Raw genomic sequence first — 144179 nt, forward strand, 5'->3', positions numbered from 1 at the left:
TTGTTTTTTTTTTTGCGTTTAAATTAAACGATTTATCAAAATTTGAATAGTACAGATTTACCTATAAGTATGGCCAACCACTTATAATTCAATGGCTGTCAGTTTCTTTTTTCTTTATATAAACAATTATAAACAGAACGACTCATAGAAATCTATCTATATTCTTTTTTTCATTTTAATATACTTTCATAGAAATGTTTCTGTTATGTCACAAAAACTATTTTCTTTACGTCACAAGTGTCACGCTCATACATTAATTCCGTAGCTAATATAACATACTGACCCAAACGATCACGGGTAGTCTAGTATATATATATAATTTTATGAGAAAACGACACCGGATGTGAGAGCCGCTATTTTGTTTTAAAATTCAAGGGAGACAATTCAATTCGACAATTTGTTTGTATTGAAAACAATCAAATAATTTTAATCGTTAAAAATCGATAATTTTGATTTTTTTTAGTAAAAAAAAAATCTTTTCAATTCATGTGATTTTTGGAATATCTTTGAATCTTTACAAACAGACTTCTTTCTCCAAATTTACAACATGGCAAGGAAGAAGAAAAGGGGGAAAATAAATAACAAACTGAAGATGGAGTATACCTCTGAAATATATTTGTGATAAATTTAAAACAAGTAAAATATTTGTTTATTTTCTTAATATTACATTGTGATTTGGCTTTCAAGCACACTTGATGCGTATTATATATATATATATATATATATATATATATATATATATGTGTGTGTGTGTGTGTATATATATTCTGTGGAAATATTCTTCATTCACTTCTGTTTCGTTTCCATATATACCAATCCTTGTTTAAGAAGCTCAATGTAATTACAGAGCATATAATGAATAAATGACAAAAGTCTATTTCCAAATTTTATGATGCTGACCATCTTACAATATATTCCTTTAGTTCAGTTGACATTAACAATTCCTGACAGTATCTGTTTCGTAGCAGAAAGTCAATCATTTACTTTACAACGTATTGTTTTACAACAGCAATTTACCCACCGCCTTCACTTTTTTTAATTGATTCTCCATTTTTTAATACACCTTTCTTAAAAAACATTCATACATTTTCTTCTACACTACCAACATAAATAAATAATCTCGAAAATATGTTTTTTTTTTAATTTGCGTTACAAATAAATAATCAATGCAAAAATAAAATGTATTGTTTTACTGTGTACGTTTTCAGCATCCCAATTGTTTTTGTTTTTTTCATGTTTAAATTAAAAGATATATCAAAATTTGAATTTAACTTTAAGTATTATGGTATCTGTTCAGTGCACATTTACCTATAAGTGCAAACCACTTATAATTCAATGGCTGTAAGTTTGTTTTTTAATAAACAATTACAAGCAGAACGACTCATAGAAATCTATCTATATTCTTTTTTCATTTTAATATACTTTCATAGAAATGTTTCTGTTATGTCAAAAAAAAAAACATTTTCTTTACGTCACAAGTGTCATAATACATGAATTCCATAGCTAATATAACATACTGACCCAACGGGTCACGGATAGTCTAGTAAATATATAAAAATGTATATTTTGTTCGTTTACTTTATTTAATCAAATTCGTTCAATATAATTTTCTTTACAAAATAACACATGATTTGACGGTGTAAAATACTGATGTGGTGACCCTTATAGAGTTGTCGAACTTACTTTCGAGTCTGCCGGAAGTGCAAGACTGCCAAAAAGTTTTACCTAAATTAATTTTGATAAAGCATAGAAATAAAAAATACACAATTTTCATAAAATTTTTGTTCATGTAAAAATAAAATAAAAACAACAACAACAAAAATAAGTAATAAACAATTTTTTAAAAGAAAGTAAACGTAATTATTGTTCGGAATTTTATTACGTCAAGTACACCACAAAAAAAAGGAGGAATAATGCCTGGAAGGATGGTCTTGAGATGACAAAAGAAACACGACCTCCCTCTCCCACTAAAAAAATAAATAATCAATTATAATAAACAGAATGACTCATAGAAATCTGTCTATATCCTTTTTTCATTTTAATATACTTTCATAGAAATGTTTCTGTTATGTCAAAAAAAAAACAACATTTTCTTTACGTCACAAGTGTCATAATACATGAATTCCATAGCTAATATAACATACTGACCCAATGGGTCACGGGTAGCCTAGTTATTTATAAAAAAAATAGATGACTTTAGTGCCATCAGCTATAATCGAAACCGAAACTAAAACTTATGAAGAATTCTTGGTAAAATTATTTATGACAAGAAATGGGAGTACATAACAATTAAACGACCCGGATGTAAGCGTGACAATAACTACTCTTTATCTGTGCCTAAACCTAAACATAGATTAGCTGAACAAAGCTTCTTTCTTAGAACCGCACACCTGTAGAACTCTGTTCCATTTTCCTGCTTTCCAGCTGACTACAATATGGTCGTCTTCAAGGCCAACGTAAACAAGTTCTTTCCTTTTCTGATGATGGATCTGGTATGGCCCAAAATTGATAAGAAACTAGTGAGACCTGTGGAAATTTGGAAGTCCCAATATGGGCGTCTTCAAGTCCAACGTAAACAAATTCTTGATGAGCCGTTCCCCTTAAGCAATCCAATTTACCAAATTTCCACTAAAAACGATTACTCCGATATTGTCCCATTGTCTAACGTACACTTATTAACCCTTATTCTTGAATGGCCTTTGGGCCTTGATAATTGGTCACTCCTTTGTAAAAAAAAAAGCAAAAACCACAAAAACATGCGAAACTTCAAAGGTTTCTTAGGCATCACCTAGTAAGAAACGGATTTTACTTGCAAAAAAAAAAGCAAAAGAACTCTTTCATTTTCTGATAATGGATCTGGTATGGTACAATATTAATAATTAACTAGCGTGAACTGTGGAAATTCCACAGAGGACTCATTCATATGTAATATATTGATGCTCGCGTATTCTGTAGATGTTCAATGTAAATGGAGATGCTCTGATATTATTGTATCTCTTTTGTTAAAACTGCAAAAGTATTTATCTAAGTTTAGCACGAAAGCTCAGCAAAGCTCATAAAATACGCTTAAATATGATATTTTAATTCTTTCAGATTCCGTATATATTATTATAGAGTTAATGTTCTATCGATTTTTATATGTTAAAAAGTTATGATTTAAAAAAAACAAAATATGTATCCATATGACTTGAATCGAAACCGAAATAAAAACTTATGGAAAAAAAATAAAACTTGAGTTCCTTCAGCCATAATCGAAACCAAAAACAAAATTCTTGATAAAATTATTTAAAAAAAAAAAGATTACTGGAGTGCCATCAGTTATAATCGAAATCGAAATCAAAACTTCTGACAAGAAATGGAGGTACATAACAATTAAACGACCCAGATGTAAGTGTGACACAGAAAATAACACACGCTATCGTATTAATATATAGATGTTTCAATTTTAAAAAAAGAAAAAAAGAAAGGTGAAAAAGATATTGATTGAACTTTTTTTCTTTCTTTTAATAACATTTTTGCATCTTAACACGTTCCAAAAAAAATTTTCTGAACTCATTCATATGTAATTCTGTAGATGTTCGCTCTGATATTGTAGCTCTTTTGTTAAAACTGCAAACGTATTTATCTAAGCTAGCACGAAAGCTCAGCAAAGCTCATAAAGTACGCTTAAATATGATATTTTAATTCTTGTAAATTTCGTATATATTATTATAGAGTTAACGTTGTATCGATTTTTATATGTTATGAAGTTGCAATTTCAAAAATAAAAAAAAAATATATCCATATGACTTGGGTGCATTAGCTTGAATCGAAACCGAAATAAAAACTTATGAAAAAAAAAAAATTAGCTTGAATCGAAACCGAAATAAAAACTTATGAAAAAAAAAATAAAACTTGAGTTCCTTCAGCCATAATCGAAACCAAAAACAAAATTCTTGATAAAATTATTTAAAAAAAAAAAAATTAGCTTGAATCGAAACCGAAATAAAAACTTATGAAAAAAAAAATAAAACTTGAGTTCCTTCAGCCATAATCGAAACCAAAAACAAAATTCTTGATAAAATTATTTAAAAAAAAAAAAATTAGCTTGAATCGAAACCGAAATAAAAACTTATGAAAAAAAAAAATAAAACTTGAGTTCCTTCAGCCATAATCGAAACCAAAAACAAAATTCTTGATAAAATTATTTAAAAAAAAAAAATTAGCTTGAATCGAAACCGAAATAAAAACTTATGAAAAAAAAAATAAAACTTGAGTTCCTTCAGCCATAATCGAAACCAAAAACAAAATTCTTGATAAAATTATTTAAAAAAAAAAAAATTAGCTTGAATCGAAACCGAAATAAAAACTTATGAAAAAAAAAATAAAACTTGAGTTCCTTCAGCCATAATCGAAACCAAAAACAAAATTCTTGATAAAATTATTTAAAAAAAAAAAAATTAGCTTGAATCGAAACCGAAATAAAAACTTATGAAAAAAAAAATAAAACTTGAGTTCCTTCAGCCATAATCGAAACCAAAAACAAAATTCTTGATAAAATTATTTTTAAAAAAAAAAATTAGCTTGAATCGAAACCGAAATAAAAACTTATGAAAAAAAAAAATAAAACTTGAGTTCCTTCAGCCATAATCGAAACCAAAAACAAAATTCTTGATAAAATTATTTTAAAAAAAAAAAATTAGCTTGAATCGAAACCGAAATAAAAACTTATGAAAAAAAAAATAAAACTTGAGTTCCTTCAGCCATAATCGAAACCAAAAACAAAATTCTTGATAAAATTATTAAAAAAAAAAAAAATTAGCTTGAATCGAAACCGAAATAAAAACTTATGAAAAAAAAAAGATTACTGGAGTGCCATCAGTTATAATTGAAACCGAAATCAAAACTTCGGAAGAATTCTTGGTAAAATTATGTATGACAAGAAATGGAAGTACATAACAATTAAACGACCCAGATGTAAGTGTGACACAGAAAATAACACACGCTATTGTATTAGTAGGAAACGGATTTTACTTGCAAAAAAAAAAAGCTAGCAAAAGAACTCTTTCATTTTCTGATAATGGATCTGGTATGGTACAATATTAATAATTAACTAGCGTGAACTGGTGAAATTCCACAGGTGACTCATTCATATGTAATATATTGATGTTCACATTCTGTAGATGTTCACTGTAAATGGAGATGCTCTGATATTATTGTACCTATTTACTATGCCTCCCCACGGGACAGAGTTACAAAAGTATTTATCTAAGCTGGCAGGGACGTCCGGTAAAGCCCAGTCGTAAAGTACGCTTAAATATGATATTTTAATTCTTGCAGATTTCGTATATATTATTATAGAGTTAATGTTCTATCGATTTTTATATGTTAAAAAGTTATGATTTCAAAAAAAAACAAAAATATATATCCATATGACTTGGGTGTATTAGCTTGAATCGAAACCGAAATAAAAACTTATGAAAAAAATAAAACTTGAGTTCCTTCAGCCATAATCGAAACCAAAAACAAAATTCTTGATAAAATTATTTAAAAAAAAAGAAAAGATTACTGGAGTGTCATCAGTTATAATCAAAACCGAAATCAAAACTTCTGAAGAATTCTTGGTAAAATTATTTATGACAAGAAATGGAAGTACATAACAATTAAACGACCCAGATGTAAGTGTGACACAGAAAATAACACACGCTATCGTATTAATATATAGATTAATGTTTCCACTCATGACTTCTTTTTTTTTCTAGCGTTTTTAAATTTTATCAGTGCTCGGCATATTTCGGTGGTTTATATAAGCCGCCAATGCCACATTCACAGAGATACCTGCAACTTAGATAAAGAGAAAGAAACATTCATGGGAGAAAAGAATAGAAAAAAAAAACAACTTGAAAGAAATAATCTATATATCTATAAAAGTGAACGTGTCTGTCTGTGTGTCTGTCTGTGTGTCTGTGTACATTTCCCTATGCAATAACTCTGTCAATTTTTAGTCTACAGACTCAAAATTTGTTATAATACAGATCAAAGTTAAAAAAATTGACCGTTTTTTTTTCTTTTTTTTTTTTTTGCTCAACATACACCGCCCGGGCTAAAATGCTAGTTTTTATTAAAGTGGAAATCCTGATAGGAAAAAGTCTGTAATCAGCCGGCTGCCAAGAGTTGTCCATCTGGCTTTACATGCAAAATTCTTGTATAGTAATATTTTTGAAAGGATAGAGCTGGGAGAGAGGGAAAGATAGGGAGAGGGAGAGGTGGATTCACTTTCTGAGGGCAGTTTACAGTTTGTATAAATCCTTTACAGAAAGAGTACTGGCTCCCTTTTTTAAGTCAAAAGTATTTTAGAAACAATCGTCATCATCTCATTTTAAGCAGGCTCCGTTGTCCATTAGATTCCGTTAGCTTCCTCACTTATAGTTCTTCGGGGGGGGGGTTACCATGTCTTAAAATTTTTATATACTCCCTAGATTATAATTTCTACAATTTGCGAATGGACGTCGTGCCTATCTTTTATTCGAACGACTTTTATTTCATAAAATTCCCGCTATTCTGCCTTCTCGTGTGTTTGTTCGCTAGTTTTTATATAAAGGAATTTTCATTTAATTATAGTAAATTAATTGATAAAATAGCTAACAGCCGGTAATTTGTTTGAGTCACCAGCTCTAGGAAGGATGTCATCCAAGACTGGAGGGGCCTCCCTGGCTTTAGGTTTAGCTTCAGAGTTTTCCTTCTCCTAGACGGATGACCTGGGAAGATCTACGAGTCCATCAGCACCGAGAGGTTTTGCTCCGCGCCTGGGTTCTAATCCAGGCATTTCTGCGACCCTGCGTGGGTAGTTAATCTTATTGGGTTAGTATGTAAATGTTATATATCTACCGAAAAATTACACTCCTAAAAGTGATTAAGGGACATTGCTATTTCATTGTTACTGGAGGAGGGATGGGGTGAGTAAAAGTTCATGCAGTGGAAGCAGCTATATTTACAGTTAGTTGGAAGGAGTTAATATATGGTTTAATATCTTTCTTTTAAATTTAGAATTTTTTTTTTTTTCATATTTATATGTTGGCTTAGGAATAGGATAATGCATTACAGAATATTTACACTATAACTAGCAAAATATAATCTATATATATATAAAAATTTGTATTCCTGTTTGTTTGTTCAGAATTTGATTAATATATACAAAAGACCCGTTACTTTACTCTTCCACTTATATGTATAGTATGATTCTTGCAAAATCTGCAATTAAGGGGTCACCTCATTTGCATATTACACTAAGGGAAATTGATTTTACTAAATAGCAATTTGTTAGTTAATGTTTCTAACGAGATAATTGTTTTAAGTGTTCTATTTATTTAATTAGTTAAAAATGTGGTTGCGCAAGTACTGGGTATTTTAGACAGCAGGAGGGTTAAGATGTATCTTCAATGTAGATACAAGTAACGTCATTTTTGATATGAAGTACAATACAGTACAGGTATAAATTGGAAGTAAAATTATAAGCTATGGCGTGTTCAGTATGTATAAGAAAGTAAAAATAGGTATATGGGCAGATTTTCAGCAGATGCGAATATATGGAGGTTGTAAGTTTTAAGTATGTTTCCACTTCTAATGAAGATATCTTCAGCTTTCATTTAAAAATCATGAAGTTGTATTTTGCATTACAGAGTATCGGTTCAGTTTTTGTATTTATCATTGCAAAACTAAGGAAGAGACAGCTATTGCTATGTAATGGAGGTAGCTGTAAATCTAAGTACAGACCATAGCTAGTAAGTATCTACTTGGGTAAGAATAAAATAATGCATGCCTTGGCGGTAAAAATGTATAGATGTTTAGTGATAATTACCTCCAATCGGTCAGGTTAAGGGCTGAAAGCTAAGGACCCCCCCCCCTATGAGTGTTAGTAGCAGCTTGGGGAGTAAAGTAGACTGTTAGTCTTTAGGAGAGGATTAACTTACAGAATACAGTAGAATTAATTTTTAGAATTTATAGTCAAGTAAAGTTTAATTAGAGAAAAAAAAGTTGTTTTTTTTTAATTTATTTAACATGCAAATCAGACAAAGGCAGTCATCTTGGAGGAAAAGAATATATTAGGTATACGTAGCACGCAAGAGGGGGATGTTTGTAAGAATAAAATAATGCATGCCTTGGCGGTAGAAATGTATAGATGTTTAGTGATAATTACCTCCAATCGGTCAGCATGTGAAGGTTAAGGGCTGAAAGCTAAGGACCCCCCCCCCTATGAGTGTTAGTAGCAGCTTGGGGAGTAAAGTAGACTGTTTACAGAATACAGTAGAATTAATTTTTAGAATTTATAGTCAAGTAAAGTTTAATTAGAGAAAACAAATGTTGTTTTTTTATTTATTTAACATGCAAATCAGACAAAGGCAGTCATCTTGGAGGAAAAGAATATAATAGATATATGTAGCATGCAAGAAGGGGATGTTTGTACCGTAATGAGAAACTATTAGTACATGGCGCATTGGAATTCGTAGTTAAAGGCAGTCAATTAGGTCAGGCACAAAGCATATTGTATCTATTCAGAAATAGTCTTAGTGACGTATCTAAGGTCACTGTATATTTCAGGTACAGATATAATTGAAAGTAAGGCAAACTATATTTCGTGGTTGAACTCAGGAATCGTTCTGTCAAACTCGGGACATTGCACAGAATTTCGAGATCTTTATTAAATACATGAGGAGTAGCTTGTTCTTGTTCTGTGAGCCATGATAAGGTGAAAATATTAAGTAATTCGCAATTATATTCTTATTATTGCCCGCACTGAGGATTGAACCTTCAACCTCCAGAAGAGTGTCACTTGCAACTGGATTTCACCTAGTACTTTATCCGTTACGCCGTGCGTCCCTATGCATTTGACAGAAAGATTCCTGCGTTCGACAAGATTCAGCTAAAAAAGGTCAATGTAACCTCTGATCGTTTTCGGGTGTATCTTGTCAAACTTAAGAATCTTTGGGGCGAACTCGGGAATCTGCACAGATTTCAAACAAAATACTCATTCATCCCTGATGATTAATCCTTAGGGATTAAAAGGTGCACGACTTAAACACAACAATAACCGATTTTCAATACAAGCGAGTTGATAGTATATTTCAGGTACAGATATAATTGAAAGTAAGGCAAACTATATTTCGTGGTTTGTTATAGATAGCAAGGAAGCCACATTTTCAATACAAGCGAGTTGATAGTAATTGCAGATATTAAGTATATTACTTAAATAAAGTCGAATCTTCTTCTAATGTAGGAAAAAAATAAATCCAGGTTTCTGATAACTTCTGGGATTTGCTTTAACATAGGTTTTTTTTTTTTTCGCTAATTTACTTGGGATATAAGAGTGAAACAGTGTTTTGCCTGTAACGAGAGGGGGATGACGAATTTCATCTTTAGTCAAGATAAAGTTTGCAAAAAAAAAAAAAGACAAATAAAGACGATAAATAAATACAAATAAAATAAAACAAAAGAAAAACAGAAATAGACGATCATGGATACATTTCTTAGAAGTAAGATAAATTTAAAAAAATAGTACAAGATAAATTTTTAAAAAAATAGTACAAGATAAATTTAAAAAAAATAGTACAAGATAAATTTAAAAAAAAAATAGTACAAGATAAATTTTAAAAAAATAGTACAAGATATATTAAAAAAAAAATAGTACAATATAAATTAAAAAAAAATAGTACAAGATAAATTTTAAAAAAATAGTACAAGATAAATTTTAAAAAAATAGTACAAGACAAATTAAAAAAAAAATAGTACAAGATAAATTAAAAAAAAATAGTACAAGATAAATTTAAAAAAAATAGTACAAGATAAATAAAAAAAAATAGTACAAGATAAATTAAAAAAAAAATAGTACAAGATAAATTAAAAAAAAATAGTACAAGATAAATTTAAAAAAAATAGTACAAGATAAATTTTAAAAAAATAGTACAAGATAAATTTTAAAAAAATAGTACAAGATAAATTTTAAAAAAATAGTACAAGATAAATTTTAAAAAAATAGTACAAGATAAATAAAAAAAAATAGTACAAGATAAATTTTTAAAAAATAGTACAAGATAAATTTTAAAAAAATAGTACAAGATAAATTTTAAAAAAATAGTACAAGATAAATTTAAAAAAAATAGTACAAGATAAATTAAAAAAAATAGTACAAGATAAATTTTAAAAAAATAGTACAAGATAAATTTTAAAAAAATAGTACAAGATAAATTTTTAAAAAATAGTACAAGATAAATTAAAAAAAATAGTACAAGATAAATTTAAAAAAAAAAATAGTACAAGATAAATTTTTAAAAAATAGTACAAGATAAATTAAAAAAAAATAGTACAAGATAAATTTTAAAAAATAGTACAAGATAAATTTAAAAAAAAATAGTACAAGATAAATTAAAATAAAATAGTACAAGATAAATTAAAAAAAATAGTACAAGATAAATTAAAAAAACAATAGTTCAAGATAAATTAAAAAAAAATAGTACAAGATAAATTTTAAAAAAAAAATAGTACAAGATAAATTTTTAAAAAATAGTACAAGATAAATAAAAAAAATAGTACAAGATAAATTTTTAAAAAATAGTACAAGATAAATTTTTAAAAAATAGTACAAGATAAATTTTTAAAAAATAGTACAAGATAAATTTTTAAAAAATAGTACAAGATAAATTTTAAAAAAATAGTACAAGATAAATTTTAAAAAAATAGTACAAGATAAGTTTTAAAAAAATAGTACAAGATAAATTTTAAAAAAATAGTACAAGATAAATTTTTAAAAAATAGTACAAGATAAATTTTTAAAAAATAGTACAAGATAAATTTAAAAAAATAGTACAAGATAAATTTAAAAAAAAAATAGTACAAGATAAATTTTTAAAAAATAGTACAAGATAAATTTAAAAAAATAGTACAAGATAAATTTAAAATAAATAGTACAAGATAAATTTTTAAAAAAATAGTACAAGATAAATTAAAATAAAATAGTACAAGATAAACTTTTAAAAAATAGTACAAGATAAATTTAAAAAAAAATAGTACAAGATAAATTTAAAAAAAATAGTACAAGATAAATTTAAAAAAAAATAGTACAAGATAAATTTTAAAAAAATAGTACAAGATAAATAAAAAAAAATAGTACAAGATAAATTTTTAAAAAATAGTACAAGATAAATTTTTAAAAAATAGTACAAGATAAATTTTTAAAAAATAGTACAAGATAAATTTTTAAAAAATAGTACAAGATAAATTTTAAAAAAATAGTACAAGATAAATTTAAAAAAAATAGTACAAGATAAATTTAAAAAAAATAGTACAAGATAAATGAAAAAAAAATAGTACAAGATAAATTTTTAAAAAATAGTACAAGATAAATTTTTAAAAAATAGTACAAGATAAATTAAAAAAAATAGTACAAGATAAATAAAAAAAAAAATAGTACAAGATAAATTTTTAAAAAATAGTACAAGATAAATTTAAAAAAAAAATAGTACAAGATAAATTTTAAAAAAATAGTACAAGATAAATAAAAAAAAATAGTACAAGATAAATTTTTAAAAAATAGTACAAGATAAATTTTTAAAAAATAGTACAAGATAAATTTTTAAAAAATAGTACAAGATAAATTTTTAAAAAATAGTACAAGATAAATTTTAAAAAATAGTACAAGATAAATTTTAAAAAATAGTACAAGATAAACTTTTAAAAAATAGTACAAGATGAATTTTAAAAAAATAGTACAAGATAAATTTTTAAAAAATAGTACAAGATAAATTTTTAAAAAATAGTACAAGATAAATTTGAAAAAATAGTACAAGATAAATTTTTAAAAAATAGTACAAGATAAATTAAAAAAAAATAGTACAAGATAAATTTTTAAAAAAATAGTACAAGATAAATTTTAAAAAAATAGTACAAGATAAATTTTAAAAAATAGTACAAGATAAATTTATAAAAAATAGTACAGGATAAATTTATAAAAAATAGTACAAGATAAATTTAAAATAAATAGTACAAGATAAATTTAAAATAAATAGTACAAGATAAAGTAAAAAAAAATAGTACAAGATAAAGTAAAAAAAAATAGTACAAGATAAATTTTAAAAAAGAGTACAAGATAAATTAAAAAACATAGTACAAGATAAATTTAAAAAAAAATAGTACAAGATAAATTTTTAAAAAATAGTACAAGATAAATTTTTAAAAAATAGTACAAAATGAATTTTAAAAAAAATAGTACAAGATAAATTTATAAAAAATAGTACAAGATAAATTTATAAAAAATAGTACAAGATAAATATAAAAAAATAGTACAAGATAAATTAAAAAAAATAGTACAAGATAAATTTTAAAAAATAGTACAAGATAAAGTAAAAAAAAATAGTACAAGATAAATTTTTTAAAAATTGTACAAGATAATTTAAAAAAAAATACAAGATAAATTTTAAAAAAATAGTACAAGATAAATTTAAAAAAAAATAGTACAAGATAAATTAAAAAAAATGGTACAAGATAATTTTTTGAAAAAATAGTACAAGATAAATTTAAAAAAAATAGTACAAGATATATTTAAAAAAAATAGTACAAGATAATTTTTTAAAAAAATAGTACAAGATAAATTAAAAATAAATAGTACAAGATAAATTTTTAAAAAATAGTACAAGATAAATTTTAAAAAAATAGTACAAGATAAATTTTAAAAAATAGTATAAGATAAATTTTTAAAAAATAGTACAAGATAAATTTAAAATAAATAGTACTTAACGTTTGTTTGGGCACCCTGGTCGCCAGCCTGTTTGGCATGGCCGAAAGAGAATTTGGCCATATTTTTAGAGGTGGAAGGGTAATTTCTGTTGTAGCGAGCTGCTACTACTACGAGGCTAGGCTGTATTCTCACCTTAGTTCTCTCTTTCTCCCTACTCTTTTCTCTTTTCCTTCCTTTCTTCTTATACGTCATCAGAGGTTCCAGCCAATGAAAAGCGAGAACGGTTTACGTGGGACATTCGAGTGAAGGAAACGTCCTTACTTCCACGGCGACTAGAGACAGAACACACGCCTCACTCCTCAGCTCCCGTTAGGTAGCCAAGAGGAGCATTGAACATTAATACAGACTTTACAAAATGCACTATCTTTCTTTGTAACCCGAGTTTCGGGAAAACACACATATATATTGGATATATAAAACCTCATGAATTCATAACAAAGTCGCGTTACACGTCCTCATTTTTATAAGAAGACAATGTTTTCTTTTACCAGTATTTCTTTCTATTTCAGCGCTCCAGTTCTCCCTGTTATCGAAGGTGCCCCGAAGTGGGAGCCTACCGAAATGGTGACCTCTAATTAGTACCCATGTGAATGTATGGTAATAATACCATACTGTTACCCAGATATTGTGTGCACGTGTATCTATCTATTTATAGAAAATATTCTTCGTTACGCTGTTAATTTTACTTACTTTGCGGGGGATTTGACAAAGCAGGGGAGGGTAGAGCGGTAGCTCTTGATATATCTAAGGCTTTTGACAGAGTAATACGGTATCACTGGAAGAATACTTAACATAATTAAGTCCTTCTTAGATAAGAGAAAAATCCAGGTTGTCCTCGATGGTCGTACATCTAAACAATATGATATAAATGTGGGAGTGCCTCAGGGGTCTATCCTTGGACCTCTATTATTCCTAATATTCATAAATGACCTCCCTGACAAAATTGTCTGAGAGATGGGTTATGCTGATGACACCACGCTCTATAACAGACACGACAGGAAAACAAATGAACACATATTTAAAGAAATGGCAGAAACACTAGAGGATGACCTCCAATCTGTAGTGGAATGGGGACAAAAATGGATGGTCACATTCAATGCTGCCAAGACTAAACTTGCTTCCTTCAATAATTACAAGAAACCTTCTCTGCCACCAATAGCAATGGCCAATGACTCTTTATCTGAATGTACATGCTTTAAACTCCTCGACCTAACGGTCACAAGAAACATGAGTTGGAAAAAATAACATTGAGGGCATTGCCAGGACTGCTGCGAAAAAGATAGGTTCTCTCTACCGTGCTAGAAAGCTACTAATGCCCAAAAGTATCCGTACCTCTATAAGGTCACCATTCGCCCATGCATGTATGGAGTATTATTGTCATATTTGGGCCAGTGCTTCTGCTACTAGTCTCTCACTCCTAGACAAGGTTCAAAAGAGAGTCGCCAACCTGATAGGTCCTGAACTGTCATCTAAGTTTCAGCCTCTGTCCCATCGACGAAATGTAGCATCCCTCTGCCTGTTCTACAAGTACTTTAACGGTGAATGCTCCGACGAACTGCAAGCACTTGTACCCCCTCGACGTAAGTACACCCGACAAACCCGATAAGCAGTAAAATCCCACCCCTTCACAGTAGAAATCCCTAGATGTAAGAGAGCCTTCTACTCCAGTAGTTTTTTCTACAGAACCACTAGACTTTGGAATTCCCTTCCGGGTTCCTGCTTCCCCAACTGTACTGACATGCAGAAGTTCAAGTGTAACGTGAACTGACGTCTTGCTGCCCAACTCCCCACACAGTACCCATGTAGTTTATGTCCCTAATAGTAGCCCCCTACATCAAAGTACCTTGTTTGGGGTGAAACGTGGTATAGTCTTGTGTACGTCTGAGCACAGAGACAGTTTTATTTTTATACCTGCAGAAAGTGCGTGAGTGGACATGACAAATGTATACGTAACTGGAATGATCTTTATCCATCCATTTTAATGTCTCTAGTGTGTGTATTTATTTGCTTCCCCACTGAGCAAATTAGGCACAAGGCCGTTTTTTAATGTGGAGAGAGAGGGAGGGGAAGGGAGGGAAAAAGGGGACCAGCTCCCGATGGGTGGGAAATGGGAGCTGGATAGTGACAATTGGTATGAAGGGTTGCCCCTACATTGACCAATGTCTGATATGTGGGGTTACCCCCACATATGGTCTTTGCTTGCAGTATCTGTCGGAACAAATACTACAATTTGATCTTGTTGCCCGGGTCATGGAGAATGTCTCTAGTGTATCACTGTAATGTGATCATATTGTTTTAACCAACACTAAAATCTATATAATAAAGCTCAATGTTTGTGTGTCTGTACACGAATATGCTCCTTTATGGTTTACTGTTATACTAAACTGTCAACCACCACCACCACCACCATCACCATCACCACTAAGGGGGCCGAGGCCCAAGGGAGAGAAACTCTATGCACGCTCACACCGTTTCACATGTTTAAAAAGGACGAATGGCTAATCGTAGGTATAGACCGTTTCATACCCTCAAAAAAATTCCAACAAAAACTTAACAGCCAGCCATGGTTCTCCCCAGAATGTGCTGCTGCCATCGTGCACAGAAATCACTTTTTCCATAGCTACCAACGTAATAGATGTACTGAGACTAAAGCCGCTTTCAGGACTGCCAGCAACCACTGTAAAAGAGTAATAAAAAATGCAAGAGAGCTATATGCTCAGTCTGTTAAATTCAAAGTAGCTGAGCAGCAGCTCGGTTCCCACCAATTTTGGCAAATAGCAAACAGTATCCTGACCATCATCAATGGACCTGAGGTCATCGCGTCAGCATCAGACAAGGCCAAACTATTTGCCAAGAATTTGCAGCTAATTCTACCCCATGTGACAAAGGCCATCAACTCCCCATATTTCCTCCTATAACAGACAACACGCTATGCGACATACAAATATCTGTGCAAGAGGTTGTACGAGCCTTTTTCAAGTCTCACACAAAACACACATTCATATTTCAAGCTGTCATATACATACGCGCACACAAACATACGCGCCCACGTCCACACATGTACACATATTCACGTTCGCGTACATACACTCACATTCACGTATATATACACACACGCTTACGTATACACATGTACTCACACACGCACACATGGACGATGTCACTTCCGCTTTCTAAGGAAATACACATGCGCAAAATACACTCTGGAAACGAAAAACAAGGAGACAAGCTGTTTCTAATCCTTTTTTTAGGACTAGCTCTTGGCTAGAGAGGTTGGGCTAACCAACCGCCTCCCCTTCGGGAAGCGCACGCTCGCGCGTCGTCAACACCCCTGCGACTATGTATGGGGCACGAGCTAAAGACTGTATGTATATATTCTCACTCTTTCTCTCTCCATCTACTACTGGTCACTAAGAACACCTTCGCGTCGCTGACTACTAACTGATGACAACTCTAATATCCACTCTTTTGTCTACACGCTGGACTACCATTCTCAATTTTCCTACAACATTTATTTCTCTTCCCACGCGCGAACAAACAATAGTGACCCGAACTTGAGATGAAAACACATTTCCTTTTCTTGCTACAACACCAGTCCTGCAACGAACATTGGTTACATACGCGCGGACATGTTATAACTAAAACGTTCATTTCTTTCAACAGCAAATAAACGACGTTTATCTTATCCATTAATTGAGTCTTTGTTTCCTTCAATTCCCATTCGTTTCATTATTCTTTTGTAACGGGATTGGGGTATTTATATATCCTAGTCCCCTACAAATACTTCTATGAAAACAGCGACAAGGTCGCTAAGCTTATCAAGAACCTTGATTCCAGTAAAGCACCTGGCCCTGATGGCATTCCAATTATAGTGCTGAAAAAGATTCAACCTGAACTTGCCCCCATACTTACAAAACTGTTTAAGCGTTGTCTTAAGGAGAATTTCTTCCCAACACCCTGGAAAACCTCATCAGTATGCCCTGTATTTAAGAATTCAAGTGATCGGTCATCTCCCTCTCAGTACAGACCAATAAGTCTTTTGTGTGTCATGAGTAAGTTGCTGGAATCTGTGTTAAATAGAGAAGTAGTCAACCACCTCAGCAAAAAATAATCTTCTTAGTGACATGCAGTATGGTTTCCGTTCTGCTAGATCTACAACAGATGTGCTAACTGTTATATCTCATAGGATTAGCAAATCCCTTGACGGAGGTTTCCTTTCTAGGGCATTTGTTCTTGATATATTAAAGGCTTTTGATAGGGTTTGGCATAAAGATCTATTTCACAAGATCTCCAGCATATAGCTAGAAATATCTTCTCAATTATTAAATCATTTCTCTCTGATAGATTCATAAGAGTAGTGGTTGATGGGCAGAAATCAGAAGCTCATAGTATTAATGCTGGAGTCCCTCAGGGGTTTATCCTGGGCCCAACTCTCTTCCTGATCAACATTAATGATCTTCCAAATCACATCCTTACATCATTCGTAGACATTTATGCTGATGACACTACCATTTATGGTTGCACATCTAAGACTGTAAATAACCAAGTTCTCTCTGATTCTCTCTCCTCTGATCTTGAGCATGTGGTACAATGAGGAAAGAGGTGGCTTGTTACTTTTAATGCATCTAAAACCAAGCTTTTATCTTTACATCATTAATGCTCTAATCCCCATCTGGCATCAATTGAAATGAATGGTTCTCGTCTTGGAGAGGCCTCATGTTTTGACAAGCTTCTGGGCTTGACCTTTACTCCTGATCTTAAATGGAACACATACATTAAATCCGTTGCCAAGGCTGCTGGAAAAATGGTGGGATCCTTCTATCAATCCAGTAGATATCTCACTGCTGATGCAATTCTCTATCTATATAAGAGCCAGATACGTCCAAGGATGAAGTACTGTTGCCACATCTGGGCAGGAGCTGCTAGAAAGGACTTATCCTTCCTTGATAGAGTTCAAAATAGACTTCGTAGCCTCGTAGGAGATGTCCTTTTTTCTTCCCTGCAACCTCTTTCTCACAGAAGAGATGTTGCGAGTTTATCTTTGCTTTATCGTTATTTTCATGGCAAGTGATCGACTGAGCTTCAATCTATGATCCCGCCTCGCCAAACTTTCACAAGAAACACTCATCTAGCTGAAAACACTATCAATAATTCCCCCCCCCCCACTCTTTATCTGTGTCTAAACCTAAACGTAGATTCCATGAACAAAGCTTCTTCCTCTGAACTGCACGCCTGTGGAACTGTCTTCCATTTTTCTGCTTTCCAGCTGACTACAATATGGTTATCTTCAAGTCCAACGTAAACAAGCTCTTGATGAGCCGTTCCACTTAAGTTAACAAATTTACCGAATTTCCATTATTAACGATTACTATACTGTCCACTTTTACTACTGTACACTCTTTAACCCTTATCCTCGAGTGGCCTCTGAGTGATGCCTATGTAATAAAAACAAAAAAACATCATGTTAAATATGGGGGGGGGTAAATCTTTGGCGCGCGTTGGAGGTACCTATCGTCCTACCTAAGATTCCCAAATCATATAGTGTGTGTGTGTGTGTGTGTGTGTGTGTGTGCGTGTGTGTTTTAAACAATAAAATAAATTTATAAACATGAAAATCTATAAGAAGTCGTTTGTTTAATTCACACTTCGAGATATTAAATTCTTTATTCACAGGGAAAAAAAAAATACAATTGGGAAAAATGAACAAGATTTTTTACATATAACTCGGCGCTCCTTTGAATGACGTCACCACAAACTGTGTATGACGTCAACACAAACTGTGTATGACATCAGCGCAATGTTATTGTGACGCTAATGGCGAGGCGTTAAAGGTAAAAAAAAAAAAAAAAAAAAAGAAGAGAAAAATTCCAGCCGAAGAATTTACTTCGTTTTGTGTTGAATCCCCTCCCTCGAATCTTGCTGGATTGATCCCGAGGAAACTGACCCCCCAAATAATACCCAAGACATTGTCGATCATCTCAATTTTCATTTCTGGTTAGTAGTCGAATTGTCGGGGGTTATTGACCTACGTAATCCATTTCTTCGCTCGACGTGCCATATATATTTTTTCTTTTTTTTTTTTCATTTAAAAACAATTTTATAAGAATCAAGTTTTCTTATATATATATATTATTATTTTATATATATAAAGCTGTTTTTCTTTTGGTAAGTTTGTGTTTATTTCAAAGTAAAACTATTTCCTCCCCCCCCCCCTGATTATATTAAGTGGAAAGAAAAACATTGCAATTTAATCGTTAATTAAGTCAAGTTACATTCAGAAAAACAAAAAAGAATATTTATTATTAGAAAATATATTTAAAAAAAAAATTGGTTTCTATTTAGAATTCGATTTAATTAAAAAAAAAAAAATACAGACAAAATTCACGGAACGAAGATATATTCCAAAAATCACGTAAACTTGTCAAGTAGTATACCTCCCCGCCCCCCCTTTTTTTTTTGTTAGCGATTTTGTGGTAAATTATCAGACTAATTTTGATCTCGATAGTTCGAATTGAGTTGTCTCACCCTTCTTAATAAACAATGGCTTCTCAAAGCGTCTCGCTTCATCATAAAATTTGATTTTCTTAATTTAGAAAAATGTATTTGATTAATTTACGTGAGTTTTGGTATATGACGTCTTCGTTTCGTGACGGGTACGTACATTTTAAACATATATATATAAAATATTAACCAATATTTTTTTTAATTTTTTTTTATTGGAATAATTTTTTTTAAATAATAATATAGAAAAAAAAATGCTGGTATATTTTTGAGAGAGTACCTAGCCCCAGCGGAGTATAAACACCTCCAACGACTTTCGGAAATAAACATCCCCACTTCGAAAGCCGTTCTTAACATGGGAGGTTGGGGGTGTTTATACTACGCTGAGGCTGGTCGTAAAAAAAAAGTACCAAAATTTTATTCATTGCTAATTAGTTTTAAAGTTCCACATTTTTAGTTGGTTTATTTTAATACCGAAAAAACATTTAGTACTTTATTTAATTTGCAGAAGAAAAAAATCACAATTTTGTAATTAGTTTAAATTTACATTTTTTTTTTTTAAAGCAGAAACTTTTTAAAAAGGAATGTTTTATTTATTTGTAGTTTTTGTTTAAAAAGAAGGTGCCCCCTGCGGCCCCTCTGCACTTATTGATCCGTGCTGAAATAATAACGTTATTTAAAAAGCCATTCTTAACATGGGGAGGGTGTTTTGTACATATTCTGTACTTTAACTTTACAATTGAATTTAAAAAAAAAAACATAAAACTTTAATTAAACTTGGAAATACGATTTAAAAAATAGCGCGGATCAGTAAGTGCACTAGCAACTAAAAGAATTTTTTTTTTCTAAAAAAGGAAGATAACTAACCCTAAACCAAGGTTTAGTTTGGCAAAAGTTGATTTGGTTCAGATTCTGTAGAAGAACCAAATATATTTAACAAAACAAAAAAAACAAAAACAGGTGCAAGCTATGGTCAGCAAATGGATTTTTGTTGGGTTTGTATTACTGTACACATAGATTCGAAAAAGTTGTCAAAAAACAAATATATAGCAAATGAATGTTATCAAAGGCAAGATAAGTTACTTTTCTACCAAACTGGATACATTTTTCGTGTTTTTATTTAATGTAACATGTTTATTCAACTCGAAAAACATAGTGTTTACCGATGTATTGGAAAATTCAAGATGGCGTCTGACTCCCTCTTTAACACGGTAAGTTTGGGAAAAGGTGTTATAAATAAAAAACTGGATAAAATGCTGTTAAACTCGCTCAATATATGTTACCGTGACATAGGTTTTAATAGTATTTTTTCTAGTTTTTTATTTATAACGCCTTTTCCCAAACTTACCGTGTTAAAGAGGGAGTGAGGCGCCATCTTTAATTTTCCAATACATCGGTAAAGTAAACACTGTATGTTATTCGAGCTGAATAAACATGTTACATTGAATAAAAACACGAAAAATATATCCAGTTAGGTAGAAAAGTAACTTATCTTGCCTTTGATAACATTTATTTGTTATATATTTGTTTTTTACAACTTTTTCGAATCTATGTGTACAGTAATACAAACTCCATCGTTTTAAGCAACAAAAAAAAAAAAAACAAACAAAAAACAATATTACGTACTTAATTATCATGTCGGAAATAGTATTATATTAAAAAATTACGAAAATTTATAGCGTAGAACAACTGTTATTGTGATTTTAATTAAAAAAAATAATATAAAAAAAAGTCTATTGCAACAAATATCGCAGCCATAACACAAGTAATCTAAAATATTCCTTTCGGAGTTATGTCCCTTGCGTATAGCCTACTACAGAGTTGCCAGATTATAATAAATGTTTGAAGCCAAATTTTTCAAGAAAAAGGGCCAAATTCAAACACGAAGCCACAAAAAGACAACAAAACAAAAAAAATACAAATGAAGAAAAATTGGGGTTTGTTTTACATATGCACATAGATTCGAAGAAGTTGTCAAAAAAAACAAATATATAACAAATAAATGTTATTAAAGGCAAGATAAGTTACTTTTCTACCTAACTTGATAAGTTTTTAGAGTTTTTATTTAATGTAACATGTTTATTCAGCGCGAAAAACATACAGTGTTTACCGATGTATTGGAAAATTTAAAATGGCGTCCGACTCTCTCTTTGACACGGTAAGTTTGGGAAAAGGAGTTAAAAATAGAAAAAATATGCAAAATACTGTTAAAAACTCACCGAGTATATGTCAGCCTATGTCACGGTAACATATATTGAGCAAGTTTTTAACAGTAATTTGTCTAGTTTTTTTTATTCTTAACTGCTTTTCTCAAACTTACCGTGTCAATTCAGCTAAAAAAACATACAATGTTTACCGATGTATTGGAAAATTTAAAATGGTGGCTGGCGCTCTCTTTGACACGGTAAATTTGGGAAAAGGAGTTATAAATAAAAAACTAGACAAAATAAGGTTAAAAACTCGCTCAATATATGTTACTGTGACATAGGCTGACATATTGGGTAGGTCACTACATCAGTAAATATTTATTTTTATTTATATATATATATATATATATATATATATATATATATATATACTAGCATTTCAGCCCGGCGTTGCCCGGGTGTTTGGAGGTGTATGTTGAGCAAGAAAAGCGATCAATTTTTTTAACTTTATCTAAAATTTCAAGACCAGTGGTTCTCAACCTTTTTTTTTTTACTCATGGACCCCTTTTCCCTTCTTTTTATCTTGGTGGACCCCTTCATAACTATTGGTCACAAGACAATCTTCTATTTTTCACTCGTATAAATTTTGTGGTTTTAATAATCAAAGAAATATTATATAATTAAGCTTTATTTTTAAATGAAAACTAATTTAATGCAAATAAAGTATTCTGCAACAACTATAATGATGATAATAATGATGATGATGATGATAATAATAATAATGATAGTAAAAATGATAATAATAATAATGTTGATGATGATGATGATAATTTTGATTTCGCTTATGAACGTCTCTCTGGAAAGGGATGGGATTCATTTCCAGATGATTTCCCTTAATCCCGGCTTCAAACCAAGAGTTTCAAAGATCAAGGGTTTTCCTAAGGATGTTGGTGGTACCTATAATTGCAGAGGTTTGAAGGCCGCCTAAAACATCAGGGATTTGTAGTTTTTTCAATTGTCCTTCCTGTACCAACTACGACCGGGATTATTTGTGTTTTAACCCCGTGTATACGCCTTATTTCCAAGGCCAATGGAGCATAATTGCTCCACTTCTCATTCTCCTTCTCTCTCACATTCCTGTCCCAGGGTACTGAGAAGTCTACAATCTGCCAGTTTTTTGAGACCTTGTCAATGACGACCAAATCCGGACGATTATGTTACAATTGCTTGGTCGTTATGACACTTTTGTCCCACCATACCTCTACCTTGTCATCCTCACTTGTTCTCACTTCATCAGGAACCTCCTCAAACCATTTTCCAGCACACTTCACCCCAACCCTCTTACATACCTCCCAATATATCCGGAATCCCATGCAATCATGTCTTTTGCATAACTCTCTCTGGGCCAGTCCACTACACCCTGCTGCAAGGTGCGCAATTGATTCTGAGGTCTTACCACAAATCCAGCATTCTGCAGCAATTTCCTCTCCTAGAACCACTTTTTTGAAAAACTGTGTTCCTAATGCCTGCTCTTGTGCTGCACAAACAAAAGCTTCAGTACTCTTAGCCAGATACCCAGCTCTAAGCCATTGCCATGATCTTTCATCAGCCACTTCTGCTATATCCTGGAAGAACCTTCATGCATTTTCTTCCTAGCCAGTTTCTCTGCCCTTTCTCTATCCATACATTTCACATAATCAGCCTTGGTCTCACATACCTCCACTTCATTGGCCACAAATTTAAGCATCCACTCCCCACTTCTAACCACATGTTTCTTCAACGACATCTCCTCGGTTCTAACACAATCTTTTACACTTTTGAATCCTCCCCCACCATCTTTCCTCTTTTGATACAGCCTTGCTACGCTGCTTCGAATGTGAAATATACCAAACATTGCTAAAACTTTTCTTGTTTTGATATCCATGGCATGCAAATCCTTGTCAGACCATTCTAAAATTCCTGCACTGTATCTCAAAACACTGACTGCCCATGCATTTACTGCTTTCATTAGATTTCCTCCATACAGTTTCGACTTTGCAATTAGTTTCACTCTTCTAAGATACTCCTTCCTGACTTTTTCTTATATTTCTCTGTTCATGATGCCTACACCCTCCAGCACTCCTAAATACTTATATCCTGTATCTTCTATTTCTTTCATAATTTCTCCATTTGGCAGCACTATTCCATTCAAATGAACCTTTACTCCTCTTTTCATCACCAGCACCGCACATTTACTAATCCCAAACTCCATCCCAATGTCTTCTGAGTATGTCCCCACAAGTTCTACCAGTCTCTCCATTTCCTTTTCATTTCTACCGAATATTTTCAAATCCTCCATAAACAGTAGATGGTTGAGGCGTCTGTCACCAGATCCAAAGTTATACCCCAGTTTTTCTCTCTTCAAGAGGATGCTCAGTGGCATCATTATCATTACAAAAAGAAGTGTCGATAACGAATCTCCTTGAAATATCCCACGTTTAATGCCAACCTGCCCCATCTCCTCTCTGTTTGCTGTCAGCACTGTTTTCCATTGAGCCATACTTGTCTCCAAAAGCCCTACCACATTCTCAGCAACCTTCATCATCAATAGTGTTTCACGTATCCATGAATGAGGAACCATGTCATAAGCCTTTCTGTAATCGATCCATGCTACGCTCAGATTTCTCTTCTTCGCATCCTGCATTATTGCTTTATCAATTAGTAGTTGCTCTTTAGTACCTCTCGAGCCTTTCCGGCACCCCTTTTGTTCGTCAGGAAAAACACCATTACTCTCTAGATGTTCATAAATTTTCTCCGCAAATATTCCAGTCAACAGTTTCCACATCAATGGCAGACATGTAATTGGTCTATAATTATTGGCATCTGTTCCTTTTGCAGGATCTTTCCTAATCAGTGTTGTTTTTCCCTTCACACGCCAATCAGGGACATCTCCCGACTCTACAACTCTTTGCAGAGCAGCAGCTATAGGTGGATAAAGGCATGGGAACTGTTTAAACCAGAAGCCCATCACTCCATCTGAACCAGGTGCCTTCCAGTTTGTCATCCTTCGTATGCCAGCTTTAACGTCATAATAATAATAATTATGATAATGATGATAAATAATGATAATAATGATAATAATAATAAATAAATAATGATAATAATAATGATAATAATAATAATCTAAATTAGAGTGATTATAATTTTTTACCAATATCTTGTATTACAATATTGTTTCTTCCATGGTCAAGCCGATGGAGATCAGAGCTCTTCAGGCAATTGAATTCACTGCAGCATTTATGTACACTGGTTAAAATTTTTGATAAACAGTTAAAGTGGAATATGTAATCAAAAAAAAAGAGATAGGCATTTTTATTCAGTGAGATCCCTATGGTTGATGTTGCTTGGCGAGTTTCTTCTTTTCACAATTTGACCCCTATTATGACCCTTTAATATTTATTTAGAGTTATTGCGTATGGAAATGTACACAGACACACACACACACAGACACTTTGACTTTTATAGATATATAGATATATAAAAGTGAACGTGTCTGTCTGTGTGTCTGTGTACGTTTTCCAACGCAATAACTCTGTCAATTTTAAATCTACAGACTCGAAATTTGATATACAGGGTACTGAGATTTGTGAAAATCTTTGTAATCAATTTTCGGCCAGGAATTTGGCTGTTAAGGGGTCAAAGTTCAACGATTTGACCTTTGAGAACTCTACCAAACTCCTCCGCCAATTTTGGGTCTAAACACTCAAGTGTTTTAGATATAGGTTCCTTGGACATGGATCTAACTTAATAGCTTGATTTGAGACCCAAACAATAAATGTTAAGGGGTCATAATAGGGGTCAAAGTTAAAAAAATTGACCGCTTTTTTTTTTTTTTGCTCAACATACACCTCCAAACACCCGGGCAACGCTGGGCTGAAATACTAGTATATATATATAATAGTGTTTATTTCAATTTTGCTGGGATTGTTTCTTATGAATATTTCTTTTCAATATTCGATAAGACTTGAAATCACTAGATTCATCAACTTGTAAGTAATCTAATTCATTTCAGTACCTTAAGGTATATATATATAAGTGAACGTGTCTGTCTGTGTGTCTATGTACATTTCCCTACACAATAACTCCGTCAATTTTTAGTCTAAAGACTCAAAATTTTATGTACAGGGTACTGAGATTTGGGAAAATCGATGTGATCGGTTTTCGGACAGAAATTTGGCTGTTAAGGGGTCAAAGTTCAACGATTTGACCTTTGAGAACTCTACCAAACTCCTCCAATAATTTTGGGTCTAAACACTTAAATTTTTTATATAGGTTCCTTGGACATTAATAACATGATTTGAGCCCAAAACAAATGTTAAGGGGTCATAATAGGGGTCAAAGTTAAAAAAAAAAAAATTGACAGTTTCTTCTTCTTTTTTTTTTTTTTTTTTTTTTTTTTTTTTTTTTTTTTTTTTTGGCTCAGCATACACCTCCAAACACCCGGGCAACGCCGGGCACCCATGCTAGTATATATATATATATGTATATAAGCACGTCTGATTGAACACGACAGTTATTCTTTTTTCCAATTTTTTTGGATATTTTTTCCATTCGCCGAGCACTCTTATTTCAGCTGGTGTGTTGCATAGAATGGCACCCAAACGTTGTTCAGCCATATTCTTAAGCGCTTTCATATATATATATACACACACCCAGTTAAAGGTATTGAAGAGAGAAAGCGCTTGAGAAGAATATGGCCGAACAAGGTTTGGCCGCCATTAATCCAAACGCCAGCTGAAAAATAAAAAAAGACCACTTGGCAAATAGAAAAGATATCCAGAAAAATCAATAAAAAAGAATGTGTCATCAATCAGACGTGCTTGAATAATGACTTGATGCCAAAATATACAAAAAAGAAATATATATATATATATATATATATATATATATATATTAAGTTGGTGCAAAAATGTCATTTTTTGATCAACTTGTGTATAAAAACATTTTTGCACCAACCTAATATATATATATATATATATATATACCCGGGTTTTTTTATATTCAAAAGTAATGGACTAATGAATTCAACGAGGTTGTTAGATAGTGCTCAATAAAAAGAGCTGATAATACTTGTTTATTGTTATATAAACATGCTCACATCCCGCTGCTACAAATAGCCATTTGTATCAATCAAACAACAGATATCATCAGGCAGCGACTTGACTATTCAAAAGATTGAACTTTTGAATAGTCAAGTCGCTGCCTGATGATATCTGTTGTTTGATTGAAACAAGTGGCTATTTGTAGCAGCGGGATGTGAGCATGTTTATATAACAATAAACAAGTATATATATATATATATATATATATATATATATATATATATTATGAAAATTGGGGAAAATAACAATCTTATAATTAGAGATTTATAAAGAATCTGAATCGGTAATTGTATTGGAATCCGAAACAGAGAAAAATATTGGAATCGTCCCATTACTAATGTATATATATTAGTATATTTAGGCAGCATTTTTTCTTTTATGCAAGTTTCATTAAATAGCACAGACAACTCTTGCTTGTTTTTCTTGTAATCCTCCTTTTCTCTTTGTCGGACCATTTTCCGAACGTCTTTTTTTTTTCGAGTGAAAAAAGAAAATTCCCGTACTCGCAAACGTTTTCGACCTCCATGGGTCATCCTCAGGTGAGTAGTAAAAATTGAAAAATGAAAATAGCGAGATGAAATGAAAAGATGATTAAAAGACGATTAAAATCGATTAAAATTACTAAAATACTCAAAAGCACTTGAGCGTGCCCTCCGTTTCATTTTGAGGCTGGTTAATCGTTGGCTTATTAATGTGGATTAACAGTGCCTCAAATATTGGGAGGCGCACCTCGCAATGTGGGACAGTTAAAATGGCCGTGTTTTTTTATTCATTTCGCTATTTTCATTTTTCAATTTCATTTTTTATTTTTTACTACACGCTTGAGGATGACCAATGGAGGTCGAAAATGTTTGCGAGTACGGGAATTTTCTTTTTTCACTCGAAAAAAACGTTCGGAAAATGGTCCAACAAAGAGAAACGTGCATATATATATATATATATATATATATATATATATATAGCTTAGTGCATTCATTTCGTTCCTAATGAATCCCACGCTAGATGCTGCATCCCCACTGTTACCTAGCATCTTCTTTACTCTTCTGATGAGAAGCATTAGGCTTCAAAATGCCTTGGCATAAAGAGTGCCTTCTAATTGTTTGGTTCATTTATTCAATAAGGGAATACAATCTATATCCACCAATACATAGTTTTGTGACTTCATTTCCCACTCCTATTGTTCTCATATATATATATATATATATATATATATATATATATATATATACTAGCCAAAGTACCCGTCTTGACTGGGTTCTAAAACAGCCTACAGAAAATGGACTCTAATTTATGAAAGTATGATAGTTTATTCAAAGGAAGGTTTGTAAAGAGATAGCTTCGAATTTGGGGGTATCAAAACCAAAGCAAAATATGATGAAAGTAAAAATAAAATAGATAAACCCCATAATTTATTATACCATACCTGTTCACACTGAAACACTTATCACAATATTCTGTGGATCTATATTAAAAAACCTTGTTAAACTTTGTGACATATTTCCATTCTATGGAGGTCAGGCGAACGAACACGAACACCCCATAATTTTATTTTACCATATTTCTTCAAACTGAAACATAATTATCAAAGTATACTTACGCAGATATATGTGAAAAGTCTTTATTAAAGTTTGTGCCTATTTCCATTCTATGGAGGCCAGGCGCGAACGCAGACCCCACAATTTTATTATACCATCCCTATTTAAGTTAAAACATACTTATCAAAGTATTATTATTTACATCAAAAACACTCGTAAACGTTTTTTTTTTTTTTTTCCATACTTTGTGGACCAGGCGCGTACGCAGACTCCACAATTTTAATGAATCATCATTATGCCAGATCAAACATACCCATTCCTGTGTCTCGATACATCTTTTATCATTATATGTGATCAGTTTTCTATAATAGTCAACCATATAGGAGCCTATTCGTGACCAGACACACACACGGGCGTTCAGCTTTATCTATATAAATAAAATGAACTCATTTTTTCCCGTCTGATTTTGACATTAATAGGATTAAAAATCAAGATATTTCATGCAAATATAATATGCACAAATGGCAGAACAATATCTGAGGTGTGTTATAGGCTTATTATTTCTCAAATTCCTCGATAATCTTAGATTTCTATACTTTTTCTGCTGAGAAGTCACGGCCAAAATCGGTTAAGATCAATGGAAATGGTAAAATATTTTCTCTCTAATAAATTCCTCCTCCCCCTGCCACCACTTAACACCGTTTGGGGATCGTTCACAAGGAACAGTTGAGAAGAGAACACCGGTTTGGCTTCGTAGTTCTTTCATGTGAAGTTATTTAAAATCACTAAACTAAGCTGCAGTGCTCTGTGGCGTAGTGGTTAGCGTGCTGGACAATTCACATTATATTTTCACGTTCGCGCCGACCTACCGTAGTCGTTTTTTTTTTTTTTTTTTTTTTTTTTCCTAAACAACTGGAATGGACTTTTTTTGGTGGCCGAACTGTTAACGTTGCAGATGTTTTCTTTTGTTTTTTTTTTTCACACTTTATTTTCCTACTTTTACTCATGACTCCGGGTTTGATCCTTCCTACTTACCTACCATAACATTTTTTAAAACTCCCCCCCCCCCGTCCCGGAAACAAACACTCGGGCAACGCCGGGTACCCCCGCTAGTATTATGTAATTGTCGGATTACTCCTTCATTATGGACATTGAAATCTTTCCTTTCTGCATGTGATTATACTGGATATTAACTTTTGTCTCATTTTATTCTGGAGTACACCTAATTACCAATGGATTACCTTCCAAGAATTTAAGTTGATTTATTTTTTAACTTATTTTTTTTTATCTTATTCTTCTCTTACTTTTTTGTACATAATTTTATAGTTTATTTCATGTTATTTGTTTACATAATTCTCTTTCCTTTTATGCTGTGTCTACTCTTTCCATTCTCTTCTCTCACCATTCCTCATTTCATTTGCATTTCAAGCAAATTAGAACTTTAGTAATATATTAGATTCTCAAGCGTCTAGACAGTCCATATAGTAGACTACCTCATGACTCTGATGATCTTTCTCTCTTCCCTCTCTCTCTCCTTTTCTCTCTTTCTCCTTCTTTCTCTCCTTCTGACCCAATCTTTTCATCTTTCCCTCCCTCTCTCCTAATTTCTTCTACCCCTCCCTCTCTCCTAATCTCTTCTTCTACCCCTCCCTCTCTCTTCTCACCTTCCCTCTCTCCCATTCTCTTCTGCTGTCCCTCCTTCTCTCTCTCTCTCTCTCTATCCCATACATGTTTTTTTTCTTTTTAGATAATTGTTATTTCATCAACTTGCTTGAAAAAGATTCTTAAAACCGTTTGAATTATGCAAATACCATCAGTAGTTCAAAAGTTATGAGAGTTTTAAGTGCCAAAACTTAGGCTATTCCGTGGACATTTTTTCTTTAGAAAAAGTGGGCTAAATTATGGACCTCCGAATTTCAGGTAATTTCGCCAACGTTTATTTAGTTTTCAAGCTATTCTCATGAAACTTGGTAATCTTATGTAAAATTGTGTGCTCTTTCTTACTATGCAGTCAAATCTGATGTATCTCTTTACCATAAGCCATGAATTATAAATTAAATTAAAATGTACAAATTCTAATTTTTTTTTTAAACTGGCGTAGTGAGTGTCTATTCATGAACAAAACTAAGTATTATACTGGTATTTAAATATAGCTTTATTGAGAGTAGATATTTACCTGCTTTCCCACCAAAGGAGAGCTTAATCTTGGGTGTATCCATTGAATGCCTAAACAGCATTCATGGCTGGTATTTACTACTCCCCTCAAAGAAAAAAAAAATTGAGTAGATATGAATTAATCTCAGAAATAAATCGAAGAAAATTTTCCATATAGATTTTGGATTTCTGTAAAAGATGGAAATCCCCATAGTCGACCAGAACTTATGCATTTTGAGACCAGTCCAATTTTCAATTCTGTAAATCCTCTCTATCTGTCCCAAAATATACCCCTATTTTCTGAAATGCAACCATAAATCGTACTCTACATGAATCCTCCATGTAGCTTTCTTTTATCAAATGTATATATAGGACTAGTATTATTTAGATACATTTTTTTTTTTTTTTATACGGTGGTCACCACATATCAAGGCCCGGAAGCCACTCAGGGATAAGGGTTATTGCAAGTACATTACGTTAGTGTGGAGATTTGATGAAGTGTTTACTTAACGAGGCGGTTCATTAGGAATTTGTTAACATTGGACTTGAACACATCCAAGTTGTAGTCAGGTGGGAAGCAGGCAGACGGAACAGAGTTCCACAGGCGTGCAGTTCTAAGAAAGAAGCTTTGTTCATGGAATCCACGTTTTGATTTAGGCACAGATAAAGAGTGGAGGAAATTTTTCACAGTGGATTCGGCTAGACGGGTGTTTTTCGTGAAAGATTGGCGAGGGAGGGCCAGAGATTGGAGTTCAGACGAGCACCTGCCATGGAAATAATGATAAAACAAGGATAAGCTCGCAACGTCTCTTCTGTGGGAGAGAGGTTGCAGGGTAGAGAAAAGGGCATCCCCCACTAAGCCACGAAGTCTATTTTGTACTCTGTCAAGGCAGGATAGGCTGTTTTTAGCAGCTCCTGCCCAGATATGGCAGCAGTATTCCATCTTTGGACATACTTGGCTTTTATATAGATAGAGAATTGCATCAGTAGTGAGATATCTTCTGGAGCGGTAGAAGGATCCCACCATCTTTCCAGCGACCTTGGCAACAGACTTGATGTACGTGTTCCATTTCAGATCAGGGGTAAAGGTCAAACCCAGAAGCTTGTCAAAACACGGGGCCTCTCCCAGACGAGAGCCATCCATCCCAATTGATGCCAGATGGGGATCAGAGCATTGATGATGTAAGGATAGGAGTTTGGTCTTAGATGCATTAAAGGTAACCAGCCACGTCTTCCCCCGCTGAACCACACACTTGAGATCAGAGGAGAGAGAATCAGAGAGAACTTTGTCATTTACAGCCTTTGATGTGTTGCCGTAGATGGTCGTGTCATCAGCATAGATGCCAACGAATGATTTAAGTATGTGTTTAGGGAGGTCATTGATGTAGATCAGGAAGAGAGTTGGGCCCAGGATTGACCCCTGAGGGACTCCAGCATTAATACTGCAGGCCTCTGATTTTGTCCATCAACCACTACTGTTATGAGCCTATCGGAGAGAAATGATTTAATGATTGAGAAAACATTTCCAGTTATACCGTAGCTGGAAATCTTGTGAAGTAGACCCTAATGCCATACCTTGTCGAAGGCTTTTGATATGTCAAGAGCAATTGCCCTAGAAAGGAAGCCTTTGTCAAGAGATTTACTAATCCTGTGAGATATAACCGTCAGCACATCTGCGGTAGATCTTGCAGAGCGGAAACCATATTGTGTGTCACTAAGAAGGTTGTTTCTGCTGAGGTGGTTGAATATTTATTCCAGCAACTTACTCATAACGCACAGGAGACTTATTGGTCTGTACTGAGAGGGAGATGACTTCTCACCTGAATTCTTAAATACAGGGCAAACTGATGAGGTCTTCCAGGGAGTCGGAAAGCACTTCTCCTTAAGGCAGTGCTTAAACAGTTTTGTAAGTATGGGAGCAAGTTCTGGTTGAAGCTTTTTTAACACTATAATTGGGATGCCGTCAGGGCCAGTTGCTTTACTGCAATGAAGGTTCTTGATTAGCTTGGCGACCTCATGCACAGATATTTGTATGTTACCTAGCGTGTTCTGTGTTATAGGAGGAAATATGGGGAGTTGATGGTCATTGTCGCATAGGGTAGAATTAGCTGCAAAGTTCCTTGCAAATAGTTTGGCCTTGTCTGATGCTGATGAGATGACCTCTGGTCCATTGATAATGGTTGGGATAGAACGCACACTTCTGTTCAGGATCCTATTTGTTATTTGCCAAAATTGGTGGGAACCAAGCCGCTGATCAGCTACCTTGGATTTAACAGACTGGGCATATAGCTCTCTTGCATTTTTTATTACTCTTTTACAGTGGTTGTTGGCAGTCCTGAAAGCAGCTTTAGTCTCAGTGCATCTATTACGTTGGTAGCTATGGAAAAAGTGATTTCTGTGCACGATAGCAGCAGCACATTCTGGGGAGAACCATGGCTGGCTGTTAGGTTTTTGTTGGAATTTTTTGGATGGCATGAATTGGTCTATGCCTACAATTAACCATTCGGTCAGATCTGATACTATAGAGGACATTCCTTTTTAAACATGGAATGCAGAGGTAAATCAGATATGAATGTACGGAAGCTATCCCAGTCAGCCATAGAGTATTGGTATACAGTTCGGTGGAGGGGTACGTCTGGGGACTTATTACATTTCGTTTTTATCTTAACTGATACGACGCAGTGGTCGGAGGATCCTAGAGGACAATGAACGGAACATGAACATAGCTCAGGGGAAGTTATTTTTATGGTTATTCGCCAGGATAATGCTGTTGTTGTACGCCTAATGTATGTATTATTTTCAGAGTTAGATTCTCCCATAGAGAATTTGAATTTATGCACTAAATTGGTTTGTTCCAACATTTTTATAACCGGTGAGGATTTGTTTCTAACCACGAGGTTTTGGGTTCTAAACTTCTTGTAGTAAATAATAAATTTAATTTTAGAATTACAGCCAAAAGGCGTCAAGTATCTACATATGATATTTTTAATTACATTTTCTTCGATTTTGAAGTTAGGTGTCATTTGATTTTGATAAAATATATTAATGGAGTTTGCATTGCTGTGTTATTATTAGGGTTTTCAAGGGATTGTAGCATTCGTTTTAATTGTTCATCAACAATGTACCTATTTACTATGCCTCCCCACGGGACAGAGTTAGACACCAGGGTCGTTTTTTAACGTGGAGAAAAGGTACGAAAATAAAAATTGTCTCAGTCGTGAAGGACTTCTCCTCCACCGAAAGAGAACAAGAAATAGAAGTGCAGCATCTGAAGAACAGATACTACACTTTGATCTTGTCCCGAAGGCCAAGTAAGATTGTTTAATGTTTTTTATTTCAATTAGTAATACGTCTGACATTTTTAATTGCGTTTTTATATTTATTCTGAAGTTAAGTGCGATTCGATTTTGTTAACTCCGAAAATAATACATATATTAAGCATGCGACGACAACATTGTCCCGGCGAATAACATCTAAATAATACTAGTGCTATATATAAACATTTGATCAAAGAACATAACTGTCCCCCCCCCATCCAATCCTAGAAAGATCCTCGCTGACAACATAAAAATGATACAATATGAAAATAATATTAAAAAAATTAAAAATTCTTTAAGCGTCATATATTAGAACTCTTCAACCCACTATAAATGATATCGCATTCGAGAAAAGCAGTAACGTTCTAAAATGTCTTGCGTAGTTCGTATTGGACAGACTTTCTTAACGGTGTTCACGAGCTTGCTGATTTTAATACTCAAATTTTGAATCAACCTATATTTTTATTCGACTTTTCATCGACTCTATATATTTTATCGTATCACTGTTTACTGTATATTTTAGTTTTCACTTTTAATTCTCATTTTCGCTCCCTCGGACTTTTACTTCAACACCTGATGATGATTCGTGGACAAATCTAAAGTGCTTGTGACAGAAACAATTATGGAACTTTTTTTAATATTTTTAACTTTGATACAAAAAAGATTATACTGAAAATCGAAAAATTAAAAAAAAGAGAATAAAGCAAAATGTCTCCATTGCATTTAATAATATATATATATATATATATATATATATATATATATATATATGGCATAATCACGTTGACACACCGGTTCTCGTCAGATCACCGAAGTTAAGCAACATTGAGCCTGGCTAATACCAGATGGGTGACCATTTGGGAATTCTAGGCGCTGTATGTGCTCTCCGCTTATCTCGGCATTGTTTCCAGTCGTCTTTTACCTCCACTTGCCACTGGTATGGAACAATGTTGACTCAGGAGAGGCGTGGTTGGAGATTGCGCAACTCTTGCCACTCAAATTTCACGCGCAGGCACCCTTACAGTGGGTATCCATAGTCTGTCAAGACTGAAGGAAGCCATATATATATATATATATATATTATTTGTTTTTGCAATATATTTTGAATGAATTCAAATATTTACGAAAGTGCATTTTTAAATGCAAGTTAGGAATAATTTTCCCTTTAACCAACTTGGTACCCCCACATGAGGAGCAGCACACATATTGTTTTTAAAATATACACACACACACAAACACACAGTGAACGATAGAATTGTCGCTCTAGAAAAGACATGATTCCATTTCCATTTGATGAAAACCTGTCTTTGTTTATTACAAACCATCTATTAGTTTACCAGTTGGGTACAAATCCGAAGAGCAATGGGCGCCTTCTATCATGTCTGAAAGTGACACGACGTTCAACGAGTGAGATCCGCCGCTGTACAACTCATTCTCTCTACTGATCCAAGTTATGAGAACAGGACCATTGCCAGCACCCTCAAAATGTATTACTGGATTGCAACAAATAACAGGGATGTGCCCGGGGTGATAAAAACAAAGTTTCTGGCCATGGTTATGGTCTTTGGTGTGGTTTCAAGTGAGGGCCACATCATGCCATCTCACATCTTCAAAGTCGGCTTGAAAGTCAACACCAAAGTGTACCTGGATATGCTGAAGAGTGTGGTGATCCTCTGACGCAATCAGGTGGTTGCTTGCAGACCCTGGGTGTGGCAGCAGGTTAGGGTTAGGGTTCTGAACTGGCCTACAAGTCCAAACAGACCCAGGCTTGGCTTCAGAAGGAATGCTATGACTTTGTACCTTTTTCTCCCCTGACTTGAACCTGGGGACTACTTCGTTTAGTCAGTTGAGAACCTCACCAACATGGTCTCCCACAACACCAAAGCCAGCCTGATCACTGCCATTCATCGAGCTCCCGCTGGTGCTTGTGGAAAGGACATGCTCCTTTTTTTATTTCATTTTACTTCAGTCGAAGTTCTCAGAAATCAAGGGGCCCACAACCTGGGGCTAACACTTGAACTCTATATGAGATACATAGATATTTGAATGTTCCATTTAAATTCTTTATGTCTCAAACACTGAGTTAGTAAAGGAATTGAGAACATAATTTTCCTCTCCCGAATTAAACATTTTTATACGTTGTCGTATATCTTTCATGTTGGTCTCTTGGTCTTACTGGATTCCAGGACAAGAATTTATCTAGTCTGGTGGAGTATCCAGCTTCGTGCTATTACTTGAGGTAACATCACTTGGAGAAGGTGCACCATTCCTCGTAAAAGCTAATGTGGGTTAGCCGTAGTGAGATCTTATTTGGGCAGCGAATACTATGTGGTTTTGAATATTTGGTCAGGGTTTACTTCTATGGAAAAAGTATCCTCATGCCAGGTTGTTCTGACAAACCCTTGTACAGAGAGACCTTATACACTTGAAGACACTGTCTAGTAGGCATTCAAATTCATATTTCTACTTTTGTGAAACCACGTGTTTTCCCGTCGACAGTCGCCAGCAAGAAAATGATGATCCGGCCATAAGAGGAATAGTCGAACGAAAAATCCACGATACACGACGTTGCGAGTCGGCGATCTGTCGGGGCCGCGCATGACGGCTCACACCGTATTGAGGTGGTGATTGAGGCTGAAGCCGGCTTCATTGACTAGTTGTCAGCTCTACCACATAATCAAGTTACCTGAATTGATGTTTTTGTAGTGTTGTTTTCTTTAGAGTGACAAATTTATCGTTCTATGCTGTACAAAAGATGGGCTTGTACTAGATGGGACCCTGCAAAGAATGTGGCCCATCCATTGCTAACATCTTCGTAGGATTTATTACTGAATCAGTCGTTGCACTTTGGCTTTCATTAAATGCTTAAAAAATAAATCTTTGTTTTTTATCTCTTTCAGTTAATCCGAAAAACATCTCCATGTCTGGGGAAGCAAAAACCGAGACGAAGAAGACTATTTCCTCGAAATACGTGAAGCTGAACGTTGGCGGACGGCTGTACTACACCACGATCGATACACTCACAAAACATGACACGATGCTACGGGCCATGTTTTCCGGGCGGATGGATGTCCTCACGGACTCTGAAGGTATGGAACCAAATTACTTTCGTTTTAATTTTGAAAACGAAGATTCCTCAAAGTTAGCAATTGTCTGCTTTGAATTAAAAGCCATGTTTAATTTTAGAAGAGTTTTCGATGGTTAGCTAACCTGTATAAGTCTTGAACTATAAAAGCTTGTAGACAAAGAACAAGGATCCTTCTCGTGTAGATACGAAAAATTATGTGTGGCAATTCTCAAAGGAAGATTAAAACTAGATGTTTACAGAACAGGAAAATTTGTTAGTTTGGTCACATTAAATAGATGAGAGTTCTTTTTAAGTAGAACCATATTTATTTCCAGCTTAGAGAAACCCATGTTAATAGTAATTGATATTTTGCTGTCCTTTTTGACAACACTGATGCGGTACACCGTCCGAAACATTTGATAGTTTTTTTTTGTTTTTTTTTCCTAAGGTTGGATCCTTATTGATCGAAGCGGCAAACACTTTGACACCATTCTCAACTTCTTACGAGACGACAAAGTCACGCTGCCCGACACGATCGTGGGGCTGACGGAATTACAGGCCGAAGCCCGATACTACATTGTTCAAGATCTTCTCAACAGAATCGAGCCGGCCCTGAAGAAGATGAAAGAGGAGCAGCCATCTTGTCTGGTTCCGCTTCTCACGTCCAGCGAAGAGGAACAGCATCTACTTGCAAACACTCGGAAGGTAAGATTCTGCTTCACTTTTTTTTTCTGGGGAGGTGTTGCCCTTTTCCTGCTTCTACAAATTACAAAACTGACTTCAAAATCTAGTGAGCGATGTCCTTTTCTCCCCCCCCCCCCGCGCTATCTCTTTCGTACAAAAGAGATGTTACGAGTTCGTATCTACTCTACTAGTAGTTCAGCCCGGCTTTCATCGTGCCCTATGTACTGTTCATAACTTTATGTGCATACATATATATATATATATGTATATATATTTGACTCCTGTACAGGTAACCTACATCTAAAATTTGGCTGCTAAGGGGTCAAAGTTTAAAAGATTCGACTTTTGCGGTCTCTAGCAAACTGTTAAGCCAATTTTGGACTAAACATTTGAAATTTTACATAAAGGGTATTCAGATACGTATCAAGCTTTTTAATCAGTTTTTGGGTGAAAATTTGGCTGCCAAGAGGTCAAAGTTGAAAGAGTTGACCTTTGCAGACTCTATCAAACTCCTCTGCAATAATCTGGGGAGGAGCTGCCCTTTTTCTGCTTTTACAAATTACAAAACTGACTTCAAAATCTAGTGAGCGATGTCCTTTTCTCCCCCTTGCTATCTCTTTCGTACAAAATATATATATATATATATATATATATTTTTTTACATGGAGTTCACCACTTATCAAGGCCCAATGGCCAGTCAGGGATAAGAGTTATTGTGTGTACAGTAATCAAAGGGATAGTGTAGCAATAGTATTGGAGAATCGGTAAGGTGTCATTACTTAGGGAGGGGGGGGTCATCAGGAATTTGTTTGTGTTGGACTTGAAGACATCCAGGTTGAATTCGAGAGGGAAACAGGCAAGCGGAACAGAGTTCCACAGGCGTGCAGTTCTAAGAAAGAAGCTTTGTTCATGGTATCTACGTTTTGATTTAGGCACAGATAGGGAGTGGGGAAAATTATTGACAGTGGATTCAGCTAGTCAGGTGTTTTTTGAGAAAGATTGACGAGGGAGGACCAGAGAATGGAGCTCAGACGAGCACCTGCCATGGAAATAACAATAGAACAATGACAGGCTCGCTACGTCTCTTCTGTGGGAAAGAGGTTGCAGGGTAGAGAAAAGGGCATCCTCCACCAAGCCACAGAGTCTATTTTGTACTCCATCAAGGCAGGATAGGCTGTTTTGTGCAGCCCCCGCCCAGATGTGGCAGTAGTACTCCATCTTTGGACATACTTGGCTCTTATATAGATAGAGAATTGCATCAGTAGTGAGATATCTTCTGGAGTGGTAGAAGGATCCCACCATTTTCCCAGCGACCTTGGCCACAGACTTTATGTATATGTTCCATTTAAGATCAGGTGTAAAGGTCAAACCCAGGAGCTTATCAAATCCTGGGGCTTCCCTTAGACGAGAGTCATCCATTTCAATTGATGCCAGATGGGGATCAGAGCGTTTATGATGTAGAGATAGGAGTTTGGTCTTAGATGCATTAAAGGTAACCAGCCACCTCTTTCCCCACTGTACCATGCGCTCAAGATCAGAGGAGAGAGAATCCGAGAGAACATCATCATTTACAGCCTTTGATGTGTTGCCATAGATGATTGTGTCATCAGCATAGATGTCAACGAAAGATTTTAGTATGTGTTTTGGGAGATCATTGATGTAGATCAGGAAGAGAGTTGGGCCCAGTATTGACCCCTGAGGGACTCCAGCATTAATACTGTGGGCCTCTGATTTCTGCCCATCAACAACTACTCTTATGAGCCTATCTGAGGGAAATGACTTAATGATAGAGAAAACATTTCCAGTTATACCGTAGCTGGAAATCTTGTGTAGTAGGCCTTTATGCCAAACCTTATCAAAGGCCATTGATATGTCGAAAGCAATTGCCCTAGAAATGAAGCCTTTGTCGAGAGATTCACTAATCCTATGAGATATAACCGTTAGCACATCTGCAGTAGATCTAGCAGAGCAGAAGTCATATTGCGTGTCGCTAAGAAGGTTATTTCTGCTGAAATGGTTGACTACTCTCTATTTATTGTGGATTCCACCAACTTACTCATGACACACAGGAGACTTATTGGTCTGTACTGAGAGGGGGATGACTTATCACCTTAATTCTTAAATACAGGGCGTACTGATGAGGTTTTCCAGGGTGTTGGAAAGCACTTCTCCTTAACGCAACGCTTAAACAGTTTGGAAAGTATGGGGGCAAGTTCTGGTTGTAATTATTTTAACACTATAAGTGGAATACCGTCGGGACCAGTTGCTTTACTGGAGTCAAGGTTCTTGATTAGCTTGGCAACCTCACGCACACATATTTGTATGTTGCATAGCGTGTTGTCTGTTATAGGAGGAAATATGAGGAGTTGATGGCCTTCGTCACACAGGGTAGAATTTGCAGCAAAGCTTTTGGCAAATAGTTTGGCCTTGTCTGATGCTGTCGAGATGACCTCTGGTCCATTGATAATGGTTGGGATAGAACGCACGTTTCTGTTCAGGATCCTATTTGCTATTTGCGAGAACTGGTGTGAACCAAGCCACTGCTAAGCTACTTTGGATTTAACGGATTGAGCATATAGCTCTCTTGCATTTTTTATTACTCTTTTACAGTGGTTGCTGGCGGTTCTGAAAGCAGCTTTAGTTTCAGTGCATCTATTACGTTGGTAGCTATGGAAAAAGTGATTTCTGTGTGTAATGGCAGCAACACATTCGGGGGAGAACCATGGCTGGCTGTTAGGTTTTTGTTGGAATTTTTTGGATGGTATGAATTGGTCTATGCCTACAAGTAACCATTCGGTCAGATCTGATACTATAGAGGACACTTCCTTTTTAAACATGGAATGGAGAGGTAGATCAGATATGAATGTACGGAAGTTATCCCAGTCCGCCATAGAGTATCGGTATACAGTACGGTGGAGAGGTACGTCTGTAGATTTATTATATTTCATTTTTATCTTAACTGATACGACGCAGTGGTCGGAGGATCCCAGAGGAGATAGAACGGAACATGAGCATAGCTCAGGGGAAGTGGATAGAAAAAGGTCTAGGAGGCTTGTGAACTGACCGGTACTATCGGGCACATGGGTGGGCTCGCGGACAATCTGAGTGAGGTCATAGGCAATGGCAAAATCATGACAGAACCTCCCCTCTTCATCAGTCTTATTTGAGTGGCTCAGCCATTCTACATTATTGACATTGAAGTCACCGCAAATGTGAATGTTAGCCGAGGGATGAGCAGACAGGATGTGGTCAATTTTTTCTGATATACTCTTAAAGACAGTAACTCCACTGTTGTGGGGGCGATAGAGGGTAAATATAAATGCGTTGGTGTAAGCAAGTGCAACCCGGAAGCACATATAAGGTAGATTAGGGTCTTCTTTGGAGATATCTCTGCCACATGGGAAGCCATCTTTAATGTAGGCACATGTTCCATGCCCGTGGCGATCTTGGGGGTCAGATTTAGATGTTAAGTTAATTATTAACTTATCTAGGGAGGTGGTTGGCCCTATTCCAGTTTCGCTTAGAAAGAATATGTCAGGTTTCGTCTCCTGTAATTGGGTTTCAACCTCTGGAAGGTTAGAACGTAGGAGTCTACGTAGGAGGATGGGGTTCTAGGTTTATTCGTGTTTTCTTTTTTGAGATATTTCATGTTGAGGATTTTGGGATTTGTGGAACAGGTCAGCATACTTGGTTAGAGCAGAACAGAGAGGGAAAGTAAGAGAGGAAAGATGGGAAAAAATTTTTTTTTTTTTTGTAGCACATTATAAGGTAAAGCCGTAACAATTACCCGCTAGTATGGCATCGAGAGGCCCTACCAAAAGCTACTGCATGGTCCGGAATCCATTCACCAAATGGCAATACAGCAGCCCCAGTACTTTGCACCTGCTGATAGGACAACCTCCTTAGTGGTTATTCCAAGGTTCGGGTCCCTGACTATCAGGCGGTTAACGTCAGCCCAGATGAAAACGTTTACCTCCAGCACCCTTACTAGTGACATGGCCGCAAGGATAGACATAGAGACAGAAAATTTCCGACATCTCAGACTACTGTTCACGAAGTACTACCAACCTGGGAAGCAGCTTTTTCTTCACCCTTTGTCAGAAACATCACTCATTAGAAATGAGGACTGAGGGACAAAAAAGGAGAAGCGAGAGTTACTAGAGCTGCCGATAACACATCCACTGCATTATCTACTCTCCATTAAAAAAAAAGAAAATGGTAAGAGGGACTTATTTATATCTACTTAGTCCTTTGCCCATTCCCAGTTTAGAATAAAATTTGACAATAGTCTCCCCTCCCATATTAATCCGTGGAGGTTGTTTTTTTTTTTTGTTTTTTTTTTTTGCTTTTGGTTCCTAGCGATAGAACCTTCGAGATTAAACTTATAATTACGTTTCAATAATGCAACTTGTGAGGTCAGCTTATGTTTTTAGATTATTTAAAGGCTAGTTTAGGGTAATGCCAGACGTATTTAACAGAAAAAAAAGTTTAAAACACGAGTAATAAGACATGATAGGTAATGTTAAAGAGTTTCAATTTTTAGTTATCTGCAATAAGAGAACAAAGATAAATAAATAAATTATATATATATATATATATGTGTGTGTGTGTATATATATATATATATTTATTAATACACAAAAATTGGCAATAAGAGAACAAGGATAAATAAATATATATATATATTTATATATATATATTTATGTATATATATATATATATATATATATATATATATATTAATACACAAAAATTGGCAAAATTAAGACAGGATACATTTCAACAGTTATGGATAAAGTTTTTAACTTAGCTCTGAAGGCACCGACTCTTTCTTCCGAGGTCATCTCGAAAACTGACTAGTAGCTAGCACGCTTGGGGTGTTCTGGTACTTAAGAGATGTGGTGGGTGTGGGGGTTAAATGCTTTTAACTTTTTTTTCCATTATTTTATTTATTTCTTCTTTTTTTTTTTTTTTTTTTTTTATTTTTTTTTGCTTTTGGTTCCTACCGATAGAACCTTCAAGATTAAACTTATAATTACGTTTCAATAATGCAACTTGTGAGGTCAGCTTATGTTTTTAGATTGGGGGCATCTTATTTAAAGGCTAGTTTAGGATAATACCAGATGTATTTAACAAAAAAAAAAACAGTTTAAAACACGAGTAATAAGACATGATAGGTAATGTTACATGATAAGGGCTGTCCCCTTTTCATGTAAGTATAAAAATAGAGAGATTTAGTTAAAATGAAAATGAAATAGAATAGACGAAATTTGAACCTCGTAATTTAGTTTTAGAAATAGATTACGTGTGAGAATTTAAAAATGTAAAACAAACATTTGTTTAGAATATAGATAAATATTTCAAGGAAAGAATGTGAACTCTCAAGTTTGTTATGAAATTTTAAATTGAAAGAATGCAGCTTATAAGTTAATGTTTTTAACATATTGGAAAAATAGGTTACTGAGTATAGGAAAAGTTTTGGACACGTATGTCCAGAACACGTGAAAGAAGGCACATGTTTTAACATGTGTATGACGTCACGGAAAATAGAAAGTTCTAGGAATAGAGAAAAACTATAGTTAGAAGACAGTCAGTGAGAAAACTCAGAGAGAATCAGTCATCTAGGAGCGATACGTCACTTCAAGAAAAAAATGTGAAACTTTGAATTCTTGATGATGGAATCACGGCCGGTCGCGTGACGAAATAAACCATCATGTGTTTTGTAAAGCACGTCTTGTGTTTATGATTCTTACAAAAAGGTAAAGTGAAATTGTATTATATATTTGTGTTATAAAATGTCTTTTCATACACATCTCGACTTCTCATATCCACAATGAGAATCTACATCATGTCTACACAATGTCTGAACAGTGAACACTGTCTCCTCACTCAAAGAGCTTTCTTCTTCTTCCAATCTACATATCTAAGGAATGAACATTTTAATATAAGAATCTCTCTAAGTCTCTTACAAAATCTCTCTCTCTCTGAGTACTTCAACATCCCTCTTAAAAACTCTCCTTCTAAGCATCTTTTAATAAAACTCTCTCAATGAAACCCCTATATGTAACAGTAATATTTGACTCCTGTACAGGTAACCTACATCTAAAATTTCAATTTTTAGACTCAAAACTTGCAGAGGAGTTTGGTAGAGTCTGCAAAGGTCAACTCTTTCAACTTTGACCTCTTGGCAACCAAATTTTCACCCAAAAACTGATTAAAAAGCTTGATACGTATCTGAATAGTCTTTATGTAAAATTTCAAATGTTTAGTCCAAAATTGGCTTAATAGTTTGCTAGAGACCGCAAAAGTCGAATCTTTTAAAGTTTGACCCCTTAGCAGCCAAATTTTCGGCCAAAACCCGATTAAAAAAAACTTGCCCTATGTCTGAATACATTTTATGTAAGATTTCAAATGTTTAGATCAAAAATTGGTTGAATAATTTGGAAGAAACAATTTTTTTTTTTTTTTAACTTTGACCCCAATTTTGACCCTTAACATTTATTTTTTGGGGCTCAAATCAAATTAAAAAGTTTGATCCATGTCCAAGTAACCTATATCTAAAATTTCAAGTGTTTAGACGCAAAATTGGCGGAGGAGTTTGGTAGAGTTTTCAAAGGTCAAATCGTTGAACTTTGATCCCTCGACAGCCAAATTTCTGGCTGAAAACCGATTAAAATTTTTTTTCCCAAATCTCAATACCCCTTACTACAAATTTCGAGTCTGTAGACTGAAAATTGACGGAGTAGTTTTGTAGGGAAATGTTTACACACGCAAACATTTTCACTTTTATAGATATATAGATTGTTATTTTTATGGTAGGTGCTCGACTGAGCTTCAATCGATGGTCTCCCTCGTTAAAACATTCACAACAAACACTCGTTTAACTATAACCACTGGCAACAAGAAACAATTTTGAATGCTTAATTTGTGTAAAAGTTCATCCCCAACCGTATTATTCGATGTGATTTTTTTCCACAAATCAAACACCAAGTTGATATTATAAAGCGATGGCTGATGGTCAATCATATTGCGAATAATAATAAAAAAAAAAATTACCAATTCCAAAGAATAATGTTTTCTAAGATTAATATTCTCACTGTGAAAATTTTCTTCTATGAGGTCTGTTCCAATAGTAAAGCCTTTTTTTTTTTTGTGTTGAAAATAAATTTTATCGAGATCGATAGTGTTGCTGTCATATGGCTTCTTTCGCAAACGAGAAGGGGGGCGGTGCCTTTAAATGAAAAAGGGATTAAAAAAGGGGACAGAAACTCTGTAAAATAAGTGAAGAAAGAAGATTACCAAATGCCAAAGGGTCAACTTATTCTAAAGTTTTGGTGCTTATCCATAAAAAAGTATATACGTGAAATACTTTTTTTATTTTATTTTTTTTTATTCAATTTTCAACCCAAACAAAGCACAGTGCCACTTTGAAGCAGGGGGCTACTATCAGGGACTTAATTAGCAGGATCATTATGAAGGGAGATGAGTAGAAAGATGTTTGTTAACATTACACTTGAACTTCTGCATATCAGTGCAGTTGGGAAAGCAGAATCCCGGAAGGGAGTTCCAAAGACCCGCAGTTCTGGGGAAGAAACTATTGAAGTAAAAGGCTTTCTTGCACCTAGGGATTGTTGGGAGTAGTTACGTCCAGGAGATACAAGTGTTTGCAGTTCGTCAGAGCATTCACCATTAAAGTATTTGTAGAACAGGCAGAGGGATGCAACATCTCGTCGATAGGACAGAGGCTAAAGCCTAGATGACAGTTCAGGACCTGTCAGGTTGGCGACTCTCTTTTGAACCCTGTCCAGGAGCGAGAGACAAGCAGCAGATGCACCAGCCCACATGTGACAACAGTACTCCATACATGGGCGAATGGTGGCCTTATAGAGGTATAGGATACTGTCAGGCGTAAGTAGTTTTCTAGCACGGTAGAGGGAGCCAACCTTCCTTGAAGCAGCCTTGGAAATGCTCTCAATGTATCTATTCCAGTTCATATTCCCTGTAAATGTTAAGCCGAGGAGTTTAAAAGAAGTAACAATGTGTTCTTGGCCATTGCTATTGGTGTTAGAGAAGGTTTCTTGTAGTTATTGAAGGAAACAAGCTTAGTCTTAGCAGCATTGAATGTGACCATCCATTTTTCTCCCCATTCCACTATGGATTGGAGGTCATCCTCTAGTGTTTCTGCCATTTCCTTAGATATGTGTTCATTTGTTTTCCCCTCATATCTGTTATAGAGAGTGGTGTCATCGGCAAATATACCCATCTCCGAAACAATTATTAAACATTAAAAAAATGAAAATATTGAAAAAAAAAAAATAAAGAAGTTATATTGTACGTACCTGTTATGGTATAAAGTTCTCATACAAAAAACAAGTCAGATAGCCATTAGTTGCGTGCTCTCGTGTAATGAATGAATGCGTGAATGTAGGATTGATATGAAATTCTTAAAGATAAACTAAAATGACCGAAAAATGGGCTGAAGTGACTTAAATAAAAAGTAAATGACTTAGAATGACTTTAATGAACTTAAGGATGAATTGAATGACCTTAAGAATGACTTGAATGCTTAAAAAATTAACTGGAATCCTTCAAAAACAACTTGAATGATCTGGAGAATGACTTGAATGGCTTTGAGACTGACTGGTTGTAAAGTGGGTGATCATTTTACATTAAATTAATACAGAAAAGTGATCCCCCACTTTATATCACAAAGTTACAAACATAAGTACAGCATGTAGTAAGAACAGATACTACACTTTCATCTTCGCCCAAAAAAAAAAAAAAAAGCTAAGAACAGCATCTATTAACAACAGACCTTTGATCTTAACCAAAAAGGCCAAGCACAAAAGTGTTACGGACAGACAGACTGCTGGACCGACTTATAGAGTCGCTTGCATGCGAGTAAAAAATAAAAATTGCTTAATTTGATCATGTAGTTTTTTTTTTTTTTGATAAAACTTGTGGCGAACGCTCTGTTTAACGGTTGTTTTAAAAATGGAGCAGAAATTTAGATCTTGTTCCGTTTTACGTCCAACTCCTTGTTCACATAACCCTAACCCTAACCCCAACTCCTTGTTCACATTCGACATGTCATCTTTTCTAGGTTTTCATGTATGCTGACAAGGTTGAGGATTTCTATTCTGAAAACCGTTCTTAATATGGGGAGTTTGGGGGGTGTCTAATCCGAAAGCCGTTCTTAACCTGGGAAATTTGGAGGTGTCTATTCCGAAAACCGTTCTTAACATGGGGAGGTTGGGGGGTGTTTATTCATTGTAAGCATACCCGAACACCTATGAAAGTTGACATTTCCAATATGAATGGTTAGTTGGACTTGTGTAAAAAAAAAAAATTTAAAAAAATACCAAATTGATTTTTTTCGTTTAAAAATTAAATTATTTCATTTTTTATTTATTTTTTTTTTTTAATAAAATTTTATAAAAATTATAAAAAAAATCTTTTGTTCTTTTTATACAGGGTGACCCCCCCCCCCAAAAAAAAACTAGCAATACACATGAAAAAATTTAAATGGCTTAAAATATTTCAATATTAGTATATATAGAAAGAGCTTGATGAGCTAAGACTCTTTTTAAATTTTTAAAATCCAATTAAAATCAAGGAAGTTATGACTATTTTTATGCCCCGCGTGTTTGGATATTTTCCCTTCTTTAAGACCATATGCGTTTTGTCACATTTTTTGCACTAGTTTTTCAGTAAAAATGTTATATCTTTGTTAAAACACAAGACTAAGCAATGAAATTTGCCATATAAGTGTATTTCTATGCAAGGAATCTGAATATGCTACTGAAAATCTCCAGAAATTAATGGTTTGCAAATAATCTGCAGTAAATTCACATAAATATGCTGCGATTGCTTAAAAATGCCATGTATTCATTAAAAGAAGTTAGAGAACTCAAAGTTTAGTTGTAATGCATTTTATGTGCCAAAAATTGAAATCGAAATCTAGGATTGGTTAAAAATGAATATATTGCAATATTTCTTTGGTATTATTGTAGATTAATACCTTCTGCTACCCCCTCCCCATCTGACCATCTCTCCAAAATATGTGATTCTACCTTTATAGACAATTGCATGGGAACAACTTGAAAAACTTTAATAAAAGATAAACAAAAATTATTTTAGAATTTAATGTAAAATTATTTCTCATTTTGAATCATTTTGAATCATTCGAGCGTTTTAGGGCAGTTACCCCCCCCCCTCCTTTTCCTATGATAGATAAATCCTGGGTGTTTTTTTTGTTTGTTTGTTTTCTAAAAGGCGGTTATGCGTGGTTTTAAGAGGGTCTTTGTGCAATTATATGATGTTCACATTTTTATCACTTTATTTGCTTAAAACTCTAAAAATATATAATGTAAGTTATTATTTACTAATTCATTTGAAAGTATATTCATTTCCGAACAAAACGGTGGTATTTTGAAGACTTAAAGTGCTTTGGTTTTTAAAATATGACTATTTTAACAGAAACCCCTTGAAATCTGTGATTATCCAAAGCATTTTAATGGCCATGTATATTGCTAATTCAATTGTTTTTCTGAGCATTTTACAGTCAATGGAGAAAAAAAAAGACCAAAGACCCTAGTGTTTTGAATATAATAAACTAGTTATAACCAAAGTTTCATTTCATTCAGACAAAACACTAAGAAACGGGGGCCTAATTAGAGTCGGGCCCGTTTTTTTGCGTATATGAAAAGTATGATTGTTGAATGTTATTCTTTCCATTACTCTTGTTTTTTTTTTTCGCACATGCAAAAAAAAAAAATACAAAAAAAATTAAAACAGAACAGAATTTTAATTTCCATTCCATTTTTATGAAAAACGTAAAACGGAGCGTTCTCCGCAAGTTTTACTTTTTTTTATTCTTTTTTTTTTTTTTACAGAGGAAAAATCAAATTTTAATGAGATTGATTGAGTCACGGCCATCTTGCTTATTTCGCGAACGAGGAGTGGGGGTGCCTTTAAAAGAAAAAGGGGTTAAAAAATGATAAAGAAAATCTGTAAAATAAATTAAAAAAAAAAAAAAACTAAAATATTTATCTTTTTTTTTTTTTTTTTTTTCCAAAATAATCTCATTAAATTTTGACAAACTTTAAGCAGTGATTGAAGTTATCTGTCCTGGCACCCCCTCTCCTCATCCTCGAAAAATGCAAAATGGTCACGACACGATCGATCTCATTAAAGTTTGATTTTCCTCTGTAAACAAAAACATAAAAAACTACTTGATTAAATTAAGTGATGTTTTCTTGTATGAAAACTTTATTCCATAACGAGTACATCTCTATATATATAAAAGGCAAAATGTGTGTATGTATGTATGTGCACTTTTTGTGTATGTCCGCAAAAAGGCTTTTTTCTGGAGGCTGCTCACTCGGCTCCCTCATTCTTAAAACTTTTATATGACCTCTAAATAGTAATATCTACGAATTAACAACATCTATTTAATTTGCCCAACTTTGAAACGTTAAATATTCTACATTTTTAGATTGCCGTATGTTGCTTTCATTTTTCGGTGTAATAATTAAAAAAAAAAAAAAAAAAAATTGATTCGATTGGTCAATGTCAGTTTTACCGTCATATTAGACAATTGCTTTATTATTATTCCTCCCCTAATAATAAACGGAGGAGCCACTTTTCCTTAAAAAAAAAAACAATCATTAAAAACTGTCCCGCACTAAAAATATTCACTGCTGAATAGCCATTGCTTATGTCGTCGTAACGCTCCTGCGATGGCCTCATTAAGCGGCCATCTGTCAATCAAACCTCTTTGGCTTGACTCACTTTTTAATCGCTCTGACATTGCCACTGTCGCCGTAGCGCAGGTGTTCAGGTTTAGCCTATTAGCCTCAAGGCTCCGGGTTCCAGCCTACCTGCCACTCCCCTCCTCTTTTTTTTTCTCATGTTTAATATCGTTATCGTTAAGTTTCCTTTTTGTTCTGATTTACCCCCCCCCCAAAAAAAACACACCTACCAACACCTTGGCTAGTCTATATATATATAAAAGGCAAAATGTGTGTTTGTGTGTGCACTTTTTCTGTATGTCCGGCAAAGGCTTTTTTCGGGGTGATTCTCAGGTTGATCGCTCATTCTTATAACTTTATATATCGAGATGATAATATCTAAGATTTATGAAATGACTCGGCGTGTATCTTTAATTTGGACAACTTTTACGTGTGATTTTCGCCATATTTATTGGCCCACGCGTGTCTTCGGCTTTTGTCAGTATAAAAAAGCAAAACTGAAACAAACCTCGGCACTTGTGCGGTACGTACTGTCATATTAGACAATTGCTATTCATGGGGCTCCACCCCTCCCCAACAAGTTGGGGAGAGAAAAAATAAAACCCCCCAAAAAATGTCTCGCAAAAATAGTTAACTGTATGATTTCATTGTTTGACCTTCACTTTTTAATTACTAAATTTAACGTCTTACATTGCTTCCGTCGCCGTAGCACAGTTGTATTTTGTCAGCTTATTGGCCTCAAGGCTCTGGGTTTGAGCCTACCTGCTCCCCCCCCTACTGTTTTTTTTTCTTTTTTTTTTTAAGTTTTTATATTATTTTAATTTTTTTTTTTTAAGAAGTTTAACACTTTTTTTTTTCTTTTTCTTAGTATTTAAACAGGGTTAAGTTTCCATTTTGTTTTGCTTACCCTCCCACCCAACACACACCTCCGAACACCCAGGCAACGCCGGGCACCCACCCGCTAGTACAATATAAGAAGTATGTCGTAGTTTGCTTGAAAACCATGACAAAAACCTTCAAAAAGACCTACATACAATATAATTTTTTTTCAATATTTTCATTTTAATGCATTGATTAAACTAACCAAGTACCGTGAAATAATTCCAAGTATCTGGCAAAAGTAAGTATCGACACAAAAATTGAGGAATAAATCTATATATTAATACCTTTTAACGTATATAAGTGTGTCATGGTTACCAGATTCTAAATTATTCAATCAGGAGATCCTATTTATCAAAAAGGAGGATAGAAAGTCATAACATACTATGAACATTTAATTATTAATATATAGATACGCTAATTTAATGTTCGTAGTGTGTTATCACCTTCTATCCTCCTTTTTCAATAAACTAGCATTTCAGCCCGGCATTACCCGGGTGTTTGGAGGTGTATGCTGAGCAAAAAAATCTTTGACCCCTATTATGACCCCTTAACATTGATTGTTTTGGGCTCAAATCGAGTTATTAAGTTAAATCCATGTCCAAGGAATCTATATCTAAAATTTCAAGTGTTTAGACCCAAAATTGTCAGAGGAGTTTGGTAGAGTTCTCAAAGGTCAAATCGTTGAACTTTGACCCCTTAACAGTCAAATTTCTGACTGAAACCCGATCACATTGATTTTCTCAAATCTCAATACCCTGTATATCAAATTTCGAGTCTGTAGGCTGAAAATTGACAGTTATTGTGTAGGGAAATGTACACAGACACACAGACAGACAGACACTTTCACTTTTATATATATACTAGCATGGGTGCCCGGCGTTGCCCGGGTGTTTGGAGGTGTATGCTGAGCAAAAAAAAAAAAAAAAAGAAACGGTCCATTTTTTAAAATTTGACCCCTATTATGACTCCTTAAAATTTATTGTTTTGGGCTAAAATCAAGTTATTAAGTTAAATACATGTCCAAGGAATCTATATCTAAAATTTCAAGTGTTTAGACCCAAAATTGGCGGAGGAGTTTGGTAGACTTCTCAAAGGTCAAATCGTTGAACTTTGACCCCTTAACAGTCAAATTTCTGACTGAAACCCGATCACATTGATTTTCCCAAATCTCAGTACCCTGTATATCAAATTTCGAGTCTGTAGACTAAAAATTGACTGAGTTATTGTGTAGGGAAATGTACACAGACAAACAGACACACAGACACGTTCACTTTTATAGATATATAATGTGTGTGTGTATTGTGTGATACTATGGACACTCCCCTCCTAGGAGTGTTAAAAAATAACTAATCAAAAAATAAGAAAGGAAAGCTGTTGAAAGGGAGGAAGTGAATCACCAACAACACAAAGATAATTGGAAATAGAATGGGTAGGACTGCAAAAAAAAAGTCAGAACTCCTCATCATCAATTTGCATCACTAACTTTCAGCATCTATGCTCTTCCTCTCTCTCTCTCGACTGTCAAAAACTTAACTCCCTATCATCTCTAATTTATCTTTCTTACAGCCGTGCTTCATATTAAACGGTCGATTAATAAGTTTACCTGGAAATTTCTTATGACTTAGTGCGGTACATACAACACGTAGCCTTCCCAAATGGTCACCCATCTGGTACTGACCAGGCTCATCATTGCTTAACTTCAGCAATCTAGCGGGAATTGGTATATCAACATGATTGTACCACATGTGTATATATATATATATATATTTATTTACCAGTGGTGAAAAAACCGGACTAGAGTGCTCAATGTGTAGTCAGAGCAGTATATAGGAAATTTATTACTGTGAGTCCAGAATGAGTTTACAAATTGTTTCAGCTAGAGGAAAATCCTCAAAGAGAGGAAAAAAGAGTCCATCTATGAATTCTGACGATGCTGGTTGGATATTTTCCTCTCTTTGAGGATTTTCCTCTAGCTGAAACAATTTGTAAACTCATTCTGGACTCACAGTAATAAATTTCCTATATATATATATATATGTATGTATAGATAGATAGGTAGGATGGTGTACATGTGTGATGCTATGGACACTCCCCTTCTAGGAGTGTTAAAAAATAACTAATCAAAAAATAAGAAAAGAAAGCTGTTGAAAGTAAATGAGCCAGGACAAAAGGAGAAAGTGATTCTCTGACACAAAAATAATTGGAAATAGAATGAAAATAATTAAAAAAAAAAAAAAAAAAAAGATGTCATTAACGCATCTTAACTTAAACTGCAATTCGCAACACTAGGTGTATCAAGTTTGGGGGAATTTTTGCGAAACTGCAAATAAAATATAAAAAACTCGTAATTGCTCTTTTAAAAGTGGGTTGTTTATTTTCTTTATGGATTATACTTCCAAAATAAACAATTAAAGTTGTATAAAAAGTAATAGAAATATTTTTTTTTATTTTTTAAAAAACAGTAATGAAATTAATTGAATTTTATGAGTTAAATATTTTTCAATTTTTAAACTTTAAAAATCTATCAAAATTTTTCTATTGATTCTATTTTTACAATATTTTCAGGGTCAATGTGAAATTTTATGCTCTTTCCAATAAACTGAATATAATATTTTAGACAAACGTTTTTTCTTGTTTTAAATTCACGCTCCTCCCCCCCATTTTGAAATGTCTATTAAAAAGTAAATAATTAATTTACTCCTAATGTTTTATATATTACAAATTGAAGATAAAAGATCAATAAATAATATATTCAAATTTAAAACAAATAAGTAGTGTTTTTTAGAAATTTACCTGTAGAGTCTGAAGTTTAAAACCTTTTTTAAAAAACCTTTTTTTTTTTTTTTTTCAATGAAACCTTGGTCCTTGCTCCTTCAATTGAAAAAAAAAAATTAGGGGTTGAATTACATTTTTCAAGTAGTTATAAGCTTGGAAAGACAGGGGGTCGAATTATTCAATATATTTCACGCATTCGTAAGGTCAGTTTCTGACACACCTATCGCAACACTAACTCTCAACATCTATGCCCTCTCTCTCTCAACTCTCAAAAACTTAACTCCCTGTCCTCTCTAATTTGTCTTCCATACAGTCGCGCCTCATATGCAAAACTAGCGGAGGTACCCTGCGTTGCCCGGGTGTTTAGAGGTGTGTGTGGTGGGGAGGGGGGGTTAAAACTTCTAAAAAAAATCAGGAAAAAAAAAAATTAAACAAACGAACGTGATGCAATAAATATGGTCCGGCGGTGCCCTAGGTATTTGAAAATAAAAAGTTTGAGGGAGAGAGGTATGCTCAAACCCTTGAGGCAAAAGTGAAAAAAAAGCATGATGACTTAACTAAAAAGTGAATTAGCTCCAACATCAATCCCGCAGTCAAGTTTGTTTTGGTTTAGTTTCCCCAAGATGTTGGGTTGAAAACCAGCTCCCCCATAAAAAATGGGGGTGTCCAAATGAAAGCAATTGTCTGATATGACGGTTTCCAAAAGCCGATTGCTTTCTGGACGTTCTGGCGCGAAAACAGAACACACACCATTTCAATTTAGTTTTTTTTTTTTTTTTTTTTTTTATACAAGGTGATCACCACTTATCAAGGCCCGGAAGCCACTCAGGGATAAGGGTTATTGCATGTACAGTACGTTAATGTGGGGATTTAATAAAAATGTCTACTTAAGGGGGCGGTTCATCAGGAATTTGTTTACGTTGGATTTGAAGACATCCAGGTTGTAGTCAGGTGGGAAGCAGGCAGACGGAACAGAGTTCCGAGAGAGTTTATTTATACTAAAACGGCTAACAAACAGGCGACACAGCGAAAAAGCGTGATTTTTATAACAGTCAATCAAAATAAATCTAGACGTGACGCGCAAATCCTAGATCTTATAATTAAGACGGTATATAAAAAGTTCTAAGAAGTAGTAAACCCCCCCCCCATCCGAGAATCCCGGCGAAAAAAAGCCTTTGCTAGACATACATTAAATGTGCATACGCATTTTGCCTTTTATATATATATATATATATATATATAGATAATGCCATATGTATAAAAATAATCCATCTACAAACTGAAATTTTTGTGTGTGTGTGTGTGTGTCGGGGGGGTACTTCCTAACCCTCGGGGGTAACGGGACATGTTGATAGCATCACATTTTGAACACCTGTAACAGAGCATGCGTGAGCGCATGTGAAAATATCAGCAGCAGTCGAAGGATGGATGGCTATTGAACGTATTAGCAGCAGCAGCCGCCATTTGAGCACATATGCAAATTAGCAAATATGCACGTCACAAGAAAAAGTAGAAAAGGAGCGCCGGGGGGAAAAATGGGCGTGTAAAGTCAAAGGTGAGAAATGGCCAGTGTGAGGTCGAGATAGGAAAAGTGCATGTCGGACGAGATAAACGTGTGACCCCGTAGTGGTGGTGAAATAAACAGTAAAAACAGTTTGATTTTGATCAAGTAATTTTTTTTTTTTTTTACTTATAAGAATTGAACTGTTTAGAAAAAAAACTGTTTCCCGCCTGACTACAACCTGGATGTCTTCAAGTCCAACCTAAACAAATTCCTGATGAACTGCCCCCTTAAGTAAGGCACTTTATCAAATCTCCAATACTAAAATACTGTACATGTAATAAACCTCATCCCCGAGTGGCTTCCAGGCCTTGATAAGTGGTGACCACCTTGTAAAAAAAAAAAAAAAAAAAAAAAAACACAATACTCGCATACAAATGTCTCAGTTTCTATATAAATTAAAATATAATACAGGGTGTCCAAAAAATCACTGAAGGGTTGAAAATCTTCGTCATTTTACCATTTATGATTTTTTTTTCTCTCTATTTCCGATATTTTACAGATAATATTTAAAAAAATTAATTATGGATAAGTATAGCGTTGAACAACGTATGCAAGGTACGAAATTGTTTTGCCAAAACCAGGAGTCAATTGTTTTGACTCCAAGAGCTTATCGATAGCATTTTCATGTAAGGGATAGCTCAAATTACAACACAATTCGAAAGAGTCTATGTTAACAAACCCCAAACCCTGCAAGAATTGAAGGAAAACATCTATATATATAAAAGCAAAAATGTATGTATGTATGTACGCTTTTCCTCGATGTCCACAAAAGGCTTCTTTTAGAGAAGCGCTTGCTCGGTTCACAACTTCTTAAAACTTTTTATATCATCTATAAATTGTAATATCTCAGAGTTACCCACGGAGCTCGCTTGTCTATTTAATTTTATTGACTTTCAAACGTTAATTATTCGACATTTCCCGCATCGGCACTCGTTACATTCGGTATAAAAAAAAGCGAAACTCGACTCTAATCACAGGCCGAAAGCCAGTTGTCTCAAGAGAGCTAAGTAACGTTCAATGTCGACTTCGTCATATCAGACTGTAGCTTTCATTTCTCTCCTCCTAATAAACAGGGAGCGGGTTTTTAAAAACAAACAAACAATCCGATTTATTCACCTCATTCAAAACTGTCCCGCACAAAATGCTAACTGCTGAATACCTATCACCGTCACGTCAATCAAAAACGCGCACCTGTTTTTTTTAACACTTTACTATTTTCCAACTGCGTGTCGTGAAGGCTTCGTTTTTTTTTTTTTTTTCACAGGCACCTGTTTTTTTTGTTTTTTTTTTCACATTTTCGGGTTTTTTTCACATACCCCGAAAAACACCTGGGCAACGCCGGGTACCCCTCGCTAGTTAAGAATAAAATAAAGGAATTAATTCGCCATCCAGGGATTCTGCAATCTGTCATGAATAATGTTTTGGAAAGAGCACAAATATGCAAAGTTGAAAACGGGCAACGTTTAAAAGACGTTATTTTTCATAAATAAAGATTGTTTGAATTTTGCATTTTTTCCCAATGTCTTAGTCAGATCATGTTAAAATTACAGAAAGACATCATCAAAAATAGAGGATCTATTTAAGTTCAAAACCCTTCAGCGACTTTTTGGACATTGTGTATTTATGCATATTTTATGACTGGTCAATACTGGGTGGCCTGCTAATATATATATATATATATATATATATATACTTACTTACTTACTTAAGCCTTGAGCCCTGGTGGGGCATAGGCCATCCACAACTGCCCGCCAACGTCCACGGTTCTGGGCAATTTGCTCCAACTCCCTCCAGGAGTAGTCGGTCAGCTTAGCGTCTGCCTTCAGGTTTCTTCTCCAGGTGTATTTTGGTCAGCTTTTTTTCCTCGTTCCCTGAGGGTTCCAGGTAGGGTCTGGCGTCAGATATTCATATATATATACACACACACACATATATATATATATATATATATATATATATATATTGTTCTACGGATCCAAATACCCTGTATATTAAGTTTCAAGCCTGTAGACCAAAAATTGAGGGTAGTTTGGTGGATTGTTCCTGAGAGACAGACTTGAAACTTGATATATAGGGTATTTGGACCTGTAGAACAAATCTGATTTGGTTCTTAGTTGGTAAAAAAAATGTTAAGGAGTCAAAATTGAAAAAACTTGACAGGCGTAAGTCGATTAAAATGCTCTTGTACACATAGAGCAACATAGATTTATTCGAAGAATAAAACATGTATAAATACATTTGAAGCCAAAACTGCAACGCAAAATTTTTTTATAAAATAAACGGGTGTTTATTTTTAAAGAAATATATTTCGGAGTAAGACTCCTTTATCAACCTTTTTTTTTCTCTTCTTCCTCGACATGATGTAGTGGAAGATAGTTCGATGAAGAGTCCACGTGATGTTGTTAACTGCGGGGTTTTTATGAAGAAAAAATAAACTGGTGTTTTTCACGTTGCAGTTTTGGCTTCAAATGTATTTATACATGTTTTATTCTTCAAATTTCACTCAACGCTTCTAACGTATACACAAAAATAACTACCCAGATTTATTCATTAAAAGTGCATTTTTAATAATGCATGTACCCATCATGCAACAGAAATGTCATATTCCAAAAATCATGTAAACTAATCAAGTAGTTTTATTTTTTATAATTTGTCTGCATTATAACATAAATCCAGTAACTATAAATTATTGTTGAATTATCTCCCCTTTTGCTTCTTGACATGTTTTTCCCATAATGGAAGGCGAGATAGTTACTTTTCAGATACACAACTGATTTGATTTTCTTGGTTAAAAATAAAACTACTTGATCAACTTACGTGATTTTTTTTTTTTGGAATATGACCTTTTCATACCGTGATGGGTGCGTACATTATAAGTATGTTTCTGTATTTAAAAATTTTTTTTTTTTTTTTTAATTACCGTATATACTTGTGTATAAGTAGAATTTCTGGGAAATGATTTTGTTATTTTTATTTATTTATTTATTTTTTTGGAGGGGGTGTTGTTTTATACATAAGTAATGTTTTTGGAAATGTTGTTAAATAATAACTCAGCGCTCGATTATAAAATAGAAAACGCCATTTTGTTTGTTGTGCACTTAGTATATACTGGTAATCATAGTAATTAATCGCACTCCTTTCGCACTCCACTGCAGTGTGTTTGCCACCATGTAATCACGTGCGGTTTTTCAGTGGGAGGCTTAATGATAATTGGAATAGCAGAAAACCTTGTCAGTAGATTCAGTGATCCTGTGTTCAAGTCCAATGTTAACAAATTCCTAATGAACCGCCCTCTTAAGTAAACACTTCATCAAATTTCCACACTAACGTAATGTACTTGCAATAACCCTTATCCCTGAGTGGCTTCCGGGCCTTGATAAGTGGTGATCACTGTGTAAAAAAAAAAAAAAAAAAAATCTTATGCGAATTTACAGTCAGTACATCAGCTGTAGATCTTGCTGGACGGAAACCATGTTGCTTGTCACTGAGTATGGTGGTTTTTGTTTTTTGTTTTATTTTACTTCAGTCGAAGTTCTCAGAAATCAAGGGTCCCACAACACTTGAAATTTGTATGAGATACATAGCTATTCGAATGTTCCATTAAAGTTCTTTATCTCTTAAGCACTGAGTTAGTAAGGAAATTGAGAACATAGTTTTCCTCTCCCCAATTAACCATTTTTATACGTTGTAGTATATCTTTCATGTTGGTCTCATGGTCTTACTGGATTCCAGGACAAGAATTTATCTAGTCTGGTGGAGTATCGCTCTAGAAAAGACATGATTCCATTTCCATTTGATGAAAACCTGTCTTTGTTTATTACAAACCATCTATTAGTTTACCAGTTGGGTACAAATCCGAAGAGTAATGGGCGCCTTCTATCATGTCTGAAAGTGACACGACGTTCAACGAGTGAGATCCGCCGCTGTACAACTCATTCTCTCTACTGATCCAAGTTATGAGAACAGGACCATTGCCAGCACCCTCAAAATGTATTACTGGATTGCAGCAAATAACAGGGATGTGCCCGGGGTGATAAAAACAAAGTTTCTGGCAGTGGTTATGGTCTTTGGTATGGTTTCAAGTGAGGGCCACATCGTGCCACCTCACATCTTCAAAGTCGGCTTGAAAGTCAACACCAAATTGTACCTGGATGTGCTGAAGAGTGTGGTGATCCTCTGACGCAATCAGGTGGTTGCTTGCAGACCCTGGGTGGGGCAGCAGGACTCTGAACTGGCCTACAAATCCAAAGAGACCCAGGCTTGGCTTCAGAAGGAATGCTATGACTTTGTACCTTTTTCTCCCCTGACTTGAACCTGGGGACTACTTTGTTTAGTCAGTTGAGAACCTCACCAACATGGTCTCCCACAACACCAAAGCCAGCCTGATCACTGCCATTCCATGCTTGTGGAAAGGACATGCTCCTTTTTTTATTTTATTTTACTTCAGTCCAAGTTCTCAGAAATCAAGGGGCCCACGACCTGGGGCTAACACTTGAACTCTATATGAGATACATAGATATTCGAATGTTCCATTTCAGTTCTTTATCTCTTAAACACTGAGTTAGTAAAGAAATTGAGAAAATAGTTTTCCTATCCCCAATTAACCATTTTTATACGTTGTAGTATATCTTTCATGTTGGTCTCATGGTCTTACTGGATTCCAGGACAAGAATTTATCTAGTCTGGTGGAGTATCCAGCTTCGTGCTATTACTTGAGGTAACATCACTTGGAGAAGGTGCACCATTCCTCGTAAAAGCTAATGTTTGTCAGCCATAGTGAGGAGATCTTATTTGGGCTGCGAATACGAAATGTGATTTTGAATATTTGGTCAGGGTTTACTTCTATGGAAAAAGTATCCTCATGTCAGGTTCTTCTGACAAACCCCTGTACAGAGAGGCCTTAGACACTCGAGGATAGTGTTTAGTAGGGATTCAAGTTCTCTCCAGTAGGCATTCAAGTTCTCCCCTGTCTATTTAACACGGACTCAAGAAACTTACTCATGACAGAATATTCTTTGTTTTGACTCTCGAGTATATATCCGACAGTTAATCAACCAAGAACCACATCACTCTATATAAAAGCATGTAAGATATTAACGAATTATACACTCGAGAGTGAAAACAATGAAAAGAATATGCTGTTGTCCTAGCTCTAGTTATGACCGACTTTTTTTGTTTCATGCCATTCCTTGGGGATCTGGGCTATGCAGCAGTACTTTACATCCAAATAATTACGGTATATATTTGTGTATTAGTCGAATTCCTGAGAGACGATTTTTTTTTTTTTTAGGTTGACTTATGCATAGGTAATGTTTTTGGAAATGTTTTGTAGCAAGATCCCAGGCGATACCATATGGTCTTGCTTTACAAATAGAGGAAGAGAAGGTAGGAGAGGGGTGTGATATTTGATCAAGAAAAAAAGAAAAATGTCCCTAGGACTTTATCAAGAAAAGAAGAAAATAATAGATAATAATTGTTCTTTAAGGGTTTTAATTTCCATTTTGTACTTATGTAGTGATAAGGAGAGGCGAAAATGTCCAGAAGAAATAAAATATTTCAATGGAAAAAAAAAAAAAAAAAAAAAAAATGATAATGAGATTCTCGAGTCGGCAGAAAAAAACAATACAGGGTCGTTTTCTGGTTTAGGTTAGAACAACAATTCAAATTATTAAAGAAACAATGTTCTGTTGAAAGGTACAATGACTTGGGTTCAAAAGATCTGCTTTGGTGTCTGGGAGATGTTGTCATTTGGGTCCACCTGTTGTATTTAACCAACAGTCCACCAGGCCAGTGATAAGTTAGTTGTACGGATGGATAAATAAATTGAACCTAGGGAGAGATATGGTCATGAAAGATGAAGAAGAGAGAAAAGAAAGAGAAAATGAAAAGAATAAAATAATGAATAACTCCAAAAAGGTGGAAGGAGGAATTTCTGATTTGATAAAAACGATTGACTTTTTGGAGTTAGAGTCCTTGGTCCTTTTTTACTGACTGGCATTCGAGGCGTCCACATCGTTCTCATCCCGCCTGGGGGGGGGGGAACATCCCTAAGAGCTAAGTTAAAAAGCTCGTTTTTATCCGGGAAATTGATTAGTGGAACTTAAGTATGCAACCTGCATCATGAAGCTTGAATCAAAGAACTCAACTAAACAAGTGTAAACCGATTTATGAATAATTATTTTGTTTCGTTATATAAAAATGTCCCAGAGTTTTTCCTTGTTTCTCGATTTGCCAGCCTGAATGAAGATGCAGTTTATTTCAGGTATGCCCTGACGCCAGATGATGAAAGAGATAGACTGAATCCAGCACGAAGCCAGAGTGACGACCGAAATCGACAATGTTGCCACACGGACTTAGGGTCATGCATATTTCGCGTGCCCTGAGCAGCAGAAGGATATTTTCCAGTGACCAGTGAGAGTCTGGTCACCCTTGAGGGGTCCACCACTAGACAAGTAAGAATGTAGCCCTGCTGGGTTGCATCTATGGTCCTGTGAGCTGGGAGCGACGAACACGGCCAGAAGTACATCACAAGTATGCTCCCGTGAACCAGGATAGCGACGGATGCGGCCCGGCCCTCGGTCGGGAGAAGAGGGTTATATTATAGTTAAAGAGCGACTCAGCATTCGATGATAACATAGAAAATGCCATTTTGTTTGTGCAACCGGTATGTACCGGTAATCCTAGTAATTAATCACACTCCTTCCGAACCCCACTGCAGTGTGTTTGCCAGCATGTAAGTACGTGCGCAGTTTTTCAGTGGGAGGCTTAATAATAATTGGAATAGCTCTTGCAATATATATGAAAATCGAAGAGACGACACTTGTGTAAAACGCACGTATTATCGCTTGCGGATGATGAGAAGCAATTTATAGTCTGTCTTACAAAAAAACATCAAAAAGGAAATCATCTGTGCAAAAAAGAGCCATGAGATGAACCATTTAACTTGTGTAGAATCTACAGACGACTTATGACACAATTTTTGGTTTTAAAATGCGCAAAACACTAGCAGCGGGTTGGTTCTATATAATAAAATCGAATAGACCACACTTGCATAAATGAACATATTATCGCTCGCAGATGCCAAGAAACAATTTCTAATCTGTCTTACAAAAAAGAAAAACACCAAAAGTGAAATCGCAAGAAAGAGCCATAAGACGGACCCTTTAACTTGTTTAGAATTTACAGGCGAATTATAATTATACACAAGTAATACTTAAAATGACACCATTTTTGGTTTTAAAATCCGCATCGACATATACACAAGCATATACGGTATATGCTCAACAAATTTTTAAACTACAGCATTGAAATTTGGTATATAGGGTATTCAGAGATGTGGAAAACTAATCGGTTTTCATCTGGAAGAAAAGGGCTGCTAAGGAGTTAAAAGTGAAAAATTGGTACTCAAGGGTCATCGGATTTTTTATCTGTTTGCTGTTTCACGGCTGCGCATACGTGAATCGTTCACATTATGTTAAGGATAAGTAGGTTTGAAAACACTTTTTAAAGATTGTGCAAAGCTGGCCTAATGGTTATACACAAGGTCGACTTATGCGCGAGTATATATGGTAAGTTGAATCCTAAATAAGTACCTTAGTTTTTGTGTAAGACTGTAAAAGTTTTAAATTGTACATAAGTAATATTTTCGTTTACTCAATTGGAACCTTTTTTTTTCTTTCCCCCGCCACAGCCTGTTATCAAGCTGAGTTGTAACCGACACAACAATAAATATTCGTACACAAGGTAAGTTCGGATTCTCATTCTCATCACCAGACATTTGTTTTTTCATGCACTTGTATAGTTTAATCAAGACATTAAAAAATGAAAATATCGAGAAAGAAAAAGGTTATATTGTACGTATCCGTTTTGGACTGAAGATCCCCGAAAAAAAATTTCATTTAATTTGATCGAGTAGTTTTTTTTTTTTTTTTACAGCGGAAAAACACGTACTTATGAGAGCGCGTTGAAGTCAGCCATTGTGAAATTTGCTGAACATGCCACGGGGAGATAACTCCAGTTTAAAGCGCCGACACTCCCTCCCCATCTTTAATTCTAGCTTTTCTTCCTAAAAATCGAACCTTTTGCTCAGTATCATAACAAATTGTTTTTTCGTTTAAAAAAAAAAAAAAAAAAAAAAACTTGATAAAATTAAGTGAAATTTTTTTTTTCGGAGAACTTCGTTCCCTAATGGATACGTGCAATATAACCTTTTTTTTCGATATTTTCATTTTTTAATATCTTGACCAAACTGTACAAGTACCGTTTTTTCATGTACTTGTTATAGCAATAAAAAGGGGACATAACTCTAAAGAAAATCAAGAATTATCGTCCTTTGCTCTGAGTTACGGTCTTTGAAAACTGGAGCGTGCAAGAGGCGAGGGAGAAACTAGCAAGATGGCAACACGCTGGGCACTCAAATTTGTTACATAAATAATTAAATGTTAAAATACAAATAAGTCTGTATATTTGTTATTGATCCCCTGAATTATCGGAGAGGGACCTATGTTTTCAGTTGCGTTCGTGCGTGCATCTGTTAGTCCGGACTATTGCCAGATAACCGTCCATTAGTTTTTCCTGAAATTTGCCACAAATTGTATTTCATTAAATAGATGTGCACAGTAAAAAAAAATTTTTTCTTAAATTCCTGTTGCATCCCCAGGGTCTCAAAACAGGTCAAAAATGGTCCAAAATGGCCCAAAAAATGACACGTTTTGCCCCATAACTTTTGAATCCTCCATTAGATTTTTTTTAAATGTGGCCCAAATCTTGAACCTATTGTTTTTAAGAAAATGGGTTACACTGACAAAATTCTAGTTCGCGTCCCCGGGGACTTTTCGTGCTAAAAACGTTTTCGTTTAGTTTTGAAGTTGAGTGCAAAACTTTTGTGATCAGCACAAGATTGGCCATGCCTGTTCTAGCAGATCACATGATTTGCTCAGCCAATCATAGCTTGGTATTTTTCACCCCTTTCTCCATCCCTTACTAGTGTTAATTTCCATTGGAAGCGCTTTTGTTTTACTAATTTAAATAAAATGTTAATTTTTTTTTTTAATAAAATATTAATCTTTTTTTATTTTTTTAAAATAAAATAAGATATCAATCTTTTTTTATTTTTTTAAATAAAATAAGATATTAATCTTTTTTTTATTTTTTCAATAAAATAAACTATTAATCTTTTTTTATCTATTCAATAAAATAAAATATTAATTTTTTTTTTTATTTTTTTAAATAAAATAAACTTTTTTATTTCATCAATAAAATAAAATATTAATCATTTTATTTTTTAAATAAAATAAAATGTTAATCGTTTTTAATTTTTTTTAATCAAATAAAATATTAATCTTATTTATTTTTCATAAATAAAAGCTTAATATTTATTCTATTTTAAAGTAAAAGTAAATATTAATCTTTTATTAGGTATCCCAAACCAAAATTTTATTTTTATCATATCTAAAAAAAAGTAATGTGGGCATGTAGATTTTTGTAAACCATTTACAAAAATACCAAATTTATTTTGGTAGGTCAGTTAGCCATCAAGTTATGATCATTCAAAGTTTGTCGGAAAGTTAAAATTTGCTATTGTGGCCGAGAAGCCAAATTTCATAGTCTATAACTAAAAATGTAAGCTACTAACAAGTGAAAAATCCTTATAAATGTAATGTCATCTTGTAGTAGATGAAAATTAATACAAATTTAGGCAATAAATATTAGATGGAACCAACTTAAACACTAGGCAAAATCCCTCTATCAACATGAAAACAGTGAAAATATGACACGGAAATGCAACTTTAACTGTTCATATCAATTTCATTTTAATAGCTAATGTATTGAATCTTCTTAGTATGATTCAAAACACATTAGAGATCAAGATAATTCTTTCTTTTAATTATAAATTGATAAAACCACTCAATTGTGGACCATGTAAAAGCAGTCAAACAGGCAATTTTGTAAAAAGGGTAAAAAGGTTAAAAAAAATGAGTCAAAAGTATACGTTACTGAAATTGCTATAAAACTGTAACCATTGGTGGTAGAAGCTTGAAACTTTGCAACTTTACTAATTTTGGGGTGAGGAATTAAAAAAAAATGGTTACCTTGTTTCTAATAACAAAACTTTTTGCCACAGAAATACTTTTACTTTGGGAAATTTAAACTCGCCAAAAAAGCACCGACGACAAAAATATTTAGAAATTTTTTATACAAAAAAAAGGCACAAATCATGTTTTTAAACATTGAAAAACTTTCAACTTAAAAAACAAGTAAGAAAGATATTTTAGGTCTTACTACAATTCCTTCCTTATCGATCTTCTCTCAGAATTCTTTCATAGGCTTCTGCTATGGTAGATATCTCAGGAATCCTCCAAATCCTACCATCACTTGAAACTGGCATTACCTCAAAATCCCATCTGTAGACAAATGCTGACTCTACTTGTGCAATGTCATCTGATAAAGGCCATCGAAAATAATCTTTTCTACTTTTTGTTTGCATTAAAAATTTTACTACAGCGCTGGATGCAGATATAATATCAATGACTTGGCCAATGTAAAAGTTGGTGTCATAGTAGACAGCTACCCATTGTCCTTGATGTTCATAACTGAAGATATCCTGAGATGGATCATCATCACAACTGCAGGAGTTATCTGAATGTTCAGCAGATTCACTTAGGGAAGACATTTTTTGTTGCTTTGGTGGAGGTGGAGATGAATCAATTGGATTTCTTTTCAAGTAGTCAGAGAGAGCAGCTTCCAGTTGAACTTTATTTCCACTGGTGTTGATTTTGACGCCTAAAACAACCTTGAGGTATCTCAATTGGTCTTTGAGTGCTTCCAAACCACTTTCTGAAATTTTTTTTATCTGTTTATCAGACTTCACTGGACCACCATACTTAATAACAGAGTTAATAATTCTCTCTTTCTCAGCAGCAGCTTGACGTTCTTTTTCCTTCTTTAATCTTTCATTTTGTGCAATTTTTTCTTGGACACGAAGTTTCACAAGGGCTTCTTGTTGTGCATGTTTTTGTCGCAAATGTTTTGCATGTTTTCTGGAGATGCTCAGAATGGATTGCCTCTTTGTTGATGGTATTACTTCCAACCAAGCTGTTGTCCGATTGTGCTTAAGCATATTTGAAGATGATCGATTATGTAGTGATGCATGTCGTTTTGTTTGCATGCTAAAATCTAAATCTCCAAAGGCATGCTCACCTGACAGATTTGTTAAAGGGCAGCTCTTCAAGGCATCTCTCGTCTCCTGATCTACATCTTTTCCAAAAGCACCTCCTTCTAAAAAGTCATGCAACTGGTGCTTAGTGACAATGAGGAACTTACTGAGTATCTTGCGCAAACATTCTAAAACAAGTTCAGGGGCTGTGAGACTAATACAGAGAGACACATTGCCTTCCTCAAAGAATTCCCCATTAAATACACCTTTACAGTCAGATTTTAATAACAACTGGGGATTGTTGAGCTAGCATTCTAAACTTAGAGCCATTTTCTTGATATAGTGATGGAAGTCAACATACTGAACAGTGCTGTTAACAAGTTTCCAGAAAGGTTTGGTCAAATTAATGTTCAGCAAACCAACTGCAGCAAGTAGGGAATGTAGTCTCTCATCAGAAATGTCAGCCAAAACACTCTGTAATTTCATATTGCAAGATGTTGCAAACACAGATAAAAATAATTTTATGTGCTCTTTATGGTGATATATTGCCAGGGCATTTTCAAATAGAGAATTAAACCTATTTGCCCGATAACTTGTGATTTGAGATTGGTACCCTTCTTTGCTGCAGAATGCCAGCCATTCTGTCCTGCAACCACTTTTATTGTTTATGAGTGTATGTACACCCGTACATACGACAAAAAAAAAATTAATATGCGTTCTGTCACAATTTCTGTTAATGCTGACATAAAAAGTTTTTATGTAATTATTTTAAAATTTTAGAACAAAATAATTTAATATATTTGCTAATATATAGCCTTGGAACTGAGTTTCTATATTTAGTCAGTTTTTTTCTACAAAGCGTAAATTTAGACATGTTTGGCGAATTGAAAATCAAAAACAAAAACATGTGCGTTCTGTCACAATTTCTGTTAATGCTGACATAAAAAGTTTTTATGTAATTATTTTCAAATTTTAGGACAAAATAATTTAATATATTTGCTAATATATAGCCTTGGAACTGAGTTTTTATATTTAGTCAGTTTTTTTCTACAAAGCGTAAATGTTGACATGTTTTACGAATCCAAAACAAAGAAACAAAAAATTAATAAATAAATAATATTTTAAGTAATTTATTTTAAATAATTTTTTTAAATTCTTTTTTTTTTTTTTTCATAATTAAAAAAACTTATGTTTCTGAACAATAACAAAAACATATACTTTATCGTCATAAGTCACTAGCCGAACGTTTTGTTTATGGAATTTAATTAAAATAATTTAACAATGCTAAAGTTTATCCAACCGAAAAAAATAAGTTTCCGTCAGTCCCACACAACTAAAAATGTTTTGTACACGGTTTTATTAATTAATTTAATTAAAATAATTTAACATTGCTGAAGTTTATCCAACCGTAACCGAAGGAGAAAGCGATGAAAGATAATATGAAAGTTTGAAAAAAGCTATAGAAAATAAACTGGCATTATTTTTTAAATTGTAAATTTTCATTTTTTTTAATGACGTTCTAAAAATATTAATTAAAAAAATATCTTTCTATAACTTTTAAATAATAAAGAAAAAACAAACTCACCTAAAAACTTTGGTAAGTCCATAGTGAAACGAGTTGTTTGTTTTTCCGTTCAGTCAGTCAGTACGTTGTGCTGCTGTGTGGCTACTGGCTAGCTAACAGTTGATAATTGGTCTCTCTGGCATTAAGTTGAAAATCTCTGTAGGTACCCCAACTTTTATTAGTGTGCGCTCCTTGATTTATGGGGCCATAAACATGACACCAACAGATTATTAAAGAGGAGATATTCCTCTACAAAACGATGCCTTTTTCGGAATTCTTACTATAAAATTTCTTTCATGTTTCTTTCACTGAAGTTTTCAAGTTGGATTTTTTTTTTAGAAAAACCACTTATAACCGTTTAATAGCCTCACCATGTTATTAAGTGACCTTTTTTCTTTAAAATGATACCATTTTTATATACTTAGAGACTCACAATATGAAGCGCAACAAATTTGAAAAACATCAACATTTTTTTTGTGTAAAAAATAAAGCGACATTTACCAAAATTAGAGGCATAACTTGAAAAATCCTGAAAAAAAAACACTATTAAAGACACAAGAAAAAGAATTATATATCTATAAAGACAAAAGATTAAATTTTATTTAAATTAAAACCATATCAAAATAACCCAAAAAACACACGAGATATCGCAAGTTGAAGTTAAGGGAAATTTTACGTTATTTACTAGTTTTCGCACCTAAACTAGGCCAGTTTGGGATACCTACTTTTATTTTTTAAAATATTTTCATGGTGTATTTTTTTCAAAAATGAAAGCTTAATATTTATTTCCCCCCCCCCCGACATTCTTGTTTGTCCATTTGTCTGTTCGTTTGTATGCACTTTTCCCAATAACAACGCATTGAATTTAAAAAAAATTTTTTGCACAAACATTAGTCATAGTAAAAGTAAATTTTTGCCAGAACGGATTTCCAGAGACTATTATAGAGGTAAAATTTTGCACAAACATTAGTCATAATTAAAATAAATTTCTACACCTTCCACTTGACGTCAGTTCTCTTCTTACTTAAATAAATTCAAACATCTTTCAGTAACTCATTCTTGCTGGCCGATTTTATTTTCAAACTTCGCCTCAGGGCTTCGGGTTAGATCCTACCAACTTGGTCTTTCTACTTGTGTGGTAATAATAGTTTGAATTCAAGTTTAAAAGGCAAAAATCAAGTATGGTGGTTTAATTCTGCTTATATATATATATATATATATATATAATAAAATAAGAATTACAATTAAATTTACCAAAATGATTCTTTTTTGTTTTTTGAAATAAAACTAAATATTAATTTTAATAATTTATTTTTCTCTCGATCCCAGCAATTCCGACGACCATTTTCTGAAGAACATTGAACTATTCGACAAACTCTCGCACCAATTCAGTAAAAGAATTCTTCTAATCAAAGACGTCATCGGCACCGTGGAGATTTGCTGCTGGTATTTCTACACCCATTCCCAGAAAGTTGGTGAGGTCTGCTGCACTTCCATTGTCTATGGAACCGACAAGAAGCACACAAAGGTACCGTATATTGTATGTATTTCAACACCAACGGAGTTAGGATGGTGGATGTTTGGTGAACCTCTGCCATTACTAACCAGCAGAGCGTTATCATTATGTGCGCACTGTGATGTGTGGAAGTGAAATATGGTTTGTGAGAATTGCTGGTGCTACCAGATCGGGCTGTCTGAAGATATTGACTTCCCGAGACGAAATGCAGCTAACATTGATGGTTTTTGTTTTTCTATTTCCTTTTGCAAAACTTAATTATGTTCTGCAAAAACAAAAACAACCCACCTTCCCCCCCATTTCCTCTTTCCTTTTCTATCTCCCCCCACTTTCGGCACTGTCACTGGGGCATTAGAATACGCCGACTGCCCCCCCCCCTGCAGAGGGTAAAAGCCCTTCAATGGGGGTCCTGGATATGACCTTAAATTATATCCAGTGGAAGGCCCCAGCATGTAGGCTTTGGGGAGTGTGGAGCCACCCTTTAATTACCATTGCTCCCAGGTTCACTCTGACCCGGAGTGATAGTACCTGTTAGGGTCCCAACTATGGGTTAAATAGAAACCGACGTGAAAGCAACAAATATATTGTATTAAAAAAATTTTTCTTCAAAATCTTTGGATCCGGCATTAAATAACCCGAAAAGGGTTTATATGCCGTGAAACAAAAACAACCAACCAACCAACCCCCCACTTTCTGACTCGTTTCCTAACTGTAACCCTTGACCCCGTTCAAATCACAAAAGTCATGATCATCTTTCTTCTGAGAGACCTTCATAAGATTCTCTCGCTGCCGGAGTTGTTGGTCTCATCACTGGTTGGGCTGTCGGGAGGTCTCTGGCAGGTTCCCTTGCGTGTCGGAATCGCCTCTTCCGAGAGAACTCTTTAAGATTCTCTCACCACAGGAATCGTTGTTTTCACCACTGACAAATGCAGTAAAAAGTTACAAAGTGTTACACATGTACAAATATCAGTCTGTTTTCATTTCAGGAAACACTCGTTTAACTTATTCTCTCGGGTTAGCGGTGGTGGCGACGGATAGGTAGGGGGTGATATCTCTTGGTTAGGTTCTCTCTCCCGAGGTCTGGATTAATCTGGCCCTTTTAGCGTGACACCTCCTTTTTTATACAAAGGTATCGGGTTAAGGGTACCCTCTCGACCAATCATCAATTTGCACGTCCACTGCGCCAGGGGAATCCCCCAATCTCATGCGGGTGTGCAACTCTGCAAACTGTCAGCAAAACTCCAGACGCTCTTGAAAGGTTAATACTTTGACCCCTTCCAGCACTCAACAGCCAAACATCCTTGAGATAGGAATTTCTTTCTAGCTTTCAAAAATGACATCACTTGTCATTTTTGAAAACAATAAAAATATATGTGTGTTTTCACAAAAGTTTAATAAACTTGATTCTTCTTTTCAGATGGGTTGCCCGCTGATATCCGGGCACCCAATAATGCTTAATAGTTAATATCAGCCTAATTGCCAGCTTTACGAGGTGCCTCGGGGGGCCCTAAGCCCCCTGATGGGGAGCCTGACCGCTCTCAAAGGCAATCATATCATATAACATTGATACTGTAATCCTTTTAGTCCAAATTTTATTCAAGGAATAAAAAACCAGTTGCTTTTGCTTCCCAAAGTAATGGTTAAAAAATTAACCTTAAATAACAATTACGAAAATAAAAATAAAAACATATGTAAGAAAGGGTCTCTAATTAAGAAACAATTCAAGAATTAGTTCTATCGACTGGTGTGACAAAGTTAAATATATCGTCCAAACGGTAGCAACAAATGATTAGGAAGAAAATGGGGAAAATATTCAATCTTACTTGCATAAAACCCTGAAAGGCACGAAACATGAAAACGAATAAAATGTCTTTAAAATGTTTGTCTTTCAGTGCGACCAGATCAGGCTGTCTGAAGATATTGGCTTCCTGAGATGAAATGTACTTTGCAAAACTTAATTATGTTCTGCAAAAACAAAAAAAACAACAACCCACCCTTTTCTTTCTTCCCCTTTCTCTTTCTATCTCCCCCACTTCCTGAGGGAACAAATTTCCTGGTGCTACCAGATCAGTCCATCTGAAGATATTGGCTTCCTGAGACGAGGTCCTGGATATGACCTTAAACTATATCCAGTGGTGAGGCCCCAGTTTGCGGGCTTTGGGGAGTGTGGAGCCACCTTTCAATTACCGTTGCTCCCAGGTCCACTCTGACCTGGAGTGGTAGTACTTGTTAGAGTCCCAACTATGGGTTTAATAGAAACTGATTTGAAAACGAAAAATATATTCTATTAAAAAAATTTTTCTTCAGAATCTTGGGATTCGGCATTAAATAACCCAAAAAGGGTTGATATGCCGTAAAACAAAAACAACCAACCAACCAATCCTGAGACGAAATGCATCTAACATTGATGCTTTTTGGTTTTCTTCTTTTTTTTTTGCAAAACTTAATGTGGTTAAATACAATGACCCCACAACTCAATCTTCACTCTTCAATCCTGCAGTCCAATGCACTTCTGACAGCAATTGCTTCTGCCAAACAAAAGACACCCTCTCTCCCAAATACAAGCTTTTTATAGGACAAAACCGTCCAAAGTTATTTGCATACTCTTCCCATGATCTCTAGTCTATAAATAGACGCAGTGGCCATTCTCTTCTTCTTTCACTCTCTGAAGCGGGCGTTGCCAGTGGTAAAAGGTTTGCACGATTTTTTTTTTTTTTTTTTACTACACTTAATTATGTTTATGTCTGCAAAACATTAATACTGTAACCCTTTTCTCTCTCTCCCATTGTAAAACTCATTCATGTTCTGCAGGGCAGGCAACAAAAACGATAAAATCCACTATAAAACAACCAAACCAAACACTACAAACTAGCAATTGAAGATACAAAAAGCTTGAATAATAAAAACCTTCGACAAAATAACTGGATACAACATGAATACCATTTCCAAAATAAATGGATTCGGCATTAAATAACCCGAAAAAGGGTTGATATGCCATAAAACAAAACAACCAAACCAAACACTACAAACTAGCAATTGAAGATACAAAAAGCTTGAATAATAAAAACCTTCGACAAAATAACTGGATACAACATGAATACCATTTCCAAAATAAATGGATTCGGCATTAAATAACCCGAAAAAGGGTTGATATGCCATAAAACAAAACAACCAAACCAAACACTACAAACTAGCAATTGAAGATACAAAAAGCTTGAATAATAAAAACCTTCGACAAAATAACTGGATACAACATGAATACCATTTCCAAAATAAATGGATTCGGCATTAAATAACCCGAAAAAGGGTTGATATGCCATAAAACAAAACAACCAAACCAAACACTACAAACTAGCAATTGAAGATACAAAAAGCTTGAATAATAAAAACCTTCGACAAAATAACTGGATACAACATGAATACCATTTCCAAAATAAATGGATTCGGCATTAAATAACCCGAAAAAGGGTTGATATGCCATAAAACAAAACAACCAAACCAAACACTACAAACTAGCAATTGAAGATACAAAAAGCTTGAATAATAAAAACCTTCGACAAAATAACTGGATACAACATGAATACCATTTCCAAAATAAATGGATTCGGCATTAAATAACCCGAAAAAGGGTTGATATGCCATAAAACAAAACAACCAAACCAAACACTACAAACTAGCAATTGAAGATACAAAAAGCTTGAATAATAAAAACCTTCGACAAAATAACTGGATACAACATGAATACCATTTCCAAAATAAATGGATTCGGCATTAAATAACCCGAAAAAGGGTTGATATGCCATAAAACAAAACAACCAAACCAAACACTACAAACTAGCAATTGAAGATACAAAAAGCTTGAATAATAAAAACCTTCGACAAAATAACTGGATACAACATGAATAGCATTTCAAAAATAAATGGATTCGGCATTAAATAACCCGAAAAAGGGTTGATATGCCATAAAACAAAACAACCAAACCAAACACTACAAACTAGCAATTGAAGATACAAAAAGCTTGAATAATAAAAACCTTCGACAAAATAACTGGATACAACATGAATACCATTTCCAAAATAAATGGATTCGGCATTAAATAACCCGAAAAAGGGTTGATATGCCATAAAACAAAACAACCAAACCAAACTCTACAAATAAATATTTCAAGATATAAAGAACTGAATGCAACATGAATACTATTTCCAAAATAACTCACAGAAGAGATGTTGCGAGTTTGTCTCTGATGTATCGTTATTTTCATGGAAAGTGTTCGACTGAGCTTCAGTCTATGGTCCCCCCTCGCCAAACTTTCACAAGAAACACTCGTCTAGTTGAAAACACTATCAATAATTCCCCCCACTCTTTATCTGTGCCTAAACCTAAACATAGATTCCATGAACAAAGCTTCTTTCTTAGAACTGCACGCCTGTGGAATTGTCTTCCGTTTTCCTGCTTTCCGGCTGACTACAATATGATTGTGTTCAAGTCTAACGTAAATAAGTTATTGATGAGCCGTTCCATATAAGTTATCAAATTTACCGAATTTCCATTACTAATGATTACTATATTGTCCAATTTCTACTGTACACTCTTTAACCCTTATCCTTGAGTGGCCTCTTGGCCTTGATAATGTGGTGATGCCTGTGTAAAAAACAAAAAAAAAAACCTTTTCCCCCCTTTCTCCCTCTTTCAATTTCGCCTTTCTCTTTCTATCTCCCCCACCACCTCCTGACTGGTTTCCTAACTTGAAATGTACCAAACATTAAAATACTGTAACGCTTCGGGTTAGGGTTAGACCATCTTGCATGAATCGAGCCTCAGTTTTGGAGGGTTTAGATAAGGAAAAGATTTTGCAAAGTCATCATCATTGTCATCAGAATAGAACTTGGTATACAGCATCATCATCATCATCGTTTGTTTTACATGCTGGCACACATTGGACGGCTTTTCAAAAATTAACTTTCAAACTAACTTACCTCTTGCCAGATCTTTATTTATGCCCTCTTCATTTGCAGTTGTAAAATATGGAGACAGACAGACAGCTGTTTATATATTAGATAATTTATGTGATTAAAACTAGCGGGGCTACCCGGCGTTGCTCGGGACCATTTAAACAATGAGAACATTGAAGTTGATTTTGAACATTAGTTATTCTTCATTTGCAGCTTTTAGTTTTAGAGGAAATAGAGTTGAAAAATATGGAGACAGACAGACAGCTGTTTATATATTAGATAATTTATGTGATTAAAATATACACTAAAAAAAGGAAAAAAAAAAAGAAGGAATTTCTAGGTGTCCATAAAGTTTTGCAAGTGTGTTCTACTGCTAGCGGGAATAAACGGAAGCAGTTAATGATGAACAGTAAAAATAGGGTAATATGATAAATAAAATTACAAACATGTATTTAACCCTAACCCCGTAACTTTAACCCTAACCCCGTAACTTTAACCCTAACCCCGTAACTTTAACCCTAACCCCGTAACTCTTACCCTAACCCCGTAACTCTAACCCTAACCCCCGTAACTCTTACCCTAACCCCCGTAACTCTTACCCTAACCCCCGTAACTCTAACCCTAAGCCCCGTAACTCTTACCCTAACCCCCGTAACTCTAACCCTAACCCCGTAACTCTAACCCTAACCCCGTAACTCTAACCTGCGCAACTAAAATTAATTTCTTATTTCTTCCTATTTATAAAAAAAAAAGCCATCATAGATTCATATTAGCTAAAACAGATAGCGCGTTTGTTCCAAAAATTGACTGGTGCTACCAGATCAGGCTGTCTATTGGCTTCCTGAGACGAAATGCACCTACATCGATTTTCCGTTTTTGTTTCCTATTCTCTTTTGTAAAACTTAATTATGTTCTGCAAAAACAAAAACAAAAACAACAGCCCCCTTCCCTTCTTTTTTTTTTTTTTTTTTTTTTTTTTCCTACTTCCCAACCCCGTCAGTGGGGCATTAGAATACACTGACTGCCCCCTTGCAGAGAGTAAAAGTCCCTCAATGGGGCCACCTGTTGGCCGTAGGTGGCATCCCGTAATGTCTACAAAAAGGATCCTGGTGGCTGAGCAACTGATACCTAGGGAAATAAAGGTATCAGTTGCAACACTCCACTTTGGCCTCGTACTGGGCCAGACGGGCGATCGGAGAGGCCCGATCCGATCAATCGGCTGGTCACGTCTAGCTCACCACTTATACGCATACAATCTACATCAAATCTAAATAATACACAACACTTCCCCATCAATACTGATCCCCAAACAAGTGGTGAAAGCGGTGGCTGAGGGTCAATTGTATATAGTGAACAAGGACTAGACATGGATGTTTTTCTCTGATCTTTCCCATATTTTACTTGGATGGGAGAAATTAAGATACACGAGTGCTCGAAGCCTACATTATGTACAAGTATATCATACCTGTAACCCTGTTGTAGCCAAGGCGAATGGGCTTCCCCCCTGTGCGCATCCCAAGTAGGGCTCCAAGGTGGGTGGGGAGCAGGGATGATGAATTAAAAAAAAACGAACCCAATATGAGTTATAAAAACCCAAGTAAAAAAAGATTTTTAGACAGTTCGGACAGTGACACGAATGAGGAATCTGATAACTATCCAAACTTCATAGTAATGGAATCTATTGGAGAAGTGCTTTTAACCAAACTCTCCCCCTTCAAGATAGAAAAAATACTATCAGAAAGGGTCAAACCTAAACTAGTGAAAAAATTAAGAAATGGTAATCTTTTGATAGAAATTCTTACCAAAACACAGGCAGATGAACTTTTAAAATGGAAACATTTTGACAATATAAAAATAAAAACGTACCCTCACAAAACACTAAACATATGCAAAGGAGTTGTGAAAAGCCCTGAACTTTCACTTTGCTCCATCGACGAAATCCGTTCAAATCTAAAAGAACAAAATGTAACGGATGTCAGAAGAATTCAAATTAAAAAAAATGGAGAAATGATAAACACACACTCATATATATTAACCTTTTACCAACAAAAAATTCCACAAGAAATAAAAATAGCCTATGAGAAACTAAGAGTCGAACCATACATCCCCAACCCACTGCGTTGCTTTAAATGTCAAAAGTTTGGTCATCATCAGGACCGATGTACACGCCAGCCAGTTTGTGGAAGGTGTGGAGAAAACGACAATCATATCAACTGTCAAAAAACTTATAAATGTGCCAATTGTACAGAAAATCACAGTGCCTACTCCAAAGACTGTGAAATCTGGAAAAAAGAAAAAGAAATTGTTAAAATTAAACACTCATTAAACATCATCTACCCAGAAGCGAGGAAAAAGGCAATAACAGCTAAATATTCCGAAATAACCAAAAAGAATATTCCCAACACAAATAAACACAATGACAATTATTGCACAACAAACCTCGATATTAAAATCCAAGACCTCACCAACCAAATCAAAATATTGATAAATACAATTGAAGAAATGAAAAAAAACTCACTGGAACCAAAAATCCAAACGCCACACCCAGTAGACCAGAAACAAATCCAAAAAAACAAACCAGAACCAAACTTAACTAAACAAAAACTACAAATAAACCCACAAATTCCCCTCTCCAATAGCTTTAAGATATTGGAGATCGAGAACTCTGAAGAGCAGAATACCAACAATAAGGAGAGTCCCTTAATCCCCCACAAGAGTTCTAATATAAAAACAGATAACAACAAGCAAAAAAATAAAGATTCTCCAAAAACATCCGAACAGACAAGAACAATAAATGGGAAAAATTCCTCAAAGAAAACCAGCCCCACAAAAACCAAACCACGATCTCGCTCAACATCTAAAAGCAGAGATAAATCAAGCATAAAAGCTAACAAACCAATTGAACACAAAGAACCAGAAGCCATGGAAACAGAAACCGAATCTACCAATGATAAAAAGCTCACAAGTGCTCAAACGCACATGAAACAGTCCAATGATTCAAATACAAGAACTACAGACCAAAATAAATTTAAAACCTTGGAAACAATGGAAATAGAAGACAAAACTTCTAAACCCCCATAAAAAAGAAAACACCCCTATTCCCAAGACAAAAGGGAAATCAAATATATAAAATCTAAACTATGGCCAACAAAATAATCCAATGGAATTGCAGAGGTATAAAAGCCAACCGGAATGAATTACTTCTACTGATATCCGATCTATGTCCCACAATAATATGCCTACAAGAAACCTTTTTAAAACCATCTGAAAATATCAATCTTCAAAGTTTTACCGAATACAACTATACAACAAATAACCCAAATAGAGCTTCAGGAGGAACATCCATTCTCATTAACAAAAACACGGCACAAAGCCAAATAAATCTACAAACTAACTTACAGGCAATTGCTGTCACAGCCACCCTACATAGAACGGTCACAATTTGCTCCATTTATCTGCCTCCAAACGACCCCATAGATGAAACCGAAATAGAAAAACTCATCAACCAACTCCCTCGCCCCTTCTTATTATTAGGCGATTTTAATAGTCATAATGTTAGTTGGGGATGCTCAAACACAGATAGAAAAGGAATCACTATAGAAAATATTATCAACAACAACAATCTATGCATACATAACAACAAAAAACCAACGTTTATTCACTCCGCTACAAATTCGTCCTCAGCAATTGACCTCTCTATAAGTGATCCTAGTATCTTTATAGATTACAATTGGACAGTGCATATAGATACCTGTGGAAGTGACCACTTCCCAATAACTTTAGAACATTTTGGTCCTGAAATAATCTCAAAAATTCCTCGTTGGAACCTTAAAAAAGCTAACTGGAATGAATTCAAATTACTATGCAAACACAAACTCCTACCTGAAAAATGTGAGAAAGACCCAATCACTCACTTTACAGATACCATTATCTCAATAGCAGAAGAATGTATTCCTAAAACAAAATCATCAACCAAGTATAATCGTCCCTGGTTTAATAATGACTGTAAAAAGGCTATCAGGCTACGATGTGCTGCATTAAGAAAATTCAACAATCAACCAACTACTCAGAATTTAAACAACTTTAAAATATGCAGGGCTAAAGCACGCCGAACAATAAACGAAGCCAAAAGGGAATCATGGAAGAATTTTGTGTCTAAAATCAATAACACCACCAAAGACAAAACTGTATGGAATATGATTCAGAAAATATCAGGAAAAAACACCAGTCCCCCTGTCAACCACCTCTGTATAAACAATAGTAAAATAACTAAAAAAGAGGACATGGCAAACCTGCTTGCAGATACTATTGCAAATAATTCATCTTCTAAAAATTATGATAAAAAATTCCAGATCTTTAAACAGGAATCAGAAAAAAACAAACTGAACTTTAAAAGTAATAATGAGGAAGAATACAACAAACCTTTTACTATCCATGAACTAAAGGATTCATTAAAAAAAGCCAACAACACGGCTGAGGGACCTGATAAAATAACGTATGAATTTCTAAAACAACTACCAGATGAACCATTAAAGTATTTACTTTCTATTTATAATGACATCTGGCTCAATGGCAATCTTCCAGCCATATGGAAACAAGCCACAGTCATTCCTATACCAAAACCAGGAAAGGATGCATCTGACCCCTCCAATTATCGCCCCATAGCTCTAACAAGCTGTGTGTGTAAGATCATGGAGAGAATGGTCAACACCAGGTTAATTTGGTTTCTGGAAACAAATAAAATAATAACTAATTTTCAGTGTGGCTTCCGAAAACATCGTAGCACAACAGACCATTTAATTCGTTTAGAAACTTTCATCAGAAATTCATTTATACAAAAAAAAGCATATGACTGCTATTTTCTTTGATCTTGAAAAGGCGTACGATACCACATGGAGGTATGGCATCATGAAAGATCTCAAAGAAGCTGGAGTGAAAGGAAGACTACCCATCTTCATCAACAACTTCATAAATAATAGACTATTCAATGTCCGTGTAGGAACATGCCTATCGGACATCAAAGAACAGGAAACGGGAGTTCCACAGGGAAGTATTTTGTCGGTAACATTATTCAGCCTAAAAATTAACAGTATTGTTGGATGCATAAACGAAGGCGTGGATTGCTCTCTATATGTTGATGATTTTTTAATTGCATATAGCTCAAGACATATCCATATAATTGAGCGTCAACTTCAACAATGCATTGACAAAATAAAAAAATGGACAATTAAGAATGGCTTCAAATTTTCCATTAACAAAACAAAATGTATGCACTTTTGTCAACTAAGAAAACTGCACCCAGATCCTCTTTTAAAACTAAATGATATTCCGATTCCTGTTGTAAATGAACATAAATTCTTAGGGTTAATACTAGACAAAAAACTTACATTCATCCCTCATATAAAACATCTTAAAAATAAATGTAATAAAACCCTACAGCTAATGCGGGTCATTGCCCACACAGATTGGGGAGCGGACAGACAAACCCTATTAAAGTTATATAGGTCACTAGTGCGATCGAAACTAGACTATGGTAGCTTCATTTACGGTGCCACCAGAAAGTCGTATATAAAGATATTGGACACCGTTCAACATCAGGGCCTCAGACTTGCGCTGGGAGCCTTCCGAACTTCCCCCATCGATAGTCTCTATGCAGAAGCCAATGAACCCCCATTATCAATTCGACGCAACAAACTAGCCTTGCAATACCTGACCAAAATTCTCTCTTGCCCAGAAAATCCTGCTTACAACTGCATTGCAAACTCACTAGATTACTCGCTCTATGATAGAGAAAAATCACAGCCAACAAATCCAACCTCTAACTGTACCTTCAATCCAAATTATCAAAATCTATATTACCAAAAAGTAAAAGCTATAAAACCTTTTGGGCTCCGTACAAAACCACTAGTAGAAGATGCAGGTATCGCAATCACCAATATCCATAATGTCAACCAACTAAGCCTTCCACCCTGGCTACTAAAATACCCTGAAATCATCCTTGAATTAAATAACCTCCCAAAAAATCAAACCCATCCACTAACCTATCAAGAAAAACTCCTTATCATTCAGGAAAAATACCCAAACCATCAGCACATATACACAGATGGGCCCAAAGACAGCAACAAAACCGGATGCGGAGTCGTATCCACTAACATTACCTTACAGAAGCGACTACCAGACCATGCCTCAATTTTTAGTGCCGAAGCCACAGCCTTAGATATGGCACTAGATCTCATCACTGACCTTACCCACAACAAATTTATAATTTTTTCAGACTCCCTATCGGTACTCGAATCCTTAAAGAATAAAAATTTAAATAACCCACTACTCATCAAACTGCTACAAAAAATACACACTCTCTCACAAAACAAAAGTATCAAATTCTGCTGGATCCCCAGTCATTCTGGAATTCAGGGCAATGAAAAAGCTGACATAGCTGCCAAAAATGCTTTAAAACTCCTTAAAAGCAATATAAAAATTCCACATTCTGACTACAAACAACAAATAAATAATCTGATTATGAAGAAATGGCAAGAAAGATGGAATAACTGTCCAAATAATAAACTTTTCAAGATCAAGCCCACAATAGAAGAACGATTACCAGATGCCAGAAGATCACGTAGAGAGGAAGTGATTTTGTCCCGTATTCGCATAGGACATACGCACATAACCCACTCCTTCCTGCTAAAAAAAGAAGACCCTCCAGAATGTTTTGCATGCCAAGAACCTTTTACAGTAAAACACTTTCTTTTGGATTGTGGCGATCTCGCGCATATCCGGCAAAATTATTACCATGTCAACAATATGAAAGAACTATTTAAAAAAATAAACTCCAACAAACTATATATAAAAGAATATAACTTTAATTCAATCCAACTTTACACCCCACCCCCAAAAAAGGAAGGAAGCACATCACCTAATGATACAAAAAGTCTGATTTGACTCACTGATTAAATTTAAATATCTATTCAAAAAAAAAAAAACTGAATTCGGCATTAAATAACCAAAAAAAAAAAAAAGAAGGTTGATATGCCGTAAAACCAAACCAAACCAAACCAAACCAAAAATTGAGGAACTCTTGGCCGACCTTTTTCGGTTATTTCTGTCCGCGTCTGCGCAAGCCTGAGCCAACTTTGTTGCATACTGAGGTCTTTTTAGGAGAGAGAGAATATTGTTGAGTGTTCATATTGGAGAGACATATATCGGTCTCATTTAAAGGGAGACGGGGACTTGTAATACAATTGGATGAGGGGAGATAGATGGAAGAGAGGAGACATTTATATAGTTTACAGCCTGTGGTTCTAATAACATATTTCTTCTTAACACATATATTAGAAGAGGAGGGATCGGTTCTTAACACATATATTAGAAGAGGAGGGATCGGTTCTTAACACATATATTAGAAGAGGAGGGATCGGTTCTTAACAGATTTTAGAAGAGGAGGGATCGGTTCTTAACACATATTTTAGAAGAGGAGGGATCGGTTCTTAACACATATATTAGAATAGGAGGGATCGGTTCTTAACAGATATTTTAGGAGAGGGATGAGTTATCAGTTCTTTTATCACAGGACATTCATTACTTCTTGATAGAGAGGAAGACACATTTCTTAAGAGGATGGAGAGACACATTACTTAAAGACGGGGTTTATACAATGTTCATTATCAAGATGAGTGTTGGAACAAAGTTCATATGAACACAATTTCACTTTACTTTCCTTTGTTTAGAATGACACAACACAAGACTCAGTTACAAAATGATGATGCTCCTTTATTTCTTCGACCGGTCAATGAAGACATCCAATATTTCAAAGTCTCACATGATTACAACTTCTAACCCTTCGCTTCCAAAGGGGGATTCGTCCGATCCGACTCTCTCTCCTGTTCTCCATCTGTCTGACTCTCTCCCCGGACTCTGTCTAAAACTAGCCCTATATTTAGAATTCATTTTTCATCCGTGACGTCATCGCATGGCCAAAAACGTGCTTGATCGATCCCATGGCCTGAACATGCCTTACATGTCTCGTTCACCATGTCCGAGAATGTGCTTGACTCGCGTGGCTAAAACATGCACTGTTCACACACGTCTGCAGACCAAATTCTCCTAACCTATTTTCGACCTGAACTATTTTCCAACATATTTAGGTCCTGGATATGACCTTAAACTATATCCGATGGTGAGGCCCCAGTTTGTAGGCTTTGGGGAGTGTGGAGCTACCCTTTAATTTCCATTGCTCCCAGGTCCATTCTGACCCAGAGTGGTAGTACCTGTTAGGGTCCCAACTATGGGTTAAATAGAAACTGACTTGAACAAAAGATATATTCTATTAAAAAAAATTTCTTCAAAATAACTGGATTCGGCATTAAATAACCTGAAAAGGGTTGATATGCCATAAAGCAAAAACAACCAACCAACATATTTAAATTTGCTATTGCTCGTTTTTCTTACTGACCTTGTTTCAATTAAATTTTCATAAACAGAATTGAATCATCAAATTTCTTTTCAAACAAACATATCTGCTATTTTACATTAAAACTAAACAATGGGAATTCCTTCCTGAATCTTAATTCCAAACCTAGCTTCCCAGGTTCGAATTCTCGGTCTATCCTATCTCATTTTTACTTAATTACAACACGAGTGCCGAACGTTGTTATTACATATGTGTATGTTATGTTCATAGGGATAAAAAGTAAAACTGAAATGAAACAAAGAACAAGTGAATTTACTGGAAGCCTGGAAAAATCATGGATTACAATAGAAAAATGGGAGCATAAAAATTTATATGGTTAAGCTTAAACATGGAAAAGTAAAGGACTAGTTGCAGCATTAAGAATTTTTTTTGAATTCATTTCATAACATTATATAATCAATTCTTAATGCTGCAATATTTTAAGTTATAACTGTTGCAATATTTTGGGCTTATAATGGGGTATGATCCCACACAGTCGGACGATTCTATTTATAAACGATGCTGCTAAGAACTGATGAATCAAATTAATTCACGTTCTGCTACAAACCAATCAGAAACCAGAATTGCTTCATAAATATTAAACCTTTTCTGGTGCAATTTCACATGTTCTTTCCCGGGTTTCGACACGCTAAGAATATTTTGTCTATGGAACTGTCTACTACAAACAAGTCCCCTCCCAGGACTTGTGTGGAACAGCGAACCACCTAAAACTGTTCTGAAACTCAAAATGTCTTACACTTCTAGAATAACTTTATTATATTTTTACTAGAATATCTTGTCCTTTTCTATTCCAGTTTAAACAGCTAGTCCTTTACTTTTATTTTACATGGGGTCACCACTTATCAAGGCCCGGAGGCCACTCAGTGATAAGGGTTATTGCGTGTACAGTAATCATTAGTATTGGAGATTTGATAGAGTGTCTTACTTAAGGGGGCGGTTTGTCAGGAGTTTGTTTATGTTGGACTTCAAGACATCCAAGTTGTAGTCAGGTGGGAAACAGGCAAACGGAAGAGAGTTCCACAATCGTGCACTTCTGAGAAAGAAGCTCTGCTCATGGAATCTACGTTTGGATTTAAGCACAGATAAAGAGTGGGGAAAATTATTGACAGTAGTTTCAGCCAAACGGGTGTTTCTCGTGAAAGATTGGAGAGGGGGGCGAGAGATTGGAGCTCAGACGATTTGTACGTGTTCCATTCAATATGTTGAAATTTGCTATTGTTCATTTTTCTAACTGACCTTGTTTCAATTCAATTTTCATAAACAGAATTGAATCATCAAATTTCTTTTCAAAGAAACATATCTGCTATTTTGCATTAAAACTAAACAATGGGAATTCCTTCCTGAATCTTAATTCCAAACCTAGCTTCCCAGGTTCGAATTCTCGGGCTATCCTATCTCATTTTTATTTATCTAATGTTTTTCTTACTTACAAGAACAGGGGACCTACATTGTGGTATCTACATTGTGTGTAGCAATACTAAGACCCATTTTCGAAAGAATGTTTTCAATATGATTATTGTCAGTAGAGTTTAGGGCTATTTTAATAGTTAAATCGATCTACATATAATCCACCTTGTAAATACTTAAAAAAAAGATTCGCCTACCCACGTAAAGAGATCAATTCTAGTAGCAAGGTTGTCTGGTTCTGATGATTTTGGCAACAACAAAAAAAATGCAGAACAAATCTGAGTCTTCAATACAAACAAGTATGGAGATAATTTTCTCAGCATCCATCAAGGCAGAATAATTTGCCACAAACTTTGCATGAAACTCAATCAAACGCTACATGGGCCACTTATAGTCCAAATTCTCTGTCACGACCGAAAATAATATGAGCAAAATCCGCACATCCGTTTCCGACATAGCAATACTAATCTAATCATGTATTTAGGTGTCAGCAGAACAATTGATTCTAAAAATATTCTGGTCAGTGTACTAAAAAAACGCTTAAACCGGAAATAGCTCCTATTCTTTCAAAGCTCTTCTGTTTGTACAAAACTGCTTCACAAAAATAGTATTGGTTTACTCAGTATATTACAATTCAGGGAATTTATGTTCTGCATATCAATTAATATTTTCCAGTTATCAGTTAATTAAATCTGGGATCAAGGGAGAAATTAGCAGGCACCAAGCAAAAAAAAAAAAAAAACAAACCTAACGCGGTTTACATAAAGTTTTTACAAGAACAGGGGACCTACATAGTCACCACCATTAGGGAATTTATTTTCTGCATATCATGGCATATCAATTAATATTTTCCAGTTATCAGTTATTATTAAATCTGGGATCAAGGGAGAAATTAGCAGGCACCAAGCTTGTAACAACTTTAAGGAAACCGCAAGTCGGTAAATACAGAAGCCCCGATAAATAAAATGAATAAAAAAAACTTTGTGTACATCCCGTTAACATTTACAAAAAATACAATGTATTCATCTTTAGAATATACGTGGGTCGTTCCAAAAGTAAAGCCTCCTATTTTTTTTTTAACTCCAAAAGTTAAAGAGCTACAAAGACAGAAGTGGTATCATTAAAACAAACAAATCTTTGTGCTTCAGAATTTATTTTTTTACGTAGTCACCACCATTCTCGGTTCGCTCTTGCCAGGAATTCAATGACGCATCTCTGCTTCTGAGGCATGTCCACGACAAGAGTTGTTTTCTTAGTCTCACACTGTCAATATCTGCAACAGAGAGATGAAACTTGCAGTTCATTAATGCATAAGTTCAGTCATCATAACAATGCAATTTGCAAATCCCCTCTGATCCATTTAGGTGGAATTAAAAAAAAAAAATAGGAGGCATTTCTTTTATAATTCATGATGATACGTTCATTAGTTTAGTAAACAGGGTGGTTGAAAATTAATTTGTTATTTTAAAATACATACGATTTTTTATTGAGTAGATTTGCTCTTTCAGCCAACCCCAAAGAAAAAAGTCGCAGGGCGTTAAGTCAGGACTTCTGACCAGCCATTTGTGCGAACCACGATGACTCATTTTAATGCTTCAATATTTTAAGTTATAAATTTATATTTTTTACTAGAATATCTTGTCCTTTTCTATTCCAGTTTTAATAACTAGTCCTTTACTTTTCCATGTTTAAGCTTAACCATATTACTTTCATGCTCGCATTTATCTATTGTAATAACATTATATAATCAATTTTTAATACTGCAATATTTTAAGTTATAAATTTATTACATTTTTTACTAGAATACCTTGTCCTTTTCTTTTCCGGTTTTGACAACAAATCCTTTACTTTTCCATGTTTAAGCTTAACCATATTACTTTTCATGCTCGCATTTTTCTATGTAATCCATGATTTTTCCAGGCTTACAATAAATTCGCTTCTTCTTTGCTTAATTTCAGTCTTATTTTTTTTCCCCATAAACATAACATACACATATGTAATAACAATGTACGGCACTCGTCTGCTTTCAATAAAATCTCCCCAATTATCTCCGTTTCAGTCTTTCATTCTGTCTGTTTCACGTGTTACTTCTCTTTTCGCGACAGTAGTGAATTAGTAGCAACAGTAGTCGCTGAAGCAACATGGTAGCCATAAAAAAATGTCGCTCACCTTATGTATTTTTATGATTTCGAACATATGTAAATTCATCATAACTTTTGTTTTACTGAAGGAAAATTGTAAAAAAACTATTTGTCACAATATAGATGAGAAGGTGATCTATAAACTGTAATACTTGTTTGAAATTTGATCGAAAAAATGAACTAAAACTGCCACTTAAACATATAATCAAACACTACCGTGTTTGAATGATATATAAAATAATTGATTTAAATAAAGTAAAATATTTGATTAATTTAAATAAAATAATTTGATTTAAATAAAATTGTTTGTTTAAATAAATTAATTTAAATAAAATAGTTAATATAAATAAAATAATATGAATAAAATAATTAATATAAATGAATTATTAATTGAAATAAAATTAATTTTCATAAAATAATTTTAATAAAATAAAACAATTAATTGAAATAAAATTGTTATATAAATAAAATAATCAATTTTAATAAAATTGCCTTTTTTATATATAGCATTACTTTCATACAATATATATATATATATTTTATTTCTTTTAATTTTTTATTTATTTATTTATTTTATTTTTATTTATTTATTTTTTTTTTCAGGTTGATTTTCCCGAAGCAAGAATTTTTGAGGAGTGCCTGAACGTGCTCCGATATGAAAACCCAGACAAGGATTTCAGCACAGATTTCGTCCAAAGATCCCGTAGTGGCGGTGGTGCTGGGAGCAATTACCATAGCGATGACGACCTAGAAGATCGGCATGAACGTGACAAACAAAGACGGAAATAGTATGCATTTCAAAGAGGGGGGGGATGTGGGGGTCCGAAACAAAACTGTTGAGGCATGTGTAAATGTGAGAACGAAAGAGTGAGAAAATCTTGGATTCAAATGTTTTTACTCTGAATAAAATGTTTTTCATGCCAAAACTCTCAACTAATATCGTCTTAACGTCTTGTTTTGGTTCTTGTGCAGTTTAATCAAGACATTAAAAAAATAAAAATATCGAAAAAAAAAATTAAAAAAAAAAAGGTTATACCATCTCCCTATCTGTATCCCCTACTCCATTCGCATCTCCTCCATACGAGGGTATACATATCCCCCACAGTGGTCGTTCCATGGTCATCTGTAGCTCTGTACTGATCCCTCCCCCACTGACTGGTTTGCTTTGCTTTCTCCCCGAGAGACCATCGCCTTTCCCACTCACGCTCTTTCTACGACCCAGCAACAAAACTACTGTCAACTCCGTGCAAAGTTGAAATTCAAAATTCTAAACACAGACCGAGCACCAAAACTGAGCAAAGAATGAAAAGGGGACCAAAAGGTGACTTTCCCTGTCTCTTACTGTCTGCTCCTTCTGCTGTCTTCCGCCGCTAGGTGGCTGTTTACGCGAGCTGGCCCAGAACTTATAGTCGATCGACTACAGTCCGTGGTCTGGCTATGCTCTCAGAGTCTCTTTAAAAAAAAATAGGAACGGTGTACTTTTCTTCCGTTCGTTTTCTTTTTTTTTTTCAATTTTCCTTCCTTTCTCTCACAGGGAGATTTTGTGTTTTCGAGAGAGAAAAAAAAAATTTGTGTGCCCATGGAAATTCGTTCGCACGTCTCTTAACGAAACGAGATCTCCTGGATCATCGGCACCAAACTGTAACCCCCTCCAGTGCAGCTCAGCTCAGGTGCATAGGCTCGTGATTGAAATGCACCCGTAGCCGATACCTGTGGCGTTACCCGTGGTTTCGTCTAGTGGTCGAATTCGTTTTCGCCGTCGTCGTCTGTCGCTCTCCGGTTCCGCTTTCAAATCAGCTTCCAACCGTCACCTGGGCTATCGGAGAAATATATTGCATTCACAACGGCGTTCCAATCAAAGAAAAGAAAGTCAAAACTTAATTGGTTTTTCTTAACATAGAATTGATTATTGTCTTTGACTTTACAAATAATAGTTACACACTGGCCTAGTCATGCAACTTAGGGGGCTGGCAGTTTTGTTTCTTTTACCAAGTTCTCTGTTCTTCATCTACCGTCAGTCCACAGAAAGGAATCAGCGAAAAGAGACCCCAATTAGCCAAGTGTCTTGTTTTTATCAAATCAGTCATTCCTCCTTCCACCTTTTTGGAGTTATTCTTTCTTTCTTTCTTTCCTCTCCCTCTCTTCTTTTATCCTATTAATTTCTACTCCCTTTCCTTTTTCCTCTTTTGAATTTCCTCTCTCTCTCTGTTTCCCTAATTTCTACTCCTCCTTTCGCCTTATCTATCCCCATTTTTAACCCTCATTGCACTGAGGTGTTAACTTATCAAATTAGGAGTTATTAGCCACCACCAGGTCGGACAATGCCTGGCGGCGACCCCTCACCCCGATTCCCACCCCAAGCTGTCAGCTTAAGAATCTCTGGATTTCTTCATATCGCTCAACAGAGCGTCTAAAAACAACCTTTTCGTTGTTAACGGATATACAATAGCAAAAAGATAAGAACAATTATTTGTTTCTTTTTCTTTCTGACAAAATCCCATAGACATTTCTGTTTAAAACATCAAACCATGCACCATCATTAGAATTCAGCCGTGCGAATTCCTCTGAATTCGTGTCGGCTAGCAAGGTCACTCGGCATCGCTCGGTCCGCATCATGTCACATGTACAATATAACTTTTTTTCGATATTTTCATTTTTTAATCTCTTCATTAAACTGTACAAGTACCAAAAAATGAAAATATCGAGAAAAAAAAAAAAAAAAAGGTTATATTGTACGTACCCATTATGGAATGAAGTTCTCTGGAAAAAAAAATTTCACTTAATTTGATCAAGTTTTTTTTTTTTTTTTTTTTTTTTTTTCTTACAGCAAAAAAAAAAAAAATTGTTATGATACCGATCAAAAGGTGGCCATGTTTCGATTTTTAAGAAGGAAATTTAAGATGTTGGGGGAAGTGTCGGCGCTTTATATTGAGTTATCTCCCCATGGTATCTTCTAAAAATCCAAACATTTTCTTTTTTACAAGGTGATCACCACTTATCAAGGCCCGGAAGCCACTCAGGGATAAGGGTTATTGCATGTACAGTACGTTAGTGTGGGGATTTAATAAAAATGTCTACTTAAGGGGGGGGGTCAATTAGGAATTTATTTACGTTGGACTTGAAGACATCCAGGTTGTAGTCAGGTGGGAAGCAGGCAGACAGAACAGAGTTCTACAGACGTTCACTTCTAAGAAAGAAGCTTTGTTCATGGAATCCACGTTTTGATTTAGACACAGATAAAGAGTGGGGAAAATTTTGGACAGTGATGTCAGCTAGACGGGTGTTTTTCGTAAAAGATTTGCGAGAGGGGACTAGCGATTGGAGCTCAGACGAGCACCTGCCATGGAAATAACGATAAAACAAAGATAGGCTTGCAACGTCTCTTCTGTGGGAGAGAGGTTGCAGGGAAGAGAAAAGGGCATCCCCCACTAAGCCACGAAGAGTATTTTGTACTCTGTCAAGGCAGGATAGGCTGTTTTTAGCAACTCCTGCCCAGATATGGCAGCAGTATTCCATCCTTGGGCGTACATGGCTACCTTCAGCGCGCTTTCATAAAAATGTGTTTTTCTGCTGTAAAAAAATATCTACTTTATCAAATTAAGTGAAATATTTTTTTCGGAGAACTTCGGTCCAAAACGCATACTTCCTGGAGACATTTCTTTTGGAACACCTTATGTACAGCAGGTATCCAATTTTTGGAAAAGATCCGTTTCTGAGACTTACAAAATCGAATGCAGCAGCAAGTCCTGATAACGTATACCAGAAGGAACAACAATTGAAAATAAGTCGTACACAATCCACTATGATATTGCAATTCCTATTGGCTGAAATTAGGGATACAAGAAAGGAGACAGTTGTGACACTATGTCTGACTGAGGTCGTTGAGTGTTGGAGGGAATAGGAAACAAAACAAAGGATAAATAACAAAAGAAAAAGGAAGTAGGTTTAGTGAGTAATAAAAGACAATGGATAGGGATTTGTTTTTAACACAGACTCTTGAGTTGGAAGCCATCTTTTTTTGTTAGTTTCTTTTTTTTTTTTTTTTTTTTTTTTTTTTTTTTTTTTTTTTACAGCAAAAAACCCATTTGTTATGATACCGACCAAAAGGTGGCCATGTTCCGATTTTTAAGAAGAAAAGCTATTATTAAAGATGAGAGGAAAGTGTCAGTGCTTTAAATTGAGTTGCATTGTTTATGAAACACCATTATAGGTCAAATAAAAAAGTGAAGAAAAAAAAACTAAGGGCAAGAACTCTTCTGTATATTTGAGTTACTGCCATATTTATCTGAGAGTTAACTCATCTAATTTTATTTTATTCTTCATTTATTTCATACTTTCTTTAATATATATATATATATATATATATATGGATTTTACCGTCACTGGATTATTTATCTTCCACCAGACTATCCATTCATGTGTAATCACCTTTTTCTTCACCATATTCATAAAAACGTGCTTTTCTGCTGTGAAAAAAAAAAAATCTACTCGATCAAATTCAGTGAAAATTTTTTCAGAGAACTTCAGTCGAAAACGCATACTTCCCGGAGGCATTTCTTTTGGAACGCCTTTATATACAGAAGTATCCAATTTATGGAAAAGATCCGTTTCTGAGACCTTCAATGTCTAATGCAGCAGCAAGTCCTGATAACGTATACCAGAAGAAAAAAACTCGTTTTGTTAAACAAAAAAAAAAAAAATTACTCCAAATATATTTTTCTGATAATTATGAAGATTGAGATTTGCACCGTCCCCAAAACATCTGGAAAGCCCCATGGAAGTGAGCGTGTTAATGACCCTTGTTACAGCTCTTTCATCTCCTCAATTATCGCATAACGATAGTCTCTAAGGTTTTCCTTGAGCTTAGGGAATAACCAAAAGTCACAGGGTGCAAGATCTGGACTAAAGGGAGGGTGGGGAACTGTCTTGATGCCCGTCTTGGTCAAATAGTCTGTGATAAGGATAGAGTTGTGGACTGGTGTATTCGTGCGAATCTTCCGCATCTTCAGTTCCTTGCAAATAATTGTGTATACAGTTCCCACACTGACATCAAACTGTGCACTTATTGTCTCTATAGACACACGACGGTCTTTATCCATGAAATTCTTTATTTGGCCAATCAACTCTTGTATTCTGACTTTCTTATTACTCCCACACCATTCCTCACAGACTCTCTGTCTTCTTTGAATCTTATGTTACTGATGCTCACTTCATGCAAGATGGTCCAAAAAGTTAAGTGCTGGGGGGGATAGGAAGCAAAACAAAGAGGGTTTACTATCTATGGTAGCACATCTAAGACCATAAACAACCAAGTTCTCTCTGATTCTCTCTCCTCTGATCTTGAGCAAGTGGTACAATGAGGAAAGAGGTGGCTGGTTACTTTTAATGCATCTAAAACCAAGCTTCTATCTTTACATCATCAACGCTCTAATCCTCATCTGGCATCAATTGAAATGAATGGCTCTCGTCTTGGGGAGGCCTCATGTTTTGACAAGCTTCTAGGCTTGTGCTTTACTCCCGATCTGAAATGGAACACATACATTAAATCCGTTGCTAAGGCCGCTGGAAAAATGGTGAGATCCTTCTATCGATCCAGTAGATATCTCACTGCTGATGCAATTCTCTATCTATATAAGAGCCAGGTACGTCCTTCTCTATCTATATAAGAGCCAGGTACGTCCAAGGATGGAGTACTGTAGCCACATTTGGGCAGGAGCTGCTAGAAAGGACTTATTCTGCCTTGCTAGAGTTCAAAATAGACTTTGTAACCTCGTAGGGGATGTCCTTTTCTCTTCCCGGCAACCTCTTTCTCACAGAAGAGATGTTGTATGTCTCTGCTTTATCGTTATTTTCATGTAAAGTGCTCAGTTGAGCTCCAATCTATGGTCCCCCCCTCCCCAGACTTTCACAAGAAACACCCGTCTAGCAGAAAACACTATCACTAATTTCCCCCATTGTGCCTAAACCTAAACGTAGATTCCATGAACAAACCTTCTTTCTTAGAACTGCACGCCTATGGAATTGTCTTCCATTTTCCTGCTTTCCAGCTGACTACAATATGGTTGTCTTCAAGTCTAGCATAAACATGTTTTTGATGAACTGTTCCATATAAGTTAACAAATTTACCGAATTTCCATTATTAACTTATATTGTCCAATTTCTACCGTACACTCTTTAACCCTTATCCTCGAGTGGCCTCTTGGCCTTGATAAGTGGTGATGCCTCTGTTAAAAAAAAAAAAAACGAAAAAAAGTAGGTTGTTGTTTAAAGTTAGCAGAAGGAAAAGAGAAAAAGAAAGGGAAAAACAGATCAAACGAACAGAGGTCTTACCGCGCGGTTGGGTGAAAGAGAGAGAGAGAAATCAAGATGGCGCCCATAGTTTTAAAAGGTGTGCTCTCGTGGAAGTCAGGCAAAATCACATGGAATCACACGGGAGACATGTATAAAAGGAGTTGACAGGTTAGGTCGGGGAGAGACAGACAGACGAAGGTTGGTGTCAGTGGTGATTTTTTTTTTAAATTTATTTAAATTTGTCGTCCTAAACTAGGATCACTTCATAGGTTTGCCGAGTATTAAAAGAACTTATCAATAGACAATGGATTAGAATTCTTTTTTAATGCAGACTCTTGAATTGGAAGCCATCTTTAATTTTAGAAGAGTGTCCAATGGGTAGCTATTCTATCTTAGGATAAATTTTCCTAATGTGTGTGTGTGTGTGTGTGAGACACGGTTTATCTCAGCCTACAGGCAACCCACCCAGGCAAGTAAGGTACTGAAATGAAGCTTATGACCCAGCGGATGTTTTAGTGATATTTATATTAATGTTTGGTGTATGGAAATGCAAAAAAAAAAGGCAAAAAAATAACGATTTACTAAACGTTTTATTTACTGGATATTTTTCCGGTATTCACCGGAAGTTATTATCTTCCTTAGTAAGTTTGATTTACTGTGTGTGTGTGTGTGTGTGACGCGGTTTATCTCAGCCTGCAGGCAACCCACCCAGGCAAGTAAGGTACCGAAATGAAGCTGATGAACCAGCGGATGTTTTAGTGATATTTATATCCATGTCTGGTGTATGGATTTGCAAAAAAAAAAAAAAATGCCAAAAAATAATGTTTTACTAAACGTTTTATTTACTGGATATTTTTTCCGGTACAAGTTCTTGTTATATACAAGCGCTTGAATTGGAAGAACTAGAATGATGAAAGATTGAAAACAAAGCCACAACACATAACGTTTGGGGTCGGTGACTATGTTTGACTGACGTCATTGACTGCTAACCATGAAAATTAACATTATTCCTGGCATGGGTATAATTTAATTTTGGTGTTTTTATGTGTAGTTTTAAATTTCATATTTGTGGATTCGTTTTTTTTTCTGTGATCATTTTTTCAGTTTCTTCGTAACTTCTGAGTGCTACCTTGAATTGGCTAAAAGTCATGGGTTTTTCTTTCTGGGTTATCACGGTGGTAAATGGCTTGAAATCACTTGGTAATCCCTTAATGACCATGGAAATTAACAGACTGTCACTTATAACTTCACCAGACATTTTTAAAGAATTTGCAGTCGTTTCGGCTCTTATAATCAGTAATAGTTTCGGTTTCCATTCGTTTTAGAGAGGTCAGTTCAGTGTATAAAGAAATAATTTTGGGTTTTCCTTTTGATAAATAATGCTCTCTCAATATGTTCAATGCTTTACAGCCATCGTCTAGAGCTTCTCTCAGTACCAGTGATAGACTTTGGTCATCTAAACACTGTATTAATTTCGCAAAGACAGTTACGTTCTTTTCAATGAAGTCGGGGTCGTTTCTGTTTTCAGGTTGTGTTTGAAGTACTTTGTGTAGCTTTTGGATTCGTAGATATCCTAGAAATTTAACAATTCGGATTTTGATTCAGATCCATCGAAATAAAGATGCATGCTGGCCTCTAGAAGTGTAAGCCATGTTTAGTTTCAGAACAGTTTCCGATGGTTCGTTGTTCTAAGCAAGACTTAGAGGTGACTGGTTTGCATTAGACAGTTCCACAGAGCAAAAGATTCTTACCGTGTCGAGATGGAAAAAACATGCAAAATTGCTACAGAAAAGGTTTAATATTTATGGAGCAATTCTGGTTTCTGATTGGTTGGTAGCAGAACGTGAATTAATTTGATTCGTCAGTTCCTAACAGCATTGTTTATAAATAGAATCGCCCGACTGTGTGGAATCATACCCCATTATGAATCAAACATATTGCAACATCCCCCCTATTTTTTATAATGGGGAAGTCCCTTGTGTTTGTTCTGCTCAAAAATAAATATATATATATATATATATATATTTATATTCTATTATACATAACAAAAATTAGAAATAATTTGGATCTTAAAATTTTAGCATGTAAAAAGACGCCATTTTTAATTGTGTTCAAATGTCAAAACAGATATATGTGTACAGAGAAGAGAAATAAGAGATGGAAGGTATTTTAACCTTAAAAAGTGGTGGGTATGTGAAAAAGAAGCCATTTCTTAAATTTGATTATGCAGTTTTGTAAAATCGCCCGACTGTGTGGGATCATACCCCATTATGAATAAAAAATATTGCAACAGAACAAAGAATAAATGACGAAGGAAGTAGGTTTAGTGAGTGATAATAAGGAGTTTCTCTTGAATTGGAAGCCAACGAACAATTTCCGTGGTTAAATGCGACACGCTGCTGTCAAGACTTGGTAATTCTAACATCCAACTACAAAATTAATCCAGTACTTAAAAATCACGCTACTATACCAATTTTGAGAAATTTAAATGTAATGTGAACAAACATTTTGCTGCTCAACTCCTCACCCAGGTTGCCTCCTATAAAGCGGGCCTTTATCACAATAGAGTAGTTTAACAATTATTAATTTGAGCTAGCAAATCCTGTCTGTGTGTGAAACTATGTTCGTTGGGGGGGGCGGTTAGAGGGTAGGAAAAAAAACAAAACAAAGGATGACTACAGAAAAGGAAGTACGTTTTTTTTTACATAGGCGTCACCACTTATCAAGGTCGATAGGCCACTCAAGGATAAGGGTTAAAGAGTGTAGAGTAGTCAAAAGGACAATATAGTAATCGATAGTAATGGAAGTTCGGTAAATTTGTTAACTTAAGTGGAACGGCTCATCAGAAATTTGTTCACGTTGGACTTGAAGACAACCATATTATATAAAGCTGGAAAGCAGGAAAATGGAAGACAATTCCACAGACGTGCAGTTCTAAGAAAGAAGCTTTGTTCATGGAATCTACGTTTAGGTTTAGGTACAGATAAAGAGTGTGGAAAATTATTGATAATGTTTTCAGCTAGTCTAGTGTTTCTTGTGAAAGTTTGGCGAGGGGTGACCATAGATTGAAGCTCAGTCGAACACTTTCCATGAAAATAACGATAAAGCAGAGATAAACTCGCAACATCTCTTCTGTGAGATAGAGGTTGCAGCGAAGAGAAAAGGACATCTTCCACCAGGCCACGAAGTCTATTTTGAACCCTATCAAGCCAGGACAAGTCTTTTCTAGCAGCTCCTGCCCATATGTGGCAACAGTATTCCATCCTTGGACATATCTGGCTCTTATATAGATAGAGAATTGCATCAGCAGTGAGATATCTACTGGATCGATAGAAGGATCCGACCATTTTTCCAGCGGCCTTGGCAACAGATTTGATGTACATATTCCATTTAAGATCAGGAGTAAAGGTCAAGCCCAGAAGCCTGTCAAAGCTTGTGGAAGCCATCTTTAATTTCAGAAGAGTTTCCGATGAGTAGTTATTCTTTTATGTACAAGTCTCGGACATGATAAATTTTCAGTGAGTCCCACCCCTTTGCTGTTTTTCCCTTCCCTTCCTCCTCTTCGCCAAGCCCATTCCTTTCTCTGGACATGCACGCACATACAACTACATATAGTTCCAATTCCTGTATGTCTCACATCTCAATGAAAAATACCCCTAAACCACCCAACTGGCAGCAAAGTCCCACCCCTTTGCTGTAGAGATCCTTTCTTTTTTTTTTTTTTCTTTTTCTTGAAGTGCTTGCCTTTGGAATTCTGTTTCTCGAACAGTACTTTGAGAAATTTAAATGTAATGTGAACAAACATTTTGCTGCTCAACTCCTCACCCAGGTTGCCCCCTATAAAGCTGCCCTTTACCACAATAGAGTAGTTTAACAATTATTAGTTCGAGCTAGTAAATCATTAGGAGTTGAAATTTGGTAAATTGGATTACTTAAAGAAGACAGTTCATCAAGAACTTGTTTACATTGGACTTGAATACGACCATATTGTAATCAGCTGGAAAGAAGCTTTGTTCATGGAATCTGCATTTAAGTTTAGGCACAGATAAGAAGATCATATACATAAAAAATATTGCAGCAGGGACCAAATTTACACGGATACTATGTAGGTAGTTGAGCAACAAGATGTCTGTTCTCACTACATTTGAACTTTTGCATTCAGTATAGTCCGGGGACGCAGAGAACTGGGAAAGGAATTCTTAAGTCTAGCATTCCGAGGGCAGAAACTATTAGAGTAGAAGGCTCTCTGGCATCTAAGGATCTCTACTGTGTAGAGGGTTGAATTTTCCTGCTTGTCGAGTTAGTCAGGAGTATTTACGTTGTGAGGGTACAGGTGCTTTGAGTTTGTCGGAGCACATTCCATTAGGGCATAAATATGCATCATTTCGAGGATGGGACAGAGGTTGAAGTTTGGTTGATCGTGTGGGACCTATTAGGTTGGTGACTCCTTTTTGAACGCTGTCTAAGAGAGGAAGAGACTAGTGGCAGGCGCATCAGCCCAGACGTGGCAAAATGGTTGTGTAGAGGTACAGGATACTCTCAAATGTGAACAATTTTCTAGCATGGTAGAGAGAACCCACCTTTTTTGCAGCAGCCTTGGCAATGTCCTCAATTTATTATTTGTTCCAGTTCATGTTGTCTGTGAATGTTAAGCCTAGGAGTTTGAGGATGACAAAAGAAAAGGAAGTAGGTTTAGAGAGTAATAAAAGGATTTATCAATAAACAATGGATAGAAATTTGTTCGTAACGCAGACAAAGAGAAATAAGGGTAGGGTTTAAATTAAGGGTGTGCCCGAATGACTGATAGGTAGAGAACGATGAGCCAGTAAGCATTTTTTTTTGGGGGGGGGGGTACTGTTGAGTCAGGGGAACAATAGGAACGACACTCGTCGATCAGTTGGACGCTTAGTTGAGGCTTGAGTTCCTAGGTGGGCCGTTGGATTTTCGATACGGCTAAGGGCAGTTCTCGGAGAGAGATGGGGAGATGAATTGGCAGCAATAGACGCACCCAGCCTCGACAGGACATAGATGGTGGCCTTAGCGCGTAGAGGAGGATGATGATATATCACACACAAACACACAGACACACAGACACAGACAGAACAAGAATTGGGGTCGGTGACTAAATATATGTCATACTGTGACATCATTGGAAAAACGAAAGTGTCATAAGATCAAAATGAAAACATTTGAGAACGGAAGTGTTTCATCTAACAGAAAACATTTTTGCAATTCTTGCATACCGATGTGATCAGTAAGGTTATGACAAGAGAATATTCTTTTCATTATTTTGACTCTCGAGTATATATCAGTTAATATCTTATATACACTGGTGAGCAAAAAAAAAAGTTTTCTTTCAATCTGTCAAAACGGTTAATTTAAGCTTGTAGTTGTCCTTCAAAGTGGATGCTCTAGGGCAACCAGATCCAGATTTTCCTTTTACCAAGCGTTTGACTTTGAACCATTCACTTTTTTCGATTCACTGCAGAAAGAGATGTTTTCACATTTTCTTTTCTTAAAATATTAAAAATCTGCTTGTAAGTCATTTTGGACTGCCTTAATCCTGCAATTCGGTTTTTTATATCCTATTGCTACAACATTATCTCATTGGTTACTGTACACTCACTAACCTTTATCCTCGAGTGGCCTCCGGGCCTTGATAAGTGATGACTTCCAAGTGTACAAAAAAAAAAAAAAAAAAAAACAAACACCTGAAACAAATTAAAATTAAATAAAATATGCATCAAGTGCACTTGAAAGCCAAATCATTATTTTGACTCTCGAGTATATATGAGTTAATATCTTATATACACTGGTGAGCAAAAAAAAAAGTTTTCTTTCAATCCGTCAAAACAGTTAATTTAAGCCTGTGGTCGTCCTTCAAAGTGGATGCTCTAGGGCAACCAGATCCAAATTTTCCTTTTACCAAGCGTTCGACTTTGAACCATTCACTTTTTTCACTTCACTACAGAAAGATATATTTTCACATTTTCTTTTCTTAAAATATCAAAAATCTGCTAGTAAGTCATTTTGGACTGCCTTAATCCTGCAATTCGGTTTTTATATCCTCGCCTTAGGATTAATTTTTTCATTTATTATTATATGCTATAATAATAATGATCTGCAAAATAGAAAATTTCAGTTAAAATTCACAAAAATTTGTAGAAAAATATTGAAAAATCGATTTCTTCCTTTTTTCACTCTTGGCCCATTTTTTTTTTTTTTTTTTGTTCATTTGTGTATTTTTAGATAGTGATGTGGTTCTAGATTGATTAACTGTGTCGGATATATACTCGAGAGTCAAAACCCTGATAAGAATATTGTCTTGTCGTAGCTCTAGTTATTACACATGAAACCCCTTAATAAAGAAAAAAAAAACAATTATTTTCAAATTTAGAGCGAGGATCAGCCCTAGTGATCAGACAGCTTATGAAATTGTGATGAAATGTATAATGTGGCTTTTGGCTTTTGAAGGTTTCAACTTTCTAATGTACGGCTGGGAAACCAGGAACTCGGAAGGGAATTCCAAAGTCTGAGGAAGAAACTATTAGAGTAGTAGGCTTTCTTACATCTAGGGATCGGTCCTGGATATTACCTTAAACTATATCCGATGATGAGGCCCCAGCTTGTGGGCTTTGGGGAGTGTGGAGCCACCCTTTAATTGCCATTGCTCCCAGGTCCACTCTGACCCGGAGTGGTAGCACCTGTTAGGGCCCCCAACTATGGGTTAAAATATATATATATATATATATATATACTCGGGTTTTTTTATTCAAAAGTAATGGACTAATGAATTCAACGAGGTTGTTAGATAGTGCTCAATAAAAAGAGCTGATAATACTTGTTTATTGTTATGTAAACATGGTCACATCCTGCTGCTATTTGTAGCAGCAGGATGTGACCATGTTTATATAACAATAAACAAGTATATATATATATATATATATATCCTATTAAAATATTTTTCTTCAAAATCACTGGATTTGGCATTAAATAACCTGAAAAGGGTTGATATGCCGTAAAACAAAAACAACCAACAAACTTTCTAATGTAATTTTACAGTCGACAACTTCCTCATTATTATCTTAATCCTTTCTGATTAATTCGTTCGATCATAAATAAATGAATGTTATGTTGTTAGTCTAACGGAAAAGCCAAGTACGCCCAGGGATGGAGTATTGTTGCCACATCTGGGCGGGAGCTGCTAGAACCAGCTTATCCTGCCTTGACAGAGTACAAAATAGATTTCGTAGCTTACTGGCTGATGTCCTTTTCTCTTCCTTGCAACCTCTTCCCCACAGAAGGGATGTTGCAAGCCTGTCTTTGTTTCTTCCATGGCAAGTGCTGGTCTGAGCTTTCACGAAAAACACCCGTCTATCTGAAGCACCTGTCAATAATTTTCCCCACTCTTTGACTGTGCCTAAGTTAAAACGTAGATTCCATGAACAAAGTTTCTTTCTTAGCACTGCACGCCTGTGGAACTCTCTTCCATTTGCTTGACTACAACTTGGTTGTCTTCAAGTCCAACATAAACAAATTCTTGATGAACCGCCCCCTTAAGTAATCCAATCTACCAAATTTCCATTGCTACAACATTATCTCATTGGTTACTGTACACTCACTAACCTTTATCCTCGAGTGGCCTCCGGGCCTTGATAAGTGATGACTCCCAAGTGTACAAAAAAAACAAAACAAAAACAAACACCTGAAACAAATTAAAATTAAATAAAATACGCATCAAGTGCGCTTGAAAGCCAAATCACAACGTAATATTAGGAAAATAAACAAATATTTTACTTGTTTGAAATTTATCACAAATATTTTTCAGAGGTATACTCCATCTTCAGTGTGGTGTTTTGCTTGTTTTTTTTTTTCCTTTTTCTTCTTCCATGTCGTGTTGTAACGTTGGAGAAATTAGAGTTCTCCACCATGCAAAAAAAAGAAATGACCAAGTCCATCATTTGCCCCTCCCCCCATTTAGACCTAAACTCCCCATGTTGCCATAGGACTCGGTACTGATGTTGATGTCTTTGAGGGAGACTTTGAGGTTGTCCTTAAAGCGTTTTCTTGGTGCTCCGACTGAACGCTTGCCTTGGCAATACATACATACCATACTATTATCTAACAAAGAATAGGAGGTATTACTTTTGGAATGCCATTCGTAGGGGTCAAAAATGAGTATCTAAATAAAAATATATGTTGATTTAAATGAAAAACAGTGAAACATGCATGCCCCCCCCCCGTGAGTGCACAGTGAACGAGGCATAAAAATATGACTAGGTTCAGCATTTGCTCCACCCAATGTAGCTCCAAAAGTCCGCAGGAGACGTCAAATCCTGGTGAAAATGACAAAACGGTGCAGTTTTAGGCCTTAACATACGTAAATTAGAGTTTTGCAAAAAAAAAAAAAAAAATGACCAAGTCCATCATTTGCCCCCCCCCATTTAGACCTAATGTTGCCATATTGTAAAGTTAAAGAAAGAAAAGTCTGTTTGTAAAGAGCCGCACGTTGTATCTCATCGGTTGTATTTTGAAACGTTGGAACAGTGTGAAATTTCAAACAAGTAAAATATTTATTTTCATAATATTACGTTGTGATTTGGCTTTCAAACGCACTTGATGCGTATTTTATTTTATTCAAATTAAAACAACGTTTCTCTACTGAACTCTCATTCTTGACGTTATTCTCGCGTTACCTACGCACAATTCAAACAATTCAAAGTACAACCGCTGAGATACAACGCGCGGCTCTATACAGACTTCTTTCTCCAAATTTACAACATGGCAAGAAAGAAGAAAAAAAAGAAACAAGACAACACATTGAAGATGAAGTATACCTTCGAAATATATTTGTGATAAATTTCAAACAAGTAAAACATTCGTTTGTTTTCCTAATATTACGTTGTGATTTGGCTTTCAAGCGCACTAGATTCATATTTTATTTAATTTTAATTTGTTTCAGGTGTTTGTTTTTGTTTTGTTTTTTTTTACACATGGGAGCCATCACCGTTCGACTTGAGTCGGTCTCTCTCACTTCGAATCTCTGACTCCGTCTGCTCCCTCTCGCTTCCAATCTCTCTTTTTTTTTACATAGAAGTCACCACTTATCAAGGCCCAGAGGCCACTCAGGGATAAGGGTTATTGCGTGTACAGTAATCAATGGGACAATATCGTAGTAATCGTTAGTAATGGAGATTTGATAAAGTGTCTTACTTAAGTGGGCGGTTTATCAGGAATTTGTTTATGTTGGACTTGAAGACATCCAAGTTGTAGTCAAGTGGGAAACAGACAAACGGAAGAGAATTCCACAGGCGTGCACTTCTAAGAAAGAAGCTTTGTGTTATTTTGTTTGTTTCTTTTTTCCTTTTTCTTCTTCCTTGCCATGATGTAATATGACTTCTATGAAAAAAAAAAGAGAGATTGGAAGTGAGAGGGACCGACTCAAGTCGGACGGTGATGGCTCCCTGTAAAGGGGATCAAAATGCGTAAGTTTAGGACCAGCGGCAGCTTTGCAAATTGTGGAAACATCGGAAATAAAAGTTGCTGAAAATAAAACAGTCAGTTTCTTGGGAAGAGTTTCCGTTGCAGCTTTTCCCTCAAGCGAGATCAACGATGGACCAGATGTGTTCCCGATTTGGCACGATGTTACAACCCCAGATAAGTGTTATCTGTCCTTTGTGTTGTAAAGGTGTTTGTGTATATTCTTTTCCCGTCATAAACTGTAATTGCACTTTAAATTAGACAATCGCAACACTAGACCGTCATAGATGAACACACGTATAGACACATGTCATCTAGATGACTGTGACACGTATATACAGGTTGGGGCAGATCTATTAAATTTAAATAAGCAAGTTGCTCTGTCCCACCCTATACAAACATACATACACCCAACTACCACTAGACATACATACATAATTTAAAAAAAAATTTTTTTTAATTTTTTATTCCATTTTCACCCCAAACAAGGCACATCGCCACTTTGATGTAGGGGGCTACTATCAGGGACATAAGCTACAGGGGTACTATGTGGGGAGTTGGGCAGCAAGATATTGGTTCACGTTACACTTGAACTTCTGCATGTCAGTACAGTTGGGGAAGTAGGAACCCGGAAGGGAGTTCCAAAGTCTAGCAGTTCTGGAGAAGAAAGTACTGGAGTAGAAAGCTCTCTTACATCTAGGGATCTCTACTGTGAAGGGGTGGGATTTAGCTGCTTTTCATGTTAGAATAATAAAACATGCAAGAGAGCTATATGCTGAGTCCGTTAAATCCAAAGTAGCTGAGCAGCGGCTTGGTTCCCACCAGTTCTGGCAAATAGCAAACAGGATCTTGAACAGAAGCGTGCGTTCTATCCCAACTATCATCAATGGACCTGAGGTCATCTCGTCAGCATCAGACAAGGCCAGACTATTTGCCAAGAACTTTGCAGCTAATTCTACCCTATGCGACAATGACCATCAACCCCCTGTATTTCCTCCTATAACAGACAAACTCTATGCAAGATACAAATATCTGTTCGTGAGGTCGCCAAGCTAATCAAGAACCTTGATTCCAGTAAGGCAACTGGCCCTGACGGCATTCCAGTTATAGTGCTGAAAAAGCTCCAACCAGAACTTGCCCCCATACTTACAAAACTGTTGCCTTAAGGAGAAGTGCTTTCCAACACCCTGGAAAACCTCATCAGTATGCCTGTATTTAAGAATTCAGGTGAAAAGTCATCTCCCTCTCAGTACAGACCAATAAGTCTCCTGTGTGTCATGAGTAAGTTGTTGGAATCCATATTAAATAAAGAAGTAGTCAACCACCTCAACAGAAACAACCTTCTTAGTGACATGCAATATGGTTTCCGCTCTGCAAGATCTACAGCAGATGTGCTAACGGTTATATCACACAGGATTAGTGAATCTCTTGACAAAGGTTTCCTTTCCAGGGCAATTGCTCTTGACATATCAAAGGCCTTCGATAAGGTATGGCACAAGTGCCTACTTCACAAGATTTCCAGCTACGGTATAACTGGAAATGTTCTCTCTATCATTAAATCATTTCTCTCTGATAGGTTCATAAGAGTATTGGTTGATGGGCAGAAATCAGAGGCCCACAGTATTAATGCTGGAGTCCCTCAGGGGTCCATCCTGGGCCCAACTCTCTTCCTGGTCTACGTCATTGATCCCCCAAAACACATACTTAAATCATTCGTTGACATCTATGCTGATGACACGACCATCTATGGCAACACATCAAAGGCCGTAAATGACAAAGTTCTCTCTAATTCTCTCTCCTCTGATCTTGAGCACGTGGTACAATGGGGGAAGAGGTGGCTGGTCACTTTTAATTCATCCAAAACCAAGCTTCTATCTTTACATCATCAACGCTCTGATCCCCATTTGGCATCAATTGAAATGGATAGCTCTTGTCTTGGGGAGGCTCCATGTTTTGACAAGCTTCTAGGTTTGACCTTTATTCCTGATCTGAAATGGAACACGTACATCAAATCTGTTGCCAGGGACACTGGGAAAATGGTGGGGTCCTTCTACCGCTCCAACGATATCTCACTACTGATGCAATTCTCTATCTGTATAAAAGCCAAGTATGTCCAAGGATGGAGTACTGCTGTCACATCTGGGCAGGAGCTGCTAAAAACAGCCTATCCTGCCTTGATAGAGTACAAAATAGACTTTGTGGTTTAGTGGGGGATTCCCTTTTCTCTTCCCTGCAACCTCTCTCCCTTAGGAGAGACGTTGCGAGCCTGTCTTTGTTTTATCGTTATTTCCATGGCAGGTGCTCGTCTGAGCTCCAATCCTTCGTCCCCCCCTCGCCAATCTTTCATGAGAAACAGCCATCTGGCTGAAACTACTGTCAATAATTTTCCCCACTCTTTATCTGTGCCTAAATCCAAATGTAGATTCCATGAGCAAAGCTTCTTTCTTAGAACTGCATGCCAGTGGAACTCTCTGCCACTTGCCTGTTTCCCACCTGACTACAACTTGGATGTCTTCAAGTCCAACATAAACAAATTCCTGACAAACCGCCCCCTTAAGTAAGACACTCTATCAAAACCCCATTACTAATGATTACTACAATACTATCTCATTGATTACTGTACACGCAATAACCCTTATCCCTGAGTGGCCTTCAGGCCTTGATAAGTGGTGACCCCATGTAAAAAAAAACAAAAAACATTTCGTCGATGGGACAGAGGCTGAAGCTTAGATGACAGTTCAGGATCTATCAGGTTGGTGACTCTCTTTTAAACCTTGTCTAGGAGTGAGAGACTAGTAGCAGATGCACCAGCCCAAATATGACAACAAGACTTCATACATGGGCGAATGGTGGCCTTATAGAGGTACAGGATACTTTCGGGCGTTAGTAGCTTTCTAGTACGGTAGAGAGAACCTACCTTTTTTTCGCAGTTGTCCTGGCAATGTTCTCAATGTAATTTTTCTAACTCATGTTTTCTGTGAACGTTAGGCCGATGAGTTTAAAAGATATACTTTCAGATAAAGAGTCTTTGGCCATTGTTATTGGTGGTAGAGAAGGTTTCTTGTAATTATTGAAGGAAACGAGTTTAGTCTTGGCAGCATTGAATGTGACCATCCACTACAGATTGGAGGTCATCCTCTAGTGTTTCTGCCATTTCTCTAGATATGTGTTCATTTGTTTTCCTGTCGTGTCTGTTATAGAGAGTGGCGTCATCAGCATATATACCCATCTCACAGACAATTTTGTCAGGGAAGTCATTTATGAATATCAGGAATAATTGAAAATGTAATAAAATAAATTAAAAACGAAACTGTAATTAAATGTACATACACACAACGAACTCTAAATTAGACGACTACAACGCAAGATGGTCATAGATGAACACAGGTATATACACACGTCACATTGGCAGCTTTTGAAGGGTTCACAAGTAAATAAAAAAAAAACACAAAAATGCAGGGTCCTGGATATGACCTAAAACTATATCCAATGGTGAGGCCCCAGCTTGCGGGCCTTAGGGAGTATGGAGCCACCCTTTAATTGCCATCGCTCCCAGGTCCACTCTAACCCGGAGTGGTAGTACCTGTTAGGGTCCCAACTATGGATTAAATAGAATCCGATTAAAAAACAAATATACTCTATTAAAAAATCGTTAGACGACTACAACGCTAGACGGTCATAGATGAACACAGGTATATACACACGTCACATTGGCAGCTCTTGAAGGGTTCACAAGTAAATAAAAAAAAAAAAAAAAAAATGCAGGGTGCTGGATATGACCTAAAACTATATCCGATGGTGAGGCTCCAGGCCCCAGCTTGCGGCCTTAGGGAGTGTGGAGCCACCCTTTAATTGCCATTGCTCCCAGGTCCACTCTAAACCGATTAAAAAAACAAATATACTCTATTAAAAAATCGTTAGACGACTACAATGCTAGATAGTCATAGACGAACACAGGTATATACACACGTCATATAGATGATTGTGACACGTATATACATATGTATAGACACTCGCTACACCTATATGGATTCCCATAACGCAACAGTTGGGTATTCAAGAAAGGAAAGTGACGTCACACTGTGATACTACACGTGCTACTTTGCTCAACAGCACGTTGACCCACAGCATCGCTGTAGTTTTTTTTTTTTATTCTGATTGTGTTTTCATCTCTCACATTGGCAGCTCTTGAAGGATTCACAAGTAAAAAAAAAAAAAAAAAAAATGCAGGGTCATGGATATGACCTAAAACTATATCTAATGGTGAGGCCCCAGCTTGCGGGCCTTAGGCAGTGTGGAGCCACCCTTTAATTGCCATTGCTCCCAGTAGTACCTGTTAGGGTCCCAACTATGGATTAAATAGAATCCAACTTTTTTTTTTTTTTACAAGGTGGTCACCACTTATCAAGGCCCGGAAGCCACTCAGGGATAAGGGTTATTGTAAGTACAGTACGTTCGTGTGGATATTTAAAGTGTCTACTTAAGGGAGCGGTTCATCAGAAATTTGTTTACGTTGGACTTGAAGACATCCAAGTTTTAGTCAGGAGGGAAGCAGGCAGACGGAACAGAGTTCCACAGGCGTGCACTTCTAAGAAAGAAGCTTTGTTCATAGAATCTACGTTTTGATTTAGGCATAGATAAAGAGTGAGGAAAGTTTTTGACAGTGGATTCAGCTAGACGGGTGTTTCTCGTGAAAGATTGGCGAGGGGGGACCACAGATTGGAGTTCAGACGAGCACCTGCCATGGAAATAACGATAAAACAAAGATTGGCTTGCAATGTCTTTTCTGTGGGAGAGAGGTTGCAGGGAAGAGAAAAGGGCATCGCCCACTAAGCCACGAAGTCTATTTTGTACTCTGTCAAGGCAGGAACTCTATTAAAAAATCGTTCTTCAAAATCACTAGAATCGGCATTAAATAACCTGAAAAGGGTTGATATGCCGTAAAACAAAAACAACCAAACCAACCAACCAACCAACAACAAAAATGCAGAAAACAGATTGGAGGTCAACAACACATTTGTTGCAATATTTTTGATTAATAATAGGGTAGGTATTTATTTGCTTCCCCACGTAAGCAAAATGTGACACAAGGTCGGTTTTTATGCAGGGTGAAGGGGGAGAGGGAATAGATGGTATATATATGGTTGCCCCTAAATGTACCAACAACCAATTGCCACAAGGGCAATGATCACAAAGTGCAGAATCTGCGGGAACAGATACTACACTTTGAGATATTAAATTCTTTATTTAAGCTAAAATTACAATGTAAGTTTCAACTGAACAAAAAACTTAGGCACAAGGCCAACTCAAAATGGGGGAAAAAAATGGGGGTGTTCGTTGGTCATCCTTGTCACTCCAGAACTAAACAAAAAACTCCTCTTAGCTAGTATCTTCTTTCACATTCACCCTTTCGTACTGGGGGACGTCCTACTTAGAACCCAATTTTTTAAAACATTTTCTATTTACGTGTAAAAACAAAAAAAGATAACAATAATGATGATACAATAATTCATTTGTGTCGAGGGTGGGGAAAGAAAAAATACGAAAATGGTCAGTAGGACCCTTCCAACCCCATCGAGTTGATAGACCGCTTGTTCAACTTCGGTTTGTAAACGAACCGAGCTCCTGTAAGCGGGTCTTTAAGTGAGGATACTCTATAGACGGGACGAAATGGAGAAAAGAAAATTTTGTGGGTGAGGGATGGGTGTTAGTGATTGATTTCTTTCTCTCCAAGATGGGTGAAAAGAAAAATTGCAGATAGGAGGGGATGGGTATCTTGGAGGCCGAAAGGCCGAAGAGAGAGGCGTATTGATTATAGGGTATAGGAGAGAGGCGTATTGATTATAGAGTAGGGGTTGGGAGATTCTATTTATAAACGATGCTGCTAGGAACTGATGAATCAAATTAATAATTCACGTTCTGCTACCAACCAATCAGAAACCAGAATTGCTCCATAAAAATTAAAACCTTTCTTTAGCAACTTCGCATGTTTTCTTCGCGTCAATATGGGAAGAATCTTTTGCTCTGTGGCTTCCAACTCAAGAACTGTCTACTGAGAACCAATCACCTCAAGGACTTGTATAGAACAACTAACATCTGGAACTAAACTTGGCTTCCAACTCAAGAACATTCTGCAAATATCAGTGAGATATAATTGTGGTTAATATTTTTGTTAAAAATACATTTAGCACTTCTACTGGATCATTTTTCATAATTTTGGGAGTTGATACTAATTTCGACATGACATGTTAAGTATGTAATAATGTTTTCACTTGAAATGTATTGGGTTAAAAAAGCACCGAAAAAAAATCTCTTTTAGGAATCAATTGAACAACTTTGCAAGAATTAGTGCTTTTATGTTGGTGCAAAAATAATATTGTCTTTATATATATACTAGCAGTTCAGCCCGGCTTTGCTTGGGCCCTATGTACTGTTCATAACTTGCCCTATGTGTGAATACACGTTATGTAAGATTTCAAATGTTTAAACCAAAATTTGTCCAAGTAATTTCGTAGAGACTGCAGAGGTCAATTTTTTTTTTTAACTTTGATCCCTTAACATTTATTATTATGGTCTCTAATCAAAATACAAAGTTTTACCCATGTCTAAGTTACCTACATCTAAAATTTCAAGTGTTTAGACCCCAAATTGGCGGAGAAATTTGGTAGAATCTGCAAACGTCAACTCTTTCAACTTTGACCTTTTGGCAGCCAAATTTTCGCCCCAAAACTGACTAAAATGCTTGCCGCATGTCTGAATACCCGTTATGTTTAAATTTCAAATGTTTAGACCCGAAATTGGCTGAGTAGTTTGCTAGAGACCGCAGAAGTAAAATCTTTGGAACTCTGACCCCTTGGCAGCTCAAAATTTCGACCCAAACCGGATAAAAACTTTGCCTTATGTCTGAATACCGTTTATGTAAAATTTCAAATGTTTAGAACAGAAATTGGCTGAGTAACACAAAGGTCGATTTTGACCCTTAACATTTATTTTTGGGGGCTCAAATCAAATTAAAAAGTTTGATCCATGTCCAAGTAACTTACATTTAAAATTTCAAGTGTTTAGACCCAAAATTGGCGGAGGAGTTTGGTAGAGTTTTCAAAGGTAAAATCATTGAACTTTGACCCCTTGACAGACAATTTCTGGCCGAAAACCGATTAAAAATATTTTCCCAAATCTCAATATTCCTTATGCTAAATCTCAAGTCTGTAGACCGAAAATTGATAGAGTTATTTGGTAGGGAAATGTACACAGACAGACAGACAGACAGACAGAGGACCTAAAAAAAACAAAATATCAGGACCTTAAAAATGATCTACAAACAACATGGTCTCTGAAAGAAATAAACATCATACCAGTTGTGACAGGAGCAACTGGCTTAATAAAAAAGAACCTTCAAAAATACTTAGAAGCAATCCCTGGAAAACCAAGCTGTAAGGAAATACAGATAGCAGCCATAAAGGGAACAGTGTCTATTCTGAAAAGAGCCCTCGGATATAAATTTAAACTATAATAGAATCAAGTGTTAGCCACAGGAAGGAGCCCCTTGATCTCTTCAAACTAACAAAAGTAAAAAAAAAAAAAAAATACATTTTCACTTTTATAGATACATAGATAGATATAGTTGAACGTCAAAAAAAAAAAAAAAAAAAAAAAAAAAAAAAAAAAAAAAAAAAAAGAAAAACGTTATTTAGGTATAGTACTCAAAAATCTGTAACCAGAAGTATTAGGTTGGTGCAAAAATAATGTCGTTTTTATGACGTTTCCCCCCCCCCCCACACCCACAGTATAAAAGGGTAAATGCGGTATTATGGTGAAAGAAGATACTAGCTGGGAGAAACTTTTGATTTTGTTTAGTTCTGGAGTGACAAGGATGACCAACGACCCCACAATCCCCCCTTTTGAGTTGGCCATGTGCCTAAGTTTTTTGTTCATTGTTGATTTTCAATGTATTTTTAACATGAATAAAGGATTTAATATCTCAAAGTGTAGTATCTGTTCCGGCAGATACTGCAAGCAAAGACTATATGTGGGGGCAACTCCACATATAAGACCTTGGTCAATGTAGGGGAAACCCTTCATACTAATTGTCACTATCCAGCTCCCCTACTCCCCGGGGAGTTGGTCCCCATTTCCCCTTCACTCCTCACATTAAAAATCGGCCTTGTGCCTAATTTGCTCAGTGCTCGGCCAAGATCAAAGTGTAGTATCTGTTCTTACTACATGCTGTACTTATTGTGATATAAAGTGGGGGATCACTTTTCTGCATTAATTTAATGTAAAATGATCCCCCACTTTACAACCAGTCAGTCTCAAAGCCATTCAAGTCATTCTCCAGATCATTCAAGTTGTTTTTGAAGGATTCCAGTTATTTTTTAATCATTCAAGTCATTCTTAAGGTCATTCAATTCATCCTTAAGTTCATTAAAGTCATTCTAAATCATTTACTTTTTATTTATTTAAGTCATTTCAGCCCATTTTTCGGTCATTTTAGTTTATCTAAGAATTTCATGTCAATCCTACATTCACGCATTCATTCATTACACGAGAGCACGCGACTAATGGCTATCGGACTTGTTTTTATTTACAAGAAGTGAACTGTTTAGAAAAAAACATAATACTCGCATGATGCAATTCTCTATCTATATAAGAGCCAGATATGTCCAAGGATGGAATACTGTTGCCACATATGGGCAGGAGCTGCTAGAAAAGACTTGTCCTGCCTTGATAGGGTTCAAAATAGACTTCGTGGCCTAGTGGGAGACGTCCTTTTCTCTTCGCTGCAACCTCTATCTCACAGAAGAGATGTTGCGAGTTTGTCTCTGCTTTATTGTTATTTTCATGGAAAGTGTTCGACTGAGCTTCAATCTATGGTCCCCTCTCGCCAAACTTTCACAAGAAACACTCGACTAGCTGAAAACACTATCAATAATTCCCCCCCCTCTTTATCTGTGCCTAAACCTAAACATAGATTCCATGATCAAAGCTTTTTTCTTAGAACTGCACGCCTGTGGAATTGTCTTCTGTTTTCCTGCTTTCCAGCTGTCTATAATATGGTTGTCTTCAAGTCCGTGAACAAGTTTCTGATGAGCCGTTACACTTAAGTTAACAAATTTACCGAACTTCCATTACTATCGATTACTATATTGTCCTTTTGACTACTCTACACTCTTTAACCCTTATCCTTGAGTGGCCTATCGTCCTTGATAAGTGGTGACGCCTATGTAAAAAAAAAAAAAAAAAAAGTACACGTCTTAGTTGCATTCCGTTTTTTTTTTTTACTTCATTTTTTTTAAAGGAGTTTAACGTTATGTTTAATACCTACAGTATTTCTGCTTATAATAAATGAGAATTTTGCACTAATTAAAATATAATATTTATGTGTATTTTACGATTGGGCAAAGCCTGCTAGTATATGTATTTAGTCGCACAGGATAAACTTTTGAACTAATAAACTGATTATTATGAATTTTGGAATATATATTATGGGCAACGTGGTGAATAACATGAGCACGTTAATACAGGGTGACCCATAAAAAAAAAATGGGCCCCAACTCTAATTAGGCCCCGTTTCTTGGTGTTTTGTCCGAATGAAATGAAACTTTGGTCATAACTAGTTTATTATATTCAAAACATCACATCAAAACACTAGGGTCTTTCGCCTTTTTTCCTCCGCTCTACAGCATATGTTCTAGATGGCCTCCATTTAGCTTTTGTTTTTTTGGGTCACCCTGTATATATATATATATATATATATATATATATATATATATATATATATATAGATAGATAGATAGATAGATAGATAGATAGATAGAGCGATTATGATGAAATGAGAGTGGTTTATATATGCAGGGTGCCCCCCCCCCCCCAAAAAAAAACGTTTCTTAGTGTTTTGTCCGAATGAAATTAAACTTTGGTCATAACTAGCTTATTATATTCAAAACATCACATCAAAACACTAGGGTCTTTCGCCTTTTTTTCCTCCGCTCTACAGCATATGTTCTAGATGGCCTCCATTTAGCTTTGGTTTTTTTTTTGGGTCACCCTGTCTTTTTGTAGTCTCTACTATTGAGATTCTCTATTGCATTGTTTTCCTCAAAAATTTTTAAATGAAAAAATATATCATGTTTGCAGTTATTTTAAAGGAATATATTTTTTAAAATCACACATCAATCCTAGAAAAAAAAAAAAAAAAAAAAAAAGAAAATGAAAAATGAAAATTTAAAACGAATGCTATAAGTAGTTTTCCGGATATTAAGCAATGCCATTTCTTATGTTGTTGCTGGTAGCCATCTTAGTTTGCACAAGCAAGAGCAATCTCAAGAAACTATGTATTCTCGACGCACGTGCATGGAACCTTGAGTGACTAATCAAGTTTCACAATATTTGGGAGAGGGGTGGGAGTAAGAAATTCGTCATTGGAGAGTACCATCCGCACAAGGGAAGTTTTATTTCTTTTTATATTGGGTTGGTTGTTTTTGTTTTACGGCATATCAACCCTTTTCAGGTTATTTAATGCCGAATCCAAAGATTTTGAAGAAAGATTTTTTAATAGAATATATTTGTTGTTTTCAAGTCGGTTTCTATTTAACCCATAGGTGGGACCCCAACAGGTACTACCACTCCGGGTCAGAGCGGACCTGGGAGCAATGGTAATTAAAGGGTGGCTCCACACTCCCCAAAGCCTGCAAGCTGGGGCCTCACCATCGGATATAGTTTAAGGTCATATCCAGGACCTTTTATATTGGGAGTAGGGGCCATTCCTCACTTTTTTTTTTAAGGACTAGCAGTTCAGTCTGGCTTTGCTCGGGCCCTGTGTACTGTTCATAACTTGCCCTACGTGTGAATACACTTTATGTAACATATCAAATGTTTAGACCAAAATTTGTCTGAGTAATTTCGTAGAGACCGCAGAGGTAAATTTTTAAAAAACTTTGACCCCAATTTTGACCCTATACATTTATTGTTTTGGTCTCAAATCAAAATACAGAGTTTTACTCATGTCCAAGTTACCTACATCTAAAATTTCAAGTGTTTAGACCCAAAATTGGTGGAGGATTTTGGTAGAATCTGCAATGGTCAACTGTTTCAACTTTTGCATATTTTACAACTGGGCTATTATAGAGATGAGAATGTGGGTGTGAAAGGGCACTTCTCAACCTATACAGGCAACAAATTTTTGATCTACAGACTTGATATATAGGGTATTCAGACATGTGGAAAACAGCTTTTTTAATCAATTTTCATCTGGAAAAAAAATTTGCTAAGGGGTCAAAATTGAAAATTTGATTCTTGGGGGGGGGGGGTCATCGGATTTTTATCTGTTTATCAAAGCACATTCCATTAAAGTACTTGTAATAAAAGCACAGGGATGTGACCGGCTCTTGAGCTTGATAGATAGTGTGGAACTTAGACTCTGAATAATCACTACCACCACTACACACACACACCAAAAACATAAATAAAAAATAAAAACATAGATGATAAAAATTAAACAAAAACTTTATGAGAAGGATGTTGTACTTTGCTTGAAGCATTGTGTATAGTGTAAAAGGAATTGTGCTTGAAGGCTATTTCAATGCGGTTCATGGGAAGCACTGTGGACACAAATTAGCATATAAAAGTATGATAATACGATAGTGTGTGTGTTCTTTTGTGTTTACATCCAGGTCGTTTAATTGTTCTATTTCTTGTCATAAATAATTTTACCAAATATTCTTCATAAGTTTTGTTTTTGATGGCACTTAAATCATCTATTTTTTTTTTATAAATAATTTTTTCAAGAATTCTTCATAAGTTTTGGTTTCGATTACGGCTGAAGGAACTCAAGTTATATATATATATATATATATATATATATACTATAATATATATTTTTTTTCATAAGTTTTTATTTTGATTTGGATTCAAGCTAATGCACTCAAGTCATATGGATATATTTTTTTTTATTTTTGAAATCGCAATTTTATAATATATAAAAATCGATAGAACATTATTAACTCTATAATAATATATACAAAATCCGCAAGAATTAAATTATCATATTTAAGCGTACTTTATGACTGGGCTTTACCGGGCCTTCGTGCTAGCTTAGATAAATACTTTTGCAGTTTTAACAAAAGAGCTACAATAATATCAGAGCGTCTCCATTTATGTTGAACATCTACAGAATGCCAACATCAATATATTACATATGAATGAGTCTCCTGTGGAATTTTCACAGGTCCCACTAGTTTCTTATCAATTTTGGGCCATACCAGATCCATCATCAGAAAAGGAAAGAACTTGTTTACGTTGGACTTGAAGACGACCATATTGTAGTCAGCTGGAAAGCAGGAAAATGGAACAGAGTTCTACAGGTGTGCGGTTCTAAGAATGAGGCTTTGTTCAGCTAATCTATGTTTGGGTTAAGGCACAGATAAAGAGTAGTTATTGTCACACTTACATCCGGGTCGTTTAATTGTTATGTACTTCCATTTCTTGTCATTAATAATTTTACCAAGAATTCTTCATAAGTTTTAGTTTCGGTTTTGATTATAGCTGATGGCACTAAAGTCATCTATTTTTTTTTTATAAATAACTAGGCTACCCATGACCCACTGGGTCAGTATGTTATATTAGCTATGGAATTCATGTATTCCTGCTAGCTTAGATAAATACTTTTGCAGTTTTAACAAAAGAGCTACAATAATATCAGAGTGTTTCCATTTACACTGAACATCTACAGAATGCCAACATCAATATATTACATATGAATGAGGCCCCTGTGGAATTTCCACAGGTTCCACTAGTAAAAGTATAATGAAACTATTAGAAGAAATTTTCAATAATTTCAATTATATTACGTTTATTAACCAATATTCTTTTATATATTAACTCGCGTCCAACATAATGTGTCATACAAGATAGTAGACGTTGATGTCCCTAATGTCTTTAGAGTAGTATCTCTTCTTCAGGGGAGGAAATTTAAGGAAAGGTATACAACTGCTTGGCGAAGTTTTTTATTTTATTTTATTTATTTCTGGAAGTCAGGGTCGCAAGTCTGGCTGGCAAATCAATTTCCAGGATACGAGTTTTATTTTCTATCCTGAAGAAGAGATTCTACTCTTGAAAATTCGGGACACCAACACCTACCATCTTGTACAACATTGTTTTAGCAAATAAATGTAATTGAAAATTATTGAAAATTTCTAATAATATTGTTATTATTTTTTTATATACTAACTTGTGTCCACTGAGTTTCCTACAAACCGCATTGCTATAGCCTTCGAACACAACTCCTTTAAAAACTTTTTATTTGTTATCAAAATGCAACAGGACCTATTAAAAAAAATAATAAAACACTTTTTTTTTCTTCTTCACTGCAGCGTTATTTTGAAGAACATTTTTTCGGTCAGCATTTTATGAAGTTTTTGGGTTTTCCTTTTGTTTTTTTAAAAGCATTTTCCAAATTTGCTGTAAAATTTCTTCGAATATTGTTATTATGAACTCATGTCCATGGTGTTTCCTAGGAACCACATTGATATAGCCTTTAAATACGACTCCTTTACAAATTTTTTATTCATTATCAAAATGCAATGAGACTGGTGAAGATTCACTCCAAAACTTGACGTGTTCAAAAAATAATAAGACACCCTTTTTTCTTTCGTTTTCTTCATGGCAGCGTTATTTTGAAGAACATTTTATCGGTCAGCACTTTATGCAGTTTTTTGAGTTTTCTTTTTTGTTTTTTTAAAAGCATTTTCAAAATTTGCCATTAATTTTGCAGCATAAACTGTTCAATGAAGTCATTCTGATCGCGTTCTTGTTTCAAAAGTGCTTCATGTTGGATCCGTAACCTGTAAAGATAAACAAAAATATGCATTACGACGTGGAACAGATGTTCGATGCGTAAAAATAAAGTTAAAAAAAAAAAAAACGGTATTTTTTTTTTTACTTGCGGTTATGTGAAACAACATGCTCCCCACTCTCTAACCCACCAACACCTTTTCCGTTGTCTTTTTTTTTTTTTTTTTTTTTTTACATAGGGGGTCATCACTTATCAAGGCCCAAAGGCCACTCGAGGATAAGGGTTAATGGATGTACAGTAGTCAATGGGATATTATAGTAATCATTAGTCATGGAAATTTGGTAAATTGGATTAATTAAGGGGACAGTTCATCAATAATTTGTTTACGTTGGACTTGAAGACATCCAAGTTGTAGTCACGTGGAAAACAGGCAACGAAAGAGAGTTCCACAGGCGTGCAGTTCTGCGAAAGAAGCTTTGTTCATGAAATCTACGTTTAGGTTTAGGCACAGATAAAGAGTGGGGAAAATTATTGACAATGGATTCAGCTAGACGAGTGTTTTTCGTGAAAGTTTGCCATTGCACTAACTATATATATATATATATATATATATATATATTTTATATTATTGGTAGTATTATTTAAACAAAACCAAAATATGTCAACCAAAGAGTGCTCAATGTTAAGACAGAGCAATATAAATATGTTGGATGTGATAACTAATGGCTACACATATGCAAACATGTTTCAGTGACCACCCTGCCAGGGAAAATCACCTCATCAGACTCTCGTGGATATTCTTGGCCTGATGAGGTGATTTTCCCTGGCAGGGTGGTCACTGAAACATGTTTGCATATGTGTAGCCATGAGTTATCACATCCAACATTATATATATATATGATTAGTTTTTTTTGGAAAAAGAATTCCAGCAGAGTGCTCAATTAAAAGGAAAATCCAAATTTTAAGAGCGTACTTATATTTTGTGTACAGAAAGTTGTTAGTTGAGACAGATCATTGGTACCGTCGGTTTCAAGCCCGATAATAAGGCCCGTTTAAAGTATCCTTATCAAGCTCTCTTCAGCCAATATTCGTCTATATATATATATATATATATATATATATATATATATAAAGAGAGAGAGAGAGAGAGAGAGAGAGAGAGTTGTTTGTAATGTACTGAATTTTACTGGGTTCGTATAATTCAGTAAATTTTTCATATACCAATATTCCCAACTATCGAGTACCACAATAGATTAGAACGAAAGAGAATAATAAAATATTAAATAATAAAAAATAGAATAGGATCCCTAACTTGGAATGTTGTATGAGGATTAAATAAATATAAGGTAATGTCATTCTTTATTTCCCTATTTAATAAAATATTAACCTAAAACTGGTCTTAAATCTAAGTAATAAGATAATCAATATTTTGTAAACATTGAAGCCACCATTATGCGAATACGAAAATAAAAATAACCGTAACGTTATAGCTAGGTTGTTCTGGCCATATTATGAATTTGGTTGGTTGGTTGTTTTTGTTTTACGACATATCAACCCTTTTCAGGTTATTTAATGCCAAATCCAAAGATTTTGAAGAAAATTTTTTTTAATAGAATATATTTGTTGTTTTCAAGTCGGTTTCTATTTAACCCATAGTTGAGACCCTAACAGGTACTACGACTCCGGGTCAGAGTGGACCTGGGAGCAATGGCAATTAAAGGGTGGCTCCACACTCCCCAAAGCCCGCAAGCTGGGGCCTCACCACTGGATATAGTTTAAGGTCATATCCAGGACCTATAAATATAAAAATAAAATTAAAAAAAAAAATTAATTATGTGAAATAAAGAAATATAGAAATCTAATTTAGGAATTCAATGAATAGTATTATTAAAAGATATCAAATGGCAACGGGTTTTTGTAGTAACTTCTTATGACAGGTTTTTAAATAAGGATACGTCATTTTATCGTTATTTCCATGGGAAGTGCTCATCTGAGCTCCAATCTCTGGTCCCCCCTCGCCAATCTTTCACAAAAACACCATCTAGCTGAAACCACTGTCTGTAATTTTCCCCACTCTTTATCTGTGCCTAAATAAAAACGTAGATTCCATGAACAAAGCTTCTTTCTTAGAAGTGCACGCCTGTGGAACTCTGTTCCGTCTGCCTGTTTCCCACCTGAATACAACTTGGATGTCTTAAAGTCCAACATAAACAAATTCCTAATAAACCGCCCCTTAAGTAAGACACTTTATCAAATCTCCAATACCAACGATTACTATGATATTGTCCCATTGATTACTGTACACACAATAACCCTTATCTCCGAGTGGCTTCAAGGCCTTGATAATTGGTGACTTCCATGTAAAAAAAAAACATATCAACCTCTATTGTCTGGTGTTTTTGTTCCAATTATTGACCACACCTTGATTAACAATCCTATATCAACTTCCTTTGTGTTTCTTGGTGAACAGCTTCCTTTCCATTGTCTTTCTACTAAGTGCACAATGCCTGCTCTCTGGATCATGTGATCCTCCCTTTTTTGCGGTAATTTTTCCTGATTGATAAGAGAAGGGGTTGTCAATAGTATCACGGTTCACTTGTGAAAAATTCGGCTGCGAAGGGATGCGAGCATAGGTTCAAAAGTATTAAAAAAAAAACAAAAAAAAAACTCAAAACAAAAACTCCAGAGAAACAAAAGACCCCAACATGTTCTGTAGATGTTGGTTGGGTTATGGGTGCGTGCGGGGAAACAACCCTCTAAATGCTAAGGTCCAGATCTAAGTCTGCTGTTAAGGCCATGTTCATCAGTTGATGTTGACTCATCTCAATTTGCTCAGAGCCATAACTTGCATTCAATTGTCTCCAATTACCGTCACACCTTGATTAACAATCCTATTTCAGCTTTCTTTGTGTTCCTTAGTGAACAGCTTCCTTTCCATAGGTAGCTGGAAATGTCACTTGCTCACGAATAAAAAAAAAAATTAAAAAAAAAAAATTTTTTTTTTAAATCCTTACCGTTCAATCGCCATCTTTTTTCCCCCTAATTAGCACCATCAATATTTGTTTGAAAATTAATCAGTAGAACTAGAGTTTGTTTTCTTTCCTCTGTGCATATATTCCAAAAATCACATAAATTGATCAAGTGGTTTTATTTTTAAAAAAGAAAAAATTTTTATGTATAACTGAAGAGAGACTGTCTTGCTCACCATTTAAAAAAAAAAAAAGAAAAGTCAAATAACAAAATGAGATAACTCAACATTAATTCAAACTTGTGATATTTATGTTGTAATGCCTATGAATTCTCACTAAGTATTTAAAAATGAAGGATGTGAAATCAACATTTTAACTTTTATGGTCCTGGAAGGCGAATTTCTTTTCCCTTAGCGGGCAACCGACCAGCATTACGATGGCATATCAACCCTGACGCAAGAGAAACTAACAAGCACCGGCCGCAAATGGAAGACTGACCAGCGAAACCAACGGGTCCTACTGCATGGAAAAGGTCACATCTGATCATTGTCGATCAGAATAGTGACTGGGACGAGGTCAGAGGTCAGAGGTCACATGATGTAGTAGTGCAATATTTGCTTTTGTCTCAATTACTGCCACACCTTGATTAACAATCCTATTTCAGCTTTCTTTGTGTTCCTTGGTGAACAGCTTCCTTTCCATAGGTAGTCAGAAATGTTACTTGTTTACGAATAAAAAAGACTTAAAAAAAAAAAAAAAACTCCTTACCATTCCATCTGCATCTTTTTTTCCCTTAATCAATATTTGTTTGAAAATAATTAATTTGTTTTCTTTCTTCTGTACATCGAGTTCTTTCCTACCGGAAGGCGAATTGTGAATTACTGTTTCTTTTTTCTTAGTGGGCGACCGACCAGCGAGATGACAGCATATCAACCATGACGCAAGAGAAACTAACAAGCACTGGCCGTGAATGAAAAACTGACCAGAACAACCAACAGGTCCTATTGCATGGAAAAGGTTACATTTGGTCATTGTCGATTGGACAAGATCAGACAGAAGTCACATCGATATGCTGGAAGCAGCGTCAAGGAAAATCTTCATGATGTAGTAGCGTGATATTTGTGGTTCTGAAAATATTTTCCGACCGTAAAAAAAAAAAATGTACGTATGTTTGTCTTTTAAACTTGTGCAGAAAATGGAGAATGAATGTTTACATCTCGAAGACGGTCATTTGACCTAGGAATCACGAGTGTAACCGCCGAAGGTCTGATAAACAGCTCGCAACCTTTGCAGGTGTGATTGCGTGGGAATTCTAGAGGAGGCCCAATCTAGACAGGGCGTGGTTGATTGGTTGGAGGGAACACCCCCATGTCACCCCACCCCACACTATATATATATAGTTATGCCACCCTCCATGATGCCCCGCATTACTAATGCCGTACTTCTAAGAAAGAGAAAGAAAGAAAGACGGCCTAAAGATTGTCAATATATATGAACTCAATACTTGTAAACTGTAAAGAGCATTTGTACATACATATATATATATACTGTTTTAAAAAATAATAAATAAATAAAAATGTTATATACGTCGAAATTAAAAAGGGCGACTTTCTAAGTAAATAAAAAAATGAGCTCCGAGGCGAAGCCAATATTAACCGTATGTATCGCTTGAAAAATAACAACAATAACAAAATCTAAATTTATAAGCGATAAAAATAAACAGTATAATTAATCTAGGGATTATGGCCTAACGGTTAAGGCACCGGACTGTGGTAAACATGGTCTGAGGTTCGATCCCTAGAAACAGTTAAACTACGCTGATGAGAGGTAATGACCTTGAAACACGCGTGTACGTAGATTACTGTTTTAAAAAATAATAAATAAATCAAAAATGTTATATACGTCCAAATTAAAAAGGGCGACTTTCTAAGTAAATAAAAAAATGAGCTCCGAGGCGAAGCCAATATTAACCGTATGTATCGCTTGAAAAATAACAACAATAACAAAATATATATATATATATATATATATATATATATATATATGGAAAAACTGGTAATTAGTAAAAACCTGAAGAGAGTGCTCAATTCAATACTATTTGCAGAGCAAATATGTGTTTTTTTAATATAAAATAAAACATTTTTTTTTTGTTTGAAAATTAATTAGTAGACTATAAGAAGCGGAGTTTGTTTTTGTTTCTCTGTGTATAGAGTTGCCGGACGTTGAATTGTGAATTACTGTTTCTTTTTGCTTAGCGGGCAACCAACCAGCAAGATGACGGCATATCAACCCCGACGCAAGAGAAATTAATAAGCACAGTATGTATGTTTGTCTTGTAAACATGGTTTTCATGTTTGTCTTGTCATCACCAACAAAAAGAACATTGTCCTCCCCTCATATATGTGCTCCCCATCATAAAAATTACTGTTAAATATAAAATGTGATGACACAAACAGCCTTCATCCAACATATACGAGCATATTTGTGCTATACATTATCTTGGTCCTCCCTTCTAGGCTTCTCTTAGCACGTAGTATATAGTCTACCTTCTGTGCTTCCCCGTTTGCTATATATAACCGTTTGATCACGTTTCAAAATCGCTTCATATTACATATCTCCAGTTTGATATCACGCTATCAAACACCTCCACTTATGGATGACAACAATGTTTCTGTGGATTGGAAATCCTTTGTTCGTCTTTTAAACTTGTGCAGAAAATGGAGAATGAATGTTTACATCTCGAAGACGGTCATTTGACCTAGGAATCACGAGTGTAACCCCCGAAGGTCTGATAAACAGCTCGCAACCTTTGCAGGTGCGATTGTGTGGGAATTCTAAAAGGGGACCAATCTAGACAGGGCGTGGTTGATTGGTTGGAGGGAACACCCCCACGTTACCCCACCTCACACTATATAACCATGTTGAGAGTTCGATTTCGAAGTGAGAGGTTGAGAGTGATTGCATGCCCCCCCTCCAGGACGCCCCGTATTACTTCATTTAGAAGAGTTGTTTCCCCACAAGCACCTAGAACCCAACCGCACTTCTAAGAAAGAAAGAAAGAGAGAAGGCCTAAAGACTAATTGTCGACATATATGAACTCAATACTTGTAAACTGTAAAGAGCATTTGTACACACACGCATATATATATATATATGTGTGTTGCCCGCTAAGGAAAAAGAAACTACATTTATCAAATGAACGCATCGGTAATGATACGTACGACTTTTAGGAGACGAAGCATTAAAAGATACATCTGCCTTACTTAAAAATACTAGGTTTATTTTTGGTGTCTTTAAAAAAAAACACCCAATATTTTTGCTCATGAGGAAACTTATTGTCCAAGACTCATTGTCTATCACAATAAAAACATTGTTTCCGAAACGATCGTACAATTTATTGATTTTGTTTGTTTTTCCTTATGAAACCGATTTTTAATTTTAATTATAAATTATCAATCATCTTACTCAATATTAAAATAGCTCTAGAATATATATGCCTATCGAGCTTATTATATATCTACATTACAACGAGCACTGTTTTCTTTTCTTTTATTTTAATTGTATTAATGAATTTACTAATACATTAAAATATACTCTGCTCTTTAGACTCTTGTTCTTATTCCCTAAGTATATATATATATATATATATATATATATATATATATATAATTTAAAGGAGATTAGAATAATAGTCTAAAGAGCTAAGTGTATTTTAATGTAATAGTGAAATTACTAGTTTAATTAAAATACAGGAAATGCTCGTTGTAATTTAGATATATAATAAGCTCGATAGTTAAATGTCCTAGAGCTAATTCAATATTAAGTAATGTGATTTATAATTTAAAATTTTTAAAAATTTTTTAAATTTAAAAATCAAAATTTAATTAAATTAAAAATCAGTTTCATAAGAAGGAACAACAACAAAGTCAATTATCTGTACGATCGTTTCGGAAATCCGTGCTTTTTATTTGTGGTATACATGAAGTCACGTAGAACAATTATACATAGTTTTTTTGGTAAGCACGGTCTCCTCATCAGCAAATTTAGGAGGATTTCTATTGAATTGAAAAGACACCAAAAATAAACCTAGCATTAAAAGTAAGGCAGATGAATCTTTTAGTTTTTCTTTTTTTGAAATCAGGAACTGTATTTAAAGTAGTCATTTAGATGTTTGCTATAGCTTTTTATTTTATTGATTTCAATAAAATAAAAAGCTATAGCAAACATCTCGTACAGATAATTGACTTTGTTGTTGTTCCTTCTTATGAAACTGATTTTTAATTTAATTAAATTTTGATTTTAAAAATTTTAAAATTATAAATCACATTACTTAATATATATATATATATATATATATACACTTTTGTTTGAAAATTAATCAGTGGACTATAAGAAGCTGAGTTTATTTTCATTTCTTTGTATATAGAGTTGCCTCCCTGAATTGTGAATTACTGTTTCTTTTTCCTTAGCAGGCAACCGATCAGCAAGACGACAGCATATCAACCCTGATGCAAGAGAAACTAATAAGCACCAGCCGTGAATGAAAGACTGACCGGTGCAACCAATGGGTCCTACTGCATGGAAAAGGTCATATTTGATCATTATGAATCAAAACAGTGACTCGGACGAGATCAGAGGTCACATTATCTTTGAGTGGCCTTCGGACCTAGATAAGCGGTGACTCTCTTGTAAGAAAAAAAAAAAATGGTAGCCAGAAATGTCACTTGTTAAGTTCTGAGACATTGTGCTGAACAAAGATGGCGGCGTAGTTCAGATCAGTAACCAAGATGGCGACCAAGAATCAAATGCGGTCCATGGCACAGTTAACCCCTTAAGTTCTGAGATATTATGTTGAACAAAGATGGCGGCGTAGTTCAGATCAATAACCAAGATGGTGACCAAGAATCAAATGTGGTCCGTGGCGTAGTTAACCCCTTAAGTTCTGAGACATTATGTTGAACAAAGATGGCGGCGTAGTTCAGATCAGTAACCAAGATGGTGACCAAGAATCAAATGTGGTCCGTGGCGTAGTTAACCCCTTAAGTTCTGAGACATTATGTTGAACAAAGATGGCGGCGTAGTTCAGATCAGTAACCAAGATGGTGACCAAGAATCAAATGTGGTCCGTGGCGTAGTTAACCCCTTAAGTTCTGAGATATTATGTTGAACAAAGATGGCGCCGTAGTTCAGATCAGTAACCAAGATGGCGGCGTAGTTCAGATCAGTGACCAAGATGGCGGCGAAGAATTAAATGCAGTCCGTGACGTAGCAAACGGCGAACTGATTGAATCCAAAATTCGACTATTTTTATAATAATTTTGCGACGTTTTCATTGGCTGTTTAGCACAGACATTGGTTATAAAAATGATTGGCGAATCCATTCGTCTCATACCCCGCATCACAAGTCAAAAACATTTTAAACTTACAAATAAAAAAAAAACCAAAAAAACTCCTTACCGTTCCATCTGCATCTTTTTTTCCCTAATCAGCGCCATCAATTGAATCTGCTCTTCTTCCCGTTGCTTAGTTGCGGACATCAGGAGATTCCTCGACCCGATCGCCTACAACAGACATCACATAAAATGCATATCTTACACATGTTTTGATGAATAGCAGAAGACCACTAAACAACTCCCCAGAGACAAATGTTTGTTCTTCAAATAACTGCTAGAAAGTTTTTTTTTATGATACAATACTCCCAAGCATCACCGCCTACTTTGAGGGTAGTGTTATATACATTCTTTTTTTTTTTTGTTCACTTTCTTTTTTAATTCCATGTGAATTATGAACAAAACCATACCAGATTTTTTTAACACTTCTGCAGTATAGCTTTCTTTAGTTTTCATTTAAAAAAAAATTTCCTTATTGCTATTTCATCCCAAACAAGGCTTTGATGTGGGGAGGGAGCTACTATTTGGAACATAATTTACAGGGACACTATGTAGGGAGTTGAGCAGCAAGATGTTTGTTCATATTTCACTTGAACTTCTGCATATCAGTAGTCAGGAAAGCAGGGCTACCAGCTTTGCTCAGGACCATATAAAACAATGAGAAAAATAGAGTTGATTTCGAACATACCTATTACAATTTTCTTTTTAATGGAGTATGTTTGTCTTACACGTGTTTCACTGAATTGCAGTAAACGACTAAACACCGTGCTCTATAACAGGAAAAACAAATGGACACATATCTAAGGAAATAGCAGAAATCTTCGAGGAAGACCTCCATTCTGTAGTGGAATGGGAAAAAAAACCTTCTCTACCACCAATAGCTATGGCTATTGCCTGAAAGTATTTCTTTCAAAGTCTTCATCTTAATTCACAGGGTATATGAGTTAATATGCCCTCAACTACCTAAATCCAAAAAGAGAAAAATCCATTGGGGGGGGGAATAAAAACATTGAGAGCATTGCTAGGACCGCTGCTGCGAGAAAGATGGGCTCTCTCTATCGTGCTAGAAAATTACTTACGCCTGAAAGTATCCTGTACCTCTACCTTTGTTTTAACCATTTTTATTTATTACGGACTATTATCCTCATCTTTCCTTAGTTGTTTCACAGCGTTTCGGCCAACTATTCCTCTGCCTTTTGTCAGATGGTAACCACGACGGATAGGAACTCTGAAATTCGCTGCAATTACTGCCATCCATAGTTGTTGTCGTCTCACCATTAATAATAAATAATACTACAATATGGTTGTCTTCAATTCTAATGTAAACAAGTTTTTGATGAATCGTTCCATATAAGTTAACAAATTTACCGAATCCCCATAACTAACGGTTACTATATTGTCCAATTTCTACTGTACACTCTTTAACCCTCATCCTCGAGTGGTCTCTTGGCCTTGATATGACGAGATCCCTGGCGACACCAGATGATCTTGCTTTTCAAATAGAGGAAGAGAAGATGGGAGAGGGTGTTAGGGTCAGGAAGAAAAAGGAAAAAGGGTCGCCAGCCGAAAATGTTTGACTCAGATGACGAATCACTCATGGAAATAAATAGTTATCGCTTATCACATCAGAGCCGGGGTGGGGGTTTTAAGAGAAAGACAACGACAATTGACATCTATCAACAACGAAAGGGTTGTTTTTAAAACCTTTGAGCGATATAGAAGACAGCTGGAGTGACTAATGACTCCTAATTACATGATAAGCTAGTTGGACAGATAGATAAATAAATTGAACCTAGGGAGAGATATGGTCATGAAAGACGAAGAAGAGAGAAAAGAAAGAGAAAATGAAAAGAATAAAATAATGAGTTCACGAGAGAAGAAAAGAATAAGAGAATGGAAAAGAGAAGAATAACTCCAAAAAGGCAGAGGGAGGAATTTCTGATTTGATAAAAACGATTGACTTTTTTACTGACTGGCATCGAGACGTCCACATCGCTCTCACCCCGCCTGGGGGGGGGGGCGAAAGTCTCATAAGAGCTAAGTTGGAAAGCTCTTGTTCTTAGCTGAGAAATTGATTAGAGGAACTTAAGTGTGCAACCTGCATCATGAAGCTTGAATCAAAAAACTCGACTAAACAAGTGTAAAACGATTTATGAATCATTATTTTGTTTCGTTATATAAAAATGTCCCAGAGTTTTTCCTTGTTTCTCGCTTGCCGGTCTGAATGAAGATACAGTTTGTTTCAGATATCCCCTGACGCCAGATGATGATGGGGACAGACTGGATCCAGCACAAAGCCAGAGTGACGGCCGAAATCGACAATGTTGCCACACGGACTTAGGGTCATGCACATTTCGCGTGCCCTGAGCAGCAGAAGATATTTTCCAGTGACCAGTGAGAGTCTGGTCACCCTTGAGGGGTCCACCACTAGACAAGTAAGAATGTAGCCCTGCTGGGTTGCATCTATGGTCCTGTGAGCTGGGAGCGACGAACACGGACAGAAGTACAAGTATGCTCCAGTGAACCAGGATAGCGACAGATGTGGCCCGGCCCTCGGACGAGGAGGGATATATATTATATTGATAAGTGATGATGCCATTTAAAAAAAAACAAAAAAAAACATACCATTCGGTACGGACCCGACCATGGAACATCAGATAATAGACATGAATTTACAAGACCAAAAAATTCAATCTTGATCGCTCTTCGGGGCCCGTGGTGCAGTTGATAGAGACGTTGAATTTCTACAGTTCCAGGTAATGATTGTCTGAAGATAGCGGTTTCAAACCTACCCAAAGCCGGCCAGAAGGAAAAAGATTGCAGTTGGAGATTTGATTGTCAACCGATAATTCTCTCTGTCGCTCCCCCACTCTCTCTCTCTCTATCTACCATAAGCAAGAACAACAGGAGAAATAAAAAACGGACTGTTGCTTACACCAATGGTTGTTTTGTTTTGAATTCTTAAAAAGGGTTTATAATATAACAATATGTTAAGGCCTTGGGGACTTTTGGGTCTAAATGGGGAGAGGGGCGGGGCAAATGCTGAACTTAGTCATTTTTTTTTATGCCTCGTTCACTGTGCACTAATGGGGGACCATGCATACTTCACTTGTTAATTTTGATTTCAAATAATGTATTTTCAAATAAGTTTTCGTTATAATACCTTTACTTTATATATTATATTAAAGAGCGTTTTTCGCTCTATCTAATCGTTTAAATTACAATTGTTTTAAAACAATTCTGTGTATATCTATTTAGCAGTTTTGCATGGTGCTGAATTAAAAATTTAAATATGTTAAGGTCTTGGGGATTTTGGGGGATAAATGGGAGGAGGTAAATGATGGAGTTAGTCATTTCTTTTTTTTTTTTGCATGGTGTAAAACGTAAATTTACATATGTTTGTTCATTTTCACCAGAATTTGACGTCCCCTGATTTTTATAAAACTTTCTGAAAAATTGTAACTAACTCATTTCTATATAATTTTATTTAAATAAAATAATATATATATATATATAAGTGAACGTGTCTGTGTGTCTGTCTGTGTGTGTACATTTCCCTACGCAATAACACTGGCAATTTTAAGTCTACAGATTCGAAATTTTTATATACAGGGTACTGAGATTTGGGAAAATCTTTGTGATCCGTTTTCAGTCAGAAATTTGTCTGTTAAGAGGTCAAAGTTCAACGATTTGACCTTTGAAAACTCTACCAAACTCCTCCGACAATTTTGGGTCTAAACACTTGAAATTTTAGATATATATATATGCCTTGGACATGGATCTAACGTAATAACTTGATTTGAGCCGAAAACAATAAATTTTAAGGGGTCATAATAGGGGTCAAAGTTTTTAAAAATTGCAGAATTTTTAATTTTGATTTCAAATGATGTATTTTCAAATAAGTTTTTTTTTATATCTTTACTTTATAAATTATTTTAAAGAGCGTTTTTCACTCTATTTAATCGTTTTAATTACAATCGTTTTAAAACAATTCCGTCTTCTTTTCAAAACGTTGAATGGAAAAAAAATCAAATTCGCACAATTTTCTTATTTCAATTCAAATATTGAAACAGCTTGCGATATCAACAAAGTGTTTGACCCAGGAACCACTACTGAACACACAGCACAATGGTGGTTTAAGAAATTTCATGGTGGCGACGAGTCTTCAAAATGATGAACGTACTGGTCGGCCATTGGATGCTGACAATGATCAATTAAGAGTCTTACTAATTGTTTGAGAACTTGCTGCAAAATTAAAAGTAATGTATATGACAATTTCCAACCACCTGAAAGAGATTGGAAAGACAAAAAAAAAATCTTGAGAAATAGATGCCTCACGAATTAAACAACAACCAAAAGAAACGCCGTTATGAAGTATCATCTTCCCTTCTTTTATGCAAAAAGAACGACTCATTCCTTGACCGGTGAAAAGTGGGTTCTTTATGACATCCGGAACTGCTCACCTCAGTGGTTAGACGCCAATGAAGCTCCACGACACTTCTCGAAGCCAGAGTTGCACCAAAAGAAGATCTTGCTGACTGTTTGGTGGTCTGCCACGACCGGTCTCATCCATTACAGTTCTTTGAATGCAGGTGAAATCATTATGGCGGTGAAGTACTCTCAACAAATGGATGAAATGCATCAGAAACTTCAACAACAACACCCAGCATTAGTCAACTGAAAAGGCCCAATTCTCCTCCATGACAATGCCCGAGCACACGTTGCTAAACTGACCCTGCAGAAGTTGAATGAATTCAACTGCAAAACTCTACCTCATCCACCATACTCTCTAGATCTCTCCCCTACCGACTACCACTTTTTCAAGCATCTCGACAACTTTCTGCATGAGAAATGCTTCAAAAACCTAAGCGATATCAAAAACGCCTTCAGCTACTTCATCGCCACAAGAACGCAGTTAGGAAGTGTCAGCTTCCCTGCTTTTACACAACAAGAACAACTCGTTTCTCGACCGGGTTGTGACTTTGAATGCAAGTGAAATCATTATAGCGGTGAAGTACTGTCAACAAATGGATGAAATGCATCAGAAACTTCGACAACAACACCCAGCATTAGTCAATGGAAAAAGCTCAATTTTCCTCCATGACAATGCCTAACCGCACATTGCTAAACCAATCCTGCAGGAGTTGAACAAATTGGCCTCTGAAACTCGGCCTCATCCCCCATATTCTCCAGACCTCCACCAACTATCACTTTTTCAAGCATCTCAACAACTTTCTGCGTGAGAAATGCTTAAAAAACCTAAGCAATATAAAAAAAAACACCTTCAGTGACTTCACCGCCACCAGAACACAAGATTTTTACATTACTAGCATAAATACACTTTTTTTTTTTTGCCTTGGCAAAAATGCATTGATTTTGATGGTGCTCATCTGGATCAATAAATTTTTGTTTGAGTTGAAATATGTTCTTCTGAATTTAAAAGTTAAAAAAAACGCAAGTACTTTCTTGTCAAAGGAATCGTTTTTAGCATTGGTAAATAGATACAAATTTTTCTGATTCTAAAAAAAAAGTTTCGATTTTTATGATTCCCGATTCTGATTCCACTTAATCATAACAACCCTAACCCTAGCCTCCGACTTTCTTCAGGTGTATTTTTTCTCAAACTCTGAAATCCAATTCAGAAAACTGCACAGAATTTCTAATTCAACGCTCAATGCAGACCCTACATAGATGAGTACTTTAACTAGTGTTAGGTAAATGCCGGGCAATGCCGGTTAGAAGCATTTAATTGTCTGTTAACTGTCTATCTATCTATCTATCTATCTATTTGTCTAGCGGAGTAAACAACAGAGATTGAATCGTGGGAAACAATAAGTTGAGCATAAATGCAGCTGCAGAAAGGGTCAAAGGGTAATGTAACATGTAGCAAACTTGGTTGACCGATCAGTTTGCACCGGAAGTATCATAATGGGGACCTATCAATTTGTCTAGTGGAGTAAACAACAGAGATTGAATCATGGGGAAAAATAAGTTGAGCAAGCATGCAGGTGCAAAATGGGTCAAAGAGTCATGTTGTGCCATGTATCAAACTGGGTTGACTGGTCAGTTTGCACTGGAAGTATCTGTATGAGGACCGGACGTGATGTGTCAGGTATTCCAGTTTGAGCAAGTTTAGTTGAGTTGGAGCCTGGACACTGAACGAGCAAGATGGGTTAAGAGGGTCTCCTCATGAAGGAGGTGACGGTCTCTAAATAGAGAATCCTTAAGCCAAAGATCGTGCCTGAGAGTGAAAAAAAATATATAATAAAACCACACATTTGTCTTGGGTCCATGTCTTGAAGCTTTTTGTTACAGCATGGTTCTTGCTCTCCTAAAGGACGGTTGGCGAATCTCCCATAAGCAGCCAGCAGCAGACAGGTACGTCGTCTTTGTTACATGTATGCATTGCAGGACACGCACACACCAAAACACTGAAAGCACTAAATAGTGAGAGAAAAATAGGAACTTCTTCCTCCGTATATGTGGCGATTGAGATGGTGGGTTAGGGTTGAATGTAATGTAGCGTTTTATTATCACGAGGGAATGAGGCAGAAATGGTGGTTCATTTAATTGGCACAACACTAACCCTGTCTCTTCATTATTTTCATAAGAGCTCGTCTGAGCTCTAATCTATGGCCCCCCACTTGCCAGATTTTCATGAGGGGCGCTCGTCTGGCTGAGAATACTATCAATAATTTCCCTCACTGTACCTAAACCTAAACATGGATTCCATGAACGGGGCTTCTTTCTTGGAACTGCACGACTGTGGAGCTCTCTTCCATTTGCCTGCTTTCCGGCTGACTACAGTTTGGTCGTCTTCAGGTCCAACATAAACAGGTTCTTGATGAGCTGGCCCCTTAAGTAATCCAATTTACCAAATTTCCACTACTAACGATTACTACAATATCATCCCATTGACTACTGTACACCCATTAACCCTTATCCTCGAGTGGCCTCTTGGCCTTGATAAGCGGCGACTTCTATGTAAAAAAAAAACAAAAAAAAAAAACCACTAACCTGAGCCTCCGACTTTCTTTAGGTGTATTTTTTCTCAAACTTTCAAATCGAATTCAGAATTTCTAATGGAACACTCAGTGCAGACCCTACATAGCTGAGTACTTTAGTGTTAAGTAATAGCTGAACAACGCCATTCTTAACATGGAAAAAGGATAGAGGGCAGGATGCTTTCATATTATCTGAGAGAAAGATAACCATTAATCAGAAGGGACCATATCTTGCTTGTTACGGTCGTCCAGACTGTGGTGCAAAAACTGAAAGTCCAAAAAAAAAAAAAAAAAAAAAAAAAAAAAAAATGGAGAGACAATCTTGACTATAACCAAATAACCATTGGTTTGGTTGGTTTAGTTGTTTTGGTTTTACGGCATATCAATTCTTTTCAGGTTATTTAATGCCGAATCCAGTGATTTTGAAGAAAATTTTTTTAATAGAATGTGCCTTTTTTTTTTCAAGTTGGTTTTTATTTAACCCATAGTTGGGACCCTAACAGGTACTACCACTCCGGGTCAGAGTGGACCTTGGAGCAATGGCAATTAAAGCTTTTATATATATAGATAATGAACCCAACCCATTAAACATAAATTAACGAGTTAGTTTTACATATGCTGTTAAAATTTGGTTGGTTGGTTGTTTTTGTTTTACGGCATATCAACCTTTTTCAGGTTATTTAATGCCGAATCTAGTTATTTTGAGGAACGATTTTTAATGGAGTATATTTGTTTTTTTTTAAGTCGGATTCTATTTAACCCATAGTTGGGACCCTAACAGGTACTACCACTCCGGGTCAGAGTGGACCTGGGAGCAATGGCAATTAAGGGCTGGCTGCACACTCCCCAAATCTCGCAAGCTGGGGCCTCATCATCGGATATAGTTTTAGGTCATATCCACGACCAAATAATCATTAATTAGAAGGGACCATATCTTGCTTGTTACTGCTGTCCAGTCTGCAGTGCAAAAACTGATGTAAAAAAAAAAGAAAAAAAAAAAAGGAGAGACAATCTTGACTAATCATTAATTAGAAGGGATCATATCTTGCTTGTTACTGCCGTCCAGTCTACGATGCAAAAACTGGATGTAAAAAAAAAAAAAAAAAAAAAAAATATGGAGAGACAATCTTGACTATAACCAAATAATCATTAATCAGAAGGGACCATATCTTGCTGATTACTGCTGTCTGGTCTGCGCTGGAGAAACCGGAAGTAAAAAAAAAAAAAAAAAGGGGCAGACAATTTTGATTATAAGCAAAACTTACTTTCATTTTTTCTTTTTCAACTTCTTTAGAAACGTTGTCCACCACTTCGATCAGTGACGTCACAATTTTATGAAACGATTCAATTTCTGGAAGAATAAAAACGTATAACCGATCGATAAACAAATGAGCTTGCAATGCAATCAAGAGAAATTGTATAAAATATATTTATCAATTTGATATTGTACTAGAAGAGGTACCTGGCGTTGCCCGGTATTAAAAATAACATTAAATTCCTTACAAAAATGAAGTAAAAAAAAAACAAAAAAAAACAAACAGGAAGAAATTGAGACACGTGCATATGATTATTATATTTTTTCTAAACAGTTCACTTCATGTAAGTAAAAAAAAAAAAAAACAAGAAATTGAGACACGTGCATATGATTATTATATTTTTTCTAAACAGTTCACTTCATGTAAGTAAAAAAAAAAAAAACAATAAATTGAGACATGTGCATATGATTATTATATTTTTTCTAAACAGTTCACTTCATGTAAGTAAAAAAAAAAAAAAAAAAAACAATAAATTGAGACACGTGCATATGATTATTATATTTTTTCTAAACAGTTCACTTCATGTAAGTAAAAAAAAAAAAAACAATAAATTGAGACACGTGCATATGATTATTATATTTTTTCTAAACAGTTCACTTCATGTAAGTAAAAAAAAAAAAAACAATAAATTGAGACACGTGCATATGATTATTATATTTTTTCTAAACAGTTCACTTCATGTAAGTAAAAAAAAAAAAAAAAAAACAATAAATTGAGACACGTGCATATGATTATTATATTTTTTCTAAACAGTTCACTTCATGTAAGTAAAAAAAAAAAAATAAAAAAAAAAAACAATAAATTGAGACACGTGCATATGATTATTATATTTTTTCTAAACAGTTCACTTCATGTAAGTAAAAAAAAAAAAAACAATAAATTGAGACATGTGCATATGATTATTATATTTTTTCTAAACAGTTCACTTCATGTAAGTAAAAAAAAAAAAAAAAAAAACAATAAATTGAGACACGTGCATATGATTATTATATTTTTTCTAAACAGTTCACTTCATGTAAGTAAAAAAAAAAAAAACAATAAATTGAGACACGTGCATATGATTATTATATTTTTTCTAAACAGTTCACTTCATGTAAGTAAAAAAAAAAAAACAATAAATTGAGACACGTGCATATGATTATTATATTTTTTCTAAACAGTTCACTTCATGTAAGTAAAAAAAAAAAAAAAAAAACAATAAATTGAGACACGTGCATATGATTATTATATTTTTTCTAAACAGTTCACTTCATGTAAGTAAAAAAAAAAAAAACAATAAATTGAGACACGTGCATATGATTATTATATTTTTTCTAAACAGTTCACTTCATGTAAGTAAAAAAAAAAAAAAAAAGAAATTGAGACACGTGCATATGATTATTATATTTTTTCTAAACAGTTCACTTCATGTAAGTAAAAAAAAAAAAACAATAAATTGAGACACGTGCATATGATTATTATATTTTTTCTAAACAGTTCACTTCATGTAAGTAAAAAAAAAAAAAAAAAAAACAATAAATTGAGACACGTGCATATGATTATTATATTTTTTCTAAACAGTTCACTTCATGTAAGTAAAAAAAAAAAAAAAAAATTGAGACACGTGCATATGATTATTATATTTTTTCTAAACAGTTCACTTCATGTAAGTAAAAAAAAAAAAAAAAAAACAATAAATTGAGACACGTGCATATGATTATTATATTTTTTCTAAACAGTTCACTTCATGTAAGTAAAAAAAAAAAAAAAAAAGAAATTGAGACACGTGCATATGATTATTATATTTTTTCTAAACAGTTCACTTCATGTAAGTAAAAAAAAAAAAACAATAAATTGAGACACGTGCATATGATTATTATATTTTTTCTAAACAGTTCACTTCATGTAAGTAAAAAAAAAAAAAAAAAAAAACAATAAATTGAGACACGTGCATATGATTATTATATTTTTTCTAAACAGTTCACTTCATGTAAGTAAAAAAAAAAAAAAAAAAAACAATAAATTGAGACACGTGCATATGATTATTATATTTTTTCTAAACAGTTCACTTCATGTAAGTAAAAAAAAAAAAAAAAAAGAAATTGAGACACGTGCATATGATTATTATATTTTTTCTAAACAGTTCACTTCATGTAAGTAAAAAAAAAAAAAAACAATAAATTGAGACACGTGCATATGATTATTATATTTTTTCTAAACAGTTCACTTCATGTAAGTAAAAAAAAAAAAAAAAAAAAACAGAAAGAAATTGAGACACGTGCATATGATTATTATATTTTTTCTAAACAGTTCACTTCATGTAAGTAAAAAAAAAAAAAAAAAAGAAATTGAGACACGTGCATATGATTATTATATTTTTTCTAAACAGTTCACTTCATGTAAGTAAAAAAAAAAACAAACAATAAATTGAGACACGTGCATATGATTATTATATTTTTTCTAAACAGTTCACTTCATGTAAGTAAAAAAAAAAAAAAAAAAAAACAATAAATTGAGACACGTGCATATGATTATTATATTTTTTCTAAACAGTTCACTTCATGTAAGTAAAAAAAAAAAAAAAAAACAATAAATTGAGACACGTGCATATGATTATTATATTTTTTCTAAACAGTTCACTTCATGTAAGTAAAAAAAAAAAAAAAAAGAAATTGAGACACGTGCATATGATTATTATATTTTTTCTAAACAGTTCACTTCATGTAAGTAAAAAAAAAAAAAAAAAAGAAATTGAGACACGTGCATATGATTATTATATTTTTTCTAAACAGTTCACTTCATGTAAGTAAAAAAAAAAAAAAAAAAGAAATTGAGACACGTGCATATGATTATTATATTTTTTCTAAACAGTTCACTTCATGTAAGTAAAAAAAAAAAAAAAAAACAAGAAATTGAGACACGTGCATATGATTATTATATTTTTTCTAAACAGTTTCACTTCATGTAAGTAAAAAAAAAAAAAAAAAAGAAATTGAGACACGTGCATATGATTATTATATTTTTTCTAAACAGTTCACTTCATGTAAGTAAAAAAAAAAAATAAACCAAGAAATTGAGACACGTGCATATGATTATTATATTTTTTCTAAACAGTTCACTTCATGTAAGTAAAAAAAAACAAAAAAAACAAGAAATTGAGACACGTGCATATGATTATTATATTTTTTCTAAACAGTTCACTTCATGTAAGTAAAAAAAAAAAAAAAAAAGAAATTGAGACACGTGCATATGATTATTATATTTTTTCTAAACAGTTCACTTCATGTAAGTAAAAAAAAAAAAAAAAAACAAGAAATTGAGACACGTGCATATGATTATTATATTTTTTCTAAACAGTTCACTTCATGTAAGTAAAAAAAAAAAAAAAAAAGAAATTGAGACACGTGCATATGATTATTATATTTTTTCTAAACAGTTCACTTCATGTAAGTAAAAAAAAAAAAAAACAAGAAATTGAGACACGTGCATATGATTATTATATTTTTTCTAAACAGTTCACTTCATGTAAGTAAAAAAAAAAAAAAAAAATTGAGACACGTGCATATGATTATTATATTTTTTCTAAACAGTTCACTTCATGTAAGTAAAAAAAAAAAAAAAAAAGAAATTGAGACACGTGCATATGATTATTATATTTTTTCTAAACAGTTCACTTCATGTAAGTAAAAAAAAAAAAAAAAAAAAATTGAGACACGTGCATATGATTATTATATTTTTTCTAAACAGTTCACTTCATGTAAGTAAAAAAAAAAAAAAAAAGAAATTGAGACACGTGCATATGATTATTATATTTTTTCTAAACAGTTCACTTCATGTAAGTAAAAAAAAAAAAAAAAAGAAATTGAGACACGTGCATATGATTATTATATTTTTTCTAAACAGTTCACTTCATGTAAGTAAAAAAAAAAAAAAAAAACAAGAAATTGAGACACGTGCATATGATTATTATATTTTTTCTAAACAGTTCACTTCATGTAAGTAAAAAAAAAAAAAAAAAAAGAAATTGAGACACGTGCATATGATTATTATATTTTTTCTAAACAGTTCACTTCATGTAAGTAAAAAAAAAAAAAAAAAAGAAATTGAGACACGTGCATATGATTATTATATTTTTTCTAAACAGTTCACTTCATGTAAGTAAAAAAAAAAAAAAAAAAAAATTGAGACACGTGCATATGATTATTATATTTTTTCTAAACAGTTCACTTCATGTAAGTAAAAAAAAAAAAAAAAGAAATTGAGACACGTGCATATGATTATTATATTTTTTCTAAACAGTTCACTTCATGTAAGTAAAAAAAAAAAAAAAAAAGAAATTGAGACACGTGCATATGATTATTATATTTTTTCTAAACAGTTCACTTCATGTAAGTAAAAAAAAAAAAAAAAAACAAGAAATTGAGACACGTGCATATGATTATTATATTTTTTCTAAACAGTTCACTTCATGTAAGTAAAAAAAAAAAAAAAAAGAAATTGAGACACGTGCATATGATTATTATATTTTTTCTAAACAGTTCACTTCATGTAAGTAAAAAAAAAAAAAAAAAAAAATTGAGACACGTGCATATGATTATTATATTTTTTCTAAACAGTTCACTTCATGTAAGTAAAAAAAAAAAAAAATAAGAAATTGAGACACGTGCATATGATTATTATATTTTTTCTAAACAGTTTCACTTCATGTAAGTAAAAAAAAAAAAAAACAAACAGAAAGAAATTGAGACACGTGCATATGATTATTATATTTTTTCTATACAGTTCACTTCATGTAAGTAAAAAAAAAAAAAAAAAAAACAATAAATTGAGACACGTGCATATGATTATTATATTTTTTCTAAACAGTTCACTTCATGTAAGTAAAAAAAAAAACAAAAAAAAACAGAAAGAAATTGAGACACGTGCATATGATTATTATATTTTTTCTATACAGTTCACTTCATGTAAGTAAAAAAAAAAAAAAAAAAAACAAACAGAAAGAAATTGAAACACGTGTATATGATTATTATATTTTTTCTAAACAGTTCACTTCATGTAAGTAAAAAAAAAAAAAAAAAAAACAGAAAGAAATTGAGACACGTGCATATGATTATTATATTTTTTCTAAACAGTTCACTTCATGTAAGTAAAAAAAAAAAAAAAAAAAACAGAAAGAAATTGAGACACGTGCATATGATTATTATATTTTTTCTAAACAGTTCACTTCATGTAAGTAAAAAAAAAAAAAAAACAAACAGAAAGAAATTGAAACACGTGCATATGATTATTATATTTTTCTAAACAGTTCACTTCATGTAAGTAAAAAAAAAAAAAAAAAAAACAGAAAGAAATTGAGACACGTGCATATGATTATTATATTTTTTCTAAACAGTTCACTTCATGTAAGTAAAAAAAAAAAAAAAACAGAAAGAAATTGAGACACGTGCATATGATTATTATATTTTTTCTAAACAGTTCACTTCATGTAAGTAAAAAAAAAAAAAAAAAAAAAAAAACAGAAAGAAATTGAGACACGTGCATATCATTATTATATTTTTTCTAAACAGTTCACTTCATGTAAGTAAAAAAAAAAAAAGAAATACTCCAGCTGAGATCGAAACCAAAACCTAAAGGCAGTACGATAACCATTAGACCAGCTTGACATGATCTTTAAAAAGTATTTTCAAACCTCGTGAAACAGTTGACAGAGAGATAAAAGTTCGATTATCCCCCCCCCTTCTCCCCACCAGTACCAATCTTTGAATTTTGACCCCTTATCAACCCTTTTTCTGGATGAAAACTGACTAAATTTAAAGTCTGTAGATCAAAAATTTGTTAAGTATATATATATATATATATATATATATTTTTTTTTTTACATGGAGTTCACCACTTATCAAAGCCCAATGGCCACTCGGGGATAAGGGTTATTGTGTGTACAATAATCAATGGAATAGTATCGTAGCAATAGTATTGGAGAATTGATAAAGTGTCTTACTTAAGGGGGGGCGGTTCATCAGGAATTTGTTTGTGTTGGACTTGAAGACATCCAGGTTGAAGTCGACAGGGAAACAGACAAGCAGAACAGAGTTCCACAGGCGTGCAGTTCTAAGAAAGAAGCTTTGTTCATGGAATCTATGTTTTGATTTAGGCACAGATAAGGAGTGGGGAAAATTATTGACGGTGGTTTCAGCTAGTCGGGTGTTTTTTGAAAAAGACTGGCGAGGGGGGACCAGAGAATGGAGTTCAGACGAGCACTTGCCATGGAAATAACGATAGAACAAAGACAGGCTCGCTACGTCTCTTCTGTGGGAGAGAGGTTGCAGGGTTGAGAAAAGGGCATCCCCCACCAAGCCACGAAGTCTATTTTGTACTCTGTCAAGGCAGGATAGGCTGTTTTTAGCAGCTCCTGCCCAGATGTGGCAGCAGTACTCCATCCTTGGACGTACTTGGCTTTTATATAGATAGAGAATTGCATCATTAGTAAGATATCTTTTTTTTTTCTTTTCTTTTTTTTTACATGGGGGTCACCATTTATCAAGGCCCGAAGGCCACTCAGGGATAAGGGTTATTGCATGTACAGTAATCAATGAGATAGTATTGTAGTAATCATTAGTATTAGGGGTTTTTGGTAGAGTGTCTTACTTAAGGGGGCGGTTTGTCAGGAGTTTGTTTATAGGTTGAGAAGTGTCCTCACTTTTATAGATATACTAGCAGGCCGCTTAAATATATTTTGATTAATGCAAAATTCGTATTTATTATTATAATATATTGGACCCAATATTTTATAAGGATTTAAAAAAAGAAAGAAAAAAAAGACTCATGCACCCTAACCCTAACCCACCATCAAGAATCAAAACCAAAATGTTTAGCTTACAGTTTACTTTCTGTATTTGATGTTAATGCCTGAGCTATAAAGACATGTTTGCTGCTGTGGCACTCACTTCTGTTTGCCTGCTTTCCAGCTGACTACAATACGGTTGTCTTCAAGTCCAACGTAAACAAGTTCTTGATGAGCCGTTCCACTTAAGTTAACAAATTTACCGAATTTCCATTACTAACGATTGTCCAATTGACTACTGTACATTCTTTAACCCTTATCCTCGAGTGGCCTCTGGGCCTTGATAAGTGGTGAATGTTACCAAAGGCAAGCTAAGTTACTTTTCTACCAAACTGGATATATTTTTCGTGTTTTTATTCAATGTAACATGTTTATTCGGCTCGAAAAACATACAGTGTTTACCGATGTATTGGAAAATTAAAAATGGCGCCCGACTCTCTCTTTGACACAGTAAGTTTGAGAAAATGAGTTAAAAATAAAAAACTAGACAAAAACTCGCTCAATATATGTTACAGTGATATAGGCTGATATATATTTGGAGAGTTTTTAACAGTATCTTGTATATTTTTTATTTTTAACTCCTTTTCCCAAACTTACCGTGTTCAACAGAGAATTCGGCACCATTTGCAATTTTCCAATACATCGGTAAACACTGTATGTTTCTCGAGCTGAATAAACATGTTACACTAAATAAAAACACTAAAAAAATTATTCAGTTAGGTAGAAAAGTAACTTATCTTGCCTTTGATAACATTTATTTGTTATATATTTGTTTTTTCGACAACTTTTTCGAATCTATGTGTACAGTAAAACAAACCCATGATACTTAAGTCTGTAATCTAGGATAATCGTTGGAAAAAAAGTTTAAGAAAAGAAAAAAAAAAACAATAAAACTCACATTACACATTTTTCGGGGATGCGATGCGCACCCGCACCCTCGTATAGGTCCGCCTAAAAGTGTAATAATTACATCAAAATGTCTTAATACTAATGATACCTACTATAAGTGAATTCATTGCAGGAGTCCCTTAGTTCGGAACTCTGTTGTTGGACGTCCGGCTCTAAAAGGCGAAGATTATTAAGTTCGTCGATATTCAAGCCAGCTTTCTTCAACAGCTCCTCGGCCATTTTGGTTTATTTCTGGTTGCTATGAAGCGACAAAGCTGGCTTTCTTTTCATAGCCGCGTAGTTTCGTAACTATTCCTAAAATACTTGCCCGACCCTCATCTGAATAGAAAAGTTAAACACGATGTATTTTTTTTTTCTCCTTTTTTTTTTTTTTTTTTTTTACACAGAGATCACCACTTATCAAGGCCCGGAAGCCACTCAGGGATAAGGGTTATTGCAAGTACATTATGTTAGTGAGGAGATTTGATGAAGTGTTTACTTAAGGGGGCGGTTCATTAGGAATTTGTTAACATTAGACTTGAAGACATCCAAGTTGTAGTTCGGAGGGAAGCAGGCAGACGGAACAGAGTTCCACAGGCGTGCAGTTCTAAGAAAGAAGCTTTGTTCATGAAATCCGTGTTTTGATTTAGGCACAGATATAGAGTGGGGGAAATTTTTCACAGTGGATTCAGCTAGACGGGTGTTTTTCGTGAAAGATTGGCGAGGGGGGACCAGGGATTGGAGTTCAGACGAGCACCTGCCATGAAAATAACGATAAAACAAGGATAGGCTTGCAACGTCTCTTCTGTGGGAGAGGGGTTGCAGGGTAGAGAAAAGGGCATCCCCCACTAAACCACGAAGTCTATTTTGTACTCTGTCAAGGCATGATAGGCTGTTTTTGGCAGCTCCTGCCCAGATATGGCAGCAGTATTCCATCCTTGGCCGTACTTGGCTTTTATATAGATAGAGAATTGCATCAGTAGTGAGATATCTTCTGGAGCGGTAGAAGGATCCCACCATCTTTCCAGCGACCTTGGCAACAGACTTGATGTACGTGTTCCATTTCAGATCAGGAGTAAAGGTCAAACCCAGAAGCTTGTCAAAACACGGGGCCTCACCCAGACGAGAGCCATCCATCACAATTGATGCCAGATGGGGATCAGAGCGTTGATGATGTAAGGATAGGAGTTTGGTTTTGGATGCATTAAAGGTAACTAGCCACATCTTCCCCCACTGAACCACGCGCTCGAGATCAGAGGAGAGAGAATCAGATAGAACTTTGTCATTTACAGCCTTTGATGTGTTGCCATAGATGGTCGTGTCATCAGCATAGATGTCAACGAATGATTTAAGTATGTGTTTAGGGAGGTCATTGATGTAGATCAGGAAGAGAGTTGGGCCCAGGATTGACCCCTGAGGGACTCCAGCATTTATATTGCAGGCCTCCGATTTTTGACCATCTACCACTACTCTTATGAGCCTATCGGAGAGAAATGATTTAATGATTGAGAAAACATTTCCAGTTATACCGTAGCTGGAAATCTTGTGAAGTAGACCCTTATGCCATACTTTGTCGAAGGCCTTTGATATGTCAAGAGCAATTGCCCTAGAAAGGAAGCCTTTGTCAAGAGATTCACTAATCCTGTGGGATATAACCGTCAGCACATCTGCGGTAGATCTTGCAGAGCGGAAACCATATTGTGTGTCACTAAGAAGGTTATTCCTGCTGAGGTGGTTGACTATTTCTCTATTTAATATGGATTCCAGCAACTTACTCATAACACAGAGAAGACTTATTGGTCTGTACTGAGAGGGAGATGACTTATCACCTGAATTCTTAAATACAGGGCAAACTGATGAGGTCTTCCAGGGGGTCGGAAAGCACTTCTCCTTAAGGCAGCGCTTAAATAGTTTCGTAAGTATGGGAGCAAGTTCTGGTTGAAGCTTTTTTAACACTATAATTGGGATGCCATCAGGGCCAGTTGCTTTTCTGGAATCTAGGTTTTTTATTAGCTTGGCGACCTCATGCACGGATATTTGTATGTTACCTAGCTTGTTCTGTGTTATAGGAGGAAATATGGGGAGTTGATGGCCTTCGTCGCATAGGGTAGAATTAGCTGCAAAGTTCTTTGCAAATAGTTTGGCCTTGTCTGACGCTGACGAGATGACCTCTGGTCCATTGATAATGGATAAAGTTCAATCTGGTTGAGACTCAAATAAAATTTGTCTCAGTCTAGGACGATGTCTCCTCCTCTGACCGAGAACAGAACCGATACCACATTTTAAATTAGTTACTCGCAACTAAAAAAAAGTCAATTTCACCTACAAAACAGGACACTGCTGCAGTATGCGGACGGCGGCCATTATGAGGGGGCGATAATTCCAATTTCTTCTTGGTCAAATAATACGGCAAATAGGGTTTGTATTACTGTACACATAGATTCGAAAAAGTTGTCAAAAAACAAATATATAACAAATAAATGTTACCAAAGGCAAGATAAGTTATTTTTCTACCTAACTGGATATGTTTTTAGTGATTTTATTTAATATAACATGTTTATTCAGCTCGAAAAACATGCAGTGTTTACCGATGTATTAGAAAATTAAAAATGGCGCCCGAATCTCTCTTTGACACGGTAAATTTGGGAAAACGAGTTATAAATAAAAAGCTAGACAAAATACGATTAAAAACTCGCTCAATATATGTTACCGTGACATAGGCTGACATATATTCGGTGGGTTTTTAACAGTATTTTGCATATTTCTTTTTAATTTTTAACTCCTTTTCCCAAACTTACCGCGTCAAAGATAGATTCGGGCGCCATTTTAAATTTTCCAATACTGTATGTTTTTCGAGCTGAATAAACATGTTACATTAAATAAAAACACTGAAAACATATCCAGTTAGGTAGAAAAGTAACTTAACTTGCCTCTGATAACATTTATTTGTTATATATTTGTTTTTTTTTCACAACTTTTTCGAATCTATGCGGACAGTAATACAAACCCAATGGCTCATCAAGAATTTGTTTACGTTAGACTTGAAGACGACCATATTGTAGTCAGTTGGAAAGCAGGAAAACGGAAGAGAGTTCCACAGGCGTGCAGTTCTAAGAAAGAAGCTTTGTTCATGGAATCTACGTTTAGGTTTATGCACAGATAAGGAGTGGCTTCAGCTAGACGAGTGATTTTCGTGAAAGTCAAAATGGGGGACCATAGATTAGAGCTCAGACGATCACTTGCCATGAAAATAAAGATAAAGCATAGACAGGCTCGCAACATCGTCTTTGGGAGAGAGGTTGCAGGAAAGAGAAAGGGCATCTCCCACTAGGCTTTGAAAACTATTTGAACTCTGTCAAGGCAGGATAGGCTGCTTTTAACAGCTCCGATCCAGATGTGGCAACAGTACTCCACCCTTGGACGTGCTTGGCTTTTATATAAGTAGAGAATTACATTAGCAGTGAGATATCTACTGGAGCAGTGAAGCAGTAGAACGATAGGTGTGTCAGAAATTTCGTGAAAATAGTGAATAATTCCACCCCATCTTTCCAAGCTTATAACTCCTCGAAAAATGTAATTCAAGCCCTAATTTTTTTTCAATTAAAGGAGCAAGGACCAATGTTTCATTAAAAAAAAAACAACAAAAAAAACAACGTGTTTTTTTTTTTTTAAAAGGTTTTAAACTTCGGACTTTACAGGTAAATTTCTAAAAAACAGTTTTTTTGTTTTTTTTTTAAATTTGAATATATTATTTATTGACCTTTTCTCTTCAATTTGTGATATATAAGACTTTGGTACATAAATTAATTATTTACTTTTTATTAGACATTTCAAAATGAGAGGCGTGAATTATTCGACCCCCTGTTTTTCCAAGCTTATAACTCCTCGAAAAATGTAATTCAAGCCCTAATTTTTTTTCAATTAAAGGAGCAAGGACCAAGGTTTCATTAAAAAAAAAAGAAAAGAAAAAACAAATAACGTGGTTAAAAAAAAAAAGGTTTTAAACTTCAAACTTTACGGGTAAAATTCTAAAAAACACTACTTGTTTTTTATTTTAAATTTGAATATATTATTTATTGACCTTTTCTTTTCAATTTGTGAGTAAATTAATTATTTACTTTTCGGTGAGTAAATTAATTATTTACTTTTTAATAGAAACTTGAAAATGGGGGGGGCGTGAATTTAGAAAAAAACGTTTGTCTAAAATATTATATTCGGTTTATTGGAAAGAGCATAAAATTTCACATTAACGCTGAAAATATCGTAAAAATAGAATCAATAGAAAAATTTTGATAGATTTTTAAATCTTAAAAATTGAAAAATATTGAGTTCGGAAAATTCATTACTGTTTAAAAAAAAAAAAATTCTATTACTTTTAAAACAACTTTAATAGTTTATTTTGGAAGTATAATCCATAAAGAAAATAAACAACCCACGTTTAACAGAGAAATTACGAGATTTTTATATTTTATTCGCAGTTTCGTGTTAGGGGTGTCAAACATTCCAACAAAAATTCTGATACACCTAATGGAACGATCCCCCATTTTTAGGAAGATTTGCCGTTTAGTTGTATAAATAGCCTCGAACCGTATTATCATAAAACGGGACACGATTAATGTAAACAAACGTTTGTTTATATTTACGTGATTATTGAAAATGTAATCCTATGATTAAAATTTAATTTAAATTAACCACGTTCTTTAACAAAAAAAAAAAGTTTTAAACTTCATCTTGCAT

General features: G+C 34.9%; 2 protein-coding genes and 1 pseudogene across 3 annotated transcripts; 2 read left to right on the plus strand and 1 right to left on the minus strand.

The window, feature by feature from the left end:
- Positions 1–18515: 18515 nt before the first annotated feature.
- On the plus strand, positions 18516–86429 carry LOC145270456 (BTB/POZ domain-containing adapter for CUL3-mediated RhoA degradation protein 3-like). Of its 2 annotated transcripts, none has more exons than XM_080126091.1 (6): positions 18516–18760; positions 36462–36650; positions 37077–37333; positions 61977–62029; positions 68335–68533; positions 86096–86429. In XM_080126091.1, the coding sequence occupies exons 1-6, from the start codon at positions 18550–18552 to the stop codon at positions 86279–86281; spliced, it is 1095 nt and encodes a 364-aa protein (XP_079982217.1). In that variant the 5' UTR covers positions 18516–18549; the 3' UTR covers positions 86282–86429. The 2 variants fall into 2 exon arrangements, with proteins under 2 accessions (XP_079982217.1, XP_079982218.1); XM_080126092.1 differs by lacking the exon at positions 18516–18760 and adding an exon at positions 18790–18931.
- Positions 34327–34443, plus strand: LOC145272033 (5S ribosomal RNA; annotated as a pseudogene).
- Positions 86430–112749: 26320 nt separating the features above from the next.
- LOC145270609 (intraflagellar transport protein 20 homolog) lies at positions 112750–139713 on the minus strand. Its single transcript, XM_080126238.1, has 4 exons — positions 139556–139713; positions 131684–131769; positions 123482–123585; positions 112750–115104 (listed from the first exon to the last, which is right to left on the minus strand). Exons 1-4 carry the CDS (start codon positions 139680–139682, stop codon positions 115023–115025), a joined length of 399 nt encoding a protein of 132 aa, XP_079982364.1. The 5' UTR covers positions 139683–139713; the 3' UTR covers positions 112750–115022.
- Positions 139714–144179: the final 4466 nt, after the last annotated feature.

The sequence above is a fragment of the Euprymna scolopes genome, chromosome 46, assembly GCF_053919585.1.
Source record: "Euprymna scolopes isolate OS-2025 chromosome 46, ASM5391958v1, whole genome shotgun sequence".
NCBI lineage: Eukaryota > Metazoa > Mollusca > Cephalopoda > Sepiida > Sepiolidae > Euprymna > Euprymna scolopes.

Bases quoted from the DNA above. Each gene is read 5' to 3' on its own strand.
- LOC145270456 (XM_080126091.1), top strand. From the start codon at position 18,550: ATGACATCAGCGCAATGTTATTGTGACGCTAATGGCGAGGCGTTAAAG. The intron at 18,761-36,461 runs GTTAGTAGTCGA...TATCTCTTTCAG, and splicing joins CATCTCAATTTTCATTTCTG to TTAATCCGAAAAACATCTCC. The intron at 37,334-61,976 runs GTAAGATTCTGC...CCCCCGCCACAG, and splicing joins TACTTGCAAACACTCGGAAG to CCTGTTATCAAGCTGAGTTG.
- LOC145270609 (XM_080126238.1), bottom strand. From the start codon at position 139,682: ATGGCCGAGGAGCTGTTGAAGAAAGCTGGCTTGAATATCGACGAACTT. The intron at 123,586-131,683 runs GTAAGTTTTGCT...TGTCTGTTGTAG, and splicing joins TTGAAAAAGAAAAAATGAAA to GCGATCGGGTCGAGGAATCT. The intron at 115,105-123,481 runs GTAAGGAGTTTT...TTATCTTTACAG, and splicing joins AAAAAGATGCAGATGGAACG to GTTACGGATCCAACATGAAG.